Source organism: Podarcis liolepis (genome assembly GCF_965112155.1).
Source record: "Podarcis liolepis genome assembly, chromosome: 2".
In the NCBI taxonomy this organism is placed as follows: Eukaryota; Metazoa; Chordata; class Lepidosauria; order Squamata; family Lacertidae; genus Podarcis; species Podarcis liolepis.
Genome location: NC_139555.1, coordinates 89448776 through 89592954, shown reverse-complemented (window position 1 = coordinate 89592954; position 144179 = coordinate 89448776). Strand labels below are relative to the sequence as shown.

The 144179-nt window shown below is 42.2% G+C and overlaps 1 protein-coding gene across 2 annotated transcripts; it reads right to left on the bottom strand.

The window, feature by feature from the left end:
• Positions 1-28800: 28800 nt before the first annotated feature.
• On the bottom strand, positions 28801-138179 carry RAD18 (RAD18 E3 ubiquitin protein ligase). 2 transcript variants are annotated; one of them, XM_083492731.1, is made up of 13 exons: positions 138056-138179; positions 135012-135093; positions 129460-129521; positions 127290-127360; positions 114786-115123; positions 110693-110792; positions 100734-100918; positions 96699-96775; positions 95976-96036; positions 81714-81845; positions 77981-78143; positions 55922-55984; positions 28801-29283 (listed from the first exon to the last, which is right to left on the bottom strand). In XM_083492731.1, the coding sequence occupies exons 1-13, from the start codon at positions 138107-138109 to the stop codon at positions 29190-29192; spliced, it is 1482 nt and encodes a 493-aa protein (XP_083348857.1). In that variant the 5' UTR covers positions 138110-138179; the 3' UTR covers positions 28801-29189. The 2 variants fall into 2 exon arrangements, with proteins under 2 accessions (XP_083348857.1, XP_083348858.1); XM_083492732.1 differs by lacking the exon at positions 55922-55984.
• Between the last annotated feature and the right edge of the window lie 6000 nt (positions 138180-144179).

Sequence of the window (144179 nt, the reverse complement as noted above, 5' to 3'; positions counted from 1 at the left end):
ACAGACTCCAAATACTGTTTTGGTCTAGTCCATGCTACAGGAATACTATGGAAACAAAGAGGATTTCTAACAGCAGCAGGGACCCAAATCTCACATGCACCACTTGTAAAGCGGCTCATGGATGCAATACATCTTCCTGAGGCTATTTCTGTAATTCATTGCAAAGCGCACACTAATGGAACTGATTTTGTCTCTGTCGGAAATCGCATCGCCGACTCCACAGCTCAGGAAGCCGCGATTTCCTCACAGCCTCAAAATGAATTCCAGGCTCTTGTAGTGCCTTCAGATGTTGATTTTGCACGTATGTACAACTCAGCCCAGGCTGAGGAAGTTAAGCATTGGCAGGACATAGGGGGGCATAAAGTTGGTCAAACCTGGACACTTCCTGATGGGCGCCTCATAATGCCCAAAGCATGGGTCCCCAAACACTTGCGTATCTTACATCAATGCACGCATTGGGGGGCAAATAGACTGGCCGATAGTCTCCTTAGACACTGGTACGCCCCAGGCGCTCACCAACATGCAAAGGCTGTTTCAAAGAATTGCACTATCTGTGCCAGCTACAACCCAAAGAGGGAACCCAAAAAGCCCCCTGGATCTCGACCATGGGCTTTCCTCCCTTTTGAAAGCCTGCAACTGGACTTTGCAGAACTTCCCAAATGCTTAGGCTATAAATTCATACTTGTCATAACAGATCAGTTGTCCTTTTGGCCCGAAGCATATCCAGTCAAGCGCGCAACTGCACAAACTGTGGCCCGTATTCTGGTACAAGAAATCATTCCCAGGTTTGGAGTACCTAGACGTCTAGACAGCGACCGGGGCTCTCATTTTACTGCAGAAATAGTGCAGTCAGTAGCAAAAGCGTTCGGCATTAAATGGCAGCTGCACACCCCGTATCATCCCTCATCGTCAGGGCAAACTGAACGCATGAATGGACTAATCAAAACTCAGTTAGGAAAAATATGTGCAGCCACTGGTCTCAAGTGGATCAACGCCCTTCCTATCGTATTACACAATATCAGGAGTCAACCGAGAGGAACCTTAAAACTTTCCCCTTATGAACTCTTGTTTGGGCGCCCATCCCCTACCCACACCACTCAGCTTCCTGTGTCCGAACTTGAGGTGGGAGAAAACGAACTGACTAATTATGTTATACAACTACAGCGACATCTTAAGAAGCTGCACCAATACGCTGCAGCAAATCAAAATGTTCCCCTGGATGTGGATGCCCATCCCTTTCAACCTGGGAACTGGGTCCTAGTGAAATCATTTAGGAAGGACACTCTAGAGCCGTCATGGGAAGGCCCCTTTCAGATCCTTCTCACGACACCCACCGCAATTAAAATATCAGAGAGGAGTGCTTGGATCCATTACACCTTCTGCAAGACGTCCAATCCTCCAAGCTTCCCCGACGCAGACCCAGACCCCCCGCCGGAGGTGACTCTGCCTGACAATGAGGATTGCCCAACTGATGACAACGGGGGTAATTGTAGTCCCCTAGCAGCTGGAGAGGAACCAGGGAAGAGTTCTGAAGAAAAGTGGCTCTCGAGGATACTTGTCGATCCTAGCCCAGAAGACCCCGACCAACCCCCCATCAGAATGCAGTTCCGGAAGGAAGAAAAAACCAGCTCCAACACTGGATAATCTCTCTTCTCCCCCTTGTTCCCCCTTTTGTCACCCCTCCCCCTCCTTGTGTGTGTGTCCGTGTGTGTTGTCTGTCTTCTTTTCTTTTTACAGGTTCACCACTATGACTTCCTGGAGAATCGCCTGCCTGACGTCCCTGTACCTCATCTGTACCCTCCTTCCAGTCACCACCAGTGTACCGCCAGGGTCCCAGTGTGGAGACACCCCCGTGGAACACTTCTACCTTGATCGCGACCTTATTGACACCAATGATTTCAACGCCTTGGGAGATTTCGACTTCTGCCTGTCAGGCACTAGGAACCTGATTCCCCACGCCTTCCGACCACGACTCAGAAACACCCAAGCCTGGGAACTTATCATCAGAAGTGCCTCCTATGCCATCCTGGGACGAGCCATATACACCCTTGAAGATCCATGGATCCGCTTGGCCTGTCACAATGGAACTTACATCCAAGCTGAATGGGGAAAAGTCAGCAGACACTATCAACCCTCTGAAATCGGCAAAGGACTTTGGGAAAGCTACACAGATTCCATGTACTACGAACATTGGACTTATGGATTTTATTGCACCAATCAAATGGCTACTTCCACCTACCAAGGTATTTGCGTCCGAAGATTCTGCTGTATATGGGACCTACACACAACTTCTGACTGGGTAGGAAAAGCGTATCTTGAAGGGTGGTTGCATCCTGTGGGTGGTGGGAAAACCTTGGAATGGGATCCTGAGGGACCGCAGCGATGTGGGGGAATAGCAACTGACCCAATGCTCCTCAAGTCCCAGGACCCTGTCCAACCCATAGGAACTGCCCCAAGACATGTTAAGCTCTCAGAAATAACACCTCCCCCCCCAGCCCGCAGACTATCGTCATGGCAAGCAAACTCTTATGTACAACTGTTACAGAAGGTAGTACAAACCACAAATCTTTCGCAGTGCTGGATCTGTGCACACGCCCCGTCACATATTGATGAAGGGATACCCTTCATAAGCACACCCCTTACACTAGATCAATACAGATCTAGTTATCTGCTTCAACGCAACCTAACTTTCCTGAAACCCAGCTCCCAATACATTTATCTGAGTGGCCGAACCTTTGGACCAGTGTGCAAGGAGTTCTCGGGAACTGGAGACCATGTAGGCTCCAGTGCCTGTAATGTTACCATCAAAACCGACCCCGAGGGACTCACCACACTGGTTCGTAACCACTCCCACACCCGCTCATTCAAATCTCTCAGTGATGCTTTGACTGCAGTACTGACACCTTTCACTCGAGAAAAACCTATGCCAGACCTCATTACTGCCTTCCGCACCGGGCGTATAGAAAAGCCGCTGGGAGGACTATTTTGGATCTGTGCGCAAAGAGCTTATACGTGGGTCTCTATTCATATGCAGGGGTCCTGTTACCTCGGCCACATTCACCCAGGGTTCAGAGTTACCCTAGCTCTACCTGGCGGCCGCTTGAGAAACAGGCGATCCCCCATTCCCACGACACGCCCACAGCCAAAACCAAATGGGGAAACGTGGCTCCGAGCTCTCCTCCCCGCTTATGGAACCTTCTCAAATCACCTAGACATTCTTAGGCTTGCTGATGTCCTGTTACAATTCATGAAAGAGTCAGAAGCCACTACACGTTCTGTCCTTACCGAGCTCACTGAAGTGCGCAAAATGTCCATTCAAAACCGTTTATGTCTGGACTATTTATTGTCATCCCAAGGAGGTGCTTGTAAATTAATCGGGACAGAATGCTGTTCCTTTGTGTCAGACCAGACCCTCAATATCACTGGACACCTTGACTCCATAGATTCCCTAACTGATACTCTGAAAGAGATCCCCCATGAAGGTCTTTCCGATTGGGATCCTTGGTCATGGCTACCTCAGACCTCTTGGCTCCGTGAATTAGCAAGAGGCATACTGATTATATTCATTTCCCTGATTGTCTTCCTTGGTCTCCTGTGCTGCTGCGGACAATGTATTCCTATCCTTATGTCCAGTTTCCGTTCACCCTTACCCCACACTCCCATTCTTGCACCATTGCAACCCGATCGCACCCTTCCCGAAGTCCTGCCCATGTATCACCTTGGAGAAGGAGAGTATGTAGCAATGGATGTGAGGCAATAATTTTTTTCCAAAAAATTAAGCCTCAGAGAGGGGAATTGTCATAAGAGAGTCAGGGTCAGAGAGGGGAATAAAGGTAAAATGATCCTAATGATATCATCCTACCCAAAGTCTCACAATAATAATAAACTGTGCCTTAAAGAATGCATTGTTGGGAAGATGCCATCTTACTGTGTCTCTTCACGTATCATTGAATGTAATATAATGTGTGCCTTTTAATGCATCATCTTAACGTAACGTGCCTGTTGCCATGTACCTCTTTCTCCATGAAGCTATCCTTTTAAAAAGTATTGAATGTATCCAAAATGTAGTTTGCTGTACTTTTCTGAATGTATCCAAAATGTAGTTTTAAAATAATGTAACAATCTAAATATTTCAAAATGTATATACTTGACTCAATAGTGTATCCAAAAGGCTGCCAAAACTCAATCCACCACACTGCCTCCTACTGGGTCTGCAAACCATACCATGAATACACACAGATATGAGCTCAAAATAAAGCAATCCTATTTTCCAAAAAAGTATGCAAACATCAGGCTATCACCCGAATTGATAGCAATGCAGAATAGGATTTCACATTAACATTTAAGTTATTTCCTGAACATCTTCTCAAACATCCAGCCTCACACCTGCATGCTGATTATCAACAGTTGCGGAGGTTTTCCTGTAGATAAAGGAAAAGCCATTTTAAGCAGATCCAAAATTAAATAACACGAAGATCGACACATACCACCTGAAGATCGACACCTACCACCTGAGCCCTTCAGCAAATTGACACCTCCAGAAACTCTTTCAACATCCTGTTTACCTTATGTTAATCCACTCTTCACACCCCTCATATCGCTTCCCCCCACCTCCTTGCTATTGATCTGAATGAAAATCAAAAGGTATAAGAATCAAGGCAGTCCCTTTGTTCAGGGTCTCTGACTCCGTGTCATTGCGTGAGCGGGGACCCTGTTGCAACAGTTTTTTGTGTTATTTTTTCTGTTCTTTCAATAAAGATCAGGCTTTGCTTTTTTCCAATCCTGGTGTGGTCTCTGTCTTTTCCCGACCGGTACAGAGCCTTCACTTGCGCTCCTTCCGGGGCCCTGGTCCTTCCCCTGAGGAGGGGGGCCCTTGGGGAGGCAATTAAATACTTATTTCACCTTCTACATGCCAAAGTAGCAGCAGAAGTGCCAGAGGAATTGAGGGTGGGAATGAAAGTGATAAAAACAGATTTCCATTTCCCATTTCAAGTATCTCTATCCCACTTCGTAGGTGAACTTCCCAAACCTGAAGGAGTTCAACTGAAAAGGCAGAATGAGAGCTTAGAAACAGGGCTAAACAGTTACACAAATAGATAAGGCCACAGATTTGAATCCTTACTGCAATTTAGAAATGCAGTTCAGAATCAGGAATCTCTACATCCTATGCAAGAAATCTCTTTTAGGAGGTAAGCTGCAATAGAAGTTCTGTTGTAGCAGAAAGAGCCAACAAATGCAGACAGTATTGCACAGATGGGTCTCTCTCCCTCCATTTATATATGTGAAAATATAGCCTAAGCATGCATGTAGCTGTGAGAGCAACATGCTGATTTCATGTCTAAAAACAAGCCAGTAACATGTACTAGTCACATCACGGTTTGACTACGGCAACCTGCTCTACATGGGGCTGCCCTTGGAAACCACCCAGAAACTTCAGATGGTGCTGGATTTTGTTGCCTGCTTAGTTGCCTCCATTGGAGGGGAAAGAGAGGCCATCCATTTAGTATATATAAGATGAAATTCAGTTTCCGTTCTATCACCATTGTGTTCATAACTCATCAGGGCTGTTTTCTCTACTGCATTTTTCAGGAACTATGCAGCAAGCTAGGCTGCCAAGGTTATCAAGTCCCAGCAATGAAGTAGATGGATGAAGAGGCCACAGCAGTGAAGCAGTTTCCTGGGTGTGCACACCTTCCAATTTGCCACTAGTCTGCCATGCTATGACACAGAGGGTCTCTTTTCACTGATAATCAGATGTGTCTAGACTCAGTGAAGATGTCCTCTAAGCTATGATTAATGTACTTGGTCAAGCTCATAAGCACAATTTGACAGAAAACAACTCTCGGCCAAAGATACATAAAGGGGCATGTACGCAACCCAACAACCTTCTGCCAGGGATCACCTTGATGAACAAAAACCCTAATCTATCATTCCTGTGGCAGATTTGCAGTGAACAAGTCTCTATCACCCTCGTCCTGTTTCTGCTCATAGCCACTCTGTGAAGTAATTTGATCTAAGACAGCGGTGTGCCTGAGTCCACCTGTAAAATCCATGGTGAAGTGCAAAATATACAAAAAAATGATCTCAAAAGTTTGAGTACTTTAAAATTATTAGATGATCCAACTGATTTTTTTGGTTTATGTGGGTCTTCTCCGAGTATGACTAACATTGGATACTGATCATTTAGGTTTTGTCAGATGACAAAGATAAGATGCCACAAATTGTCGGCCATTACTATTGAAAAAGTAAGTATGTAATTTGATGTTGTGAACTGCCCTGATGTCTACGGATAAAAGGCAGTATACAAATTTAATAAATAATAATAAAATTCAAAGCAACTCTGTATGTCAACTGCATTAACATGTTTATTTTTTAAAAACCTACTTACTGATATTCAATACAAAACACTGTAGCGTGTCTATTATCAAATGCTAAAAACTTTGACATTTGATAGCTGATACGTAAACACCATTTGGGGCCAGGTACCAAATACTTTCAAACAAAATACCACAGTTTTTTTATCATAGAATTGTGGAGTTGGAAGGGACCCTGAGGGCCACGTGGCCCAGCCCCCTGCAATCCAGGAATATTGTTGGAGTACAGGTTGTTGGACTACAAGTCCCATCATCCCTGAACACTGGTCAGGCTAACAGGGCTGATGGGATTTGGACTCCAACAGTACCTGAAGGGCCACAGGCTCCCCATCCTTCTTTTTAAGGCAAGGAGGACCTAGGATTCTACCTTCTACAAGGTCAGTCTCCTTATCCATGTGGCTAGGATTGTCCTCTTTGACTGGCATTAGCTACCCCTGGCTTCAGGCTGACATGTTTCCCATCACTTGTTAATGGAATTGTTTTGACTGGAGATATGAAGCATGTGCTGAGTCACTGGCTCCTCCCCAAGAGCAGCTGTCACGCTGCAACTTTATAGAGCTGACCTTGTGAATTAAGGAACCACCCTTCCCACTCCTTATTGTCTGAGCGGCTTTGATTGGGGTCACCACCCAAATCAGATGGCTAGATAACATTTTAACAACACAAAAAAAGAACGGCAGCGCTATTCAATTGCTCAGCCTGTTCGTAATGGAAATCTGAGTGGTGCTCACAACAAACAAAAGCTGGGCTGGCATGTACTGGTGAGACTGGTGTGCCTTTCTGACCCGCCCTGGTCCCTGGGCCAGAACTGAGGAAGCTGCTGTTAAACAGGACTTGAGCTGAGCCTTCAGGTTCAATTTCACTGTAATGTTCTGGCCCCAAGCCATTTGCTCAGTGGGGCATCAGAGCTGCTATTCAGGCTCTTGTGGGAAGCTTCTAGTTCTAAGCAAGCTGTAGCCCTGTGAGTCTGCAGAATGACATGGAGCTCCTTGCATCTCTAGGTTAGGAACCAGCCATCGTCTGCTCAACTCCTTCAGGCTGAGCAGGCAGAAGAAGAGGGTGCTGTTGATACAGAGGCAGTTCTAGGGAACGATGAACAGAATCATAGATGGGGAGTATTGGAAGGGACTCAAAGGTCATCTAGCCCAGGGTTTCCCACACTTGGGTCTTCAGCTGTTGTTGGACTACAACTCCCATCACCCCTAGCTATCAGGACCAGTGGTCAGGACTGATAGGAATTGTAGTCCAACAACAGCTGGAGAGCCAAGTTTGGGAAACCCTGTTCTAACCCAAGCCCCTGCTCACCAATGAAGGAAAGCAGGAGAATCTTGCAGCAGGGTAACCTGGTTTGCAAAAACCACAATCACAAAAACATCATTAATCTGCTGGTAAATTTTCGTTCAGAATACAGTCCTACTGGAGAAGTACCACACTGTGGTACAGGTGTGAATGTGTGGTGCTTCTGCACTCACCTGCTTTGCATGTACAGTGGTAACTCGGTTTAAGTACTTAATTCGTTCCGGAGGTCCGTTCTAAACCTGAAACTGTTCTTAACCTGAAGCACCACTTTAGCTAATGGGGCCTCCTCCTGCTGCTGCGGCGCCAGAGCATGATTTCAGTTCTCATCCTGAAGCAAAGTTCTTAACCTGAAGCACTATTTCTGGGTTAGCGGAGTCTGTAACCTGAAGCACCTGTAACCTGAAGCGTATGTAACCCAAGGTACCACTGTAGTATGAAATTCTTGCTGCACTGGAATTGGCATGCCCTGTAAAGAAACTGTTGTACAGGGGGACGTGGGTGGTGCTGTGGTCTAAACCACTGAGCCTCTTGGACTTGCCTGTCGGAAGGTCAGCAGTTCGAATCCTTGTGACATAGTGAGCTCCCTTTGCTTTGCCCCAGCTCTTGCCAACCTAGCAGTTCGAAAGCACACCAGTGCAAGTAGGTTGTTGTTGTTGTTTAGCCATTTAGTCGTGTCTGACTCTTCGTGACCCCATGGACCAGAGCACGCCAGGAACTCCTGTCTTCCACTGCAAGTAGACATATAGATACAACTGTGGCAGGATGGTAAACAGTGTTTCCATGCACTCTGGCATGTGTCACGATGTCCAGTTGTGCCAGAAGCAGTTTAGTCATGCTGGCCACATGACCCAGAAAACTGTTTGTTGACAAACACCAGCTCCCTTGGCCTGAGCACCGCAACCCCATAGTCACCTTTAGCTGGACTTAACCCAGTGGCGTAGCGTGGGTTGTCAGCACCCGGGGCAAGGCAAGTAATTTGCGCCCCCTACCCCGTGGATTTGCGCTCCCTAACCTGTGGATTTGCGCCCCCTAACCCTAACCCCCAGATGTTGCGCCCGGTGCGGCCAGCCCCCCCTGCACCCCCACGCTACACCACTGACTTAACCATCCAAGAGTCCTTTACCTTTACCTTTTTTTTTACTGTTGTAAAATGGACACACATGCTTCCCTTACAATACAGTCTGTATGACATGAAATTGGTAAGTGTAGATAACTTTTCGTAAGGTAAAAAGTACACTTACGTGCTTGACATTTACAAATTGAACTCCTAAGAGCTCTTATCCAAACCATATATAGTGCTTTCAGCAGCTAGGGGGTACGTATGGCAAAGTAACTGATGGGTAGAGAGCTCATTCCAGGATGCAGTTGAAAAGTGTAGCTTTTGTATTTCACAGAGAATGAAGGAGCTGCAATTCTCAAGCTACTGAATCCAATATAGTCATTATCGTAAGTAAAACGCCAGTGAAAGTGGTTTAAGGGCACATGTTTATAAATGATGTTCTTCATCTATTGTGGTGAATAAGGTAAAGGTAAAAAGGGTAAAATAGCACACACACATTACCACCTGGGAACAGTAGTATTGTGATGCGGTCAAGGAACTCCAACTGAGGATTCTTAACCTTAACAAAAATAACAGATCCCAGGATGTCAAGATGTGTGTCCAGCCCTTTGAGTGCCCAGCCGGCAATCAAAGTCCACACCCTTTTTTAGAATAGCTCTCATGGGCAAGAGCAATCTTCACCCAAGAAAACAATTTATGAGAGCAATTTTTGACACTGACAAATAAGAACAGTTTCCACTTCAAAAAACCCCAACAACAATAGAAGTGAGCCAAAGAAAAAACAGTCTGCAAGTACGGTAAGAAGCAAGGTGTCCATGTGTACAGAGGTGTCCAACAACAGTGAATCTCAAGGGGGTCTCCCAGATCCTCTCAGACTCAGCCTCCCCTCCACCGAGGTTGCAATGTGCATTAAATCCATACCGCTTTCTTGTCGGTCTAATGATTTTCCAGAGTAACCAAGCTACCATAACTTTCTTTCATGAATCTTGAAGATACAGAATCAGTGTTTGCAACTGAGTTTTCCCAAAAGTGTTACTTTTAGGACAACTCTGTGCATTGCTACTCACAAGTAAGTTCCACTGAACTAAATGGAACTTGCAGCCAGGTATGTATATTGTCAGAGTGGTGTTGTGGCTAGCTAGACCAAGGCCTGGGAAATCTGAGTTCAATCCCCCTTCAGTTGTGAAGTTTACTGGGTGACCTTGGGCCAGTCACTTTCTCTCAGCCTATCCTACCTCACAGGGTTGCTTTGAGGGTAAAATGGAGGAGAAGCATGTACACCACCTTGCATTTTATTTATAATTGCCAACTTATCCCACCTGTGGTGTTTACACTACTTACAACGAGTGCTTGCTTTGTCAACATTTAGTCTGTATTTCCACAATTATCCCAGAAAGGAGACGCTGCCAGTTTTTAAGCACCTGTGCCTTAGATTTACTCTTTGGATTTTAAATTGTGCACCACTCACAATAGGGTAGAGCTTAACAGCGTGGGATATTTAGTCATTTTACCCTGCCAAATGCAGGAAATGAATGTTCATCTGCCTGAAAGGAATATTTAAAGCAAACAGAAGCTGATCAAGGAGGAACTGAAAGGATCTTTTCTATCTTATACACAAACAAAAAATTAAAAGATGTCTATTTACCGACCAGTAAAGGAAATACTTGGAATTCTAAAATTATTATGTGTTCTTACCTGGTGATCCTACTGTATTTTCAACACTGAATTTCAAAGAAGTAAAACTGTACAAAACAGAACGGAACACTCTCCCTCACACACACTCACAAAGGACAGAGAAAGTCTAAAATTTAAGCTAAACCTTATCATAACTCAACAGATCCAACTCTGGAAAGAATGTGGGCTCTTATCCCCAGAGTTGTTGGCAGGGGGAGAGAGAGAGCTGTTGGGAAATGTGCATGAGGAGAAAATGCCTCTAAATTCCCTTGCCCCTAAATCAGCACAGGAAAAGGTGGTGGCGGCAGTAGCAATCAATTTGGCAAATTTTGAAATGAGTCAAACATCTCCATCTGGAATAGGCCACAGACAGAAGGAAGCTCACGCAACATGACATTCTGTGAACACAATATTTGGTGGTCAAGCCAGAAACATTCTAAAAATGGCCCTGTGCCTGCGTACAACATATACAGTGGTACCTCAGGTTAAGTAATTAATTCATTCCGGAGGTCCGTTCTTAACCTGAAACTGTTCTTAACCTGAAGCACCACTTTAGCTAATGGGGCCTCCTGCTGCCGCCGCACCGCCAGAGTACGATTTCTGTTCTCATCTGAAGCAAAGTTCTTAACTTGAAGCACTATTTCTGGGTTAGCGGAGTCTGTAACCTGAAGCGTATGTAACCTGAAGCATATGTAACCTGAGGTACCACTGTATTGGTTTGCTGAGCAACATTTCCAGCTCATCCTTGCTGTTACCTTTGGTGGCAGGGGAGGAGTAACCCTATGTTATTTCCCTCCAACACACAGTTTGGCAGCATTGAACTGTTGTTCAATTGCCCGGCTTTGTGCCAATATCTACTTTAATTGGGAAACCATTCTGTGTGCTTTGCACGCAGGCTTCAATCCCCAGCCGCAGTAGGACTTGCCCGAAACCCTTGATTGCTGCTGCCAATCATTGTAAACAATGGACCAATGGAGATGGACCAATGATATGGCTTGGGCATCTTCCTAGATTTGTTGCTCCTTTAGTTCTTGTGCCAAGAGACATCGCATAGAAGCAGAGCTTTAAGTTCTCAAATCTTCAAAAAAAATTGCCTTTGAAACATGAAGTAGCAGAAGTCTCAAGCCAAATCACCTAATGTCTGTTGAAGAATAGCATACGCTGTTCCAATTATTTTGTCTGCTTTTGTCCTTCCCCCAGTTTTTTTGGCTGCACCGTTCCATTTGTAAGACTTAGGCATTTCTGGGTACAGATAATCTCTTGGCACGCCAAAGCTGTCATCCTGCACTACATCTTGTGTTGTTGCCCTACTTACATAATTTTGTTATTATCCGTTGGAGTCATACATGGTCCCTGATGTTTATGCTGTTTATAAAGCCCAGTATTCAGGACCACCTCTGAAAACAAGTTGCTGGTGACCTGAAAGATGTACAGAGAATATAGCCACTGGATTTCATTTACCATGCAACTGATACTCAGATATTCCCCACAGTTCCAGCAGGAACAATATATCTAGCAATGGCATGTGTTATTTCATAATAATGCTGGACCCCATCTTCTACTGATATTGCCAGACATGTGCAATCATATTTGTGCAAGAGTTTCAGGCAGGTGGAAACAATTCTTGCGTACATTTCAACACTGGTGTTTTAATGGATATGGGTTGTAAGGAACTACGTATCTCTCATGGGCACCTACCAATTTCCTATGTCCCATTTCCAATACTATTCTGTCCATTCTCTCAAATTTGATACAGGAGATACTCACTCATGTTTGGCCTGGTAACATTTCTTCAAGACTCTTTGGAACCTCCTCAGCGAAGTTTCCACCTTTCATTCACATTGCTTCTGAGTTAAGGACACCACATGGATTATGAGAAACATATTTAAATGTATTTGTGAAGTCTGGGGCCTAGATCTGGGACTTCTCCTAAAACTGCTAAATTTAGTTGATGTACCTTAAATCTGCTATCTAGAGGTATGAACTTTGATCTGCTCGTAAATTGTATGCTTTTCAGTGCTGACTGAAAACTTTTTTCTTAAAACAGGCCTTTGCATGATGGAGTCGATGATTTGGACTCGATGGCCCTTGTGCTCTCTTCCAACTCTATGATTCTATGAGTGTTCAGACCAAGGGATTATAATACTTTCCTAATACTTTTATGGATGGGGGGGTGTTGCGTGGTATTTATCTGTTTTTATCTGCTGTGACTTGCCTGAGATCCTGTGTGATGAGGGCGCAGGATATAAATCTTATAAATAAATAAAATACAAGACAGTAATCATCTGTATATGAGACAATGCCTTCTGTGAAACTCTGTGCCAGGGAAGTAATTTGCAACCTCTCCAAATCTTGTTACATTTCTTATGTGATGCAATATTACCTTTACTGGAAATCTCATACCACAGGTTAGGACATCTGGTGTTGGGCATGAACAATATGTACACAATCTCCTGCCTCTTTGAATTCCATATGAAATAATGTTTTCTCCTTCTTTCTCATTTTCCCCTCCTAAACATGTCTCTTCAGCACGTTTTCCTTTGAAAATGCCCTCGTTTTATTTGCCTTTGTCGTTCCCCCAATTTTTAAATGGTTCCTTCTGTACCTAAAAGCTGCCTTATTTCCCTCAGCTACGCTTCGCATATTGTACAGGGAAGGGTATATTGTTCAGTGGAAGAGCATGCAAAAGATTCCAGATTCCATCTCTGGAATCTCCAGGTAAGGATAGGCCCTGGACTTTGTCTGAAGTCATGGAGAGCTGTGGCCAATCAGTGTAGACAATACTGAGCAAGATGGACCAACGGGCTGATTCAGTATAAGGTTTCTACAAAGGTTCCTATGTTCCCACAAAGGCTCTTTATCATTATCTATCACTGCCTTCTATTTGACAACATCGTTTCAAATCGTTCAGTATTCTCGCTGAGAAACATTCACGGTCCCCCGTCCTGAGATGTTGTGATGAGTCACGCACCGCTGTAGTCTTTAAAAAGCTGCATATCACCTTTCTGTCACAGTTGGCATTTAAGGCAACTTGCTAAAATTTAGCTTTTTAAAAAATGCAATCAAAACACAAAACAGGAGACACATGAGAAAGTGGAACATTTTAGTAAGCAGCCATAGATTGTACCCCCCTCTTTTTGGCTATTTTGAGCATCAGATTTCATAGACCTGAGATGGTGCACAACCTCCCCCTTAAAGCTGCTCTTCTGAAAGTCTACAGACAGTATTGCTAAGCTCTGTTTTGTGAGGAGAGGCAAAAAAATAAATAAATGGGGGGGGCAAGGGTTGTTAAAGAAACAAGGTTGGCTGATCTGTTATCTGGCTGCGATAGGATACCATTTCTCAAACAATGTAGTTCAAATTAACTTTGACTCCAGAGATATTGGAACCACCACAGGGAACACATATTTGAAAATGCACTGCAAACTAATTACGTAACTATACATGAGCGGCTGCGGCAATTCACAGAGGGGTCACTGGCAGATGTCCAACAGGTTTCCGGATTTAAACACTAGAAAGTAAACAAATGGCCTCAGGCAAACTGAGGATGGGCTTTCATGAAAATAACACAAGCACCACCTATTTTCTAAAAACTACAGCGAGTGCTAATCACATTCTACACAGCAGGAAACGTGCGTCTTCCACTGTGCGCTGGTGAGGCAAGAACCTCCAGTGTCATGTCCATGCAGATAGAACTCATTTCATACCCTCCTTGGTATAAAACAGTACATATTTCAAAACCCACATTAATCTGCATTGTAGTGTGTAAATCTCCTTTGTGTACAGTTTTCGGCTGAAAGAAGGACTTAAATAATTAGAGGAACAGGAACACACTGCATACTGTGTGTAAGTGCTTACATAAAGGGAATGACGCGACGGGTGCACCCATTTGCAGCGCATTAGTAGAAACGTCGTGTCTCTGGGACTTCTGCAGATGCATTGAATATCCTGCCAGGACATTCAGGTGACTAGAATCTGACTGCCAGTTGGCTGTTGACCAGGTTAAATAGTTCTCTTTCCTGCCTAGATCTTTAAGCAATTCATGCCAGTAGGCCAGTGTTTCCCAACCGGTGTTCCGCGGCACACTAGTGTGCCGTGAGACACCGGCTGGTGTGCCGTGGGAGGAAGGCGGGCGAGTCGGGCGGTGAGAGGCGGCGGCGGCGGCGAGGATCCGCGTCGAGCCGGGGGCGGCTCCGCGGTGGTGGTGCCGAGCGGCGGGGCAGCGCGCGCAAAAGGGAGGAGCGCGAGACAGCGGAGGAGGAGGAGGCCGGCATGTCCGGGCAGCAGCAGCAACAACAGCAGCAGCAACTCCCGCCGCCGCCCCCTCCTCCGCCCGCTATCGCCGCCGCCGCCTCAGCTGCCCTCGCTCTGCTGCCTCCTCCCACCCCGGCAAGGGGGAGGGAAAAAACTTTCGCTTTTGTGCGTCCCTCCCGGCGTGACGCTGCGCGCTGACGTCACGGGGCGGGGCTTTAATGGTGGTGTGCCGCGAGATTTTTTTCCGGCTAACAGGTGTGCCGTTGCCCAAAAACGTTTGGGAAACACTGCAGTAGGCCATTCTCATCCTAGCCACTTTAACAGCATAACCCTGCCAACATTATCTCGCATAATTGCATAATTCCTATTACCTGTGTGCCCCACTGAGACTCCCCTTTAGTCAGTTTCCTTGTGATTTACCTGTTGACGTTTGGCTCTTCCTGTAACCCTAGCCCTAAGTCCTCTTTTTTTGGTCTGAATATTATTTCTTGTCAAACCTAGACAAACATATTTTGCCGCCTGAGGCAAATAAGCGTATGGTTCAAAACCCACAATTCCCTGTCCCTTCAACACACACACATACACACAAACCAATTAGCCGAAATGATAAAATATGATATTTCTCAAAAACTGTTCTTCTGTTATGCTAGGGGTTACAGCCTTATCAGCTGTGGAAGATACCCAATTTCGGCTTGTGGGTTCAGATTTCACAGCCCCAAAGACATCATACCCTCTGATGATCAAGCATGGGAGATTAACAATAGAAAACAATGTGATCAGTATGTAGTTCTAATCCCTTTTCACTAACACCCAAGGTACAGAATCACTGTAGACAATACTTACTCAATGGGTAAAAATTTGTCACCCAGTAAGATTGTTTCCACTGGGAAGTATAAACTTGTTTTGAAGGCTCTGGTGTTGGCTGCTGATATTAAATGATACCAATGTGAGAGCCAGACTGGTACAGACTGGCCCTTTTCTGCGGTGGCTCCCCATTGTGGAATGCTCTCCCCAGAAAGATTTGCCTGGTGCCTTCATTGCATATCTTTGGGCACCAGAGGAAAATGTTTTTCTATAGCCAAGCCTTTGGCTGATTAACATTCTATGGCCTTTTATGTGTTTGTGGGAGGGGGGTTCTTGGTTTGCTTGTTTTTATTATGTATTTTGTGTTCTCATTTTGTAGTTTTTTGTTGTGAACCACCCTATGATCTTCAGATAAAGGGTGGCATAACATCATCATCATAGCAGGTAAGATTGCTAGACAAGGACTGGGGAGACCCAGGTTCAATTTTTTTCAGAAAAAAAGCACTGTATATATGTAATAAGGTAATAAAATAAAATGGTCACTGCATATCAATAATGACACATCTCGAGTTGGTGGATACCTGCAGGTAACAATAGTGACTGCATGAACTGGCTCACTGGGTACATAGGAAGCTGCCTTATTCTGAATCAGACCATTAGTCCATCTCAGGGCTGTCTGCTCTGACTGGCAGCTGTACTCCAGGGTTTCAGGCGTGGGTCTCTCCGAACCCTACCAGCAGATGCCAGGGATTTATTAGCTGTGGGTTAAACCACAGAGCCTAGGACTTGCCGATCAGGAGGTCGGCGGTTCGAATCCCTGCGATGGGGTGAGCTCCTGTTGCTCAGTCCCTGCTCCTGCCAACCTAGCAGTTCGAAAGCATGTCAAAGTGCAAGTAGATAAATAGGTACAGCTCCAGCAGGAAGGTAAATGGTGTTTCCGTGCGCTGCTCTGGTTCACCAGAAGCGGCTTAGTCATGCTGGCCACATGACCCGGAAGCTGGATGCTGGCTCCCTCGGCCAGTAAAGTGAGATGAGCGCCACAACCCCAGAGTTGGTCACGACTGGACCTAATGGTCAGGGGTCCCTTTACCTTTACCTTTACCTTTACCTTATATAAATATTTATATTCCACCCATTCATAATAGATCAAGGTGGTGTACAACAATATGTACAAATACCATAAAATGTAAATTACATAAAAACAATACAAAATAGTAATAAAAATGAGCCCTGGGCTTCTGAATGAAAACTAGAATTAGTGAGCCAGTGTCTAATTGATCCCCAGGACTGTCTTCCGCAAAGCAGGAACTATGCAGTCATTTTCCAGATTCTTCCTTTCATCTGTCTGGAAACAAGTTTAATCAATGCCTTTTTGGGGGCTAATAATCTATGTGCCTTTGCCATTGCCCAGTCCTAAACGCTTTGCCTTCATAAACAATCCTCTCCTTTATTATCAAATTTGTTGGCCAGGCTAATGACATATAAAGATATAATAGGCGAGATGAATTTCTGTTGGAAGGGAACATATCCCCTTTATGTATTCCTTATTAGCTTTTGATATTCTGGTGAGCTAGCTTCCCTATCAAAAGGCTGATATTTGCAGCTGACCTTTCTACTATTGACATTATTGTTGTACGTACTTGTTTTGTCACCTTCATAGTGTGAAATCCAACTGGTGTTTCAAAAAGAAGTCTCCAAGGATACACACAGCAGTGTCAGATATTTTAATAGCAATATAGAATTTAAGGAATTATCAGGAAAATTAGCAACATGGATACCATATGATCATTTGACTGAAGTATTTAAGAGAGATAGGATACGAGGGTTTGGGGAACAAATATCACAACTGGAGAGGGACCTGTTGGAATGTAATGTAAAAATGTTGTTTAAAATGTATAAAAAATTATTGGGATGGGAGACAAAGGATGAGCAAGTAAAATCTGCAATGATACACTGGGCAATAGATATCAGTCATAATATAGACAAGGAAGCATGTGAACAATTGTGGAATATGGATATTAAATTTACAGCATGTTATGGTCTAAGAGAAAATGATATGAAAATGATATATTGATGGTATCTAATACCGAGTAAATTAGCAAAAATGTATAAATCTAAATCAAACAAGTGTTGGAAATGCAAAGACAAAGAAGGTTCCTTTTATCATATGTGGTGGACTTGTAGTAAGGTTAAAGCCTACTGGGAAATGATATATAATGAATTGAAAAGGATGTTTAAAATAACCTTTGTTTAAAAAAACACATAGAAGCTTTTCCTTTGGGAATTATAGGGACAGGACTACCTAAACTGTATAGAAACTTATTCATGTATGTGACTACAACAGCAAGACTTACTCACCACAAAATGGAAAGAAGCAGAAGTCCCAGCAAAGGAAGAACAGATATAAAAACTTATGGAATATGCAGAAATGGCAAAACAGAAGATGAATAAGAAATCAAGATAACAGACCTTTTATAAAAGAATGGAAATGGTTTATTGAATATTTCAAAACAGATTGCAAACAGATAAAACATTGGCAGGATTATTGTAACAACCTGCAGTTTCATAAGAGTATTGTATATATTTAAAGTAGATAATTAAATGAGCAAATTAAATTAATTTGGATATGCAGAAGATATTAAGAAATAAATTTAAGGAACTGCAGAAAGAGGGGGAAGGAAGTCAAGCCTTGAAATGTTAAAATGATTGTAAAATTAATGAAATGCATAAATTCAAAAAGTATAATTGTTTTAAAAAAATTAATAGCAATATAGTTGAAATTCTTATATCTATTAATAGAACCTAGACATTTAATACTATTTATATTTTATGTCCTCATATTGGCAGCACCCCAAATTGTCTGTTTTAGTTCCCAATTCTACCCTACCCTTTATTTGCTACAAGGCACAAATATACATACCTCCTGGAACTTTTAACATTAATTATGGGGCCAAAGAAGAAAATCACAAATTGCTGCAGAAATGTGGAGAACTGAATGTAAGATTGGGAAAAATACAAAACCAAGAGACGTGAAGAAGTTTTCAATTGCAGTTTTCATTTCAAGATTAAGGTTATAGCCCAGAGCTCTTCTGATATATATGTGAAACTGTGCATATAGAATCTTTGCTGAATAAAATAGAATTTATTACATTTATATCTCACCTTTCATTTGCTATAGAACTCAAAGTTGTATGCATACATGGGGTTTCTCTTCAGGTAATGGCCAGAACTAGACCTGTTTAGCTTCAGCAAATTTGCTGTATCCTATGCCTTCATCTCATAACCTGGGATAGAAGCAACTCTAATCATACCCACCTCTATGTCCCCATCAGAAACCTCCAAGCCAGAAACAAGCACTTCTCTCTGAATCAGACTCCCTATACCGATACAAAAGGCAATTTATTACACAAAGTAAACTCCATGATACATTTCACTGGAATAACTTTATGGCAGAAATACAGAAAGCCAAAACTAGCTTTTGAAACCGTTTCTGGTTTTGTTTTGCATATTCACTTACAGATTGTTCCAGCAAAATATATCTTCTTAAACTGCCCTGTGTGGTTCAGTTTGTGAGGCCACTGTGGTAACAAACACTTCCCACCCACCCCCAAGTGAAACCACAGTGAAGAAAAACAAAGCTGTTTGCAATTTTGAAAATTAAATGTGATCTTTTCCTAGGGATTTTCAGTGTCAAGCCATCGTAAGTAATGTATGAAAATGTTGATTTCAAAAATGTTTCATAATGTCAAAGGCTGATTTAATAAAGTAGTTTGTCTTGCAGGGTATCCCTACCTTTGGCAAATGGCATAAGAGAAGACGTTCTAGTACTGGGGGCTACACGTTTCCCCCCCCCCCACTCACGCTGCTTGCCAACCATTGGTCATAGGGACCAATAGCAACATCTTCATGGAAGAAATGGTCAGTAGGGCTGTATCTGGGATCCAGTGTATCCTATTTGGAGAGGCTGTCGTTTGAATCAAGGACAAGTATCAGAGATAAGAGTGAAGGCAGGCAACGTTTCAAGTTAGAGGAAACTCTCTATCTGTATCTATACACACACACACATTTTCTCAAAATGTAAAATGTTTCCACTTGTACTTTCTCCCTTTTCCTACACCTCAAAGCAGCTGAAAAACCACAACAGAAAACCACAAATAAACAAAAGTAGCCAATCCTTCTGTAAGCCAAACAAGTACAGCCAGCTAAACCAAAAGGTGTGCCTTACAGTCCCCCCACCCCCCAAAAAGGCCAATTCCACAATCTCAAGGCAATAACTGTAAAGTGCCACAACAGTTCTCAACTCAAGCAAAATTAAAGCCTCAAACAGGCTGCTCATAGTTCATTAGCCCCTTGAGTTGCCCTGAACTCTCTTCTATGTGTGTTACCTAAGAACCAGGCTTTTAAAAGCATCCTGTACTCCATTGGGAGCCAGTGTGGTGTAGTGGTTAAGAGCGGTGGACTCATAATCTGGTGAACCGGGTTTGCTTCCCCGCTCCTCCACATGCAGCTGCTGGGTGACCTTGGGCAAGTCACACTTCTCTGAAGCCTCTCAGCCCCACTCACCTCACAGAGTGTTTGTTGTGGGGGAGGAAGGGGAAGGAGAATGTTAGCCACTTTGAGACTCCTTAGGGTAGTGATAAAGCGGGATACCAAATCCAAACTCTTCTTCTTCGTCTTCTCTTCAATGTAGCCTGAAACTGAGAATGCTTTCAGACAAAAGCAGCAGCAACCCCCCCCCCCAATTTCCAAACTCATTCAGAAAAATCAGATGGTACAACCCTGTTTCTACTATGCCACCTGGGTGTGAGTGAGGAAACTGCATGATCTCCCACACAAAACTCCCTTAACTTGGAAAACTAGAATACCATATTGAAGCCCAACGCCCTCCCTGACATGGCATTTTCCAAATGCCGAGAATTTTGTATTCACATTGGAGAGGAATTGTAGATGCAATTTGTTACCCGTAATCTGAAAAGAGCATAGCTAGAGCCAGAGAAGGGTGAGCCTTAGACTGCTGTGTCAACCCCCTGGCATCAAACCCAAGGGGGTCCATGAGTTGGTGTGAACATCTGAAGAAGTCTTCTACTCAGTGAGAACTTGTCATTGCAAGGAAGTCTCCACATGAACACAGATCAGTTCCCAGTGGAATAAAACCATTCCAGACAGAATAACCTGAACTGGTCCCAACGGCCATATTTCTAGAGACAAGGCCAATCTACGCTGAAACACTTCCTAATCTGCACATATGCCATGAAAAGTCAAAGTGCTGAAACAGCACAACTGATCCCCAATGACAGACGTATATTATTTGTCCTGGCAAATGGTTAGCCCACCCTGAAGGATGACGAGTTGAAGCTTCTCCAGCTACAAATTTGTGTTGTGAAACATGTTTTACAAGAAGAAACTATGTAACACAAAAAGGCAAACTTAATATTGACAGCCAAGAGTGTTAATGATGACACCCCTTAATCAAAATAAGACCACATGATTGTTGCTATTTGGAATATCGAAAATATAAAGCAACCCATCTTTGTAAGAGCAGCACTGTGCTGCATTTAAGCATCTTGTGTTTAATTTCAGGGCCTTTTAAAATTAACCATGATGGTATGAAATGAGTTTTATTGGAGGTAACATTGGGTCAGATGCCTGAGCCTTGAATTCTGTTGCTAAAGGAAATGGCAACTTCCCAGCCGCCTTCTTCTAAGGCAACCAGGCCTACATGGTTCCCAGTTTCATAGTAATGGGTTCTTAGATATATGACAATCTCTCCTTCCCTGCCCCAGTACATGCCTGATAAAACATCCCTCTACCAGATGCAATACATAAAGCTACATTTTTATATCCATTATCTAGCCTATTTTATGAAATTGTGACTGCTTTTTATTTAGAATCTGAGATGCTTTCACACACACACCCCGGGCAATAGTTATGAACAGACACAAGTGAGATTCTGCTCTTTGATGTTTATCGTGCCAGTGGTTGGAAGGCAGGATTACCCAGACAAGCTGCCAACATCTGGATAAAAAACATAACACTCCACATGGCGTGAGGAGAAAGACTTAGAGGCAGCTTCAAGAACACGAGAAGAAAATCCTCATCATATCGCCCACAATACACCCAAACAGCCTAAAACACAGGGTACGTGAACTCTGTGTTTCCTTCATGAGGCAAATGTGGGCATGAAGAGACAATTGCAGGGGACATCTGGAGGGCAAGAAATGATGCTTAACCCTTCCTTGGTTCGATCTCTCATGCAAATGCCCCCTAGCGTGTTTTAAATGAGTTTTCCCAAGCTGGCTTTAAAAGGAAGTGAGCCTAAGCAGAGTGGCAGGGTGGCCTTAGGGGAAGATTTGCAGGGGAGAAGAACTGGCAGCCACAAAACAAACCATCTCTTACTCCCCTCCCTGCAATTGTTCCCTGCAAGTGGCAACATGTATTAGGTGAGATGGAATGTAGCTCTGTCTACACAGGTAGGTCAAACCTGGATCCCGTATACTGGATCCCTACACCATGCTAATTTAAAAATGCTGCAGAACAAGACTATTAAGCAGTGATTTCCCACTCAGAAGAGTAATAAGGTAGCCAAAATGTTTTGCAAAAGCAAATGCAGCAAGATGGCTGTTTCAGCTTCTGCAAGCCAAATGCCAAGTTATTTTCTGGATCACAACATGGCCTTATATATATGCATATTATTTTTCGAGGGGCTACAGCAAAGAAACGAACACACAATATAAAACAGCTAGCAGTTCAAACACTGTGGTGAACAGTATGATTTAGCCATGGGGAGTGAGCACGATTCTAAATCTCACAACTCCTTTTCAAGAAGATAAAAGGAGCTTTCATTCTGAAGAGCGCCTTCATTCCACCACTGCTCCCCCCCCCCAAACTGCATACAACAGACGTAACCCAGCACAAGCGCTCAAGCTCTCTCGCTTTGTTCTATTTCTTCTTTGGATCACTAGCAGGAGATCTCTCAGGATATGGGGCAATGAAAGCCCAGAATAGGGGGGAAAGAGAAACAACCAACAGCTTTGCTGCCTTCAGACTCTGTGATATGCAACCACCAGGAGTTCTCTGTGAAGTCAGTCACTGAAAACTTTATTTGAAAGAAGTGTTTTTCTTCAGCTCACAGCGTTTTTGCCCAGCATACTTTTCAAAATGGACTTCTAGAGATCTAGATTACAGGGTTTCCTTTGGTTAAGCAAATTCTTCTGGCACATTTGAAGAATGCTGCAATCTCAAATGGCCACTGGAATCCCAAGGAGTTCTCCAATAGCTTATTATATATCTATAAACACATATTTTTAAACTTGCTTGTCAGCCCTAAATCAGGCTACCAAGGAAATTCTTTTTTTAAATTTAATGTACATTACAATTCAATGTATTCAGAACTATACGGACAAGTACATGCCCCTCTCAAAATGCTAAGAACAAAAACCAAAAACCAGACACATTAAATACAGCACCTTGAACTCTAAATTGCCTTCTGTGAATGCAGCAGAGTTCCAGTCATGAAATAGTGAATTCCTACATTCCTCTGCTGCTCCTTGCATCTTCGGCTGCTCCTGAAGAATCGGAGACCCTTGTGAATGGCGTGTCACATGGTGGCAGGGATGCAGATAAAATTGGGGAACAGCCCCTTCTTGTGAGTGGAAGAACTTGGGCTCCAGGCCATTAATTCTGCTTGGGGTGCCAACATGAATAAAATATTGAATAGCCATACTATTTGAATAGCAATGCCCATCACCGTGGGGGGAGGGGCTCCATTTTTTTTATTGGGAGGGGCGAAGACCCATCGACCCCAGGAGGTGGCTCCTATGAATCAAGACATCAGTCAGTCGGAATACGTTTTGAGATAAGATTCGCCTGTTGACTTAAAAGTCTACAGTGGTACCTCTGGTTAAGAACTTGATTCGTTCTGGAGGTCTGTTCTTAACCTGAAACTGTTCTTAACCTGAACTACCACTTTAGCTAATGGGGCCTCCCGCTGCTGCCACCGCGCGATTTCTGTTCTCATCCTGAAGCAAAGTTCTTAACCCGAGGTACTATTTCTGGGTTAGTGGAGTCTGTAACCTGAAGTGTCTGTAACCCGAGGTACCACTGTATAGGACACTCATATGGGAGGGAATTCCGCAGAACATGTTACTCCCCACTGTTACCAGTTAAGGCCCTGGTCCACCCAAGTAGCAGAAGGAGGAAGGAGCAATGTCAAGGTGAGAGAACAGATTTTACCACTTCACTGTTCAGGCTAGAAGATTTTGAATGCTCCCAGCGAGTAGAAAAGCAGCATAGGAGGCAGCAGGCTGGGTTGGAAATATCCAACCTTTCTGTATGCAAGAAGGTTTCGACATGGGGAACATGGCGCAGTCCTTTCTAGCACCTCAGAATTCTGCATCCAGGCCTTACTTTTGTACAGAAAAGGACACTTCAGTCATGCAACAGCCAGAGGTTTCTCCAGCCACATACCCAAGAAACATTATTACATTTCCCCTTCCAGCCAGGCAAAGGCACTTGAGGAGAGGAGAGAGCAGGGCTTGTGAGGGAGTGGAGGGTTTCCAGGACCAGACGGAGAGGCCTGGGGACTTGTATCAGCCTCGGCACCTCGGCTTCCCCACCCCTTATGAAGACCTTTTTATTCCAGCAGGCTTTCATGTCCCTTTTAAACTACTGACCCCGTCTCTGTTTATATCGTAAAACACATAAACTTGTTTTATGGCGTTGTAACGTTGTATATGCTGCAAGCCACCCTGAGTGATGCTTCTACACTAGAAGGGTGGGGTGGTTTTCACTGCAGAGCTTATCTAATTGCTTCATACGGGAACATCTCCAAAGCAACGCACAACAGTTTTACAGAATCAAAACACACAAGGTAATAAAAGAGCATGTACAAACAATGTAAAATGTTATCCCGCTGTTATATTATACTGACAGTAGGCATGGCTGGAATCACTCCTCTGAGAAGGCCTGCCTGATTATTATTAAGTTTTCAATAGGCATAGAAACTCTGTAATAGAGTTGTCGCCTGTCTAATGATGTGAGGTGCAACATTATCGTGCAGGTGCTGCCACATTAAAGGTCTTGCTCGGGGCTGCCATTGAGCAGATATCCAGGGCATGTTGCAGCATCAAAAGATCTTTCCCTCATGACTACAAGTTGTTAAGGGCTTTATAGACTAACACCAAAACCTTAAATCTTTACCTGGGGTATTGTTTAGGGGGGTTTGTTGGGGCAGGCTTCTTGCTGTTTGTATCTTTATTTCAGTTCTTCCTATTTGTTCAATGTCACTGTGTATCATCCCCCCCCCCCCCAGTTTATGACTACTTTTGTTATGTTTGTCGCTATGTACAGAGCAGGAATGACGGAAAGGCAGCATACAAGTAAAATGATTGACTTGGCCCATCAGGATATTGGCAGCCATCAACAGTGCCTACTCAGTGACAGTCGGCCACTTCAGTTAGCATTTTAGCTGCTGTCTTCTCACCAAATGCAGCTTCTGGGACAACTTTAAGGGCACCCCCACCTAAAACACACTGTGGTAAACTAGTTCCTAGGTTATCAATGCATCAAAAGTGTGGTAAAGCTCCCCATGTCCAGAAACAGCTGTAACTATCTTGCCAGTCAAGGCATTCCAAGCCACCAAGCACATGGGGTGACAAAGATGGATACACAGGTACCGCCAGACTAGGTACCTGCTTCTTCAGAAAGAGTGCAGCCCCATGCAGAACTGGCAACTGCCCAGTCTCTTAGACATGAGAGCGCCTCATCCATATTGCCTCAGTCCTGCTAGGACTCTGCTTTTTCCTAGTTGCACAGAAAAAGTCCTATATATGTCCAAGTGTACACATGTAGGAACTATATATACTGAATTTGGAAGCAGAGATGGCACATGTGATCCCACTTCCTTCTTCATGGCAAATCTAAGAAGTGAAAAGTGGTTATATCTACTTTCAATGCTCATCGCCAATTTCTTTAGCTCATTTTTCTCCCTCCTTCAGCCTTGCGCAAAGACTGAGAAACTAATGCAGATTATGTCAAGCACGGTCACTTGCTTAAACAGGGGTCACTGAGTGAAACTGGTTATCTACAAGTTTTCATAACCAATGCTTGCTTATTTAGATTTGGCCTAGAACTGCTACTATAAACTCTAGATCAACTGAGTTTCTTCATAAATACAACTTGTGTCTCAATAATAGGAAACAGTTTGCAATGTGACAAAAACGTGTGGGGTACACACACTACTTTCCTGGAACCGAATGCCGCTACAGAAACAAAATATTGGGTTCCCCTTTTCTAGATAGTGTTGTGGTCAGTATGAAAAATGTCAGATCTGCAAGACCACATTAAATGTAGCACGAGACTCTTAATCTCAGGGTCACGTTTCAGTGTATGAAACACTGCGGGTTGTGTGTCTTCAGATGCACATGCATGCACAACTGAATTGAGTTTAACTGAATCAACAGTGCCCACACTAAAACAGCCTGGGTGTTTCTTGCTCTGTGGATGTTAAGTTTCAGAGGCTTCCATGAGTAATTAACTTTGACAGGCAATGTTTAGTAAAAAGGATAGAAATTCAATGATTGCAATGTAGATGGAAACATTTAGCTAGCACAGATTCTCTGCACGGCTGTCTAGGAAACTTTGAGCGCACAACCTTTCTTTTCCTTTTTTTTAAGGGACCATCAATGCAGAAACATTGCACATACATCAGGATTTTAAGGGTTTTTAAAGGGACTCAGCATTGTTGGTCAACTGAGATTGACTTTATAATCTGCTGTTGTCTTCAAAGAGGAGCAAGGGGATCATTAATCTAAAATAAAGAGCAGAAACTCATTGTGTTGAATATATCACATGCACAGACAGTAAACTCAGAAAGCTCACCCAAACATACTCATATATCATTCACATCAAGCCTGCCAAATTTCAATTCACATTTTGGTCACATAGTAGGCCAAAAAGAACGAACCATAATATTACTAATACTATTGTTGAATACTCAAGTAGGTATGAGTCCATTCTCCAACAAAAGCTTCTTCCCTGAAAGATTTGAGGTGAAATAGTAGCCTTTGCAAAGGTTAGCAATCATCTGTTAATCTTAGATCAGAGGTTCCCAAACTGCTTCATTCCAGTGGTCTGTAGCATGTTGGTGGAGACAAGAGATGGAAGCACATGGATCATATTTAAGATTCAAGTAGATTTCAAATTTTTTATTGTATTTTTATTGCTTCTTCTATTTGTTCTATCGTATTTTATTGCAATACAATTTGAATTCTATAGAATTCAAATCACAACAGAATAAAATGGAATCTAAAAGCAATAAAAAGCAATAAAAATATAATTAAAAACTATACAGCATCTAGCACAGCACATTACAATTGCTACAATAGGCAGAAAAAAACATTAAGTGTTCCACCAAGACCCCCCAAGCGGACTGTGGAGAAAAAAATGTTTAGGAACTACTGCCTTAATATGGTTATGGAGCAATGGATTCAAACTACAAGAAAGAAGATTCCACCTAAACATAAGAAGAACTTCCTGACAGCAAGAGCTGTTCGACAGTGGAATTTGCTGCCAAGGAGTGTGGTGGAGTCTCCTTCTTTGGAGGTCTTTAAGCAGAGGCTTGACAACCATATGTCAGGAGTGCTCTGATGGTGTTTCCTGCTTGGCAGGGGGTTGGACTCGATGGCCCTTGGGGTCTATTCCAACTCTATGATTCTATGATTCTAAGAAAGAGCCTTTACTGCTTCATATATTTCACTCAAGTAAAATGCTCAGATGATGGGTAGCTCTCAACCTGCAGCAAGAAAACTAACCATGAATAGGAAAAAAATGCCAAACAGATTCAAAGAGATTGGGATACTAATTCATAATTCTTCACTGCTCTGGCTCATACAAGATTCTCTTAGTATTTCATTGTGAGGCTCTAGTTTAAGGTCCTGAGTGTCTGCTGCACATATTTAAATCTGGAAGGCATAATGCAGCACGATGATCGAGTGTTATTCTGAGAAAAAGTTTCATAATATCTATTACCAAATGTATGTCTGTTCTCATTTGAATTTATCATCCTATTAGGTAGGTAAATTACCTTTAAACCCCTTTTTGCTATTTTATGCAGTGACAAAAAAGCTTGTTGTTGATCGTTCCCATCAAGCCGAATATAGATTGCACCATGGTTGCCAACAGTTGAAGGTGTGTTGCCAGTGTCTAGGGCAGGCATAGGCAAACTCGGCCCTCCAGATGTTTTGGGACTACAACTTCCATCATCCCTGACCACAGGTCCTGTTAGCTAGCGATGGTGGGAGTTGTAGTCCCAAAACATCTGGAGGGCCGAGTTTGCCTATGCCTGCTCTAGGGCATCTCATCCATCTTATTCATTTGATCAGTTAAAATGGGTTCACATTGAAATTGTGGCTTGCATACAGGACTTGTACTTGAGCTTTTCAGTGCTGATGTATAAGCATCTCAGAATCTGGCCGAATCATGGTTCTCAAACACATGTACACTGACTTGGTGAAAGACACTATACGCTATGGGTACCACATGGGAACCTGAGACCAAAGCATGGCCTTTAAAGAGAAGTGCAAACCTATAAGGAACAGGTTGGATTCTCTTCTCTGAGCTGGTAGACCATTAGCCAAAAGCACCTCTGCCTACTCCAAACTGAGCTGGTTGTTGTTGGTGTGTCATTCTTCAGAATAGGAAGGGCTTCAAATACTAATAGTTGCTTTATTTTTATTTAGTCTGCAGAAATATAGTGAACTATGCCCAAAGTATTATTTGTACTCAAGTGCAAATTTTTTTTTTTTGGGGGGGGGGAAACCCCAACAGCTGTGTTGTAGCAGTCACATTTATGAAATAGATGGCTTAGGAAAAGTGTAAAGGAGATTGTTTGTTAGAAGAAAAAAGCATACATGGCCTCATTTCGCATTTATGTTGTTCTCATGCCAAATCCAGGAATGGATTTTTAAAAAACCTGGGCTTACAAGAGCATTTTTCAAATGAAAAGGAGAGTCAGCAAAAATGCAAGTTGTAGGTGGTGGACCTCACCAAAATGAGGTATGCTGCGGACATGTATGAGAAAGGTGGGTGGAATGTCTCCAATGACTCAAGGGAACCATACCACAAGCAGTAAAGAAAGATTTTACACACACTGGAGAGAAAAATAAAGAAGGTTGTGGTTTTTTGTTTTACATTTTATTAGTTTGTAGTACATCTCAGAAGCAAGCTAGCATTAAGTGCTCTAGTGCTACAGAATGCCAAATAAACGACCTCTTGTAAATATATATATATATATACTGTATGAGGTTTTTTAATGTTATTTTTTCCACAACCATCATGTTTTATGCATATTAAAACCGCCACAAAAGTTGGCAAAACGTATGTACTCTTTTTTCAAAAAATGAGGTTTGTTTAAGCCAAATCTCTAGATCTCATCAGTAATGAAATTTGACTGGAATCTTATGGCTGATAAATCAGGCAGTGACAGATCCATCACTTTGTTGTAACTTTGCAAACTATCCCCAAGATTTTCTTTAGTGCAATTGCTCATACCAGGCCTAAGCAGGTTGAAGATGTGTGTGGGAAAGTGAGTCCCAGGTATTATGGAACAAAGGGGTGATGGGTGGCAAATGATGCAGGTATATGAAAAGCAGGATAGATAAGATTACCTATACAAGTATGTTATATTTTAGAAGTTTTCTTAATGCAAGTAGTATCCAGGAACTTAGCTATTCTTTTCTTCGCTTATGCTTAGGCAGTAATAAGCTGCTTCTAGACTGTTCTGATTTTTGCTTGGTCATTTTCTTATCTGGGAAACTGTTGCTAAAAGAAAAAGAAAAAAAGAGAAAAAAATTAATCTTAAAACTGAATGTAACAGAAATGGATAGTAGTTATCTTAAGACTTATGAGTCATAAATACAGTGTAGTCTCTGTAAAGATCAAAAAGAATTTCTCCCCATCTTCAGCTTATCGCATCTACATTATGGGCAAAGGCTGATTAAAATAAGGCAATATTAACATAGCCAAAGGTCAGAAGAAACCACTCAGGATTCTCTAATCCGGCCTCCTGCATGCAGCTCAGATATTTATTACAAAAATCAAATTCACATACTTGAGTTTAGCTAAAGCATTCATTATTGAAGGACATCCAGTTCTGATTTTTAAGACTAAATCAGGGAGAACTGAGCAACCCCTCTGTCTCAAAAGTTAATACCCAAAGAGATCTTTTTGTACAAATTTTTTAACATTCAATTTCTTTATTATATGACTCTGCAGGCCTTATTAAGCCATCTATACTGATGTAGGAGAGGAACCACATGTGGTTGGTTTATAATGGAGATGATGAGTTTGTCCTAATGAACAATACAACAATTTTGAGGGTGCCTGACGGGAGTCATGCAGCCAGTATTGTATCTTTTGGCTTTCCCAACAATGGTTCCGGACAAGCAGCTGGAAATAGGTGAACAAAGTGGGGATTTGAACAAAATAGCCTTAAGCAATAAAAGCTTATGCCCTAACCTCATGCTGTGTCTTTTCAAACATTAACAGTAATCTGAATATATAATATACGGAGGGGGGGGGAGAGAGAAAACTCAAAATCTACAGATGCTTTCAGTCTCCTGCAGTCCAGCACATGTAAAGTTGTATCCAACGTTAATCACAGCAGACACATTAAAATTAAAAGTCTGGACTAACTGAGGTCCGTTGACTGCTATGGGTCTACTCAGAGAGTAGAACTGAGTTGGATACAACGTATGGTCCCAGTGCTAATCAGTAATGTGTCGAAAAGACAGGAACAAAGTTACAAGAAGATCAGATAAATGCATTAAAAAAATAATAATCTGAAAGGTTAAGAAAATGGTAAAATGTTGAAGAAGTGGAAATGTTAACCGTGATAATGAGGATCAGAAATGGGCAAGCACAGATACAGGGCCTTATGGGGAAACGGCTTCCCCTTTTAATATTACATAAATATACTAGTGACATCTCGTAACATTTAATTTGAAAAGGAATTTCTGCTCAGTCAGAAAAGGTAATTACATTTTCTCCCATGGTAGGATAAAAACCTCAGATTTCAAAATGTAAAGTGCTACTATAAATAAAGGCTACTATTGCAAAGTCAGAAGACAACAGGAGTGAATGCTGAGGGGGAATTTAAAAAGATAAAAGGGTATATTGATCAAAGCCCAAAAATCTATACACGGTCTGCTATAGTGCTGTCATTTTGAAATGTATTATATTCATTTATTTAAGGCGCAGGGAACATGAGGCCCACTATTCTACCTGGCCCATAGTACTATTGCCAGGCCCGGCCCGCTCTTCTCAGGCCACAGAGCTCACCAATCCTGCACCATGCCTTCCTTGACTGCTTTCACCTGACTGGAATGTGCCCTAGAACTATGATAATGTCTCTTTCTTAACTGGCTAAAGAGATAGGTAGGCAGGCGTCTGTAGAAACCTTTGACATTTTCATGGCTAGAACGTAGCCTACTGTAGAAAATTAAGAGTCACATCCAACAAGGTGCTTGATTTTCACTGGCATGAGATGCCTGGAAGGCTGACTGTGAGGGAAATGAGGCCTTTGCTGAAAAGGGTTCCTCACCCCTGAATTATTTTCTATACTCAAAGTATATAACTTACAGGGCTTTTAAATTTCCAGTGCACCTTCACAGCAAGTGAAAGCCTCATGCTTTCAGTAGACCTACAGAACTACCTTATACTGAGTTGCGCTGGTGGTCCATCTTGCCTAGGTGCCACAGCCACAGAGTTCAGCATCTAATTGTTTATTTAATAAATATCTTTCCTTTCTCTCAGCACAGGACCCAAGGCAGCTCACAGCATAAATGAAAACAGATACAACTAAAACACACAAATATTTTTTGAAAAGCAATTAAATAAGTAACCCTATTAAAAACACCACTGAAAACCCTCAAAGTGCACACCCACACCCACAAGTGCAACACCCACTCTCAAGAAGACCTTGTCACAACAGCCCATTAGTGGCCTGCCAGTGAAATGAAAGCAAAGCCTGGGCCAGCCTAGCCTGCTGTGGAATGGAGTTCCACAATCTGAGAGCAGTCCCCAAGGAGGTCCTCTTTCATGTCCTCACCAAATGTGCCTGTGAAGGTGGCGGGGCTGTGAAAAAGATCTTGAACTCCAGACAGGCTTCTAGAGGGAGTTAAGGCCCTTCCAATATGGTTCAATGTTCAACCAGACTCAGAGTCTGCAGCTAAGGAACTGGAACAGGCCCAAGGCTCCGAGTTTACTCTTGGAAACCCCTGAGCCTAAAGCCAACTGACAGGAACCTACAACATGCATGTATGTATGTATGTAGGCATACATAATTTTATTTGCATGTCACCTTTCTATAGTTCAAACCGTGATCAAGAAAGCTTACATGAAAAAAATCTAGGAACTTAAGAAATGTCAGAGAGATCAACAAACAAAACATCAAAAGTACAGAAGCAAAATAAACAATTTCCACATATTATATATAATAATATCTAACATAAAGTTACAAAAATGAATAACAGCCAAAAAAGCACACCCTGAACAATATCCCAGTTCAAGAGTTCAGTAGCCTCAGGTTTTTGTAGCTGGAGTCAGTCAGGGTCCTGCCTTCCCAGGCCAGGTGGAAAAGGCCTGCAAGGCAGGGAAGAGGTCTTCCAGGACTCACATCCAAGATGGTCTCTGGCCTCTTCAGCAACCTGCCATATCACCAGGGCCCTCATGGGTGCCTTTCCCTGAGCCTGAGGAAGTAAACACATCCCACGGTGCCTCACTGGGTCAGGTGTGAGGTTACAGAATGCAACAGGGGGAGGAGTGCTAATCTTCAAGTCAAAGGGTTGGCGCTTTAAGAATCTAGGTTACCACAAAGAGTGGAGGAAATGCTTTAAAATGCTCAGTCTGCTCTCAACCTTCATTGGAGCACATTGCTTCCTTGGAGCTATCCATGGTCCTGCAACTCTTGATCTGCCTTAGCCCATGGGATAACCTGCACCAGGTCAGTGGCAATGTACTCTGAAAGGCAACAGTCTCAGTAGTTGTCCTCTCCAGTTGTTCCTGGACTACAACTCCTATCATCCCAAACCTTTGCTGATTGTGGCTAAGGCTTATGGGAGTTGTAGTTCAACAGTGTATCTAGAAGGCACCATGGTGACTACCTTCTTTTAAGTCTCAGAGAGCGGTCTTTCCAGATCCTGCTTTTCAAGGGCACTTTAATTAGAGATGTTGGACTTCGTACATGTTCGATACATGTGCTATCATTTAGCTCTGGCTCCTCCCCGTGACACAGGGAGCTACTTGATTATATGCCAGAATAAAAGACCATGTAGCTCAGCTGCCACTTTCAATGGCCTCAGGCAAAGTTCTTTCAAATATCTGTTCTTCCTTTTATGTCTCATTTGTATCTCACCTTTCCTTCAATGCATTCAAGGTTGTTGAGAACAAGCTGCTAGGGAACATACCAATAACCGGAGGTACTCTAGATGCAAATGGTTACGGAGATCAGGTCAGTAGCCATTCTAATGACTGGGACCTGATGATGTGAATGAGGCTCTTTTGCCTATCCATCCCACTACTTGCTCCCTCAACCCCTGCCCCTTCCGGCTTGTTCGTACAAGGCAGAGAAGCTGACAGAGTGGGCTCATCAGGTGGCCAAGTATCACTGAGTGAGGGGCTGGTCTGCACCACTTTGAAAGAAGCAATGGTGCACGTGCTCCTGGAAAAGGAACCTTCCTGAAGATATTTGACAACTACCACCCAGGTGCTAATACCCTCCCCTTTTTAGGAAAGGTGCTTGAAGCAGTGGGGGTGGTTCATCTGCAGGCACTGTTGGGAAAAAACTGGACCTGTTCCACTCTTCTCTTCTTTTCCATTGCCAGGTAAGGATGTTGAGATCACCACATAGAACCCAGTTAGCTCTGCCACAGCCTGGTGACCCAAAGCAGGCTTCCCATATTGATGCTCCATCAGCTTTTGGAGACCCAACTGCTTAGGCAAGCATTCCCCTGATCTCCTGACATGCTTTGTTTTCATTGCTGCTTTAACTCTGAAACTCAATGTTTCAGCTGGCTTGTTTTCTTGTACGTTTTCTATGTGCATGTTTATTTTGATGTTTGGATGAAATTATTTCATTGCGCATTGCAATTATGTGTCTTTTGTAACTGGTTTTTATGCTTGTATGCCACTTAGAAGCCACCTTGACAATTAAGTGGTATATAATTGAATAAAGAATAAGATGGCAGCATTAGCAACAACTTTGGTAAGTAATCTGGAAGAGGCAATTGTGTGGACCCAATGAAGCACGAGCAATTCCATGGCATATCTGGTCTCACATTCTGTACAGTAATGCTGGGAGTCTTTCTGGGAACTCCCTCCCAAGAGAGGTCTGCCCCATCCCCTTTTTAATAGCCTTTTTTAAGTTCCTTTTGGATTTGAAATGACTGATATATTGAATTGGTTTTAGCTGTCTTGTGTTTCTATATAATTTTATTACTGCAGTGTGCTTTTTTTCCTTTTTTAGTATTAGTTTATTAAGTGGGGTTTCAAAATGTTAATTGATGGTTTCACCTCTGATGGTAGGTGTCCTTGTGCTCATCTGACAGTCTGAAGTGAATAAACAAAGTTTCCCAAAAATAACTTCCTTATCAAATAATTGAAACCGATTGCAGAGCTATAACAGCCAAGAGAGCCATGAAGTGCACTTACACTAGAGAAAGAGAACCTTATTCAAAGAAACTTAACAGTCCCTGAGATTACTATCATTTCCCTGTTACCAAGTGGACAGGCAACTATGGACTCACAAGCTCCACCATATGATTCCTCTCATTGCTAACTATTATTTTATAAGAACAGTTTTTACACACAAAATGCTTTCATTTTGCTCGCCATTAAACTGCATGTTTCCATACTGGAGCTGAAGTTCAACATTTTACTCAATGAACTAGGAGAAAATTATATTTGCACAGAAATATAGAGTGTTGTTGTTGTTGTTATACACCAGAAAAATGATTGTGAAATGTATGCCACTTATTCCTAAGTGAGACGACTTCTTAAATCTGCAAGCCAGTTTCCAGGAATCCAACATCACAGTTTATACATCATCTTAGTTCTACTGCCAAAGGTTGCGCAGACATCCAGCGTAGCTGTGCCAGACTGGATCACATCAAATTAACACGTAAAGCACTAACTATGCAGAATCCCAGAAGGAATGTCTTCCTTTATGGTCACTAATTCCTAGCACATGGTTGCTTCTTCAACTGCACGACAGTAATTGAACAAGACAATAAAAATTGGACAGAAAACAGAAATCGCTGATCTGAAAGTCTAAACATGGCATTTCCCCAAATCAGAACTGAAAAATAAATTTGCTGTTTTGTGCTAGAGGAGAGCTGTTGTACACCTTGGTGCATAGCTTGGATAAACATGTGAAGCAGTGGAAGATCAGTACTAACAAGAACTCAAAAGATGCATCAAACTTTGCTACAAAAGTTGCTCAGCTAAAATAAGCGATGCAAATGCTCTACTAATGAAATATATAATTGCTGATGTGCTAATAAGTGTGATTTTTTTAAAATAAATAAAAAGTTAGGATGTGAGTCGGTGCGAGTTCTATGGAAATCAATAGACACAAGAACTTTGAGCAAATTAAATTAGTCACAGGTTAGAGGGAAAGGAAGGCATTCTGTGTATACCTGTAGAGGATCTTCAAGCCATTCATGCAATCCTCCTTTTCAAGAGATCTGCAAGTGCTTTCTTATGGTGACAGAACTATCATGTTATTTATTTGAACAGAACCACAGCATCAGCAAAAGCCCATTTTACACAATGGAAATAACATGTCTCTCCCTCTGCTTCCTGAAAGAAGCAGGTAGCTCAGAATGGCTCCCAGCTCAAGAAGAAAAACATGCAAGTGAATGAAAAATAGATTTCTACAGCCTGCATCTTTGCCCCTGCAAAGAACGTACAATTCTTTTATAAGGAAACCAATCTCTCTTCATTTTAAGTTATTTCAAACTTTCTTCCTTCTTTATTTTTTATGCCAATGGCTTGCTGTAACTTCTAAAACCCTTTGTGACAACCACTGGGAAAAAGTCATGACCACCTGATGAAGACCAATGATTTAGAGCATGGGACCCTCACATTCATGCTTGTTGGAGATACAGGAGAGGGCCTTCTTGGTGGCTGCTCCGGGACACCAGAATTCCCTCTCTTGAGAAGCTCCTTGCTTTTCTTTAAATTTATAACAATGATTTTCTTTATCCCAGACTGTGGATCCAGACCACTCTGAATGTCCTTCAGCTCTTAAATACAAAGTATGCCAATAAAACTGGATCTTCGGCTGATGAAAATAAATAAAAGACTTAAGCACACTGAGCTCCCCAAGAAAAAAAACTCACCCCAGGTCTTAGCAGGTCAGGATCATCTTCCAGGTTGTGGTTACCCCGTGCAAATTCTGTCCTACTTCAGCATCACCAGGACTAACCTTGCAGACAGTGTTTTGAACCCAGTTTGAATTGCATTTCAAATTCTGATTAGTCACAGAGATGGAAAATGTTATATGTGCACCAATCCTGCACCCACCAGGATTCGTCATGTCACATTTGAATGGATCCTGAAATCTTTCATGAGACAACAAACCAGTGTATAGTGGATAATCTTCCCCCTGACATATCAAAATGTATCGCAAAGGTCCTTTAGGTCTGTCTCTCAGTTCTGCCTAACAAAGGAAGCTATAGTAACAAGAAAAAACATGGCACTGCTACTACATCCACTAGAGTCTACAGAATAGCTGGAATGTTTTTTTTATACACAAAAAAGGGACTTCTGTTATTGCTGCTAGCTTAGCTGTCAAAGTAAAATGTGTCATCAAAGTAAAATTATAAATTGCCTTTAGTAGAAACACAAGTTGTTTGATGAACTACTTACAAAATAAGCTGTTATCTAAAAATGACTGCTGAAAGCTAAAATATTCGCACTAAAACATGTTGCATTAGCAAATAGGTGGGTTGCTTCTTTTGGTGGGGGAGAAAGAGGAAGAGAGAGAAAGAGAAAGAGAGAGAACCATAGGAAAACCTTACAAGGCAAATCCATAACAATCCAAGAAGCACACACATGCATACTTCATGTAGCTACAACTATCCTCCAAAACAAAGGGTTATCTTTCATATAAGCAAAAGTCTGGTAGAATTTCAGCTACTACTGAACTGGAAAGTAGTATTTAAGCATTGTAGCAAAACTACCAGAAGCTTTACAATGAAATGCTTGCTTTAGCTGAGTTTTCTGAATATCTCTGAATAATTCTGTTCCCAAAACCATTACATTTCAGTTTCAATGTCTGAACATTTCCCATTGTTTGTGAGTCACGGTTTTTATTTTTGTTTCTTATTTTTACTAGCAGCAAAGAAAAAACAATTCCAAGAATCAATTTTGTTGGGATTTTAATTTTACCAAGGAATGCATCCTTGAAATAAAAACCTGGCTGATGGTTAAATAAATGAAAAACACACAGCTATCTGATGAGCATTTTTCATTTGATTCACATTTTCATTTTATTCAATTGATGATAAATTGTATGGCCTGGAAAATCTCAAAATGTATGCATTTAAATTCCTTGATGTGCCCAGCCCTGAAATTTACAACACAGCAAAATCAAATGATGTAAAAATAAGTCTAACAATAGGATTTTTCAAATGTCACTAAAACAAACACAAACCCTGCACCAACTAAATTAAACCTTCCATAAATCCACTGCCCTTCTATCCACTAGAGAGCAAGGATAACTAACATGGTGCCCTCCAGAACTTGTTGACTACAATTCCCATCATCCCTGACCATTAGCTATGCTGGATGGGGCTGATGGGAGTTATAGTCCAACAACAGGGGGGCACCATCTTGGATACCCTGCACTAGAGAAACAGACTAACTACATGGGAATCAGGTCCAAGGAGATCATAGCAGGTAGGTTAGGAAAGAATAATGGATTCTGGAAAATATTCATGGTAAGACTTGGGGAGGAAGCAAAGTACAAAAGTTGAAGTCACACTGGACAGCTATCTTCCCCTATGCCACCAACGAAGATCAGAATGAAGGCCAATCTGAAGACAAAGATGGCAAACTTAAGGAGCGTTCTTTGTTGATTTTAAAACTTTGCATGGTTTACAAAAGAAGAAGTAGAAAATAGGGTGGGTGGGTACAAGATAGCTGTTTATTCCGAAAGGAGTCCCATGTAACCAATTTACATACTGACAAAGACAGGGCATAAAATCCAACTAATCAAAACTGTAACAATCCTCAGATTCTCACCCATTTCATCCTATTACTTGCATTATGATAATGCAGCTTTGAGTGCCCTGCAAGACATTTTCCACTGTAAGAACAGGATGCTTACTTTACTCAGCGGATCACTGGCCTGATCCAGTAGGCTCTTCTCATGTTCTTATGTCCTGTGAGTGCTTTAGATGAATGCATTGCAATCTTTGTCTACAAGGTATGGAGCATTCCCTCAAGCTAACTAACTGTTAGAATCCCCCCCCCCTTTTTTTTTGCAATGAGGTGTGGAGAACTAAGAATGATGTTGGCTTTTCCGATATAGCTTTTGGAAGCTTAGTTTTGCATGCAGGATCTAATCTAGATTACCTGGGACTTCTACCTACTGGATAACTTGCATCTATTGAAGGATCTGGAAAGAATCAAGAGGGATTTTCCACTTCCGCTTACTACTACCTGCTTCTCTTGGTTTCTTTGCTCCGACTCTAGAACTGCCTCTGGGTGCAATGGCAGTCATCTATTTAACACACACCGGTTTGAAAATGTTTGTAACAAGCACTTTTTGTGGAGCCTTCTGGGCATAACACCTTGCTCCAGACAGTGAAGAGAAGCATTTGCCTAAAGATTTGTGAAATGTTCTGCTTTCTTATTCTTTTTACAAGTTTTAGAACTATTTGCTTCCTTTATGTCTTGATGCCAAAGGGACCCAGATTTCCTTTAAAATAAACTCAATATTACTTTTTAATTGCATATTCTGCCTTGGGGGTTTTCGAGCAATTGTGCACTGACGCCATCCAGATATTATTCATGTATCCAGTCTGGTACAGTCTGGAAGTATCATGCACGCTAGACTGATATATAGAAAATATTAGGGTTTTTATTATATTTATTTTTTACACAAGAGGATTTTTGGAGGCTTTCCTGCAGCCTCTGGGATTTTCATTTTTAGGAAATTAGGTGGAAGGACAGAAAGGTCAGGGAGAAAATCCAGTTTCATCACCAACAACACTGCCACCGTCTTCTAAAGCACAGGGCATTTTCTAAGCTCTGACCAAGATTAACAGTTAAAATAGTCCCTGCCCACGAGATCACAATCTAATAAAGAGAAAGGGAGAAAGTAATGGAAAGGGGGAAGAAAGCAAACAAATTCAGGTGCCTGTGCTTGAAGCTACATAACATCAGCATCATGATCTAGTCAGGTGGGCCTTCCTGCATGTGCTTAGTCTTCTGTCAGCCCTCAGCGCTCTGGCTAATGCCAGAATCCAGCTCAGAGGTCCCAGGGAGACTGGTTGCTGGGGTCAAATGTTCTTTCTGGAAGGGTGGGGGAATCAAGCTCCCTGCTGCTGTTCCTTCTCTGGCCAATGGATGGCAGCCAGGCTAATATTCTTACCATTGATGTCCTTCCTGAGAGGAAGCCACCCATTAGCCCTTGGGCCCCTGCTGATGGCCAGGATGTCATGGATCCTTCAAAAACTGTGTTTTCAGATAACAGGCATTTCATCTCTTAGCACAGCCACAGGAATAAAGCCTAAGTTTTGTGTTCTGTGTGTGCCCCTCTAGCAAAACAAAATTTTTGCATCTGCTTACAGTTGATGGCGATCAAGTTCTGAAACTGGATTAAATTAGTGGTTTAATCCAGTAACAAAGAAGTACTCCAAACAAGTGTACCTATGGGAGCAGACAGGGGGAGCAAAACATGCCAATCAAGAATGCAGTTACCTTTTGCTAACTTAAAAAAAAGAAAAGATGGGGGCTCTAAGGCAACTGAACAAGGAGAAAAGTGGCAGAGAATAGAAGCCACAGCCCATGCATAGAAAGGATGGGGCAGCGCATGTGTTGTCCTCTAGATTTTGTGAGGCTACATCTCCTCTGATCCTTGGCCACTGGCCATGCTGGCTGCAGCTGGTGGGGTCCAACGTCAGGAGGGAGGTATGTGGGTTACCACAGCTGTAAGGGGGCAAAATGCCAGTCCATGTGACAAAATCATGCAACCGTTTCCCTGCCTTCAATTTCCTTATCATTGTGATAGACATATGAAGTTGGCTATTAAAGAGAGATGCAGGGCTACTTACTGGAATTATTCAAGGCTAGCAGTTGGAATCCAAACTGGAATCACAGTTTGACAGTGTACTGTAGGCCTTCAAAGAAATGCACTCTTTTGCAGCTCTTAAACTCTTCTTTAATGCTTAAACTAGAAACTGCTCTCCTCAAAACTTCCTCTATTTTTGGTCTGCATTCGCGCTCATTCCAAGGGTCTGGAGCCAAGCAAACAAGACATTTGCCTACTGTGTTCAATTTACTGGCATCTTTTGTGCTTGTCGAACTACCAACCCACTCCAGCATTTTGCTTACGTAAGTCACAACAGCAGCCAAAAAATTCGGATCTAAGATTATCCCCCCCCCCCCACCAAGGGAGATCATGTCTGACATCAAATCAATAAAGCTAAAAATAATTTTTGACATATAGCATGGATAGATGGTAAAGGTAACTGATTCTGTATCTGAATGTGATGTTTGGAGAAAAATAAGACAATTGATTTTCTACTCCAACTTTTTTTTTTTTAAAAAAAAAAACAAACTAACTTGATTGAACATTATTCCAATGGCACAGTTTCATTTGCTTTTTCCAAGAAAGCATCCACTGAGCATTTTTCATGGCAAGGAAAAAAATTATGTGGAGATTACTTTAGCATATTAAGAAGCCAGAAATATTTTTTTTAAAAAAACTGGTTTTACATAAACATCACTGAGCAGAGAAGCATGCTTTACAAATGCACAGAACAACATAACAAATATTTTGAATCCTACCCATCCACCAGCCTGTGGGATTGACAATTTAGAATTTCATATTCTTATAAATGTGTAAATTTAAATTCTTTTGTTTTGTTTCAGTATTTAAGATTTCATTACCTGGTTTCTTAAGTGCTCTGGGGTGGGGATTAACTATAATTTGGGGATTTAATGATTCACCTTAAAGACTAGTAAAACAGAGACTTGTATGAATTCCCCCTCACCATACTAATCCAGTGATAGTCTTGATACTGCCATGGGTGCTATCACATCATAAAAAACCCCTTCCGTTCTCCTAAGTCTTGAAAGAAACCTGCAAATGTCAGGCAGGCAATGAATCTCCTCAGCCAAAAATCTAAGAATCTGAGTAGCCCAGCTACAGAAAAACAGGACTGTCCGAAGATTGCAGCACACAGCACTAAATCTCTCTGCTGCCCCTTTAAGTAGGTAAGGAGCTGGGCAGACCAGAAGTGGAAAAGAGGCAAAACATGGGAGGGGAAGACTCAAGGCGAGGCTGTCAGCAGAAGAAAAGGGAAGCTGCTGACACAACTCCAGCAGGTTCTTGGCAAAGGGAGTAGGAGTGTTGAGCCTAGGAGCACAGAAGGCACAACGAGGAAGGAAAGATCAGGTGGGTGCCTTTAGCGGAAGCGAGGTGGTCTGAAGTAAAGGAAGGGTAAAGAGCAGGGCTAGGGGCTTTGGTGGCGAGCTAGGAGAGGGAAGAACTAGGAAAGCTAGGTTCGGGAGGGGCCACTGGATTATAAAAACCTTATAAACACAGAATAATGAAGAGAGTACGCAAGAGTCAGCCACGACTGGACCTAATGGTCAGGGGTCCCTTTACCTTTACCTTTTACACACATTGATGACTCAGGGTAGGATTGGGAGTTGCAGGCAGGTGGCATGTCGAATGTCACCTGCAGGTGCGTCAGCCACCCACAACACCCAAGTCTCCCCCGAGCTGTCAAAATGAAGGCAAAGCGGCGCAGCTCCCCCCTTCCCCCAACAGCTCGGGGTAGGCTTGGGAGTCGCGGATGGGCAGTGAGGCAAATGTCACCCCCCTCAGCGATGACACCCAGGGCGGTCCGTCCCCCAACATCCCCTTCCTATGCCTCTGCATATGCAAACTGAAAAATACTGTTCTAAATTTGTGCTAAAAATGTCACTCTATTACTATCGCTGTTTTTAGTCTTCGTGTATTTTAAAGTAAAATTGTTGTGTAATTTTATCTTTTTTTAAGTCCCGTGGCCATCCAAATAAAATGTTATGGTTCTTTCCAGTTATAATTTTTTTAAAAAAAAGATTTTTCAACTATAAACTGAGTTCAGCCACCTCTGCAGGTCATTCACAAAGAAATAATGGATCACGTGGTGCTGCTTCCAGCAGGTAGTTCCAGTAAAACATATTAATATACTAAATGCATTGCTCTCCTCCAGAGATTCCACTTAACAGCAATTCAGAGAAGGAGCACTCCACGCAGTAACAACTGGAAAGGGAGGAAAAGCTCTGCCTCTTGTTTTGGAAAAGCAATTTTCACAGCTTTCTCGCCATGGCCAACTGTGCATCACAAGCTCACAAACTCTCAGTCGTGAGGGTGGGCAGAACATTGCGGCCACCTCTGAAACTTCTTTTGACATTGTAAATATTAAAGCATAAAGAAGTGGAGAAAAGAAATGACCAAGAACTCATCTAAACCAGACTTTCTCAACATGGAGCTCTACAGATGTTGTAAGCTATATAGCCCCATCATACATCTGGAACACACCAGGTTGAAGAAGGCTGATCTAAACTGTATATCCACACTGATCTTTTCAATAGGCCAACTGGCATGGTCTAGAACAGAGGTTTGCAAACTGTGATCCAAGATTCATTCAGGTGATCTGCGGCATGTCTGTAAAAATGCAATTAAAGATTATACAGCATCTAGCACAGCACATTCCAATTGCTACAATGGGCAGAAAAGTGGTCCATATTACTGGAAAGGTTTGGGAACCACTGGTCTAGAGACACAGAAAGTAGTTATATTAGTGAACCAGGTTCGACACTGCAAGCTGCCTGAATGGGAGACTTTACCTGGGCAAGAGAGTAGCATCCACCGTAGTTAATGAACAAAACTATTCACCTCCTATACAGACTGAGGCTTCATCCTATGCATACTTACCTGGGAGTAAGCCCCATTAAACACAGTGGGATTTACTTCTGATTAAACCCACATGGGATTACAGTGCAGCCATCTTACATATTCTTGTAGAATGACTTAAATTGCTGCTGAAAGAAGTAATTATTTCCTCGGAGGATTAACATTTGTTAATATGGTCTCGGATGCAAAACCCTCATTTGCGTTCTCTCTTGAAACCACCCCATCCCTTAATATCCTTGAATAAGGGTGCTGCATTCTGCGTCATACTAGAGCAGATTGGATCAAAATGATTATTCTACAAAAGAACATTTCTGCCACACAATGGGAAAAGCAAAAGCAATTTAAGTTTTACGCATGCTTTCTGCCTAATTTGGTGTTGAGCAAACTACCTCCCAAGTGATGTTATTGCACTTAGAAATGTTATTAGCTACCATCTTCCAAACTGAATCTAACTGCCAGGTTCACATCAGCCTCGAAATCTTACTGACTTGGAGAAGATCTGCAAAGAGGAGTGGGACAAAATACCTCCTGAGATGTGTGCAAACCTGGTGGCCACCTACAAGAAACGTCTGACCTCTATAATTGCCAACAAGGGTTTTGCCACCAAGTACTAAGAACAGATCGTGAAGCTGAGGCTCCAATACTTTGGCCACCTCATGAGAAGAGAAGACTCCCTGGAAAAGACCCTGATGTTGGGAAAGATGGAGGGCACAAGGAGAAGGGGACGACAGAGGACGAGATGGTTGGACAGTGTTCTCAAAGCTACCAGCATGAGTCTGACCAAACTGTGGGAGGCAGTGGAAGACAGGAGTGCCTGGCGTGCTCTGGTCCATGGGGTCACGAAGAGTCGGACACGACTAAACGACAACTAAGTCATCTTTTGCAAAGGGAACAAATACTTATTTCACTCATTATAATGCACATCAACCTCTGACTTTTAACTAGTTGAGTGCTGCAGAACCACCTCATCTATTTTCTTTGTCCAGAATTAGGGAGTTTGTATATGCAGACTATAGAGAGAGGTAACACAAACACTGCTCAAATTGAAAGCCCCCCCCCCCCCGATGGCGAAACAAGACATGCTTTTCTTTTCTGATTTTCAAGATCGGAACTCTTTCACCGCATTGCCCTTGCCCTTTCCTTACCCATTTCACACAGTACACAACAAGGAGGCTGCAAATTATCAACCATTATTAGGGTACAAGGACCTGGCAGTGTGAGCCAGCCCTGATGACTAACAAGACATTCATCTCACAGTTGTACCTGTACTGACAACACTCTCAAATGTTCCGCTTTGTGCATTAACAACTAAGCTCCCCAAACTGCCTTGGCAAGAGATGGGCAGCCCATGAATCTTCCATTCAGCTTCCACAGAGGCAACCTGAAGAAAGGACAAGGCACAGCATAATCCAGATACAAAGCAGTCTGTGGAAAATTCTATGCCTGCAGAGATTTTGAGGCTTCTCCTTTTGAAAGAAGCAATGGCCAGGCTTCTCCCAAGGACCCCTTCACATCTTCCATCAACCCTGACCATTGTCCATGTTGACTGGGGCTCAGTTCAACAACATCTGGAGGGCACCAGGTTGGGGAAGATTCAGTTCAACAGCCTGTTTCCAAAAGCAACTAGCCAAATGGGTCTGCAAAATCCACAAGAAGGGCCTGAAGGATCGGCCCCTCCTACTTTCTGCCACAATCCCACAACAAACGGCATTCAGGAAATTCTGAAATCCGAAGATCCCAGCTAGCAATCATGGCTGATGGTAATCAGAAGGCTTTCCTTCCATACAGTTGTCTAGTCTTTTAAATCCACCTAACCCCATGACCATTGCCAACTCCCTCCTAAAGCAGGCCACCTTTCATAGTTCAGCAACCTGCATCCTACAGTGGCTAACCACGTAAGCCCCCAAACAGGAGTTGAAGGCCATAGTCATCTCCTTCTGTTGCTTCCCTGGAATTCTGTGCCACATAGCCTCTGAACAATGGATGTTCCATGTGGCAATCATGACGTATACTCCATGAATTTGCCTAGTCCTCTTTTAAAGTCGTCTGAGCCAGTGGCCATCACCATACCATGTGACAGTGAGTGCCATAAAATGTTACATATACACAATTACTTTCCAGAGCAACAGAAAATGTTCTCCATTATCAATGTGATAGCCCTCCAAATATTCCTTCAGCCACCATATTGCCTGTTAACTGTCTCTTCAGAAGGCTAAACATAGCCAGTTCCTATCAAAGTAATTTGTAGGATGCCAGAATAAGATAGCACTGGAATAAATTCAGGGCCAGATTTAGGTTTGAGGAGGCCCTAAGCTACTGAAGGTAATGGGGCCCTTTATATGTCCCGCTGTCCTTTGTCAACAACAAATTGTCACTGTTTTTTGTGTTGAATATATGCTATATGGTAATTTATGGACCTAATAGGTATCTAAAGCCATTTGCACATGTTGCCATGCAATCAGTCCATGCAGAACGTAGGCACCCTGTATATAGAAATGAGGAAACCAGTGATATTTTAGGGAGCAGCCTAGCAGGCGGGGCCCATTACTTACATCATAGGAGCCTACACAACACAAAACATTGTTGCTGTATGTAGGTTTTATTTTATTTGTTTTTTATCTTATATTTTGGAAATGTACATCCAGGTTTTTTTCCTTTAAAATTTTTGGGGGCCTCCAAGAGAATGGGGCCCTAAGCTATAGCTTGTTTAGCTTATATGTAAATCCGGCACTGAATAAATTGCTTGGAAGGCTCAGTCAACTTCCTCTCATAAAGGAGTACTAATTTATATTGAAGTTCACATACTAGTTGAAGCACCAGTTCAAGTTTCCCCATGGCTGAGGTACTACTTTCCCAAGCAGTTCCTGGTGCAAGTTCAAAAAGGTTTAAGCAGAGAACAGTATTTGGAATCTTCCAAAACTACTTAGAGTACTTTGTAGGCCAACTAACCTCAGGCACTGGCCGCTGAGGTGGGGCACAATAATTTGGTTTAAAAAAGCACTGCCTTCACAAGACATAACAAAGATCTGTTGCTTGGTGAAAGTCCAGGCATGTAGCAGTGGGGGGTTTTTTGTTTTGTGTTTTGTGGTTTTTTTTTTGGTTCAAGAGGATTTGTTGTAGTCTGCACAGAAACCTCCTCCTATTTCTGTAGCCACAGCTCCCTGTTCCTCACAGCAGAAGCTGGCCAATGTTTGCAATCCATCATTTTCACAGGAGAATGCTGTGCCTGCAGCATCGGTGTGCCCAGATGCTCACCATGTATTCCCACATGGTGGGTTCCTGTTGTTGTTTTCAAAAGCACAAGCAAGTACTGAAATCCACAAGGACTATCTTTGTTGTACACCACCGACTGCTATCAGAGGGGAACACCATTCCTTGCTTTTGACTGACAAACCTGCATCTATTATGACATCTTCCGAAATTGGCGCAACAGATTTCCACTTAAGATAAGAAAAGGGAAACAAACGAATGACTCCAATGGTAGTTCTACTCTGAGAGACCCATTGAAGTTAATGGGCATCGATAATTCAGGTACATTGATTTCAGTGGGTCTATGCTGATTAGATCTAGCATTTGAATACAGCCAATGAAGATCACTTTGCAAAAGCTGTCATAATGCGTAGAGCAAAGTCAGTGTAACACTGCTCATGTGTCCAGTCAGTGCTGGATCAGATAAACTTAGTCAAAGTTTTCCCCCCTAACTGTATCCAGTCAAATGGGAGCTCCTATGCAGACTGAGCCCAGCCTTGGCTGGGGTATAAATAAAAATTATTATTATTATTATTATTATTATTATTATTATTATTATTATTATTATTATTATGGTATCCTTAGCAGCTGGCATTCAGAGATATACACTTCCATATGTGAAGTTCTATTTAATTCGACATTATTATTATTATTCTTTTTACAAAGCCTATGAGACAACTATCTTGAACTCAAACTCTGCTGTAATGTACCCTAATTATGTGGAACTTAAATAGCCAGATATTCTTCCCATTACTTACCTGTGTCTTGATTTCTCCCACTTTTGTCTACTCCAGTATAGCAGTTTGATATACTACTAAAAGATAATTCTATGGAAAAGATAATTCCAACACCAGTTCACTGTTGGACCTCTGCAAATTGATCTGGATAAGTCACTACAGAAATAATTCCAACAGGAAAGAACCGAATCCTTGGAAAAACAGGGTCACTCTGTTACTACATTATTCGAGCTGGATAGAATTCAAGAAGTGCCCCGGAGGTCATGTGCTGCAAAGTCAAATGCTCCCAATTTTGCTACGTAGGTCATTTGGCTTCGCTGAGAAGTTGGGAGATTAGCTGAAGAGTTGGTTTTTATTTGAGAAGCCCAGCCTGGGATTAAATATGTTAAGGCAATTTTTCTGCAACAATGAATTAACTGTCCTGATCAGAGACCTTAATTTTCTTTGAAAAGCAGCCAGATTAATGTACAGTGATTACAAGAAACTGGAGCCTGTCCAGCACATGCCTAAAGAAATTAAGCAATGTCTCTTCATGTGTGCTTTGCTTTAAGAAAGACATTTTAATTTATTGCAGCTATGTTAATTGTTGCAATTAAAGGCATAACATGTTTAGATATGCTTCTTCTTTTTCTTTGGTGATCACTCTTAGTAGATTAAGATTGTCTTCCATAAACACGGTTTTAACAAAGAGTCCGTAAGTGACTGTGGAGGCCAATTCTGGATCCACATGTCCTGCCACAGTGGGAACATTGGTTTCCAGGCGGGAGTTGATAACGGTGTGGATTTGCCAAGCATGCCTTCCTTCTAGCACATTTCTCCCTTGTGTCATGAGTTCAAGTGTCTTCAGAGCCCATGACACCTTTGGTAAAGGCTGTTCTCCAACTGGAGCATTCGCAGGCCAGTGTTTCCCAGTTATCAGTGTTTATACTACATTTTTTTAGATTTGCCTTGAGACAGTCTGTAAACCTCTTTTGTTGACCACCAGCATTACGCTTTCCATTTTTAAGTTCGGAATAGAGTAGTTGCTTTGGAAGACGATCATCAGGCATCCGCACAACATGGCCAGTCCAACGAAGTTGATGTTGAAGAATCATTGCTTCAACACTGGTGATCTTTGCTGCTTCCAGTACACTGGCATTAGTTCGCCTGTCTTCCCAAGTGATGTGTAAAATTTTTCGGAGACACCATTGATGGAATCTTTTGAGGAGTTGGAGATGCGGGATTTCGGATTCAATGTTGGCCCTTGTGGAAAGATAACTGCCTAGGTAGGAGAAGTGATTGACATTTTCCAACATTACACCATTGAGTTGGATTTGTGGCACTGCAGAGGGGTTATTTTGTACTTGTTGGTGAAGCATTTTGTTTTGGATGTTGAGTGATAGGCCAAGCTTTTCACAAGCTTCTGCAAAGATAATTAGAATGGTTTGGAGGTCATCCTCTGAGCGTGTGCACACTACGTTGTCATCAGCATACTGAAGCTCTATGATGGAAGTTACGGTAACCTTACTCTTTGCTTTCAGCCTGCTCAGATTGAAGAGCTTTCCATCTGTTCGATAAATGATTTCTACGCCGGTGGGGAGTTTCCCATCAACAAACTGTAGGATCATGGCAATGAAAATACTGAATAGAGTTGGGGCAATAACACAATCCTGTTTAACACCTGATCCCACTGTGAATGGTTCCCTTTGAGGGCTATTGTTATCTGCGATTGTTGCTGTCATATTATCATGGAGGAGCCGAATGATGTTTACAAATTTATCTGGGCAGCCAATTTTCAGAAGGACAGTCCACAGGGCATTACGATTTACAGTGTTGAAAGCCTTAGTCAGGTCATCAGGATGTCTAAGCAATGTTTCTTATATAGTGCACCTTCCCTCTTGGCAGTAAGCTTCGCCCCTATGGAAAGATGAGAGCACACTGCAGGGCTGGATCTTAGCACCTCACCTGAAATCAACATGGACGGCAAATACTACCGAAAGATATGGCTTGTACTGTAATTATGCAGCACTTTCTGCCACAAGCAACATGAAAATGAATTAATGAAGAGCAAGAATACTGCAGTCTTCTCCTGACAACACCACTAAACTATGGATGATGGGGGCAAACATAATGGCATTCCCAATCCACAAAGCTTCATGCCATATAGATCTGAGCTCAGGGCCTTTGGAATTCAGATGCAATGCAAAATTAGATTCCCAGCACAAAACACAAAAATCTCTCCTAAAACTATTTACTCTCTCCCTTAGGGGGAAAAAACCCAGAGGGGTGGCCTCTCGTTATCCGGAAATGTGCATGCTTAAGAGTCAGTTCTTGTTGCAGAACATTTGGACATGCAGAACATGGGACATACAACTTGTCCACATGACATACTGTAACCCTGAAACAACACAATCTCAATGCTTTTCTCCTGTAGATTCGGGATTACATGATACAGGTACAATCATGTAAGTTGGAGGAAATCAGGCTCAAACCACTCTATTTGGAGTCGCAGACAATTTGTTTCGGTGTCTTTGTGTGAGTGGACACAATGCTTTCAGTTCTTTTCCTGTCATGCTCGGAACTATTTCTGGTGCACTTCTGTATAGGGGAATATTTTTATTCTTTCGATACTTGGGATTTTGCCATTGCTTTCATTTATTTTCCTGAGTGCTAGTAGGAATGCACCAGGAACTTAGATGCTTGTGCCCGCACACACATATTTATTTTGCTTTCTCTGATTTGCACAAAATTAGAAAACTACACAAGCAATCTTACATCAGCCTTTGTGCTTTTGCACACTCCTTGGGCAGGGGCACTTTAAACAGAAAAAAACAAGGTGAACATGCAGCTATTTTTGTGCATGCCCCTTTGGTACTTAATTGGTCTAAGAGAATCATCAACACATTAGAAGGCAGGGACAAAGATAAAAGGGAATATCTACTGGTATGAACAGGAATTTCAAAAGTTGCTCCGCATAGACAAATTCAAATACATGCAGGTATGCACTAGTCTAGTTTTAATCCGACTGGAAAAAAATGTGAATTAACAGCTCAATAATGCTCAAATGTGGACATTTGTTTCTTCTGCGTTCCGAGTCCAGTAGTAAATCAAAATAATCCCATGCACCTTGGCAGCAAATCGTAGCCAGTGAGCATGTGATGTGAACATTTTCCTGTTTCAGTTTGGGATAAAGAGGAACTTCACTTCTGGCTGTGCTCAGAAGCAAAATTTCCAGTTAAGCACTGCTTACTTCCACATTTTGCAAACCCCTTCTCCACTTGTTACTAAAGGCTTTTTTCCTCCCCTTGGAAATTGGGGGTGGGGGGTGAAGGGCTGGTAGGCGAGAGGAGTATTCCAACTATTTTTTATTAGCTTTCCTTAATAATACTAACCTATCCAGGAAAAAAGGAAAAACACACTATTTCCCCCCTAGTGCTTTTGGAAAACTGCAAAACCTAAAATGAAGGTTTTCAAGGTTAGCTGAGGGGTGTTTGCTCATCACTACACCAAAGATCAGAGTATACAGCGTTTATGCCACTTGAGGTTAAGAGTAGCTTATCAAACGAAATGAAATGAAAAAAGAATAATTTAACAACTCTGCAACATAATTACTTCATCAGTTATTTTAATTGACATACCCTGACAGCACTTACATTTGCTCATTTAGCAATCACCTTCTGAACCAGAGTCACTAAAATCTATTAGTCTTTAAGTGCAGTGATTCCAGACTATACAGTATAAATTGTGCCGATGACCCTTATTGTAAGTTACAAGAGTTTTAAAAGGAACCTAAGCATAAAGGGAAATGTATGATACCCATTAGACAACCTACTTAACAAGCCAAGTTGGAAACATGTTTGCATACAAGAGAGGAACCACTTTGTGGTTTGTTTTTAATATCTAAAGAATGCTTCTCTTTAATACATTTAGAAAAGTTTGGAGAAAGACTCTCCTCCCTGAAAGAGAGGGGAGGGGTTGTGGTCAGGGCCCGAGCTCCGGCTAGCAGGGGGCGTGGCCCCCTGCCCGCCCGCTCACCTGGCTGGCGCTCACGCCCCCTCGGTGGCCATCCAATCAGGAGCCACGGAGGGGGCGTGTTCAGCGGCATTTTGCTGCAGCGCCAGCCTTCCCCGGCCTCATTCTTCCTCCGTCCGTCGCGAGTCACCCACCCTCCACTCCCTTTTAGTTAGGGCTTAGGTTTTTGGCCTTGCTATGGACCTTAGGTTGGTCGCCCCGGTTGCCTGGGGGGCCTGGTAGGAGTTTTTCCATTTGGCACTAGGCTTTTTGGTTTTTTCGCCTACCTCGTAGCAATCGTCACAACTTTTGTGGTATTGGTGGGTAGGTTAGGCATTGGAATAATGTGTTGCAGTGTGTGGAAGTGCTAGGTGTGGCCATCGCCTATGCCTTCAATTTTTAGGGGTATTCCGTTAAAGGAATCTGGGGGTCGTGTATTCCGTCCGATGCCTGCTTGGCGGGAGGCCTTGGCACGACCCTCGGTGACAGCAGGGGTGAGCCTATAGTTGGATTAGCATCAACAGGCTCCACCTACTGGTGAATAACCCACTTGTTTCGATCCAATGCCTAAGCCAATACCTTTCAATTGCTGTAACCAATAAAGTTGTGGCCTTTTCTAGCTCATTAACCTTACATCACGTGTCCTTGTGTCTTTATTTCACTTCGCCGGGTCGGGTCCTCGAACCACAAACTGAAAGGGTTATCACACTGTTATGATGGATACAACTGCCCCATCAAATAAAAAAAAATTGCAAGTCTCATCTTCTGGGCAATAATCCAGATTCGATGTTCAAATCAAATAAAGTGGAATAGTAATAAAAGCAATTATACTTTTGAGTATTAATCAAAGGGTATTTTTCACAGAGGCATGCCACATAAATATGGGCCACGATCCAAAGTGCTACTTAGTGTATACCTAAGGCACTTCTATGCACACACACAAAGACGCAGTTGATTCCTCCATTTGGCTGCAGCTTTTTACACCACTGAATGCCACTCTGTGCCGCATTGAGGAACAGCTTTGGGGGGACAAAGGGACAGCAGTGGAGATGTGAGATAGGATCTACAATGTCTTCTGAATTCCTGCCAAATACCCCAAAAAAGGGCTGTCTTTTTCGATCACAAATGCTGTTTTCATTATTAAAACATTACTGCAAATAAACAGCATTGGAGAAGAAAACAACAACAACAACAACCCAGGATGAAAAGACACCCTGTTGCAGGTACATGGAAACAAATGATACTGAAATAAAACATGGCCAACCACCAAATTCCATGCACTATAACAACAAGCTTCAGACATACAACTGGAAGACTGCTGGAAGTAAAAAACAGTTAATGGCATGTAACTATTTCTGTTACAACAAAAACAATGAAGTGTCTTGCAGCACTTTATGGAAAACCGAATTTCTTTATTATGGCATCAGCTTTTGTGAAATTTCACCAGCTGTATGATCATTTTTGTTAATTTATTATTACATTTATATCCCTCCCTTTCTCTCAAAGGAGCCCAGGGCAGCGAACCACACGGAACATAGCAATAAAAACATCTTAAAACGTATTAAAAACAGATTTGAAAATCTTAAAGCTATTTAAAAAATAATAATTCCAGTATGGCTGCAGAATGGGAATTGGTTCAACTAAAAGGCTTTTTGGAAGACAAAGCTCTTTGGTGGGGTCAACAGAAACAGCACATGTCTAACTGTCAAGAGGAGGCAATTCCCAAAAGCAGGAGCCACAACACTAAAACCCTAATGCCTACATTGTTCAGAATGGACTGCCTGGCAAGATGGCATCATCCAAGAGTACTCACAATTCTTGTGCCACAACTCTCTCCATCTCCTTTCCCGGAAAAATGGTATTTGTGGCTGAGCAACAACATCCCCACGCCCCCACACAAAACAGAATATGCCATTGTTCTGAGGATACAGTTCAGGGATGTCTCCAGCTCTTCCATACCCTAAAGATCCAGAGGGCTGCTGAGAGCTCTGCCAAACCGGGCATTGGCATTGCCTGATTTATTCATGCAGCTGAATGTGGTAGTAGAATGGCCCAGGTCTAAGTCACCACATGAAGAAGAAAAGTTTGGATTTGATATCTCGCTTTATCACTACCCTAAGGAGTCTCAAAGTGGCTAACATTCTCCTTTCCCTTCCTCCCCAACAACAAACACTCTGTGAGGTGAGTGGGGCTGAGAGACTTCAAAGAAGTGTGACTGGCCCAAGGTCACACAGCAGCTGCATGTGGAGGAGCGGAGATGCGAACCCGGTTTCCCAGATTACAAATCTACCGCTCTTAACCACTACACCACACTGGCTCTCTGGAACTGGCATAGAACCATAGAATTGTAGAACTGGAAGGGACCGCAAGGGTAATCTAATCCAACCCTCTGCAATGCAGGAATATTTTGCCCAATGTGGGGTTCAAACCCACAACCCTGAGATTGAGAATCTCAGGCTCTACTGACTGAGCTATTCAAGCATGGTGAGCAAATGCTGATGCTAATCACCAGCACCCCCTGTTATTTTCAATATTCAGTTCAGTGCTGAGAAGGGAAGCACCAGGCAAAGCTGCAGTCCCCTCCTTGATTTTTCCAGTCTCTGAACCCGACTGCGTTAGGATTCATTGGTATTCTGAGTAAAGGAAGCCACTGCGTCACCCAGTCTTCTGATTTTCTCTACTCCAGGCTGTCTGGACAAGCTTACTTTGGGTTGCCACTGAGAGAAGGTCCGGCGGGGTTGCCCAAGTTGCCCTCAAACCTGATGCTGGAACAGGAGCCTGAATAGTACTTTTGCACCAGTTAAGAAATAATTATATTTATGAAAATTTCTCATGCAAGTCCTCCCCTTCACTTCCTTTGGCTGCTGCTCTAAATCTTTTGCAGCGAAAGGCTTCTGAAAATTAGAAATTCAGAGTGGGCTGAATTATATTGCTGTTTTTATACCTGCAACACCTGCTCCTAGAATACATAAAAAGCAGCCCTTTGAAAAAGAGCTCACGTTTCATTCATTATCTATGGGAAGGAGGGAGAAAACTCTCCACTTACATGTGAAAGATTAAGAGGCAGCCAGTCCCTCCATCCCCTAAAGAGGAAGCTGTGATTTCTGTAACCAATGGTGTTTGATTAACAATTAGAAAAGTGTTTTTTTTTGGGGGGGGGGGGATGCTGTTGGAATGCTGCTTGGGTTCATATAAGGTTTCACTGTCCATTTGATTTCCCCAGAAAAGAACTGAAAAAGATAAAACGAACTAAATCTCGAAGAATTAACATCTAATGTAGGGAAATAAAGAAACAGTAAAGAAGGCCCAGCATCCCAGCTTCTTCACCTTCTCAACTGCAAAGAGGCAAAATCTAGTCAAATTCACACACAAACACACACACACACACACACACACACACACACGAGAAGGGGAAGTCTGCATTATCAGTTCATACATTCATATGAAATAATGTCTTTATTGACTACTTAACAATCCAACATTATTTTTTTCTGAATCAGTTACTGATCTTTAAGCTTTGCGTTTGGATTTACCTCTCAGCGAATGCTTTTCTTTTGACACATCTCGCAATGTAACAAACATTTTCAATTAAACTCAGCTGGAAAAGTCACAGCTTTGTGGAACCGCCTAAACTTCTGAAACCGATGCTATTATTTTCAGTTTTTAAAAAAACACTTGAATGGCCACAAATAGGCATAAGTAATCGCAGTGGAATATGGTGCTTCAGAACAAAGAAATGCCATTAAAATATTTTACGGTTTAGTTTATTTCCATCCCGTTTCAAATTGTGTTCGTTGCTGCTCTTAACGCTTGACCCGGAAGCTGCAGCTAGGGCAGAATGCTGCAGCACGATTGCTGACAGGAGTGAGGCCCTGTCAGCATGTAATACCTGTGGTCAGAGATCTGCACTGGCTACTGATTTGCAAGTTCAAGGTGTTACTATTAGTATGTAAAGCCCTTAATAACTTCGGAGCAGTTTACCTATGAGATCACCTTACCCTACATGTGCCCACTCAACTGCTTCAATCGGTGGAATTGGCACGACTACAGGTATCCCCTAATACCCATTCCATACTCAATCATTTAGAGTGGCGGCGCCTACACTTTGGAACTGCCTGCCTAGTGAGATCAAGCAGGCACCTTCAGTGTACCTTTCTTTGGTGCCTGATAAAAACAAGCCTACCCAGATGCTTGGGAAGTTGAGGTTAATTTAAATCTGTTTTAGTATTTTAACTTCTGTATGTATTTTAACTTCTGTATGTTTAAAAGTTATTCAAGCCTCTTCGCCACAGCAAGGCAGTGATCCCATAGACTGCAAGATCAAACCTCTCCATTCTTAAGGAAATCAGCCCTGAGTGCACACTGGAAGGACAGATTGTGAAGCTGAGGCTCCAATACTTTGGCCACCTCATGAGATGAGAAGACTCCCTGGAAAAGACCCTGATGTTGGGAAAGATGGAGGGCACAAGGAGAAGGGGATGACAGAGGACGAGATGGTTGGATAGTGTTCTCAAAGCTACCAGCATGAGTTTGACCAAACTGCAGGAGGCAGTGGAAGACAGAAGTGCCTGGCATGCTCTGGTCCATGGGGGTCACGAAGAATTGGACACGACTAAACGATTAAACAACAACAACAACAACAACATGTTTAAAAGTAGGGTTGTGTTTTTCTTTCTCTTGATTTTACTGTTTTATCTTTTGTAAACTGCTTTGAGGTTTTGTTTTTTTAAAACAATCAAGCGGTGTATAATTTTTATGAAATAAATCAAATATTGCCTCAGAAAAAGAATTTGACAGGAAACCAGGGTGGGGAGAGACACAAATAGGATGGAACTGAGACAAGTCATGGTAGAAGATATTCAGGAAAAGGTGGCTCTCCCACTCACCCCCCTTGCATGACATCCCCTTGAAAAGTCAATCCAGAGAGTTGGGAGACCATCTTGAATGGGATGACAGGACCTCTCAAAGAAGGTGCTTCTGCTCTATTTTTTTTGTCCACCTTTCCCCATGCAGTTCTCCATGCTTCAGTCCACCCTATTCAGGAATTCTCCCCCATCCTTCGGAGAGACCTTGGTGGAGCACTGGGGGAGGGCAGCCGGGGGGGGACTTTGGGGGAGGGCACATGGCAGGATGGACACCTTCCACAGATGTTTTTCTGGCTCAAATGCCAAAATATTTGGCTCATTTTCAAGTCCACTGGTCAAGTTTCCAGTTAGCCGAGTGATGAAGAAAAGTATAGGTGACAACTTTTAAGACACAAAAAACAATTATTTTACACCACACTTACTTCTCTGATGAATCGGAACATCTCCCAGCAATCTCCAAATCCCTTATGATGTCTGAACTTGAGCTGAAAAGTAAAACAAAATTTAACCTTAATGAGCAGTGTAGTACTTTTTAGATATTCCAATCGAGTAGGCAAAGAAGCCAAGCTACAAACAGAAAGAAAGATGAAAACAATGATTATATCAGAATGTGGATCCAGTATCAACAAAATGATCACAAACCGAGCTACTGTCCTAAGGCACTTTCAGTTTCTTCCAGATTTGCAGATCTATTTGCACTCTGCATACAAGCCATTGAGTTACAGAGTGTTGGACAAGGACTGCGAAGATCAGAGTACAAATCCATGTTCAGCCATGAAACTCACTGGGTGATCTTGGGCCAACAATTATTTTCAAGCATAACCTACGGTACAGGATTGGTTTGAGGATAACATGGAGCACGTGTTGCGAGGAGAGATGAAAACCATGTATGCTGCTTTGAGTTCCTTGGCGAAAGTGCAGGGCATGAATAAATTCCACCTCCACCCTTCCTTTCCCATTAGTCACCCAAATGCATTGGGGAGTGGGATCTCCGATCTCTTCTAATAAACTTGAAATTTTGGGGTTCATATATTCACAGCTGCCAATGCAGATGCATTCAGATGAGGATTGTTCAGCAACTGAACAATCCACGATGGAGTGAAGATTCCAGAAGATGCATTCTCCTAGGAGACCTAGAGTTTAATAGGTCCTGGGCCAACACATAGTCAGCTTGCCCAAAAGAGGTAGCTTCAGAACTGGTAAGAGTCTCCCCAAGCTCTATATTTGGCTCCAATACCCAACTGCTGTTCAATAGGCAAGGTTAGCCAGGCATCTTTTTCAGAAGGCATGGTTTCTTACAATGCAGAAAATGAACACCTGGTTAGAAACTGAAGATTGGTCCCATCTGACAGAAGTCATGCAGAGTTTGCTGGATGATGCACAAGCGAAAAAACTATCCAACATTCAGAGCAAACTATGTTTCGTAATTCCAACAGTTGAAGCTTTTGGCCCACAGTCACATGGGAATTTATCCTAGGGCGCTTCCTTGGCTGTTGGTTGGGTGGAGGTGCTGGTGAGTGCAACTTTTGGAAAGGGCAGCCAAAAATTGTACATCCCTTAAGAAAAGTATGGATTCACTTCAGACATGCACACTGAACTAAAATAGCCAAAGATTGTGGTATTAACATTTATACCATTACATAGGCTTAGTAAAAGTGTAAAAACAAACAAACCACACAACCCCAAACCAAACCATGTGAAGGGGAAAAGGAGACATCTACATACAATACCCTAAAAGGTTTTTTTGCTCAGCATGTCTCCCCTGCATCATTTGTATAACCTAATGGAAATATGTAAGCATACCACAGTTAGTTGGTGCAAATATTAAAAATTAAAATTATTAATAATTTCAAACACAAAAGAGGAGAAATGGGCAACTCCTCATTTAGGAATCAGTGTGATATCAAATCTAGAGCTGTTGCAATGCAATTCATAAGGGGGGAAATCTAGCTTCCATGTGGAGCAAAAGGTATGCAAAGATCCTTGGCAGCATCCACAATTTCCAAATTTGAACGGCATCCATCTAAAGCATTCATATAAAGCTGGGTGGGCTTATAAACTGAGCTTCAGAAACCTAAAATGGTAGGCAAAAGCTTCCAAGCAAGCACTCAGAATGAAACGCTCCATTCCCCTTTTTCTTTGGCGTGCATATCTAATAATTAATTTGCCTTTAAAAATAAACACAGCTAAAATTTACAAAGCTTTTGAGAATATGTAATATGTTCCAGAAAATCCTACAAACTGGCAACATATTCATATGGACATTTGCAATAGAATATCTAAAACTGCATGAAAACTTTAATTTATCATTTGTCCAGGTGGGGATACAGGAGTATCATACACAGGTGCAGAAATGGACTGTGCCTTTCTCATGGCATTCTGCCTGCAGCAATATACTTTTAAATCTAACTATCCAAGCAGAAGAAAGAGCTAAGTTGCCTCTTCTCATCCAACTCTTCCTGCTCTGACACAGCAGGCCACTGTGACAGAATCCACAACAATGGCCAGAGAAAAAAATGTATCACTTTTAAAAACTGATGTTAAATTTTTGAGTCCTCAGGTGTGGAGACTGATATTAGGAATAAGTTGCATACTTTTGCTAGAAGACCAGCAATTTCGCATATGACTTCTTTAAGAACCCTTGGGTGGATGCCATTCAGACTGTGCGATTTGTCAGTTTTAATGTATAGTAGGCCTAGAACTTGTCACCACTATTTGTCTCAGTTTCTCAGACTCCCTTACTGCACAAGTTAGTTCAGGCACAGGGATCTGTCCATTATTTTCCACTGTGAATACAGATGCAAATAATCAATTCAGTTCCTTACTCCTCCTTTGGAACGTCTTTAGACTCCCGTATCGTTCAAAGGTCCAACGGCTTCCCAAGCCTATTAATGCATTGTATGTTGTTGGCCTTTATATATTTAACAATGTGCTCCTCAAACTGTTAGCATCTGTTATTGACTGCTTGATTTTTCCATATGTAAAAAGCAATGCATATGTTTAAGTTAAGCGCCCATGTTTCAGTGTAGCATAACAAATCATAGTAGCTAAGACTAGAATTATGTTCAAATAAATAAGCTGCATATTTACAGTGACAACTCACTCATGGAACATAGGGGAAATGAATTGGATTGGTACTGTCCAATAAATTCAAAAGTTAATCTGGAGCTGGTTAAGCAACAGAGGAAGCTATTGCATTCTTGAAAGAATGCTTAATTTGCCATGCCCTCAAACTCCCATCACAAGGGAGCATACATAAAACAAAGGGCAGGAGATAATAGCTGTTCCTATCTCAGCTCCACACAAATAGGTTACTTAAGGTCTTCGTGTATTTCTGGCAGACCGACTGAAGCAGAAATGAAAAATGTGGGTTGCTATAAAAGTTCAGTTAAAAGTGATGGAACTGGATGGCCCCATCGGGTGGGTAACTGCAAATACTTTCAGGTGCCTTATTCAGGTGTGTTTTGCAAGCTATTCAGCTAGAGGACAACTGAGAGACAGTCCTGCTGACAAGATGGGACTAGAAAGCATATTGGTCTGGGTCGGTATAGACTAAGATCCTTCCAAATTTATGCATTAAGGTGAATAGGTAAAACTTCAAGTTTACAAAGGTTTGATAAAGAGAGTAGATTAACTTCCTATCTGCCCATCCATGTTGGAAAGGTACAGACCATTCTGGAGTGGGTTATGGAATGAGATTAAGGAATTCATTGCATACGGTTATTGTCATAAACTCCCCCTACGTTTCCATCACATGGGGCTGGAAAGGAATTCTAGTCTGGGCTACATGCCCTCCGGACTTGTTTTGTAATATCACTGTGCACACCCAACTCTCACATTTTGTTGCCATTTAGGATGGGAGCGCTACAAATCCAACCCCGACTCCAATTTCAGAAATAAAAATGCCCAAAAGCTGTGCCATCCAACCACCTGTGTCATTCAGTGCAGCATGCCTGGATGCATTCAATAAACAGCATGCTTTTTTGATGGCTGTGCCTCTTGAGAATATGTTTGTGACTAGAATCGGTTCCAGCTGACTAATGCCTGGAAAGCCAGAGTGATGCAGTCGTTCGTTTAGCTTACATCTTTGGGTTGATTCACTCATTGCAAAGGGAAAAGGTTTACCGGTCCTCCTTGCTGCATCAAAAGTCTGCCTACGTTTGTAAAATCATAAGCCCAAATCAGAGTCATTCCCTGTAAAATATCCGAAGGTAACTGGGCAACTGTGGCTTAAGATGTGCATGAGAGAGGTCAGCAAAGATGGGACTGATGTGCCAGATTTGCAGCAAGGACAGATGTGCTTTCACTCTGCTGCATACATAGGCTGGATTAGTCCCCAAACAACATCCAAACTGAGTTACTCATGGGTTTGGGCAGGAGACACCCACCTCACAAAGCTCCCTAAGAGACTCTAGGTCAGTGTTTCCCAACCTTTTTTGGGCAAAGGCACACTTGTTTGATGAAAAAAATCTCGAGGAACACCACCATTACAGCCCCGTGACGTCAGCGCGCAGCGTCACGCCGGGAGGGACGCACGAAAGTGTAAGTTTCAATTATTTTCCCTCCCCTCCTGTGTAAAGGGGAATGCACTCTGCTAAGTAAAGGCACTTGCCACAGCAGCGTCAACGTCACAGCACCCACCGGCACCCAAGAGAGAAGGGGTCTCAGCAGCCCTTTTGCCAGGAAGAGGAGCAAGAACGAGAGGAGGAGGAGGAAGAGGAAGAGAGTCCCCCCCCAAAAAACATTCTCCTTTTGATCTTCCTTATTTGCAATTCCTCATTGCAAAACAGCGGCTGATATACAGCTGATTTTTTTGTTATTACAGTCCCCACCCCCTCACCTAGAAAAACACCACCTGTCTATTATTATTATTATTATTATTATTATTATTATTATTATTATTATTATTATTATTATCATTATTATTCCCCGCCACTCTGGGAGGCTGAAGCCCTTTAAGGCTTCCTTCTGTCCACTCTCTGTGAATTACCTGCCCGGAGCGGGTTTGGGGGGGGGCGCTGCTGCCGGTGTCCTCCCCGTCGAGTCTCGCCTTGCCCGGCGCGTGGCGGCCGCCCTTTCCCACACTCTGCCGGCTGCGCTGCCAAGCCCCGCGGCTCGGCCTGTCAGCGTTACCGGGCTCGGCGAGTGGTAATTCCCGAAGAAAGCCGGCGGCGCTTGAAGAGCTGGCAAGCCCCCATTTGCATGTCTGTTTTCCGCAGCCCTTGGAGAGGATTAAGTTCCCTCCTTCCTGCCGGGGAACCTCCAAGCTTTGGGGGGGGGGGGAGGAGGCAGCAAAGCGAGGCAGGAAGGAGAGCGCGGCTTGGCTCCTCGCCGCCGCCGCCCCGCCTCTCGCCGCCGGACTCGCCCGCCTCCCTCCAGGCAACATCTTGCGGCACACCAGGCAACATCTCGCGGCACACTAGTGTGCCGCGGAACAGTGGTTGGGAAACACTGCTCTAGGTATGTCACCAAATCTCAGTCTTGATGTATGTCTCTGCCTGTCCCTGATTTAACCCTTCATGTGTTCAGGATAATGCCTGAACGAGGCTAGGGAGAAATCTAGTTCGGAATTTGTTTATCCTGGAAGTTAACAACTTTTTAAGCCTTGGAAGTTTTTGACATGTGTAGAATTCACCGCCATAAAACTGGGAATAACACCAATAACAGATAATAGTAATTTAGGTGCTACAAACTCCAGGTCCTTTCCAAAAGAAAGAAGAACGAACATTTATTCTTCAAGGACATGCTTTTAGAAACAATGGTCACAGCCAAGACACACTGCGGTTCCCTCTTTCAACAGAAAGTCAAGCAAAAATGGGTTTGAGATAAAAATACCTTTTTGCTGCCCTCTCTCTTCTCCCTTCAGAATGAAGTTTCTTAGGGCTTTGCCTCTGACCTTGGCTGGCAGCAACCTATATAGATAAATCTGTCTAATAGCCCTGCTGACACATAGAGACAGCTTGTAATTTATGAGAATCTGGATTAACTTGTTCATAAATGACCCGGAGTAAGGTGTGTGGTGGCAAAGTTTGCTAATGAAACAAAATTGTTCAGGGTCATTAAAACAAAAAGATTGCGAAGAAACTCCTCCAAACTGATTAAATGGGTGTTCAAATGGCAAATACAATTGAATGTAAACAAGTGTTAAGCAATGCATGTTGGGGCAAAAAAGAATCTTATTTTCAGTTTAATGCTCACAGAGTCTGAACTGGTGGTGACACACCAGGAATATGACCTTGGGGATAGGTCAGTAGAGTTATTGACCCAGCGTATGGCAGCTGTGAAAAAGGCATATTCTATACCAGGGACCATTAAGAAAGGAATTGAAAATAAAACTGCTGATATCATAATGCCTTTATAAAAATCTGTGGTGTGACCGCATTTGGAATAGTATGATTCTGGTCACCTTGCCTCAAAAATATATTGTAGAGTTAGAAAAGGTCCGGAAAAGAGCAACCAAAATGATCAAGGGTATGGAGCCTATGAGAAAGGTTAAAGCATTTCGGACATTTTTTTTAGTTTAGAGAAAAGATGAGCCAAGAGGTAAATCTTGTAAATTTGTAAAATTATGCATGGCTTGGAGAAAAGTTTTCTCCTGCTCACCAGAACATGTGACATCCAACTAAGATGCGGGAAGATATCAGACAGTAGGACAGGTAGAGCCAGTGTGGTGTAGTGGTTAAGAGCGGTAGTCTCGTAATCTGGGGAACCGGGTTCGCGTCTCCGCTCCTCCGCATGCAGTTGCTGGGTGACCTTGGGCTAGTCACACTTCTTTGAAGTCTCTCAGCCCCACTCACCTCACAGAGTGTTTGTTGTGGGGGAGGAAGGGAAAGGAGAATGTTAGCCGCTTTGAGACTCCTTAAAGGGAGTGAAAGACGGGATATCAAATCCAAACTCTTCTTCTTCTTCTTCACACGGTGTTTGGTTGGAACTTGCTCCCACCAGAGGCAGCGATGGCCGCCATCTTTAATAGAGGATTAGACAAATTAATGAAGAGCAAAGCCATGAATGGCTACTAGACACAACAGCTATGTTCCACCTCCACTGTCAGAGGCAGTATGCCTATGAAGACCAGATGCTGGGAATGGCAGGTGGGCAGAGTGCTGTTGCGTCCATGTTCTGCTTGAGGGCTTCTTCCCACAGGTATCTGTTTGTTCACTGTGAGAACAGGATGTTTGACTGCTTCAGCAGGCTCTTCCTATCTTCTTCTATTCACAAGATAAAGGTTTTCTTAAAAAAACCACTTCCACCTGATTATCTCAGGCATGACTAAGACTGCAAAATTAATCGGAGTACAGCTGGAAATTTTCACATGGATTCTTTTAAAACCGAAATGGCAAGCGTTAACAACCTGTATCCTGAAGTGAAGACCTGAAGCAGGTAGATAAGATAAATGAGCCATGATTTTTGACAACGGGAACAAGGATACAGTTTAGGAGGCAATTTATTAACAGCTAGGGTTTTGGTTTTTTTAAAATGAAAGGCTGGTTTAAATAACCAGCTACTTTTAAAAACTAGCTTTTAAAAATATTTAATTATCTATCCACTATATACTTCTAATCATGTGTATGTGTGTATATATATAATATTGTGTGTGTGTGTGTTTTCTCTCACACACAAACACCTCTCTAAAAAAATTATAAATCTATGTCCTATATTGGAAATACAATTGCCTATTTTGCCTTGTCAGCAGATACAGTAGATGTAATTTTGACCTCAACTGCAGAAACCTAGATTAAATATCACATTCATCACTTAAAAACAGATTATTTAAGACATTCCAGCCCCATCTATATGATAGCTATGAAAAAGATGCCTTTTTTTACACTACTAATTAAAGTTATTTTCTGTCAGATACCTTCTATCAATCAAAGCATTATCTCTCCCATACATTTCATTTCCTAGAATTGTTTCAACTCTCAATAAATATCTTCTATATTTAAAAAATGCTAGGTGATTCAAAGTTAATCAAATACACGAAGAACACATAACTGTCTTTGCTATCTAATACTTCATGAAAGTTTTAACATTCTATAAAAAGAATCCTGGGATTTGAACAATTTTCAGCTTCTCACATGTCAGAAAGTGATAGTACCCAATTTTCAATTAAGTTAGGAAGCCTGAGGAATCTATCATTACCAACTTTTTTGAAATCTTATTTCCAATTATACTTCTCTTACAAAAAAACAATATTTTAAACAGCAAGCCTAGGTAGAGCGTACTTGATATTTTAAAGCAGCAGATTTTTATGACTGGCTGTAGCAACGTCTCTCAGCAAGACAAAGGAAGGATTTCAACATTGTGCTCTTCTGAGTGTTCCATCAGGACAAGCACTTGAGCTAGTGCATTGGGTTAACTGAACCAGGGCCCAATGATGTTGACCGGCCACCAAAAATTGCTACCAAACACAAGATCCTAAAAACAGCCTACTCAGTTCTGCCAAGAGTGGCTAAAGTCACCCTCTCCCTTCTTGATTACCCTTCACCCCAGGGCACTATTTTCCTCAGTTCTCCCTCACCTTCAGTATTATTATAATTAATAAGATAAATCAACTGTGGTTTAGTGTTGCACCCACATGCATTCAATGTGGCACTGGAGTGCTCACCAAAAAAGCACTTTCTCGAGAGCAGCCAACATTTATTTATATATTTTATTTTTTATTTTTTTAAATTTTTATTAAGAAAAAATACACAGATTACAGTATACTACAAGTACCACAAGTACAAACATACAGAAAAAACAAGTTCCCTCAAAAAGGAACAAGCCTCCCTCAGGCTACAGAATCGTCCCGTCAGGAGGACAAGAAATGAAGAAAAAAGACAAAAAAATTAAAATTAAAAAGGGAAAAAAAGAAAAATAAAAAGGAAAAGAGAAAACAAAGAAACCACAAGTACAAATACAGTTAACAGAGCTTCCGTCCAGCCCGGTCTTGGAGTTACCAATTCCCATATTACCACTGCAGTTCTAATAAAACAAATGTACATCGATGATTTCAGCTATCGTCTACTGATAAATTATTTATTCCCTGGGTGTTTTCAAAATAAATTAAAAATTTATTCCATTCGTCTTTAAGTTTACTTGAGTTGTGTTGTCTTATTTTTTGTGTTAATCTCGCTAGTTCAATGTATTGGTATAGCTTCAATTGCCACTCTCCTATAGCAGGTAAGTCAGAGGTTTTCCATTTTTGTGCTATTTGGATCCTCGCCGCAGCCATGGCATATTGAAAAAAAGTTTGATCTATTTTCTTTACTTCTTTACCAATCAGCCCTAAAAGAAACAACTCGGGGGTTTTGGGGATGTTATACTTCAAGATTTTTTTCATTTCGTCATGAATTTGCGTCCAAAATTCTTTTATTACATCACAGGTCCACCAAATATGGAAGAAGGTCCCAACCTTATCTCTACATCTCCAACAGGTGTTGTCAACAGATTTATACATTTTTCCTAGCTTTGCTGGGGTCAGGTACCAACGATAAACCATTTTCTCTAGATTTTCCCGCAAAGCTATGCAAGCTGTAAATTTTACTCCTTTCGTCCAAAGTATTTGCCATTTATTATAATCTATGTTATGACCGATGTCTTTCTCCCATTTTACCATAACCCCTTTCACCCGATCTTCGTTAGTGTCCCATTCCAATAATTGTTTATACATTTTTGAGAGGGATTTATTATTACTTTCCAGGATTTCTACCTGGAACCACGATTTTTTTTCATTCATGCCCAATCTCTTATGCTCACCCCATAAGGCGTAAATCTGGTGGAAGTGGAACCAGTCTTTTATTTTATCTTTCAGTACCTCATAGGGCTTCACCCTCCATCCTGTTTCTGTCTTTTCTAGGATATCCTCATACGTGCATTTTTCATCTGCCATATTTATTTTTTTTATTTTAATAATATTTGTTGGGGAGAGCCACCATGGGGTACCTTTCTCAATCAGTTTTTTATACCTCTTCCACACTTCCAATAATGGGCCTCTGATAATATGGTTAGAAAATCCTCTGTGGACCTCCCCTTTATCTTGCCACAGGTAGGCATGCCACCCGAATCTTATATTAAAGCCCTCCAAATCTAAGAGGTCTGAGTTTCTGAGGGTGGCCCACTCCTTTATCCAGCAGATACAAGCTGCTTCATAGTATAACCTAATATTTGGGACCGCAAATCCGCACCTTTCTCTCGAGTCTGTTAGATATTTCAACTTTACTCTGGCCCTCTTTCCCTGCCAAATAAACTTGGTCAGGGTTCTTTGCCAGTTCTTAAAGAGGGAGGTGCCTTTAATTATCGGGATATTCTGAAAGAGGAATAATAATTTCGGGAGGATGCACATCTTAATGGCTGCCATCCTCCCTGTCCAAGAGAGTTTTAATCTATGCCAGGTATCTAAGTCCTTTTTAATATCCTGCCACACCTTGCTGTAATTGTCCTCAACCAAGTTTATATTTTTAGGTGAGAGCCAGATTCCCAGATATTTGACTTTATTCACAGCTTTAATACCAATCTTTCCTTCCAAATGAGTTTTCTCCTGCTCAGTCATGTTCTTTGTTAGGACTTTTGTTTTCTTCCTATTTAATCTAAAACCGGACAGCCTACCAAAGTCTTCCAAGAGTTCAACCACTCTGCTTGCACTATCCACTGGGTTCTCCACAGACAGGACCAGGTCATCAGCATAGGCTTTAAGCTTAAATTCTTTATTCCCAATTTTTATCCCCCTCACATTCTCTGCCTCCCTTATTCTATTTGCAATAACTTCTAAAACCATTATAAATAACAGGGGGGACAGAGGGCAGCCCTGCCTTGTACCCCTCTTAATCTTAAATGGTTTCGTCAGATTATCATTTATAATCAACCTGGCCTGTTGTTCTGAGTATATTGCCCTGATGCCTTTCAGATAAGGGCCTTCAATGCCTGCTTTTCCCAGGCATTGTAATAAGAATTCCCATGAAACATTGTCGAAGGCCTTTTCGGCGTCTATAAAGATTAGTGCAGCCGGGACATCTATTCTCATATCTAGGTATTCAATGATGTTTAATATGTGGCGGACATTTTCTTTCTGGTGTCTGTTTGGTAGAAAGCCCACTTGGTCTTTGTGTATATACTTCGTTAAAAGCTTCTTAAGTCTACTGGCCATAATGTCAGCAAAAATCTTATAATCGTTGTTAAGCAAAGAAATTGGTCTGTAATTTTTTATATCTGTTTTTTCTTTTTCTGTTTTGGGGATCAGAGTTATGTAAGCCTCCTTCCACGAGGCTGGGATCTTCCCCCCCTGAAAGATATTATTGATCACATCTTTTAGGACCGGGGCTAGATGTTCTTCTAATGTTTTATAATATTTTGCGGACAGACCATCCGGCCCGGGGGCTTTCCCGGTCTTCATTCTACTAATGGCCTCCTTGATCTCATTTACTGTGATCTCCTTATTCAGTTGTATTCTATCCTCTTCTAATATGTATTTCTTTTCGTTTTGTTCCAAATAATTCTTGATCTCTACACTGTTTTCCCCTCCTTTTTCATATAGCTTTTCAAAGAATTGGGTAAACCTATTTTCTATTTCCTCTGGGTCTTCTATGATGTTATCCTCCAATATTATTTTGTTTATCATGTTTTGTTTCTTTCTTTTTCTTAACTGCCAGGCGAGTAACTTCCCCATTTTATTTGCCGACTCAAAATACCTTTGCTTTGTAAATTTAATTTTCCACTCTATCTCTTGATTTAATATTGCTGAGTATTGAGATTGTAACACCTTAGAGGCTCGGTTAGCAGCTTCATCTGTTGGGTTTTTAATTAATTTTTTCTCACAATTTCTCAATTGAGAGAGGATCTCCTCTTTCTTACACTCCCTTACCTTTCTCCTATAATTATTTTGTTGTATTAAGAGACCCCTCAGGACCGCCTTACTGGCGTCCCAGACTACATCTATGGGGGTTTCTTTGTTCAGGTTTAAATTTAAGTATTCTTTTAGGGTGCCTTTAATTCTCTCCCTCACCTCTTCACTGTCAAATAAATTCTCGCACATCCTCCATCTGTATTGTCCCTTCACTTCACTTTTTATCTCCATATCTAGAGCACAATGATCTGATAATGTCCTAGGGTGGATCTTACAATTCTTAACTCTCATGGAGAGTGCTCTTGTCACCCAGATCTGATCTATTCTACCCCAGCTCTGATGGGGTTCTGAATAATGAGTAAACTGTTTAGAGGTGGGGTTTTGGTGTCTCCAAATATCAATTAGGTCTAAGTTTTCTTCCATATCTCTAAATGATTTCGGCAATTTTCCCCTGTTCAATTTTCCCTTCTCTGTGCATTTATTTATATATTTTAAAGCATTTATATACCACTTAATATTTTCAAAATCTCTAAGCAGTATACAATAGAAAAACAACCAGCATCACTGAAAACAAGATGCATCCTAAAACCAATAAAACAGCAAGATAAAAACATAGATACAGATCCAAAAATCTCTGGGGGAGATTTTTAGTACTAGTCACTACTCCCCCCCCCCAATTAAATAGACTCCATGTTGATGTTGATGTGATTCTCGAATGTTTTTTTTAAAAAAACCATCTCACAAATCCACAGTTTTTGGCAAAGAACTGTGAGGTGAGCAGTCAAGAAGTTCAGTCTCCTTTGGTCATGCTAAAAAGTTCGCTCTGAAACTGTCCACAGAGTTTAAGAATTTATGCAATTCAGTGTCTTGGCAGATGTTTATGGGGAATCACAGTAATCCTGGTAAATAAAATGCATCCGAGAAGAGCTAATGAAGTTTATAACTGAGTTCTTAGCTTACTACATAATGTCTTAATTTGTGAGAGGGTGAGAGGCTTGCATGACTGCTTGAAACGGTAATTCCGTACGCAAACCCGTATCTGAAGAAGTGTGCATGCACACGAAAGCTTATACCCAGAACAAACTTAGTTCGTCTCTAAGGTGCTACTGGACTATTTTTTAATTTTTAATTTCCATTTCACCTGGTTAATATTTTCAACCAATTTTATTTGGTCCACAGCACCGGTCTTCAGTCAAAGCAAAACTTAAAATGAGGCACAAACTTTCAGCACCAAATGACCTAATAGCAAGACTATTTTCTCTATAGGAAGCACTAATGGTGCAATGCTATGCCTCTGTGAACTCCATTATACCCATTAACAAGTAACGATTGCAAGCTTTTAAAACTAAGCCACTGAATACCCAATCCACAAATTATTATTATTATTACTATTAAGAATGAAAAGAGCAAAATGTTTTGCAAGACAAACATATGCCATCAGGATGAGCTTTGCTGCTTTGCTTTCTGGGAGTTCTAGAAATTCTGCAAGAAATACTGCAAGTATGCAAGCTCCTCTTCACCCAAATAACCAGCGATAAATATTCTGACAAGAATGACTAGCTTCTTATCAATGAGAATAGTGCGGTCAGCTTAGAGTTAGACACTTTCAGTTAAATCCTTGGCCATCTGTCAGGCATTTAGCTGTGATTCCTGCAATGCAGGGGGTTAGACTAGATTACTCTTGGGATCCTGTCCAACTCTAGAGTTCTGTAATTCCACTTGAACCTCTGTTTTGTACTATATTCTTGCATTTTCAGGATTTTCAAGCCCATTAAATGTATTTCTAAGAACTACTGGTTTTCCTACTATGCCAATTGGAGGTTTAAGTGACCAAGACATTACACAAAAACATAACTGCACAATGAACACCTCTAGCAGCCCTCCTCGCACGCGGCACGTCAAAACAGAAATTCCCAAGACCCTGTATAGTCTCCACAACAATGCCTAAGAGTGGTTTTTTTTATACTTAAAAGCCTTAAAAGTACTGATGTTTCAGGATTTAAATATAATATTCCAACTCTAAATATTCTCACCCGGCAGAGCTATAAAGACCCTAAATGGCACTTTTTATGTCGGCTGCTGCTGAGGTGGTCCTGTTGCTTGTCTGCCGAAAAAGGCAGCTGACACCACTCTCAAGTGCATCACTGTGCTTGGATTTTTGTCACTGCATTTGGCTGACCCCACAAACATCTCTCCACCCCACCAGCTGTAACACGTCCCTTGGCAGGGCGAGGCAAGCAAATTTAATATTGCAAAACTTCTGCTAGTAAAATGCCTTGCTAACATGCTCAATGCTGTCAACAACTCCCTGTTTTTACTTAATAGGACCACTTCTGCCTAACCAGACAGGGGATAAAAAACCATGTTTTTCTTATATAGAAACAATTGGATTAATACATTATATATAGAGGGGGGGGGGGATTTTGGGTTAGATCCAAAGTGCATCTGCAGCCCTTGATCATAAAAGGTTTATTTTACACTTGAAACTAGAGGTTTGCAAGAGAAATGCAAAACAAGTGCAAAGGTGGTGTTCTGCTTGCTCTAAAGCAGGGTTTCCAAAACTTGGGTCTCCAAATGTTTTTGGACTACAATTTCCATCAGGTCAGGGATGATGGGAATTGTAAGCCAAAAACAGCCGGGGACCCCAGGCTTAGGAAACACTGCTTTAAACCTTGTGCAGCAGAAACAAGGAGGTGACGTGGGAACAAGAGGAGAAAACCTTAAGATGCACTAAATTACAATTTATTCAGTTAATCTTAGCCGGATAAATGACAAAATTGTATGCAAAAGTTGTGCAATCGTTTACATGTTCAGAAGGATGAGAATGGTGATAGAACTGACATACAGCACCATATCTACTTCTGCACTAACTCTTGTTAAGTATTTGTGAAAAGGCACTAGCGGCTACTTTCCTTCAGTTCATGATTATTTCAACCCAACATCTGAGTGTGTGTGTAGATTTTTTTAAATGAATGGGTGGAATCCAACTGGTGCACTATCTCACGGAAGGGATTGAAATCCATCAGAGGCATCGATACGATAATCTTTACTGCCATTGTCCCATACAGAACAACAAAATTGAAAAAATCTACATCAGACATTCAAAACCCAACAAGCCTGCTATCTCAGCTATCCCAGCCTGGTTAGCCCCCTAAAAACTCTGATACCCCATAATTAAATACAATATACTCCCATAGAGACTACCTTACACCGCGTTTAAAACCAAGAGACAAAACTAAGAGACAAGAGGAAAGGCATTTTTTGCTAAATTTGCCTTTCAACTTGTCACCTGCTATGCCACCTTCCAGCCTGTTCTACAGGGCCCTCCAACTCTTTGAATCAGTTTTTTGGTGGGAGCTGCAAGGAAGAGGGAGAAATTCAAAATCACCTTCCCTCATCTTCCATTAGCAGGTGCCTCTGCTACCATGAACATAGGGGAGCCACCCTACATTCCACCCTGTCTTATTCCTTTTAAAATAAAACTGGAAAAATATCCCTAGATATTTCAAGCAAAGGCAAAGGGACCCGTGACTATTAGGTCCAGTCGTGACCGCCTCTGGGGTTGCAGCGCTCATCTCGCTTTATTGGCCGAGGGAGCCGGCGTACAGCTTCCAGCTCATGTGGCCAGCATGACTAAGCCACTTCCGGCGAATCAGAGTAGCGCATGGAAACGTCGTTTACCTTCCCGCCGGAGTGGTATCTATTTATCTACTTGCACTCTGACGTGCTTTCAGGGACTAAAGGGACATAGAGACCACTCAGTGCTTATCACTCTGAGATTGAAAGCCACCTTGAAGATAGGACAGCTAGGCACATGGGATATGCAAAGAACAGGAATAAGCAGCTGTTCCATCTTCTTCACTTGACTAACACCCCAGAGCTGCCTAATCCTATTTTTAAACAGTTTACACCTGAGAGAGACTTTTCCCTCCCAAATGGCCAGTAAAATCAAGCGGTGGTAATTGTTGTGAAGTTTGAGATTTCATATCTCTTCCCCTTCTTCTTCAACCTACAGATTGCTCATTAAGCAAAAGGAACAAAGATTTGCACATTACTTCCAACGTGGTTTAAAGGAATTACTTCAAAAGATCCGATAAATATTTCATTTTGTGTTCCAAACCTGTTAAAACTAATTTTGTACAGCGGGGTATCTGAAAGATGTTTAAAATTATTTGAGATCAGAAGCAGAGGTGGGTAATAAGGGGGGGTGACCTTTAAATCTACATAATACAACAGTTCATTTTAAATTAATGCTGAGCCAACATGGTAAGCAGCTGTCTTACAAGTAACAAGTGATGTGGAGCAAACACAGCAAAGGAAGGGTTTCTACCAAAGGGGTACATTAAGTGACCCCCCCCCCACCCTACATAACAATAACAACACAGTCATACCTTGGGTTGAAGTAGCTTCGGGATGAGTATTTTTGGGTTGCGCTCCATGGCGACCCAGAAGTAACGGAGCACGTTACGTCCGGGTTTCGCCACTCACACAGACGGTCAAAATGATGTCACGCGCATGCGCTGAGCGGTGAATCGCAACCCGCGCATGTGCAGACACAGGTTGTGTTCGCTTCAGGATGAGAACAGGGCTCCGGAACAGATCCCGTTCACATCCAGAGGTACTACTGTAATACACTGTGATGTAGAACCATATACACAATATACATTGTATATACAGTGGTACCTCGGGTTACATACGCTTCAGGTTACAGACTCCGCTAACCCAGAAATAGTGCTTCAGGTTAAGAACTTTGCTTCAGGATGAGAACAGAAATTGTGCTCCGGCGGCGCGGCAGCAGCAGGAGGCCCCATTAGCTAAAGTGATGCTTCAGGTTAAGAACAGTTTCAGGTTAAGTACGGACCTCTGGAACAAATTAAGTACTTAACCCGAGGTACCACTGTATTACATCCAATATAAAAATTACATTGGACCATTACAATCAGATGGTCTGCATCACGTTTTGGAGTTGGTAAGTGAATGACAAAGAAGAGAAGAGACTTAGTAAGACCAGCTCCTCCAGATGCAAAATAAAACCTGGAACTCAAGTCTGAGGCTTGGCACAGCTGCAAACACAGCTGCAACACAGAATCCCTTGTGGTGTGAGAAATCACAGAAAAGCCTGCGTGTTGTTATTCAGAGGATCTCTCAGAATGACTGACAGAGAAAATGCAAAGATGGAGCAAGTTGCTTCATTTTTCCCCTTTGGAAAATTTTGCTTATACAAACTGCCCTGCTAGAAAACTCACTGATGTCCGTTGGTTACAATACTAAGATTTGGCTGCTTTTACTTAGGCTGGCAAGTTAGAACAAATTTCTAACTGAAATTTGCACCAAGGGACCTGGCAGCCAATATCAAAAGCCCCAACCCGACCCGACCCCCCCAAAAAACCTTGCCCCAGTCATTTAGGTTTTTACTGGCCCAACTAGAGCAAGGGAATGCTACCCCCTGAGGATGCAATGCAAGGTTTCCCTGGTGTCTCTCTCACCTTTAAAACCCCTCACACTTCCTGCTTGTTACAATGCAGTCCTTTCACCAAAAAGACTTGGACACAGAAATACAAAATACCAAAGAAAAAGAAAGAGGCATTCAGGATTGATAAGAATGAAAGTCCTGAAATGTTTTGCAATACAGATTTGTCACAGAGACAGAGGTCTAAAACCATTTGTATGCATATGTTTAGATTCTGACCACACTTATTCTGCATTTGTGTCTTTTGGTTTCTTGATTCCCAGAAAATGTGTTTAGAACAGGATTAGAGGCAATGTTTGTGAATTATCTTTGTAGAAGGACATGTGGCTTAAATTTGATGAAAAAGCAGAAAGAAAGAAAGAAAGAAAGAAAGAAAGAAAGAAAGAGGAAGGAAGGAAGGAAGGAAAGAAGGAAGGAAGGAAGGAAGGAAGGAAGGAAGGAAGGAAGGAAGAAAGGGAGGGTCAAAAGCTTGGAAAGCTCTTTCAGAAAGAAAATGTGTGGCCAACAGCTCTGCAATGCCACCAAAGGCCTAGAAAACTTACATGGCTATAAGCAACAGTAACCATTCTGAATAAGAAGCAGCACCATTTTAAATTCTAGTGTATTTATTTTTGTATGGAGCATAGAGTGGCACATGTATTTTAGAATAAAAACAAATTATTGCTAATTGAGTAGTTGCACTATTGAAGACAATATAGGTACAATACAAAAATAAGGTACCTATGCACTTAGATCATGGAATGTAACGTTATGAAGCAGTATTTTAATGATTAATTCATCCTTCCTACTCAAAGTACCATTTTCAACCACTATTTCATTGCCCCAATCAGTTTTGAAATTAAGATAGTATTTATCTGCAGAACATCTCCATGGTCATGGAAACCAGGAAGGGTTCCAAACTGAAATCACCATGACGTATAGATTATAAAGGATTGCAAACTGATTGCACAATTAGGTTAGAAGTAAAACAGCAACCACACTAATAATAAACAGCACTTTTTAAAGAGAGTCTGGGCAGGTTGTGTTTGAAACAGTTTACTTTTAGGGGGGAAACTTACAAAGCCAAGTGTCTATTGCCATTTTCTGCTGTTTGATAACACTAAATAAAGTATGAATCAATTTTGAATCTGAGAAAGAAATACTGGAACCCAATCTTTTCAGAGCAAAAAGACTGCCACTAAGCATTTAATACTGAACAAAACCTCAGGATCAAATAAAACTACTGGGTATAGCAGGCTGTGAAAATAAAGGTTTATAATCAGCATCCAACATAAGAAGCACACTAAGTTGTAAACTCCCGGTATGTTGTGAGAAATTAAAGGCTTATGTGAGGCCCAAATGTTTCTTTATTTGCACCCCACCTTTCTTCAGTTGTGGAACTCATGAGAACCAGTGTGGAATAGAGGTTAGAATACTAGAATAAGTCCAGGGTTCAAATCATCACTTGGTTATGAAGCTCACTTGGCCAGTCAGAGCCAGTATGGTGTAGTGGTTAAGAGCGGTAGTCTCGTAATCTGGTGAACCGGGTTTGTGTCCCCGCTCCTCCACACGCAGCTGCTGGGTGACCTTGGGCCAGTCACACTTCTCTGAAGTCTCTCAGCCCCACTCACCTCACAGAGTGTTTGTTGTGGGGGAGGAAGGGAAAGGAGAATGTTAGCTGCTTTGAGACTCTTTCGGATAGTGATAAAGCGGGATATCAAATCCAAACTCTTCTTCTTCTTCACTCTCAGGCTGACCTACCTCACAGGGTTGTTGTGAGGATAAAATGGGGAGAACTATGTACACCACCTTGAGGTAAAGGTGGGATTTAAATGTAATAAACAAACGAACAACAAGTAAGAAGCTTTATATGGCGTTCCCAGGCAGACTTGGATCCCGGCACTCACCAGAGCTAAACCTGCTTAGCTTTAGTAAAGTATCTAACTACCCACCTTCAGAGGCTGCACATTTTATATTTGTATGGTTCACTGCCATAGGTTTGCCTCTTTCTAAACCAGGTAACCCTCTTTGCTAGCTGCTCACTTGTTTACTTTTCAAAACAGCAGCCTGCTTTACGTTGTGCAATACTGCGCTTTTATTTCCAGCTCTACGACGTCATTATTTTTTAGAAGTGGAAACTAGAACGGAATACACTATTCCAAGCGCAGTCAAACCATATTTGTACAGCAGCATTAGTATACTGGCAATTTCATTCTCAGTCCCTTTCCTAATGACACCTAACAAGGAATATGCCTCTTTTCACAGCTGCTGCACCCAGGGTCAACATCTTCATCAAGCTATCCACCTTGATTCCATTATCTCTTTCCTGCTCAATCACCTTCAGTTCAGTGTAAAGCCCATGTGGGGAAACTGTCGCTGAACTACAACTCTCATAATCTCTTGGCATTGCCTATTCTTGCTGAGATTGATTGGAGTTGATATTCAGCAATTCATGAACAAGAATCACATGTCCCAATTTGAACCATGGGAAGAGTCCACTTTCTACATCCCTCTATTGGGAAAACTGTAATATTCTCTACTTTCCTTTCTTAAACCAGTTACTGATCCAGAAGTATAATTGTTTAATTGACACTGAAATGGAGAATGCCTATGTGTATTGCTGAAAGGGTTTAACTGGAAGATTCCATTGAATCTAAAGAGAAGCAAGAAGAGCTCTCCTTGACAGGTTGTTAATTAACTGTTATTGTTCTCTGGTAGCTCTGAGGAGGTGTTTAACTTTAGATGACATGGGAGGCCACTGAATTGCAAATTCGCCATCTTGGAAGGGTGGTAGCTGGAGACTTTGTTCCTAGGCTCCATGGAAGTAGGGTGTAAATAATGAAGCACTTCAGGAACACACAGCCTCAGACTGTAATGGGGGCAAGAATAATAGAATCTTATTGTTAGAAGGGACCCCAAGGGTCATCTAGTCCAACCCCCTGTAATGCAGGAATCTCAGAGACACAGAATTTTGATCCTGATTCTGATGCTGAGCCTATGCTGCCCTAAGCCTATTGTTATGGAACTGTTTGGATGTATCATTTACTTTTTTCTGTTTTGAAGAAAGTTCTGCAAGTTCTGAATAATATCTAATAGGTCTGGACAATGTTTCATTCCGAAAAAAGTCAGTTTTTATTCATCCATTCTCTTCAAGCTGTGCAATATTAATACCTGCAATAAAGAGTTCCTGTCCTCTTACCCCATGTCTGTTAAGTTGATTTGGAAGTTTACTTTGAAAGTCCAAATACACAATGTCAGCTCCTAGCCACATGCTTACTGACTCTCTGAAAGGACTCCAAAAAGTTGGTCAGACAATATTAACCCTTGCAGAAGCCATGTTGATCCACAGCAAGACGTGTTCTTCTAATATGGCAATTCTGTCTTTAATAATGCTTTCCAACCATTTCCCCCCAACAATGTTAAGCTAATCAGTCTGCAATTCCACGAATCGCTTTTTAAAAGTTGGCGCTACACTGGCCACTTTCCAGTCCTCAAGTATGGAGGCTGATCTTACAAACAAGTTACATCTGTTTTTTGTAAGAAAGTTAACAGCTTCACATCCGAGTTCTTTAAAAACTCTTGGAAGGGAACCATCTTGACTTGGTGATTTGTTGGTTTTTAATTCATCAACCCCTGACATATCCAGTTAAAAGGATCAGGTAGCAGATGATATGAAAGAGACCCTGCAAATCTGCTGCCAGTCAGAGTAGACAATACTGGCTTTGTACAAGGCAGATTCCTATGTGCCTTTCTTCCTAAAATAAGCTGCCACCGCAAAAATGGCTGTGAATTCACTTGTTTCTGTTAGTTGATGGCGCATAAAATTTGACTTTTCAGACACAGACATAAGAGGCACAACTTTCCTCAAAGTCATAGCCAAAATGGATTAAAAAAAAACTATACTAACAATGGTCAGTGATTTGACTGCAGTACATAGGGACAAACATTCTGCTAGCCAGAGATATGGTAGCAATGGGAAACATCTGTTCCTTAAAACATGTTGCAAATTTACATTTTCAAAAGCTGTTTTCTCAGAACGCCATGGTCATTGCCAAATTTCCCCCTCAAAATTCTTTCACATACTTTACATTCTCATGTGCATTTCTGTTTAATTATTCTCTTTTGTATTGAAAACAAATATGAAAGTCAAGTAAAGGTCACCCATGAAGCATGAATGGACAAATCATGTGCACATGAGGGCCCCAAGGTAAAGACACCAACCCATAGCTGAACAATATGAAATCATGCCAAAGGTGTAAAGAAATTGCAAAAGACCTTAATGAACTCCCCAATACTCCCAAGCTGCAGTGTCAGAAAAGCATAAGCCTTATTAAGATGGGTTTTTATTATTCTTATTTTAACTTCAGAGTTTCTTTTCATGTTTTAACTACAAATTTTCAAAGGAATGGTCATAGCTCAGTAGTAGATTACATGTTCTACAAAGAGAAGGTCCTCAGCATTACTAGGCAGGGCTCAGAGAAAACTTCCCTTCAGAGAAGAAGAGGAGTTTGGATTTGATATCCCGCCTTTCACTCTCCTTCAGGAGTCTCAAAGCGGCTAACAATCTCCTTTCCCTTCCTCCCCCACAACAAACACTCTGTGAGGTGAGTGGGGCTGAGAGACTTCAAAGAAGTGTGACTGGCCCAAGGTCACCCAGCAGCTGCATGTGGAGGAGCGGAGACGCAAACCCGGTTACCCAGATTACGTGACTACCTCTCTTAACCACTACACCACACTGGCTCTCTGCCAGAGGCCTTGGAGAGCTACTGCTACTCAATGTAAAACAAGGGGGAAAGAACCTGATGGCCTCCAGATGTCGCTGGACTAAATTCCCATCAATCCCAGCCAGTACGACCAATGGTCAGTGATAATCAGTTTAATAAGCACATGTTTCCCCGCCTCTCAAGTAAATAATAGTGAGCTTGGAAGATTGGTGGTCTGACTGAAACTGCCTACTTGCACTTGGCGTGCTTACAAACTGCTAGATGGGGAGGAGCTGGGACTGAACAACGGGAGCTCATCCCATTGCGGGGATTTGAACCGCCGATCTTCTGATCAGCAAGCCCTAGCGCCACCCGCATCCCTCTCTGCCCTGTAATTACATATATAAATGAAGTCCTCTCACCTTCAACATTCATCTTACATTTATGGTCCCATGCCCTGTGACGAGAAAAGGCAATACAAACCCAAAAGGCTTTCATGCAGACAAACCTGCTTGAAGATTCAGAGAACTGATGGGAGGGAGTAGGAGACAATCCTCTGACTTCAGAGTAATCAGGAGGCTGGCTTCCTCCACAATCAAGAGCATCTATTTTGAAAGAGGGATCTGTATGGGGGACCAAGTCTGTTTGTTCTTCGACACTCAGTTTTTCTCCTAGAAAGAAAGAAAAAAAAGCACAAAGGAAAGTAAATTGACTCAGCGACTGTTCAATTGATTCCCACCCCCCCACCCCCCAACAATGTACCTGTAATCTTCTGCGTATAACTAGAACATGCAGAGATGAAAACACTGGGATTTTGTGACTTGCACATAGCACAGCCCTTTTAAAAATCCATACTTTATAATAAACTTCTTATGGTGAGACTGCAACAACTGTTTCAGCAATGTCTCCATATATATCTGTCTCCACAGAGGCTCAGCGTTAAAGTGAAAGGAGAAATTACAAGGAATGGATTTCTCTCCCTACTGCAAAACAACAACTACTGCACAAACAGCCAATGAGAGTGAGTGGAATGCATGTGTTGTTGTATGAGTGAGATGTGTTGTTTTTTCCCCAATCACAAGATGAAACTAGGATAGAGAAAACTAGAAAAAAAGAAGCACTCTCAATGATGGCTCTGAATTATTCTCCTCATAATCACTGAACACAGAAGTCATGTGGTGTTAAAGCTTTGTAACTCAAATATTATCTGGGTGCTCTTCAGCAAAGCTTTAGAATTACCACTGTTAGCCCTCTGCATAGCACAATTAATGTCCAATGGCTTGGCTCCCGAAGTGCAGTTGCATGAAGGGAACGTAATTTTGCTCATGCAAGGAAGAATCCACAGTTTTCACCAATTTCTCAGACCCGCTTCAGTTCCTAACCCCATCCTTCAGGGGCAGCTTTTCAAGAAGGCTGGGGTGGGTTGGGGCTGCAGTGAATGGGGAAAGGCAATAAAGCTCCAAGCCAATATATCAGCACACAATATTTACAGTACATTAAAAAAATAAATCTTGTTGCTCAAATGCTTATGACCTCCATTTTACGAATGAAGAACCAGGAATGGTACACCTTGACAGAACATGCCAAGAAAGTTCATCGTTGAGCTGTAACAAACCATGGTAATCAGAGGTCTAAAGCCATTCAATAGACCTTACTGGCTTAGGTATAATGGATACAATTAGGTATTCTATCACCTATTGTTATTAACCGGAAAACAGTGTTCTCCACATGTTGTTGGACTACAGCTACCGTTGTCCTTGACCATGATGGCTGGGGCTGATGTACAACAACTCCCATCAGTACAACAACAACATATGGAGGGAACTATGCTGACCCTTGATCTCATGGTACACCCTTTCCATAGCACTGCAATGGAAGAATAGTGCACGCTTGGCAAATCCACACTGGGATCAACTCTGGCCCGGAAACCAAAGTCCTCACTGTGGAAGGATGTGTGAATCCAAAATTGGCCTCCACAGTCACTTACGGACTCCTTGTTAAAACAGTGTTTATGGAAAACAATCTTACTTGGCAAAGAGTGATCGCCAAAGAAGAAGAAGACAACTCCCATCAGTACTACAACAAGGGAAACAGTGTTGCCCTAAAACAGGCTTCCTCAACCTCGGCCCTCCAGATGTTTTGAGACTACAATTCCCATCATCGGGAGGGCCAAGTTTGAGGAAGCCTGCCCTAGAAGATAAGCTGCATGAAGCCGCTAGCGAAGTTCTATGGCTTGCCGGATATTTGCCAGTCCCAAGGCAAGCCACAAGAAGGACACTTGTCAGCCCCCTGATGGGGCACTGGAAATCACCAGTGGTCTGTATTGGGACATTAGCTGCGCAGGCATGATTTAAGATATGCCTCGAAACCAAAGGGGATCTAGCGGCACCCACATTTCAGTTCTGCCTCTGCTGTGGACCCACACTTTGAATCCCAATTCTTTGTAAACCGCTTTGTGATATTTTCTGGTGAAAAGTGATTTATAAACTTCCAACCCTACAATTCTATAAAATAAGTGAGCAAATAACACTACAACGCAATCAGCTAGGATAGCTCAGTCCATGGAGCATGAGACTCTTATTCTCACTGTCATGGGTTTGAGCCCCACATTGTACAAAAAGATTCCTGAATTGCAGGGGGTTGGACTAGATGACCCTTGTGGTCCCTTTCCAACTCTGCAATTCTATGATTCTAATACAGACAGCGTCACCATGCTTTTAAAGAACTATGCCATCTGTTGTAGAGGAGATAATTCTGAACATTTGTTGACCTTGTAGGTCACCCTCGTATTGTGGCTTTTATTATGTTATCTAAATGTGTTGATAGGTTTGCTAGTTTTTTTTGCAAAACAATCCTTCTAAAAAGAGTACAGAGAGAGAGGAATGTAAGTTTGGACTTCTTCCATCCAATAATATTTCGAAATATACAAAGCGGGACAACTATCGCCAAACAGGCTAAACGTGATAACTTTTATTCTTGGAAGCATCTCAAGCTTGCTTTGGCTTCAAGAACTGCATACGATGTCAGCGATAAGGTTCAAAAAACATCTTGGTATTTCTATTTATTTTTATTCAAGAGGGCTTTTGCTAAGTGAAACAAGTCAAGAGCCTCTGACAGGACAAAATAGCAATCTTGTTAACTTGAGAAGGGCTGGGGTTTAGACAACTTAAACGAAACCGACTGCCAACATGAAAATGCAAAAGATGCAGTCAAAAATGAGGCTCCCCATATATGGGATAAAAATAACAACCATAATAATTTTAATAACAAACCAAGATCAAAAAACACAGTTTGATTCTGGTTTGCATTATCTAACTTTGATCAGAACAGCCCAGAGTTTCTGAATTCAGAACACATAGGGTGTGTTCTGATGTGTGTCTGAACCAGCCTGGGATCTGAAAGAAAGATTATTTTGAATTACTAGTAGTCAACACAGAATAAAAGTAAGGTTCGGTGTAATGAGAACACCCAATTCCCCCCTGAGCCGGAAGTCCAAAATGTACTAAATTATACCACACATTTCAGGCCCCATCATGGTTAAAGTGTCCACTGACAAGGAGCAGAAATGCCTTCCTATGTCAAGGGCTAATAAGGAAATCTGAAGTTTCCAACAAGTGGTTTTACATGCTCACATTTAAAAGAGAGAGTGGATTCTAATGAAACACCGACAATGGCCGATGTTGAAATACGGTAAGCTCACAACTTACATGCATTTAACTTATGTGCATTCAGCTTAACAGGCTTGGCAAAAAAATAAGAAGAAAGGGGGAGGGGGCAGAAGTCTAGGAAAAAAGACTCTGGCAATCCTACCCACCACTGGTGTTTTGGCTATATGCAATTTTGGCTTTAGGAGCAATCCCTGGAATGTAAACCTTGCATAAGTTGAGGACTTATTGTACTACCTTTTCAGACTCAGCTTAGAATACACTTAAATACAATAATAATCTGGCTTAAAGTTAGGCAAATATTTCAGAAACCTGTCAAACCAAGCTCTTGGAAAATCAAGCTTCCATTCTTTCAACAATTAATATCCAACATTAGTAAAGGTAAAGGGACCCCTGACCATTAGGTCCAGTCGTGGCCGACTCTGGGGTTGCAGCGCTCATCTCACTTTATTGGCCAAGGGAGCTTCCAGGTCATGTGGCCAGCATGACTAAGCTGCTTCTGGCGAACCAGAGCAGCGCACAGAAACGTCAGACATTAATATCCAACATTAATTTGCCTTAATCAGCACTGCGTACCAGTCTCCATAGGTAGTTCTTGAGCAGTTGCCTCTTCCTGCTCTGGTCCTTCTTCCCTTATTTTACTTGCATTTTTCTTTCTCTTGTTCACTTGGTCAATTAAAGCCTGAAATTCAGCCTTATGTTTTTTTCCTGAAAAACAAAATCACATTGGCACATAAGGAGCAAACGGAATACATAAATATACTAACAGAATAGAAAGTGCTGGTGAAGAGCTGGTGCTGGCTGGGGCTGATGGAAGTGGGAGGCCAGACCATCCTGAGGGCACCACGTTGACAAAGGCTCCTCTAATTACTCATTCACTTTCAATTTCAGGTGCATTTCCACCTAAAGCGATTCACAGCAACAGATCCTCACAACAAACTGGTGGATGCTAGCAATTACACCAGGCAATATAAAGTTGTAAATAGTCACTTGCCCATGGCTAAGAGCAATTAATATCGGCCAAAAAGACAGGAGAGGGTTCAAAAAGATAATAAAAATAGAAAGAGTTGGCACTCCCTTCCTCCTTATCAAGAATACAGGTGCATCCTGTCAGGGAACTGACATCAGAGACATGGGAGAAGGAGAAGGCCTCTGATTCTGCAGGCGAAGGTCCCAGCACCAGGGGGGAGACTCAGCTTGGGAGAAGGGGAAGGAAATAAGTGTAACACCAAGGATCCAGGAGAGCAACGGGACGAGGAGGTGGAGGGGCTCCAGGACTCTTCTCTGGAAGTCAGTGAGGAGAGCCCAGGCACCCCGCTACCCACGCCCACCCTGTGCAGGAGACTCCCGCGCAGTGAGAGGCGGAGACGATTGGGCGTCAAACAGCTCTTATGTTGGCAGCGGTTTAAGAAACGCCCACAGACAGATTCTACAAGTGACTAAGGGCAGCCACGCGGAGATGGGCTGTGCAGTCCGAAGGGTTAACCAGGCAACCTAAAGCCCAAACGGGGCCGGATTACGCACAAGTAACTCCCAACCACTACACATCCCAAAAGGTGCCCTCCCCCCAAAAAAGGTTTGTTGACTAGTAACCTTTCTGGACTCATTTGCAAGGCAGAAATATTTTCTGCTCTTAATGCAATTTAATTCATTGCTCCTACTCACTGTGGAAATAACGAAAATAATGGTTTTTAATCTTTTATTTTTATGTTGTGAACCACCCTGAAATCTAAAGGGCAGTATACAAATTTAATAAATAAAATAAACAAACAATGCTGCTGTGACCCACATTAAATGACACTATGGAAATATTACAAATACTGCTTTGACAGAAAGAGTTATTTACTTAAAAATCACTGATTTCACAACAAGCTTCACACCCACCAATTTCATTGTCCAGATATTTAATACTGGTAGTGCTGTACCCATCAAAAACAACAGTGACATTTCCATCTGTGACTAATGTCAAATATGATGCTGATACACTCATTTGCGGGAGGGAAAGAATTACAATTAGCAGAAGAAGGGGATGAGACATTCACTGCTGACATAATAGATATCCTGGTCCTTCCCTTGTATCTTGAAAATGATGGAGGCCACAACATCCTCAAAATATCAACCATCTTACTGCTCCTGAAAATGCTACGAGTGGTTGTGCTACAATCAGCTCTATTCCTGGAAGGTACATATATCCCATCTCTATTCCATCTCCTTGCCAAAAAACAAACCAACTATATTGCCCAAAAACCAAACAAAAAAAATGTCCTCAAGGATTAGCTTGAGGACAGATCAAGTGCAAAATACTGCCATCTGTATATGATGAAAATCCAGACTGATGCAGTGAATTGCCACTTGTGCAGATATGTGTGATACGACACGGGGATGGTAACTTTTGCATGAGGAAAGGTTTGCTCAGTGGTTTGCAAACACTACAATGGAAGTACCTGCACAAATATGTCAGCAATGATTAGTGAGGAGGAGGAGGAGGAATACACAGCAGCAATGCATGTGCTCTTTCATTTAAATTGGTTCTATTGCTTCACAGTATTCTCTTTCGAAGGCCTTTATGGATGGTTTTCAATAAAGCTCAACAACAGAAAATGATCACCTTTCCCTTCTTGTGCGACTAGATATTGGTAAACGCTGAATACATAACAAAGAGGCATGAAATTAGAATGGTAATTTTTTGAGTTAGATGACATTAAGGGCAATCTTAGACTTTTCTCTTCTACAGTAATGGGGAAGAACACACACACACACACACACACACACACACACAGCCCCTGTGTGGGTTGTTGATTTTCTTACAGTTCCCACTGCTAAAAGGACTGATGTAACTAGACTGTATTTTTACTGAAATATTTCAGAGGAGCTTTACCTACACAGCCCACATAGCAGTGTTATCAATTTATCGAGAGAAGCATGTCCATCCTGCTCAGCTAAAATGCTCCAATGCACAGGTCTAAAATCTCTGCTCCTTTTCCCTCCCTGATCTTCTCTGCTTTATGAGCAGCAGATCTCTTGTCAAAGACATCAATTTAACCAGGATATTACTGAAGGGAATATATGTGTGTGTCACATACAAATTCTACTCTATCTGTTAGCAGACTATTCAGGGTACTTATGATGACTGCATTCATTTCATCATCTTCTGGTATTTTGTGAAAGGAGTGCTTCTCCTTTTTGGATGTCCCTAATCCCCTCATTAAAGAGTTTGAAAAATGAGACAGCAGCTCAGGTAGAAGATTATCTGTACTGGGCATCAACTTTCAGGTTCCATCAGAACACATTATGTACCCAAAAGTGTGAGGAGTACATCATTTAAAGGGCTCGTAGGGAGATAAAACATAACTGTTTAAAAGTGATTTTAATGTTGAAGAACACTGACTCGATATTTTGGTTTGTTCCAAGGCCAAAACTATTTATTTGGCTTGTGAGACTAACATCTTTGAAATGCCAGAAAAACTGGGATAAACAGAACACTTATTTCCTTTTAAAAACTTAAAGAAGTCCTAATCCCAAAGCATAGCATGTAATAAAACTTCAGAAACATTCTTTAAAAGTTCAGATTTGCTAATAAAAAAGTGACGGCTCAAGAAATCCACTAAGAATCTCTGAGATGGCGGAGGGCTCTGGTGAAAGAGGAAATAATAATTTGATTAATGACAATTTTGATAATAAATGATATAGCAGCCCTCAGCAACTTACTTAAAAGGCACTTTTGAAGACTTCGCAGGATAACTGTATTTTGTATGCAAGCACAATACACATAGTCTGCCTTCTCAGAAATCCATCCAAACAGGCCATCCACAGAGACTTCTGAATGCCAAACCATCCATTAAGCAGAATGCAAGCAGATGGACAGGCTACATTGTTTGCTGCTTATTCCAAAAACCGGGAAAATGAAATGTTTTCCCAACACTATTTGACAAACAGCATTAAAAACAACAGTCCAACAATAAGGATGCAACCTTTTTTTCCTGTGACTATTTACTGCTAACAAACAAACAAGCACACACGCTTGTGCTAGTTATACAACTGTAGGAATCTTTAAGAGAATTATGCAGAAGAGTAGTTGACAGTAAAAAGGTAAAGGTACCCCTGCCCGTACGGGCCAGTCTTGACAGACTCTAGGGTTGTGCGCTCATCTCACTCTAGAGGCCGGGAGCCAGCGCTGTCCGCAGACACTTCCGGGTCACGTGGCCAGCGTGACGAAGCTACTCTGGCGAGCCAGAGCCGCACACGGAAACGCCGTTTACCTTCCCGCTAGTAAGCAGTCCCTATTTATCTACTTGCACCCGGGGGTGCTTTCGAACTGCTAGGTTGGCAGGCACTGGGACCGAGCAACGGGAGCGCACCCCGCCGCGGGGATTCGAACCGCCGACCATGCGATCGGCAAGTCCTAGGCGCTGCGGTTTTACCCACAGCGCCACCCACGTCCCTAGTTGACAGTACCAACTGACAAATAATAAATTCTACTGGAACCCAGGGATGATACCAGGAAACAATTCCCCCTATATCAGAGCAAGCAATATTAAATATCTGCATTGTGCCTCTTTTTTCCCTAGTGAAGCTAATGCCAGCTCTCTCTTTCCCCCCCCTAAGGGGACAGATTGTTCGAGAAAATGGCATTGTGGGAAATGCTTAAATGCATCTTCACTGCTGCCACCACTCAGATCAAAATCAAATCCGCACCCTGCCGAAGATAACTGCTTCTAAGTTTTAACAAACAATTATTAACACATTTGGGAGATCAGGTTTGGATTTCCATGTCACGTCTGTTCTGGCCCTAAGACAGCACAGTGGTACCTCAGGTTAAGAACTTAATTTGTTCTGGAGGTCTGTTCTTAACCTGAAACTGTTCTTAACCTGAAGCACCACTTTAGCTAATGGTGCCTCCCGCTGCTGCCGCATGATTTCTGTTCTCATCCTGAAGCAAAGTTCTTAACCCGAGGTACTATTTCTGGGTTAGCAGAGTCCTTAACCTGAAGTGTCTGTAACCCGAGGTACCACTTTAATTGTCTATGGTCTGTTGTTATTACTGCTACATCACCCTTCATCCAAGAAGCTTAAGGCAGTGTGCAGGAATGTCACCCTCTCTGAATACTACAACCCACTCTCTGTTTCTCCTGGCACTCTCTCTACTACCCCACGCTGCATCCTGATTGAAGGCTCCTAAAGACATTACCCACACTTCCTTAGTTTTGGTCTCATTAACCTAATGGTTTAAAAACAGGGTTAGGAAACCTGCAAATTTCTGCATGGCTTCAAACAGTTTAAGCACCAGCTACAATTAGCTACATTGCTATGTATCTTAAATCTGTAAGCTAAGAAAAAAAATTGCACAAACTGTAGCGTGACATTTGCTGTTTTCAGAAACATTATAAACAAAAACATGCATTAGCTTGTGGCTCTCTAGCAGCCTGTCTCGTTCCAAGCTGAACCCTCTGCATACCCAAGCCTAAAAATTTATTACAACACATTCTGCCAAAGTATCTTATTTACATAACAGAAAAATAAAATAAAAATAAACCCTTCATGCTTTCAAGTACCAGTGCTACTATTGCCAAGTGATCTGAAGAAAATAAAAATGAGCTTCTTATACTAAGTCAGGCTTCCTGGTCTAAGGGCATGCATTCCAGAGAATTTAAATTCTAGGCAAATGGAAGAAGAGAGGATTGCATGATACAGAATGTAGGGGGTGGACCAGAGAAGTCAATAATGAGACATACCCTGTGGGTCTATCTAAGCCAGTATTCTCTGCTCTGCCTTCAGAGATGTTCTACAGGGCCTCAAGCAGAAGATTTCCCCATCAAACATGGCATCTGATCCTAGTTTTAACTAGAGATGCCACAGAATGAATGTTGTTTTCTACATACAAAGCATGCACTCCAACGCTTAGCTATGGCCCCTCTGCCAAATTCAGTAGCCTCATATATACTCAGGTGTTCAATTTTCATTCAGAACCATTACACATGCAACTCAAAAAAGGGGCCTGTGTCCTTTGTTTTGATTTCCGCAAGGAAGAATGTAGAGCTTTCTGGCTGTTTTGCTGAAAGCTTAAAAGGGACAGTTACAAGGCAACTTGCCAGTTTCAGCCTGCCAGGACAGGTTTAAAACCCCCAGCACCACGATGAACCTACTGCAGATTCAATGCCCTGAAGAACCCAAGAACACGCATAAATTGAAAAATGAACTCAACACCGTAGGGCAGAAATGGTTCAGTGCCACTGCTTTACTTGAAAGTTTTTTTAGTAAAAAAGGTCTTTCCAACCTTCAGAGGTCATCCAGCTTTCATATACAAAGCTGGTTTTGTGATGCAAAGATCCAATTAAGCTTTTGAGGTCAAACTAATCTAGCTAACACCTATCTTATAGTAAAGAACTGTAGTATCTTACATTTTAACCTAAAAGTAGTGCGAGAACCAACATTGTGCGAGAAGACTTTCATTCACCCAAGAGGACTTCTCTTTCTTCTCCTTCCCTCTGCGGCCCCACTGCCCCCATCCTGCATCTGCTTTGGAGGATCCCCCAACCCGCCAGAGCAGACTGGGGTGGGTGGCCATATGGGAGAAAAGAATGAATGGAGGCCCTGTTGCATGAGCAGAAGACCATCCTGCTATTGGCCGGACACCACTGGAGGTCACACAAAACAACTAGTTTCAGATCTCTATAACTTTCTCCTTGGTGAAGATGTTAATGGGCCCTTTTGGCACCTGTGCTGTTAACAATGACCAGTCATTTGTGGTGGTTTCATTCTATTTAAAAGTGTTTTACTTTCCAGAGCAGTGAATGATGAAGTTAATGGGATGAAGACAAAACCTCTTCAAGCACACTGCTGAAGTTCTAACAACCATCACGGTTTTTTTGGTATGAATAAACGTTGACTAGCCAAGGTTTCAATGCAAGCTGACGCAAAATCCATACAAAAGAGAAGGCAGATTAACTGGGAGGTCATCGGAGCCATCCACCAAGCACTCCTCCATACAGTTTCATTCTTTTCAAATTGCGATGAGCAGGCGGTTAAAGCTTTACTTGATGAATTATACCCACAAAAATCAACAACTGCTATAGTAAGTGAGGCTCTATTCTACATCTAAATTTGTCTCCAGTTTTCAAGCATGATTCACAAAGAACTTTCTATGACCTAGACATGAACCCTCTTTGCAGCCTTCTCTAAGGTATTAAAAAGGTCCCCTCTCAACAGATCAATTTAATACAGATCAATTTAATACACTTCAAAGCAGTCTTCAGTTAACCCTATCAGATTGGTTGCTGCGATAATTATGTGGATCACTGAACGCTCAAAATGAAGAATATAAAAACAGTCCTGGGAGCTGGATTGGTCCTGCCAGGACTTTCTATTTGGCTCTGGGGACTGTCCCTGAGCCACCCCCACCCCCCCGGGGACACTCTACACAGGCTCAGCTCTGCACCCTCCTCAAACGCTTTTGTGTGGTTGCAGTTATCTCATGAATATATCTATGTACAGTGTAGCAAAACCAATACAGAACAAAACAAAATCAATACAACAACTGGAGGACACTGTGGGCTACACAATAGCAGGCTTCCTCCTCCACCACCCCTTCAGAAACTGAAAAACAGCTAAGAGGAATGTATCATTCCATGTGATATCCCAGTTCAGAGTTCAAATGCATTTCTTGTAGCAGTCTTTCATGTCTCCATGTGATATGGCCAGAGACAGAGGGCAGCACTTTCCTGGCCATATCAGGAGACATGAACCTTCTCTTACTGCAGCTCCCTTTCCAAGGTTTCTCCTGTTTCAAAAATCACCATTCAGCATCCACTTTAGGGGGGTTCAAAAGGAAGGTGAATGGGGAAGGAATTGAAATAATGTTGGGTAATAACTGTGTCGCAGGGGAAGATTTTGCAAATATACATTTCGGACAGCTGAGATTTTATGCAGTATGTATCTGCACTTTACCCCACCATAAAGATTTTTCTTTTCCAGTTTTTATTTATCAGGGGAGGGATGTCACTTATATACTGTAGACAGCAATCATAGTCCAACGAAAATCCTGTCCGCCTCTGAAACACATGGGTCAGAAAACTCCTCAAAAGCAGGCGAAGTCCCCCCACCCACCCCCCGGTCCATCCCCACCTGCTTTATTCCTCAGTCGCCTACTTGGTACAAACCAAAACTAAGGCATCTGTTATTTTCAACTGTAACATCCCTTCCAATTTCAGCAAAGAGCTGAAAAGGAGCAGAGGGGCCTATCCTGGCAAGACAGCTGCAATGAAGAGAGTCAAGCTGCCACATTTAAGACACTAGTAAAATTCAATGGCCAAATTCATAAGGGGGAAAAGATTCAAGCATAATAATGTTATAATAAATAAGGGAGCAATGTACGTCCTTGTTCTACTATCCCCATTCATTTCAACTTTAAACTGGGAAAACGTTGAAGCATTAATACAGCTTAGAATCAGTCTGCATTCAAAGTTTGCAAATTCTAATAATGAACTTCCTATGCCCAGGCTAAAACAATGCAAACCTACAACATTTACTCAGACAAAAACACAACTGAGTTTAATGGGAGTTGCACCCAGGCAAGCCTATATAAGATTGGATACCTCAGATTGCAGCCTCTGTTATCCGCTGGTTTTCATAGTTCTCAGTTGGGGGGAAAGGGTCAAAATACATTTCAAAATGTGTATTTAAATGGGATTTTTATTGCAGATTTTAAAAACAAGATGATTTCACACAGTATGGGTGAAAACATGTGTTTCTGCCTAGAGCAGTGGTTCCCAACCTTTTTTTTTTTTGCCATGCCCCACCTAAGCATCTCTAAAATCCTGATGCCCTCCCCCCGTGACATGTAATTCTTATTATTCAAAAAGTGAATTCCTATTCACATGGAGGAAGCCTAAAAGGCCATTAACTGTTAATAACTAATTCTTGAATTACCCCCCTTAAAAATCAAATTGCCCCCCTGTGTGGCGTGTGCCCCATGTTGGGAACCACGGGTCTAGAGCTTGTACTCAAAGCAACTTTTGACCATTATTTCACTTTAACTACTGAAGATACAATCCTCTTTCCCCAATATAAATGCATGTATGTATGAGCATCCTTGCAAAGTCAGTGCTCATCCAGAAAAGCAAATGGATTACTCTGGTGTTCTCACCTTGGATGACAACAAAATAGTCATTCTAACCCATCCTAATTGAACAGAGGTGAAAGCATCCATGAATGCCTCAATGAAATGAATGGAAGATATGCACAAGCAGTGCTTGGTAACTTAGGTCTATCTAGCAGTTTCTCCCAATCGTGGTTCAGTAGTAATGGCAACAACTGGAAGCCCAGGAACTTCTCTTGGAAAAGGCACAACACTCAGACAAATTCTACAATGGTTCTGGTATGTCCTTGGTATTGACACAGCTGATGTGCCTACATATGAGTAGTGTAGAAATCAGGTGCACTGAGACACATGTTGTATCCAAGGATGAAGGCGAAGCAGTGGACATCCCCAAAAGACCCAGCAAACATGGCATGGGAAATACATTCTTCACCCTTGTGTAGCCCAAATATTTTGGAATTAAATCTAAAGCTTTTTAAAAACTGTTTGACAAGACACATTTTATAGTCTCATACAAAAAGTTAACAGTACGGCTGCAGTTAGCGCAAATGTAGATCAGAAAGGAAATGAACACTTGTAACTCAAAGCATCTGCTCATAAAGGGCAGAAAAATTCAGCAAGGGATTTCGTCTGGAAGAAGATGGCTTTGAAGCATTCATCCGGGTGAATGCAATGACAAAGCATCCTGTCTGTGGTCTGCTGAAAAATGCCGGCGGTGTTAAGGGTAATCAAACTGGCCCAAGAGCCAAATCGCCTTCCTGACATCACAGGCTGAATACAAAAGAGCGGCAACTTCCCATTCACCTAGAGCACAACTAGTTGCGCTGATTTCCAAAAGGTAAGGAACAGGGATTGACAGTCTCACTTTACAAGGGGTCAGGCCAGACTCTTGCAAAGTGAGAAAAGCCCAAACCTGCAACACCAGTACCAGGAGAAAAGGGGGAAGGAGGTTTGATCCTTGCACCCTCCCTAAGTTCTGCCATTTGCTTTATCTCCATGCTTGCTTGATGCAAGCAGAGAACTCAAATGACCTTCCAGGTCCCCCACCCTCTCTGGCTCTGTGCTGGAAGGCGTGGGGGTAAAGGCACATCAGCTTATCTCTGTGCCTGTTGGTCAGTCGGAGTGGAGTGGAGCTCTGAATGGCTGGGAAGAGCAGAGACAGAGAAGGTTGGAATGCCTCCACTGCCCCTCAGTGGCCCCGAGGTGGAGGACGGCAGAAGTGTGCTGCTTTGTCCATGACACAGTACAAGATACAGCATCAAGTCTTCTCCCCCTGGAGCAAGTGAATGCCCCAATTATCAGAAATGTTTGCTTGCCCATCCAGAATCCGTCAGTCCCTGCTTAGATAACTGGTGATCAGCTGCTAGATGGAGTCCTGTACCACACTGATTTTGTTTGGAAAAGAAGGTCAAATTGCCAAGAATTAATCTACAAGGCAGAGAAGACAGCAACTTTCTATATGGTAGCATTTGCTCAGCATGTCACGGTGCCATTAGAGATTCTGTGAATACTTCAAGAAGACAGTGGTGCTTGCATCACACCTTTTTTGTACTGCCACTGTTGGTCCACAATCGCTTAGTCATCTGAGCTCACCATCTATTCATAGCTAACACCCTGTGGAGACCCTTTTACTATCTATCATCTGTGGATGCATGTGGTAACAGTATAGCTCTACCCAAAGAACAAGAGAACAATGATGAAAATAAGTATATAAAAATGCACAAAAACCATCTGCAGCATTCATAATTCTCCCTCCTTCGGGGGGGGGGGGTTTGACGGGAAAGATTCAGGACTCTATTTGCAGCACAAATTGCTTTCTTCCTGGTCATTCAATAAAAATTGAAAATGTATGAATTAATTCTATTAGAGACAGCCAGCCCCCTGCATAAACCAAACAACCACAATTTTTCTGTTTCTTCTTTTGTGTCCATTAATAAAAGCTTGTTTTAAGAAATCTCAGTGATAGGTTTCTACTACTAGAACACAAGTAAGACCAGAAAAGCTGAAGCGGAAGTGAAAAAGGGAGCACAGGAAGAGAGAACATGACATCTGAGCATAGACCAATATATTTTGGATACTTTGTGCTTATAGATCTGTTTGTACATACACAGACATAAACAAGCACACCTCAAAATAAATTATCTTTGGGGTTTTTTGAGGGGAGCACTAAAATGCTTAATAAATTTTAATCCTTAGTTGAAACCTTAGTTTCAACCTTGAAACCTTAGTTTTACAGTAATACCTCCGCAAACGTCCACCTTGTCTAGCGTCCATTCCAGCGAACATCCATGGCAAACCCGGAAGTACCGGAACGGGTTACTTCCAGGTTGCCGCTTACCCATGCGCAGAAGCCCAAACCCCTCCGCGCATGTGTGCAGACGCAGCACTTTGCCCTGCATCCTTTTCAGCTAGCAGCCGGGGCTCCAGAACAGATCCCAGCTGCAAAACGAGGTACAACTGTATATGTGTAGTATGAGGTGTGAGGCTCATGAAACACAGCACTGAAAGTTCATTGATGCAAGTCTTTGTGAACATGATGTGTTTGGAAGCCAAAGCTCTTGTTGAGTATCATCTTTGCTGGTGTAATTGCCAGAGCTGTGAATCAGGCAAAGCCTTTTCTCCTTCTCCCTCAAGAGACCAGACGTGCTCAAGCAGCCATTCCAGAGTTTAGCAAGCCTCCTGCTATCTGAGCAAATTGTCAGCTAGCTGACAAGCAAAGTGGGATGCTTCTATGAAAATCTGGTCTCCAGGAAAATATCTGCCAGCTTCACGATTGCCATTTCCAGAACTGAGAACCAATGTCTCAGCAGTCTGAAATGTGTTCTCTGAGAAACCTTTTCTCCTTAGCCTCTTCTACCACAGCTCTTTCCTTCTCGTTCATTCTCAGTTAAAACATTCTACGCTCTCCCAACATCAGAAGGTGGGTCTAGTTGGTGTAGCCAGCCAATGTTGACTCAATGTGCTCTTTCCGAGCGTGGTTTATGTTCCCTGGCCAAAATAATTCGCAATCTGCTTTGGTTAAGAATGTAAGACGAGCCTGCTGATTCAGACCAATGGCACATGTAGTCCAGCAACCTGATCTCACAGTGGCTGAGCAGATGCCTGTTGGAAGCCTGCAAGCTGGCCATGAGCGCAACAGCACTCTGCCCATCTGTGATGCTCAGCAACTGAGACTCAGAGGCATAATGCTCCTGACAGTGGAGGTGGAGCCCAGCCATCATGGCTAGCAGCCACTGGTCGCCTTATCCTCATGAATTTGTCCAATTCTTTCAAAACCATCCAAGTTGGTAGCCATCACTGCCTCCTATGGGAGCAAGTTCCATAGTTTAACGATGTGATGTATGAAAAAGTGCTTTCTGTTATCTGCTCTGAACCTTCCGACGTACATTCAGCTTCACTGGATGAGTTCTGTGTCATTCGGTGTCAAATATCAAGAACAAAGTAATGTCAGATGTGCGATGATTTTTCAGTTACTAGAACAGGTGCGGGCAACACAACCACCTGCACTTTGTGAGTCTTTTGGTGAAAAAAATGATATACAATTCTGACCCAATCCTTCCCCACAGACCCAATGTTGGTTCCTTTTTGAACAATGCACTTTCATTCCTCACTATATGTAGTAATTAGTTCTGGGACTATGAATTTCACTCTCAGAAATTTGCTTCCCTGTAAATTGGAGTGTCCATGTACTGTAACTGTGAAAAGTGTGTCGGACAATGACCTGGGAGACTAGGGTTTGAATCCTCACCCACCCATCACTGGGTAACCTTGGGCCAGTCACTGTCTTTCAGTCTAACCTACCTCACAGGTGTTGTTTTTTTAGGATAAAATGGAGAGGAGAGAACCATGTACACCTTGAGCTCCTTGGAGGAAAAGGAGGTCTATAAATGCAATAAATGCAATAAATAATCCTTTCATTGTTAACTATTCCACTGGCCTACATTAGTCTTCCCAACCTTGAGTACCCTGGTGTTGCTGAACTACAGCTGCCATCATCCCCGACTGTTGATCTAAGGTTAAGGAAGTTAGGAGTTGAATACGACAACATCTCCCTCCTGAGGGACTTGCCTTTAGATCCTTGTATTCATTGTGATTGGATATGATCACACCCTTAACCATTCCTTAGGTAAAATTCTAAGAACCCTTGTATCAAAGCAAAGGAAAATGAAGTCATTCATTGAGGATCTGGGCACAGACTGCTATTAGTCAGTTTCGATGTCCCAAAGTCCCATATGGCTGCAGAATGTATGAACCTATATGGGAAGTGAAGCAAATTACTGGTCAGGAACAAAATGCATGGGGACGAGCAACTCATCCATAGAAGGCCAGAGCAAATGTGCAGTATTCTAGCTTCTCACTGCTCTCATTAAAAACTGATCAGTTTCATTTGCAATGCAGTACTTTCATTCACCTGTCATGCTACAGTGAAGAATGAATGACATGCATACATATTTTTTTCCCCAAATGTTCCATTTGCATAATGCTGCTACAACATTTCACATTATACTAGTTAATACTAGTGTTTTGACATTTATAAAGCATCGACTGGGAGCCAAAAGAGGAATTGCTGGACTATCCAGTGTAGAAAAATTAGCCCTGAAATTAAATAAAGAATGAACCAGGTAGGATCAAAATTATTCCCAAAATCAAAGTTTAAAAATAATTAAGAGCAGCCTGTTAAAATATATCCTAAACTCAATTTCATGAGGCAAGCTTTTCTAACTAGTTCAACATCCTGCTGCACTCCCAAAGGACATTTAGTTACTAAATATGATGAGGAACAGACACACAACAGTCCTACATTGGGTCAATCAAGGGTATACCTGAAAGTAAAGTGGTACCTCTGGTTACGAACTTAATTCGTTCCAAAGGTCCGTTCTTAACCTGAAACTGTTCTTAACCTGAGGTACCACTTTAGCTAATGGGGCCTCCCACTGCCGCCGCCGCGCAATTTCCATTCTCATCCTGGGGCAAAGTTCTTAACCTGAGGTACTACTTCCGGGTTAGCGGAGTTTGTAACCTGAAGTGTTTGTAACCCGAAGCATTTGTAACCCAAGTTACCACTGTAACTTGAACTCTAAACCAGAGTCATAGTCAACATTATATTAAGCATAATTTGATACGAATACAAATCTAATGATTCCTTAAGACTTCTTATTGGACAAACTATGAGGTTGCTAGCTAACAGTTAAAATAAAAAAGTATTGGTTCTGTTCAGACAAAATGTGAAACTGTGGCTTGGCACTATGTGAACCCCCACCCCGCTGCAGCTCCCATGCTCTGATTCAATTACATACTCTCTCTTTGGGATAAACCATAATTTTTTCCAGTATATCAAAACCTAGAAACCAGGGTTTCTGTTTCCCATCAAAACCAGGGTTGCATACTAACTTCAAACTACAGATTGTGATCCTATTTGCAGGACAAATTTGCAGGAAAGATGTAACTAACTGAACCAGAGTATGCCTTCATGTTGACACCAATGCGATTATGCCAAATGTGGAAGGAAGAGTGGAGAGTTTTGCTTCCTAGTCATAGCTCCCTGCAATTCCATGATGAACTGCTCGCATTTTCTTTTCTTTTCTTTTCTTTCTTTTCTTGGGCACATTAGTATAGGTAAACAATGATGGGGAAAAGGGAGAAAATGAGTATTTTAATACCAGTTCCATTTTTAATTTGTTCATTTCCTAAGAGGTAATTTCCTTTTTTTAAAAAAATGCAAATGAAATAATCGCTTTACTTACGATAATCTCTGTGAATTTCATCTATTTCTTTCTCCGTCTGTTTTTTTGTAAATGTCATACTCTGCAACAGTAGAACAAACATTACTTTTTAATGAAGGGTGAAGGATATACAGCCACACACCCCAAAATAATCAAGACATAATTATCTAAAAGGGAAGTTTTTATATTCTCCTCACACAACCCTCCCCTCCCCTGACAGCTGTAGTTTAGCACTCTTTCTATACACTCTCGATTGCATTTAACGTTTGCTAGTCTACCTAAAGGGAGATCCTTTTCTCTACAGGGTCAAAATCAAGGTACTAGCACTAGTGCATAAATCTTTAAATGGCTTGGGACCCAAGTACCTAAAAGTGCACCTTCCCCAATACCAACCCTCTCACATCCTATAATTGGCAGGCGAGGCCTTGTTGGTGGTGCCATCACCAGGGAATGCCCAGTTGGTGCTGACTCATGACGGGGTCTTTTCAGTGGTGGTTCCCCAATTGTGGCTGGCCCTTCCTACTGAGGCGCGCCAGTCTCCATCATTATTAACTACATCTCATAGATGTGGAGAGTTGGAAGGGATCCCAAGAATCATCTAGTACAGTCCCCTGCAATACAGGGGGTACACATATGGTACATCCTCAGTTGTGGTTTGAAAAGCTCATTGTGGGATTTTCATCACATGAAGTGACACATGCTCATTTCTTGTCACTAAGCCTCAGTCAAAGTTTATCAACTTACGCCTCTTCTAGGTTTACTGGATTCCAGTTGTGTTCGAGTCTTCTCATTTTTTTCCAGCTCTCCTACAATTTCAGCAACTGTGGAAATAAACGATTGCCGTAAGCAGAAGCCTAACATCACGGGGGCGCCTCTTATATCAAGGCACAAAATGTTTCTGAGAGTATATTCTTTGTAAGAACTGAAACATGCTAGTCTGAAGTGAAAACACATTTTCACCTATAATGAAGCTTTTTCTAAGAGACGGGGAGTACGAGAGAATGGAGGAAGGTGCAGTTCACCTGCTTGTGAAAAGTAAGACCTGAATAGGGGAATAAAGACTGCATCCTTGTTGAAAGGGGTAGGAAACATCAGTAACCACATGCTAGCTGCCAGAAGGATCTCAGAATTAGGACAGATTTCTCATGCCATTCTGAGCAAGCTCTAAGAGGCTTCTCAGGAAATCCTTGACTGCTAATGTATCTGAGTATTAGACAGTATTTTCAAAAGCAGCAATAGTTTCCTGATAAAGGAGATCACAGAGTGAAGGAGAAAGGTAAATGAAAGAGGAAAAAGGCAAGAGGTTCTTCTTTGTGACTGGCTGCGGTAACAGCCCCTGATTCTGCAACAGTAGCCCATCTCCTGCCCAACAAACACTGCTTGTTTTCTGCTCCTTGTGTTTCCTTCCCAGAATCTATCCACCCCAGACCTATAAGCAACAAAGACAAATCAAGGACTGGAAGACCTGAACAGAAGACTGTGCTAAGAGAGTTTTGAATGTCACTACAACAAGGTCGATAGATCTCCAAGTGACTGTTACATTTCTCATTTGTCAACTCCCAACTGCTGCTACTATTATTTATTATTATTATTATTATTATTATTATTATTATTATTATTATTATTGGATTTTGCAGGAATGACCAAAAAAGCAGAGTTACAGAGTTCTTATTTCTCTCTCTCTCTCTTTGGGGAACATCTTTGGTATAAGACAGCTTCTGGAATTCCTAATAGGCTATGAGCATTAATAGTCACTGCTGTCAGTAATAGCAGGCAAACATTTCTTCAGAGCTAACAGAGCTGAAGCCATATAAAAATAAATGTATACATGTGCCTGAACAACATATGTAGGTGGATAATGATTGAGTTTTCATGCATCAATATTTTCTACTATTCAACAGAACAGAACATCTCTAGTTAGAACTGAAATAAAAATTGTTGGCAGGGGGCGGAGGAGTCAGCATGCCCCGGTGAATGTTGTGTAGGGTTAGAGATTAAGAGCCTAGACTTGTAATCAAACTCCCAAGACAACAGCTTTGGGCAAATCACTCTCCATTTTGGTACCCTTTTTTGTGAAAAAGAAATATAATTGACCTATTTTACAGACCTGTGAGATCAAATGAACCAAGCATGGGAAAGAGGGTCCTTGGTAGCATTCATGCCTGTTAGTGCCACCAAGAATTATTTTATTTTATTGTTGTTGTTTTTTATTTCTGGTCTTTGAAATCCAAATGGCTGGCAAAAACAAAATAGCAGGACAATTTACAGCATGCTATAAAATGAGAGTTTTCTGGCATTACAAATGGATTGTATTTTTGCTTGCAATCAACATGTTTGTTGATTTTAAGTCTGTCCTGCGTAGAGATCATTAATTTAGAGCCTATGGATTTTTCTCACGGGAAAACGTGAGAAATACCTTCTTAAAGAAGCTGCTCTATAAATAGATATCTAAGAAATAAGCCCAACATGACTCAAACATTTCCTGATTTGTAGAAAAATCCAGACTAGATTGAGCAGTTTATGGAGTGCCTACAGATGTTATAGGGCCTACAGATGTTGTTGGATTCCAACACTCCCCAGCCTTGGCCAACATGTCTAAAGATCAGAGGTGGTGGGAGCTGTAATGCAACATCTGGAGAGCCACAGTTTTGCCATTCCTGGACTACAGTCAGAAACCCATTGCTTCTAATGTAAATCACAATAGCCTGAGTTGTATGCAACATTAAAATATGTTTTAATGCTACATGGATGAGCTCACACATGCCTGTCTCCAATCTCTTCCTCCAGTGCAGCTGCCAGGAAACTGGAAGTTTTTGCTTCAATTTTCAATTAATCCCAGTTAAGAGGCTTGTTCGAACCATAAGCTGTGGCTAATCTTAACTATGGTTTCAGGCAACTGAGCAAAACCACCATCTGAAATTGGTTTGTTTCCCCAAACCATAATTACCACCCCATGGAAAAACTGTGACCAAAAGGAACCAGGCAATTAAATGTAGGTGACTAAGAGAGAACATGGTAGATGCTTATAAAATTATGTATGATTTGGAAAAACCATATTCCGAGCCATATTACATGCCACGCTTCTCGTCGTTTTACTCGCGTCATTTTAAAAGTGTTGCCGGAAGATGAAACTTTGGGAAATTGTATTTTAAATGACCTAGAACATGTTAACTATACAGTGGTACCTTGGGTTAAGTACTTAATTCGTTCCGGAGGTCTGTTCTTAACCTGAAGCACCACTTTAGCTAATGGGGCCTCTGCTGCCGCCGCACCGCAGAAGCACGATTTCTATTCTCATGCTGAAGCAAAGTTAACCTGAAGCACTATTTCTGGGTTAGCGGAGTCTGTAACCTGAAGCGTATGTAACCTGAAGCATATGTAACCTGAGGTACCACTATATAAGAAAATGAAAAATGGGTTGACATTTTCATTGAGTTACCCTAGTACATCCAGTCTGAAGGCATCATGCCTCTGAATGCCAGTTGCCGGGGAACATGAGTGTGTGGGCAGGCACTGCACTTGTGTCCTGCTTGTGGACTTCCTGTCGGCATCTGATTGGCCACAGTGGGAAACAGAACACTGGAGAAGGGCCCTTGATGTGATCCAGCAGGGTTTCTCTAATGCTAACCAGCATCATTCAATTTTCTGGGGGAAAACCAACTGTATTTCTCTAGTTCTTGCAGCGACAAGAGTCAAATCAAAACACTCAGAACAGACACTTCTGTTGTTGCCTACGACTACTGGAACCAGGGCAAGCACGTTTTAAGAGGTAAGTTGTCATGTTGTCTTCCCCTAGACAGATATTTGTGACCTCAAGTCGTATTTTCGAATTGTAACTCTAGAGGTCATTTTGATCTTTAGCGGAAAAGATTTCCTAGCTTTCTGTTAGAATGGGACAAGTAGAACTGAATCAGAGATTCCTCTCCTAAGTTCTATTCAGAGATATATTTTTTTACTTTTAAAATGTGTTGTGCAACTATGTGAGAATCGACATCATCATCATCATTATTTAGATTTTGTACATTTTACTTAGTGGGTTACAACAATTACGCTCAAGAAAATGGGGGGGGGATGAGAGCTCTCTGTCTCCTCAAAATGTATATATCAGATGTGAAAGGCCAGGGGAAAGAGGTGAGTATGTGTATTATACCTTGAGTTTTATAATACACACAGGTCTCACATGACGCTTGGGTACCAATTTCTTGTGTTTGGATAAGTGAATTTTCGTATAGCGAGTGTTTGGATAGTGTAGCCTGCGTGTATAGAGTTGATTGGCTAGAAGCAAACAATTTACAGCACCCATAGCTAAAATAGCGCAAGACAGAATGAACAAGGACATTCACCAACAATAATTAAGTCTCTAAGGCTGACTTCACTCTATAAACACACAAATAAGCTATTTGAAGTCGCATCCATGTAGCAGCTGCACAGTGTGTGTGGAGACCATAGAAATTAACTACCATCGTACCACTGAGAATATTGCTGCCAGGGTTACAGGGGAATCCCAACGCCATGCAGAAAGCAACCACTGGACACAAATAGCTACCTTGCGCTGAGCTGACCTCATGCCAATGAAAATTCAAATGGCCTTTCAGCAGAGCGGCTGTTTCGTGCGAAAAGAGTCCAAGACCAAATATGTCCAAAGAGAAATCTGGAATAGGCATGCTTGAATGTTTTGTTCTCAAATACATAAAATGGTAGGTAAACAAGCTGTCAGAAAGAGGCATACTTTATGAAAATGTTGGCAGTTTTCAAGGAAAACCATTATCAGCTTCCTACCTGATTTGGGATTTAAAGAATCACACTCTGAGTTATACATGTGCACAAACTCCTGGTGCCTTTTAATAAGCTGTTGTTTCGTTCCCTGAGTGGACAGTCCAAGTTCTTTCAGTCTTCTTCTCAGATCACGATCAGACAGTAAACTGTACACCACTTTAGACAGTAGTTTTCTTTTTTGTCCAGAGCTGAAATAATTTTTAAAAATGGGAGGGAATCAATAAAGCTTTTCCGGTCAGGCATTTCAACAAATGTATGTGTTTTTTCCTACATTATAGTTATTCAAAAAAACAAAAGCGTGGGGGGACTCACACACAAATGCACTGCAATAAAAGATCAAATACGTTAGAGGACTTTCAGGTCAGCACAGATGGGTGGTGGTGGATAACAGCATTCCTGGTACTTTACCTAAGCATCTCCACTTTTCATCCCTCTCAGTCGGGTATAGCATTCCTTTCCCAACCAAGTATTATTATCGTCGTCGTCATCATCATCATCAACATCATTTTTATTAAATACTGTTATAACCTGCTTCAGCTCCGAGGAGCTCAACGTTCTACCCACTTTCTACTGTCAGAACAACCTTGTGATGTAAGCTAAGCTGAGGGGATCATGAGTTTGATTGAAATAAAATGTTAAAAAACTATCACATTACAGAATATGAAATGCCATGAGCCGAATACTTTGGGTCTCTCTTTCTGATATTATACAATTATATAAATTATATTAATTTTTAATATAAATTGTTAATACAATGTGTCAATATGACCAAATTCCTTCGTGTGCCAGTTAATGGAACTTGTTATTAATTATTATTTCAAGAGTTTTACCCAACCTTTCTCTTAGATAATGAAAACCTCTTACAAAATATAAAACCAACAATAGGACCAACAGTTTAGAACATCAGTAATCAAAATTTAACACAGATAGCGGCATCAGTACATTGTTACTAAAATGCCACAACCCCAAAAGGCTTGCTCAAAGAACTATCTTTATTGCCCACCAGAAAATGATTAGAGGTTGATCTAGGCAGCCTGACTTGGGAAGGGCATCCCACAACCTTGGCACGACTACAGCAAAAGCTCTGTCACTCATGCCTATCAGGTGCACCTCTGATGAGGACAGAAAGCAAAGTCTCTGAAATTAGCTTCCATGCTTGAGTTGTATTCATATTAGAATCTTCAGCATACCACAGCAACCATGAGGCCAAACTTCATCATCCCAATGGATACTTTCACCCCGCAACAAACAGTTTGGCAACCTCAAGGGCTCCAACAACAGAGGGCCTTTGTGTCAAAAGGAAATGGTCTTCCAGCTGTTCAGCAATGGGAAACACGATTTTGCTTTGGAAGTGTGTTTTACTGGCAAGTCCTGAACACATCATATCGAAAAATGAAGTTAAATGTATTTGAAAGCAAGCTTTAATTTTAACTGCAGTTTTAATCAGAGCGTTCTAATTATCATAATCTTTGTTTTCTATAATGCAGGTGGCGAGAAGATACACTTTCTCTATGGGAGGCAGTTCTTTAAGATGCTGGTAGGGAATGCAATTTTACAATGGGTAAAACTGCATTATATTACTTCCAACCATCCTAACAGCATAAATTGCAAACAAAATAAAGCTGCTGGAGAGGCTGACAGGTGAAGGCTACAGAACAGCTTCCTTATGAGTCTGGATTGAAGGATCAGCATCAGACTGGAAAAGGTTGGAATCCATAGGGGGTCGTTCAGTCCCTGTGAAACTGCACACCCTGGCTTCCAGGACCATACAGTATTTTCAAGACCACCCGAGCCATTATTGAACCTCTATAACCTCTACCCTAACCCTCCCCCCTCTTTCTTTTTTCTTTTTCCTTTCTCCTCCTGTAATGAGGCTGCATTTTAATATTTTAATGTTTCAATATTTTAATGTTGTATTTTAATCTTGTTTTTAAGTTGTATTCATTCAACTTGTTTTTATTATTGCTTGTTAGCCGCCCTGCGCCCGGCCTTGGCTGGGGAGGGCAGGGTATAAATAAAAATAATAATTATTATTATTATTACAGTGCACCACATGCATTCTGCTCCTTGAGAAGTCTCTTTAAGAACTGTATTGCCTGTGCAATCTAATCCTCACAAGCACGATTCAAATGCAGACATCAACCTAAGCTATGGTTTGCATTAAGCATGGTTTGAACTTCCAAACATGCCAGGTCTGGAGATGCTTGTCTACTCATTCTCCCTCTGCTCAGGGTGCCTTTCTCTGCGGTTCAGTGCGCCCAAGGCTTGGGAAATTGACCAATCAAAACTGTTTGACAAGTTAAGCATGTTTAAATAATGTTCAAGTGTGTGGTTGTTGTTTTTTAGAAAATGCACACTACTTTTTTGAGAATTGGTTTTGGCTTGCAAACCAACTTCAAAATGTAATGTATAGATTCTACCATGCTGCTTAATGGGGGGGGGGGAGTTGCCTCTTTGAACCTTCCACATTTTCAAAACACACGTGGAGTGGGAGTTAGAAGCACACATGCTGGCCCTGCCCCAAAATCACTATTAAATTGGGCAGAAAGTCTGAAGAGGAAACTCATGTATGTTAATAATAATAATATAATAATTTATTATTTATGCCCCGCCCATCTGGCTGAGTTTCCCCAGCCACTCTGGGTGGCTCCCAATCAAATGTTAAAAACAGTACAGCATTAATTATTAAAAACTTCCCTGAACAGGACTGCCTTCAGATGTCTTTTAAAGATAGGATAGCTGCTTATTTCCTTCACACCTGAAGGGAGGGTGTTCCACAGGGTGGGCGCCACTACCGAGAAGGCCCTCTGTCTGGTTCCCTATACCCCACTTCTCGCAATGAGGGAACCACCAGAAGGCCCTCGGCGCTGGATCTCAGTGTCCAGGCTGAACGATGGGGGTGGAGACGCTCCTTCAGGTATACAGGACCGAGGCCGTTTAGGGCTTTAAAGGTCAGCACCAACACTTGATTTGTGCTCGGAAACGTACTGGGAGCCAATGCAGATCTCTCAGGACCGATGTTATGTGGTCCCGGCGGCCACTCCCAATCACCAGTCTAGCTGCCGCATTCTGGATTAATTGCAGTTACCTTCAAAGGTAGCCCCACGTAGAGCGCATTGCAGTATTCCAAGTAGATAACCAGAGCATGCACCACTCTGGCGAGACAGTCCACGGGCAGGTAGGGTCTTAGCCTGCATACCAGGTGAAGCTGGTAGACAGCCGCCCTGGACACAGAATTAACCTGTGCCTCCATGGACAGCTGTGAGTCCAAAATGACTCCCAGCCTGTGCACCTGGTCCTTCAGGGGCACAGTTACCTCATTCAGGACCAGGGAATCCCCCACACCCGCCCGCCCCCTGTCCCCCAAAAACAGTACTTCTGTCTTGTCAGGATTCAACCTCAAAGTTCCCTCTTCAAGCCTTCCACCCCCCTACACATGAAAGTTTGGAGGGTGAAGCTGGCAGGGACAGTCGTGTGTCCCGTCCCCCACTCATTCTTTGAATGCATGAAGGCTAATGAAGGTTAGGTTTTCTTTGTCATGGTATAGCTTAATGTGCAAATAAGCCTATGAGGCAAAGAATCTTTGTTTAAAGAAAGAATGGGAACTGAGCTTTTTCAAGAGTCTGCACTGACAACCAGTTCCACACATCATTTTAAGCACAGAAAACAGAAAAAGGTTAGCATACTTGTATACAGTTACTAGGTTTCCTGTGTGAAACCCAGAATCATAAATAACTGCTCCTCTGAAATGCTGCTTTAAAATATATGTTGGCCATTCTCCATGTGAAGCAAAAAAAACCAAAACCCACCTCAGATAATATTCCTTACAGGCAAGCTAAATGTCCTAACTGCCACTGTAAGGAAGTTGAACACATTGCCAAGGTCATGCTCAATAACTTTTAGTAGCTAAATCTTTTGAGACAAGAATCTTCTCAGAGGCTGTTTTAAACTGCATGACGCCTAGACAAAAATAAACCACATTACAGAAAACAGCCACATTTCTTAGAATTCCAGAGGGAAAGCGTGTTCCAGCCATATATAAATCTTTACATCTGCAAGTAATAACAAAAATCAAGAAACAGTCAAAAAGCTGTCAAAATAAAGATGCTAGCACCTGTTCAGAGTGCAATAGAGAGACCTCTGTGGAAATAAGATGACTTGCAAACATTTGTCATTGTCTTTCCATGGCAAAGTGCTAACACATGGTAAGCTTGTGGTATTTTGCATTCAGTATAACACTAAGAAGTTTTAGTAATGAAAGCACACATTCCGGGGTGGTGCCACCGGCAATGGCGGACTCCCTCTGAAACGGAGGGACAAGCTCCACGCGAAACGGGTCTTTCCCGCTACGGCGAAGCGGGGACCCTTTAGAAATCACAGGCGGATGAAGCCTGTGACCTTGGGACTCAGCGGGCACCCTTAGCGCCCCCCCAACCCGCAAAGGAACCCAATAGCGGGCTCCAAAGCGAAGAGGGGGAAGTGGCGCAGTGCTGAGAGTCTACCGCTATTTCCGTGGAGCGAAGCCACACAGCCGCTGCCGGAGAGCGCTGCCTTCTTCTTGGACAATTTGGATTCTAAAAACAACCACCGTGAGTACCTAAACTCGGGAAAATCAAACCACAATTTAAGGAACTGGGAAAAGAAAGGAATTGGACTCAAAAATGCATTATAATTCGGTACGGAAACGGGAAGGTCTAACAGGAAGTCAACCTTCCGTTTTTTTGTAGTTTGAACAAAGCAAAGACAAAGTAAACTAGAGTTTTGAAAATCATTTTAAAGGAGTGGATTTCATCATCTAAAATAGCTGAACCCCCCCTTCGGCAACAGGAGGAGAAGGGGGTGCTTTCTTTGGACTGTTTTATCCTGCAGAAGTAAGTTTAAAACAAAGTAATTTTCCACCGTCCTGACCCAGGGAGCGGGGTGTCAGGATTGACGTTTGAAGCTCATTGACCAGGACAGAAGCTGTTTGACAGATAGTTAAAAGAAGAAAAAAAGCTGTGATTCCACTGTTTCTTTTTGCAACTTAAAAATAACAACGATTGACAAAGTATCTAAAAGTAAAAGAAACTTTGGGGCTGGATTTGTAACAGAGGTTTTCCCTCTAGGGGGAGATAGTGAAACTGTAACTAGGGAATTTCCAGCCATTACAGTATAACCTGTGGGAATTGATTGGTGACCTTGAAGGACAATGTACTCAGAAATGTTGTTGTGCGCTTTTCTCAAAACAAATGCTCTACTGGAAGAATTTCATGAGGGAATGAATTTGATGACTGACTTGGTTGGGAATCTTAAGCAGACTGTGGGAAATCTTGGACAGGCAGTAGAAAAAAGTATGGAGTTTACTCAGGAATTATACCAAGATTGTGCCTTGTCAGAACAGATGAAAGAAGAGGATTCTGCTGAACCTTGGGAGTCAGAAATGGAGCCACAGACGGAGGTTGCGGCCCTGCAGGAACATGAATCTTTGGAATTGGCAACTGGCTTTCGAAAAAATCAGACTCAGAAAGAAGAAGTTTGGACTGGACTGGAAATGGGGGGTTGGATTGACCCCCCTGAGCAGGGACATATGGACTTTCCGAGTCTGGTAGTGGATTGTGAGAGGCTTGGAGATATGGGGATTCCAAAGTTTGGAGGGACTTTGAAACATGCTTTTAAGTACTACATGGAGCTCAGTTTGGACTGTGGAAAAGGGACCTTTTGGTTGGAAGGAGGCAAAAGCATTATTAAATTGGAGATCACACAAGTGAAAAGAAAATATGAAGAAAAACAGTGGAAGGGAGGTGGAAGAGATTTAAGAGCCTCGGATATAAGATCACCAGGTTAATGTGCCAGTTTAATGGGATAAATGGACTGACAAACCTGGGAAGGGACGTTGGATGAAGATTTTCTTTCTCTTTTTTATTTTTTGTTATTAGGATTATCCTACATAATTGATAAATACTAGATGGATGTATGAAATGAAACTGCTTGGCTCTGGTATAAAAGTTTAAGGGATTAGGAAAGAATATAACGGTTAAGAGAAGTTATTAAAAATAAGATTTAGGTTAAGGTTTTTTATAGGACAATGAGGAGAATAGAGTAAGGTAATGTAATGAAAGATTAGAATAGGGTAAAAACTTGATGGTAAGGATTTGCTGAACTAACAAATAGAACTGGAATACAAAAAGGGGAGGTATGAGGAGGTCTGGGAAAATAAGTGTATGGAAGATATGTTATGAAAATTAATGTGTTTTTAACTGTTTTTATTTTGTATGTTTTTCTCTTTTTTCATTTTTCTTGTTATAATTTGAAAAACTCTAATAAAATATCTTTTTTAAAAAAAGAAAGCACACATTTGAACTAGAGAGAGCACAAGGGAAAGCATTAACTACTGAGCAAATACAGAGATTTCAAAATCCCAGTGCATCATTTGCAAAACAAAATTAATGGCAGATTAGCCATGCTCATATTTCCTACTATTCCACTAAGAATTAAATCAAAGTTTGAAATCAGGGCTGGAGAAATGGCTCAATAAATTTATATCAGAACCGACAGCACAACTACTGCTCAGTGAGTGTGCAATGCAGCCCCTTCGTGTGATGTGGAAAAATAAGCCAGGAAATCTTTAACTATTAGTTTCTTGCTTCATGAAACCAGGACACTACAGTTAATGTCTTTAGAACAAGTTATGATTTTAAGCAATCTTTGAACCATAGCTTCATATCCTGGCTTGTTCCAAACCTGTTAGCCATAGTTTTCCAGTTCAAACAAAACAGGAGACTATAGTTAATGGAAGACTTTGCAATCTGTTTGCTCACTCAAAGAAGCTGTGCACGGGCACCTGTTCCTATCTCGGGTGTTGAACTTATCATCTAAACACAGCCATTGTGTCCCTATAGTTTAGATCACAAATCAACATGAGTCCTATTTAGGCACTTTGTTCCAAACAGGTAAAGGGGACACATGGTGCTACCCCTCCTCATAATGAAATAAATTTGCTGGTCATGTTGTTGTTGTTTAGTCGTTTAGTCGTGTCCGACTCTTCGTGACCCCATGGACCAGAGCACGCCAGGCACTCCTGTTTTCCACTGCCTCCGGCAGTTTCGTCAAACTCATGTTAGTAGCTTTGAGAACATTGTCCAACCATCTCGTCCTCTGTCGTCCCCTTCTCCTTGTGCCCTCAATCTTTCCCAACATCAGGGTCTTTTCCAGGGAGTCTTCTCTTCTCATGAGGTGGCCAAAGTATTGGGGCCTCAGCTTCAGGATCTGTTCCTGGTCATACCTGGAGCCAAACCTTTATCTGCATTAGTTTGAAGCTTAGGCCAAGAGTGAGTGACTAGCCCAAGGTCACCATGTATAGGGTTTCCAACATGAGGACAAGAACCCTGGTTAATCATCCCTAGGCTGAAAATGCTATGTGCATCGAAGGTCATCATGGGTTGACTGGGGACACACCTATAGCTCATTTGACACATTCAATACTCATGATACTGAAAGCCTGCATAGGCCTACCACTTTAGAAAGGACAGCACCCTGTTAACAAGACTTCCTTTTCCTGTGTTCTAAATCACCATTATGCATTTGAGGGTGGCATGGAGAGAGGTATGTAGAGCTTTGCCATAGTTGTGGAGCTGATAACCACAGCTACAGTGCAACCTGCATGTGCACCCCATAGTAAATGGGTAAGCCAAACATTTCGAGGGTCAGCAAATTGAAACAAGTTGCAGGTGGTCATCCTCCCAGTGGGCCAGTGTGGTGCAGTGGTCACAGTGCCTGTCTAGGAGCCGGGGAACCAGGGTTCAAATCCCTACTCAGTCATGAAGCTCACTGGGTGACCTTGGGCCATCTGAATATACACTGTGATCTTTGAGACACAATAGAAAACAAATAGTCTTTGTGTAACTGAGGCCTTAAAAAGCTGGAGTCTGCCTTACACAGTGGCAGTGTATATATCTTAAGCTTGTTAGACCCCATTGCATTCCCATCAAGCATGATATTCTGTTTCACTGGAAGTGAATTCTATATTCCTAAGTGGGGAAACAGACGATAATGAAGAGGCCCATCTCTGCAATCACGCCTCTCTAATTCTAGCAGTCACAGATATAGTCAATGGGTACACACAACTGCATTCCCTAACTAACTTGACTAATTTGGCACCAGCGCCTCTTGTACTCCACAAACTCATCTAATCCCTTCTTGTTTATTTATTATTTCTAACACATATGAATCACTGTCCTGCCACAGGCATTCAAAACAATTTGCGACAAATGCCACCAATAATGTTCCCTAGCAACAAGCTCAGGCTCCACAGGCAACTCACGCGTTTCATCTCTTTAAAAAAATAAAAAATCTTTGACATCGTTCACCCTGTTTGTGCTATTTCATACAGTAATGCAGAATAAACCATTCTACCCTATTCACAAATGAACTCCATTCATGATTCTTTTATTCAAGGTGACTGTAGGATTCTGTCATCTACACAAGACTTTATATATGATCTACTGGGATCAATTAGAGATGTTACTTTCCTACTAATGACATTAGTTTCCTACAAATTAAATCAACTAAGGCTGTCCTCTACCCACATTTGTATTGTGCAAATAATGTATCACACACTATGCTTCTTCTTCTTGTTGTTGTTGTTTTAAATGGTTAAACATAAACACTGCATTTAAACTTGTCCGTTCACTCACTATCCTGGCTTTGTGTGTGCCTTCATGAGAGAAAACAGGGAGAAGGGATTAAAATACATGGCTAGAATGCGTTTTTCTATGTCCAATGCAATGCAACAAGATCACCAATCTTTAAGAGCAAAAGCAAACTCACTGGTATGGCAATCATTAGTACATCATGGGTAAGCTTGTGGAACAATTAGAGGAAAACAGCCTAAGGAGAAGCTCACAGACTACTGAGATAGATTGGATGTAATCATAGTAAAAAAGAAGATGTGTGTCTGTACTTGATTGGATGCGATCAGAAGCTTGAAGGGCTTCTAACATAGCAAACAACTGGAATCCATAGCACCCTAACATCTTTTCTTCAAAATAAAGCTTTCTGGCTTGTTGTACTTGCTGAGCAAGTTTGTACATAATCAGTCTCCAAATTTTGTCAATCCATGGCTGTTTAGAAGACTATATGAGAATCTTCTATAGACTTTGCTGGTCTATATAATTGCTTCATTAGGTCTTGATGCATGGACCCAGCATCATTAGATTCAGAAGCATGGCTTTAATAAGTTACCTGCAGTGATCTAATAATAATGATGTGCAGAAATTCCTGGAAGTAATCAGGAATCACACTGCAGAACATCCACACTGTTGGATAGTTCCAAAGTGGGGAGCGGGGGAGGATGAATCAATCTGCCTATGCCTTTTCCAGTAAGTATAACTATAATTTGGATACAGCCAGTGAGGTCTTGCAAGGGTAGTGCTCCACCTACTGAGAATTTTGCACTGTGCCTCCTTCTTATTTGTGTTGATTGACAAGGTAGAAGAAGAGGTCCAGACATAACGCCAATCATCTTTCTTCCAAAGATTCAGCTATGCTATTTTTTATATGCCTGTACCCAGGCTGGGCTGTCATCCAAAAGTGGTACCTGAATGATATTATAAATAAACATAAATGATGCCTTTAGCTAACAATACAATACTGTCTATGAAGGATTCAAAGGAAGTCAGTGGGTGCTTGCTTTAAGTCTGGCTAAGAAAGTGACAAAGACCCAAATATTGATACAAAGGCAGCAAGACTGGTTCAGCTTGTTTCCAGACAACTGTGCAGGACAGATGTTCCCCTTTATTCAATAAATCCAATGACTTTGAATAAATTGAACACCCGAGTTTTGCTGTTGATAGTAGCATTTCCCCCCATTTGGGTAGTGCTTATTAATATCATTTGTTCACAAGCAAACAAAAAAGCTTGGAACAATCTGGTACATAATGGCATCTCCTTGCAGCAAGCATGGGCAGCTCACTCAAGTATCTTACCTTCGGAGACTGTCTTTCTTCTCATCTCTTCTCAAGCAGCCATCAAGGTGTTTATTTATATGAAGTTCTTGAACAGGAACCCCGCAGACAGGGCACTCCACTGAAACATTTGAAAGCATTCATGTTAACATGGACATTCCTAAAGAATGCTTGCCAACTGAAGAAAACCATTTATTTTCATAAGGGAGGAGGGAAAGGATTGGTGTTTATGTGCAAAGCAAAATGCAGATTTTGGGGTGGAGGCGTTGCTAATATATGAACACCATTTCATTACCTGTTCCAAATGGAGCTTACTTCCACAAAAATACAAATATAGACCTCACCAGCCACTTTCTATATAGAAACATGTCTTTCCGCTAGCAAATTTAGGATATTTAAGATTCACAATGGCACCAGCAATGCATCCTCGTCCAGATTTTCCCAAATATGATTGCATTTACCCCAAATGACACAGCCCAGTGGTCCAGGTCTGCAGAACATTTCCTGCCAGCCTGGAAAAAATGGAAGCTCCGTTCTCCAGCAGAAAATTGAAGTCAAAAGTGCATATTAATTCACATCCTAAAATCCAAAGAATCACTTTCTCTTTAAAGCAGCATCAGAAGGAGCTATTTGAAGCAAAGCATCAGAAGACATGGAAAGAGATCGTTCTTCTCTTAATCACCACTTTCCCCTACAACTTCCTTAGACATACACACAACCACTTTGGATTCCAAACCCATATTCTCTGTGTTTGGAATCTTAATATTTCTGCCAATGTGGAACAGGAATGTGGTCCATCACAGGCATGATTCTTAGGTGAAGACTTCAAAGTCCTACTAAAACCTGACCCACCTGACCCCAGCAGGGGACACAGCCTATTTTACTCAAAGCCATTGAACATTAAGTTACTCCCAAAGGTTGGATAGTGTTGTCTTGCGTGTACAAACATGGCCTTGCCAATATTTTTCACAAGACAAAGGATCCCTCCTCCCCAGAGAAGGATACTCAGCATGAGAGGATATTTGTTTGTCCCCCAAGGAATTTGGCCCCTTTGAAGGGAATGTTTCCCTCTTCGTCAGAATTATGTTCTCCAACCCAGAGACCCTTATTCTCCATGACAGCTGGGGAGCTGCCACTGTGGGAGTGGGACACAGCTATCACCCACCAACCTCTCTGCCTTCCTTAGCTTTTCCAAGCCCGACACGTCAGTCTCAAGGGAAGAAACCTGTTCCTGGAGAGCCAGGAGCTTCTTGCTCATGCACACCCATGATTTTTCTCCAACACACCCTTTTCCGCTTTCTACCTGCATAATTGCTTTTTGTAGTTTCCGTTACTTTGAGAGCTTGGCTTTTCTATACGTCAAAGAAAGGAGTGTTTATTTTTTAAAAAATAAATAAATCCTGGTAGCAACACATTTTTAAAAGTGCAAGTTATTGTGTAGTTTTCAGTTGTACCTCGCACTCTAGCTTTGATAGACCTGACTAAATTTTACCTGGCTTTAACCTGCACTGACAGCTGCAGGTTTTCAGCTGCACCTTGTTTTCACCCACAACAACAGTCTAACATTTATAATATAGGGGAACAGAGCTTATGAAGGGTGAGGGTGTTTTTAAAGAAGGCTAAACCTTTTTAAAACTAAGCTGATTCTCCCACTAGCAAGATCTGTGTTTTGTAGAACTATATATGGTGGAGTTTCCTCCTTTTTATCCCTTCTCCAAAATGGAAGCTTTTAGCCTAGTTTACTGTGGCCCCTCCAGCTTCCCCACAGAGTTGGCACAGGTATCTACAGGCCTCCTACCCCTAGAATGTAGCTCTTGAGTTATGAGTTCTTTCAGGATCTGGCTCCTAGCATACAATGATCTTACACTGGATCCTTATTATTCTGAACTGTTTTAATTAAATAAATGAGTGCTACCTACCCTCTCCTTGCAAATCTGCAGTTGCCTTTCTTGTTTTGCCATCTCAGGCTCCCTTTAGCATGTGGAGCAGGGCAATGTTGGATTTTATGGCTGGATTTTATTGTCCTACCGCTGGTTTGGCGTTATTGATTTATGGCTTTATTGAGTTGCTGTGTCATGCTTTAATTTTGTCTATTTATTTATCTGTGTTATGTCACCTAGAGAACATTTTTATAAGGCAACTTATGCAACAAATTAATTGTATACAGATATTCAGCTCAGCTATTCCACTGTAAGTCAAAGCTTTAAAAGGTCCAGAGTATGTCTCGGAGACATAAAGGGGGAAGGCAAAATATAGTACAAAGCCAGAGGACAGAAAATAAAAAATGGAATATAGTACTGCATTTATTTTCCTTATGCTTCAGACAGGAAAGGGGAATATTTTATTTATTTATTTATTTATTTACTTGCTGTTTTTATATAAAGCCATCCAAAAGCACTATTCTCTGTGTGGTTTCCAACATAAAATGATAAACACCATTAGAAACACAATATCCTTAAAACACAGTAATTATTCCTATATAATAATTGGAATTATTCCAACTGGAATAATTGAACTGGAATTTGGGAGTAAAGTTTATTTTTCATGGGCATAGAGACTGGGACGTCACTTACTAATGTAGCATTTCTTGAAATGTCAATTATTAAAATGTGTTCTGACGCTTCTATAAATAACACTGAAAAAGAAGAAATCAGGAATGCCAAATTCATCTAAGCAATATTGTTTTGTTTCTAGGCCAACTGGGTTCCCACACTGTATTCCAAATAACATATAAATTAGCAAAGATAATTATAGATGATATAAGGTAGCATACAAAGGATATCGTTGCATTTCACATTTATGACTCAATTCACAAGACGGAGTTAGAAAGTTTGCACTCTTTCCCCTTTCATATTAAGGCAGCCAAAAAAAAATGCCCATCAAAATATGCAAGAACAACAGTGGTATATCATGAATGTAAAGGCTTTATTACTGGCAATTTAAAAACATAACCTCTGAATTTTCCACTTCTTTTGGAATTAAGGAGGCCTCAACTGCAAAGCACCACTTGACTAGGGATTCTATCAAAGTCCATTTTTAAACCGAAAACTGTTCAACTGAAAAAACTACAGCAGAATCCTTTTAACATTATCACCTCATGAGCATCTTACTGCCTTTTTTTAACGACCCAAAAAGAAACAGGATGTTACACTGAGCAAGAATTTAAACACAGTAGAAACCATTCTATTACGCAACTCTATCTTCTCTTAATATATTTAACATTTTCTGTGTTAATAGGAATACCTTTCCATCAGATGGCTGAGCACTATTTAAACCACATACGTGCTGCATCATCAAGAAGATTGTTGTTTAGGATTCAGTGCCACACTAGCTGATACTAATTGACTGTTGCAGAAGGCATAGTTATGGCTGAGTGCACCAGATTCATTTTTTTGGCCACTGTAGCATGATAAATGAACTATGGGCTGGTTTACTATGGTAAACTATACTTAACATTACAAGAATGAACCTAACCTTTCCCCAGGCTTGTTCCTCAAGAATGGCCACAAGAATGAGTTCAGAAACTTCTACTTCTGCTCCAGATTTTTAACATAAACCATAACTTGCCCTATCATCTCTACCCAGACAAACTGTGGTTACTCTTAACCAAGGTAAGCTGAAATAAGGAAAGTGCAAGCCATAGTTTCTGAAGTTGCCTGGTGTCCACTAACACTAAGATTAACCACAATTTAGGGTTTCAACAAAATGCTAAACTATGATTAATTTTTAAAGAGAATGCACACTTCCAATCTCCTCTTTACAGTCAGAAAACAGGAGAGGAGAGGAAGGAGGAGCATGCATGAACCCAGCAGGAAGCTAAACCATTAGGACAAGAGATCACTTTGTACACATTTCTATTTAAGGTGCCATAAAGAATGCACTGGGATTGTTTCAGAATCAGAGAAGCAAAGCAGTTTGTGAAACCAACTTAATAAATGAATATGAACCTTACATTTCACTGGAGTCAATGTTTCAGTAAACTCATGATTGAACCAAAAACTTAAACTCCTTAATAATCCAACCCCAAAAGACCCATCTGAGTACAGAGGAAAAATCAATGTGGAACCTTGGTGCATACAGAAAAAATAACGAGAGAACAAAACCAACAACTTACCCTTTGAGATAACTTTTATTGCAGATGTGGAAGGAGTTTCAGGGTTTCTGGTGCCTGCTGCTTCTGTGTGAAGAGTCTCTTGGTCCTCTTGAGAGCCACATGGAATCGCCTCCTGCTCCATTTTGATCTGTTTACTTTCCTTTTCAGATGGGTTTAAGTGCTTTCTACGGGCTGGAATGGTCTCTTTGACTATAAAGGTATCAGCAGATTGCTGTTCATGTTTTAAAACAAGACCACCCAAGGAACTCAAAATATGGACTTGGTCAGAAGCCTTCTTGGTAAGCAACTTTGGAGAAGAAAGTGCTGCAGGATCTAAGACTGCCTGGAACAGCCGCTGTCTAGGAGTAAACACAGAACTATGTCAGTGTATTACTATGCTATGTATTTTTGTGTTTTTATATTGTAGACCGCCCTGTGATCCTCGGATGAAGGGTAGTATAGAAATTTAACAAATATAATAAGAATAATAAGAATAATAATTACTATTTATACCCCGCCCATCTGGCTGGGTTTCCCTAGCCACTCTGGGCGGCTTCCAATGGAAGGTTAAAAATACATTAAAACATCAGCCCTTAAAAACCTCCCTAAACAGGGCTGCCTTCAGATGTCTTCTAAATGTCATATAGCTGTTTATTTCTTTGACATCTGATGGTAGGGCATTCCACAGGGCGGGCGCCACTACCGAGAAGGCCCTCTGCCTGGCTCCCTGCAACTTTGCTTCTCGCAGCAACGGAACCGCCAAAAGGCCCTTGGCGCTGAACCTCAGTGTCCGGGCTGAATGATGAGGGTGGAGACGCTCCTTCAGGTATGCTGGGCCAAGTCCATTTAGGGCTTTAAAGGTCAGCACCAACACTTTGAATTGTGCTTGGAAATGTACTGAGAGCCGGTATAGTTATTTGAAGACAGGTGTTATGTGGTCTCGGCAGCCGCTCCCATTCACCAGTGTAGCTGCCGCATTTTGGATTAATTGCAGTTTCCAGGTCACCTTCAAAGGTAGCCCTACGTAGAGTGCACTGCAGTAGTCCAAGTGGGAGATAACCAGAACATGCACCACTCTTGTGATGATGATGATGATGAATAACGTTTCCTGGTGACACATATATGTTCATTCCAGCTATGTATCATCACCATCACCATCATCATTTTGCTTGTATGCCGCCTTTCCATGGTTGAAACTATGCTCAAGGCGGCTTACAACACAAGATTTACATAATTACAAACATAACAGAAGTCAGAAACAATAAACAGAACACATCAAAAAGTATACAACCAAATGGAAACAATTTCCAGGTAAATCATAAGATCTAAAACTAAAGATGCAACAATAATATCAATAACAGCAACAGCTCTCTCAACCCCCCATAAACAATACTCCAGCCCAGGAATCTGTTCAACAGCCTCAGCTTTTGTAGCTGGAGTCAATCAGCACACCATTCTCCCAGGCCAGATGGGAAAAGGCCAGCAAGGCAGAGTGCAGGTCTTCATAGAATCATAGAATCATAGAATCATAGAGTTGGAAGAGACCACAAGGGCCATCGAGTCCAACCCCCTGCCAAGCAGAAAACACCACCAGAGCACTCCTTACATATGGTTGTCAAGCCTCTGCTTAAAGACCTCCAAAGAAGGAGACTCCACCACACTCCTTGGCAGCAAATTCCACTGTCAAACAGCTCTTACCGTCTTCCGTGGGTTCACAGCCAATATGGTCTCATTTAAAACAACACAGATAAAAATTAAAAACAATTTAAAAGAGGAGCCCTCTCTACAAAGCAGCAGCCGCAGCCCTTGTGAAGTCTGTCAAGCCCCGCCCCAAACCAGGTGGAAAGAGGCAAGGGCAGGGCCCTTCAGGCCCTCAGCAGGCAGTCCTGCATGTATATCATGCAGAAGAACCAAAAAGCAAAAATGTAACACACACAAAATGACAAAAATATCGCTACTGAAGTTATAATACTCTTTCTTTTGATAACTTCAGTAAGCTAAGTGGTGACATCTAGTGGTCATATATTGGGTGCAACTACCACATATTAGACCCAAGAGGCTGGCTAGCTATTTATTTATTTATTTATTTATTTATTTATTTATTATTACCTAGAAAGTCCTAGGATAGGTCACAACAATGTGAATAATAGAACACCATGGGTTCACTGTAACATCTGGAAACAAGTAGGTTGGCATATTTTAGATTCAGGTAGGTAGCCGTGTTGGTCTGACGCAGTCGAAATAAATTAAAAAAAATTGTCCAGTAACACCTTAGAGACCAACTAAGTTTGTTCTGGGTATAAGCTTTTGTATGCATGCACACTTCTTCAGATACACATACAGTGGTACCTCGGGTTACATACGCTTCAGGTTACAAATGCCTCAGGTTACAGACTCTGCTAACCCAGAAATAGTACCTCGGGTTAAGAACTTTGCTTCAGGATGAGAACAGAAATCGCGCGGTGAGGCCCCATTAGCTAAAGTGGTGTCTCAGGTTAAGAGCAGTTTTAGGTTAAGAACGGACCTCCAGAATGAATTAAGTTCTTAACCCGAGATACCACTGTAATTTATATAATTTTAGACTTAGCACAAGTAAAAGAAGAGATGGGCACAGCAGATGTCAAAAACTTAAGAGGATTGGGGAAAGACTCCTACCTCCTGTATTTATCTTTGGAGGTCTGAAAATCACTTCTGGTCACTTAGATGAATCCTAACCCTTGTTTTCACTTTGTGTCAACTTGATCCAATGAGTTTTCAGGGGCAATCACACCACACAATGGCCAAAGGGGGCAACGGAAGAAAGCAGTCAATAAGTACGCACAGGTCTGCCCAACCTTTTAATGTTTCTCAATCTAAGATGACAAGGCTCCTGGAACTCCCCATAGCAAAAGACCATGCACTTCACATGATAACAAAACAAAGCAGGCAATTAATCAACCATGAACGGCATACATGATTGCTGGAAAACAACAGTTGGGAGAGCGCTGTGGTGCCATGCTCTGTTCAGGGGCTCCCTTGACATCTGGCTGGCCACCATGGGGAACAAGAGGCTAGACTAAATTGTTCTTTGGTCTGATCCGTTAATCATGCAAATTTATTTTATTGATTGATTGATTGATTGATTGACTGATTGATTGAATATATACCACCCTATGCCCGGAGGTCTCAGGGCGGTTCACATTAAAATATCATAGTGTGTAAAATAAATATAAAAGCAATAACCCAATAATACCCCCCCCCCAAAAAAAGAGCCACATTTTAAAAGGGTATGGGATGTTGATCAGGTCAACCAAAGGCCTGGTTAAAAAGGAACGTTTTTGCCTGGCGCCTACATGAATTTCAGTGGGTCTACTCCGAGTAGGACTAGTATTGAACTAATCAGAATAGGAAAGATCTCTACACATCAGAGCAATACTTTCTGTACTGAGAAATGAAAACTGACCTAGTACTGACTGCAGCTCCACATAAATGTCACTAAATAAATAAATAAATCGCCTGTATAAGCTTGCAAGAAGAACCCCACCATACCTCTTTTTGATATGTACTGCATAAACCTATTTACAACTCTTATCAAGTAACGGTTCTCCACCAGGACAGTCTGGAATATGGGCACTTTGAAATTGCATTTCACATCTCAATTCCTTGAAAATGTCACCCTGCTAATAAATCCCAGTCTCTGTTTTCAGGCAGGAAGGCTCTGTTTGTTTGTTTTCATGTGAGCTGAAATTTATTCAAAAAGGTTTGGGTCAGTAGCCTTCAGTCCTAGACAAAGGACAGACATCCCTATGATTCAGATATATTACAAAGCAGTCCAGTAAAACCACTCCAATCCCCTTGTTTCGGGGGGTGGGGGTTCTCACTGACCTTAATGCCAACTTACCACAATTACCACCAGGTCAGTATTCTACTGAAATAAAATTATATTTATTCACATAAACCCAGAAACTGTGAGGGGAAAGAAAATAATTTATATGGTTTGGATCCAGAAAATTACTAATGTAAGACGATTCGGTGAAGGTGAATTTGTACCTCTTCCTCACCTGGCAGTCTCCTGAAGCCCTCCAAATGCTTCTCACAAAGGTCAGGCAACCCTTCTGAATGGGCCACAGTGGTGGGAGAAGGGAGCAACTGCTGAAAAGTGAGCTGAGGCCCCGCCAAAATTCTACTATAATATTTTTCCCCCAGTTTTTTTAGAACTATCAACCAAACAACCACCAAACCCACCTTTGAAAGGAAGAAGGAAAAAGCTACGCCTTTCACAAACCTACCAAAGTAGAAATCCAAAAATTTTCACAGCTGCGCAGTAAAAGCCACATTTTTCAATGATCAATTGAAGTTGGGAACATTTATTTTAACCTTAAAACACAAACCAGCCAAACGGTTTCACCATAATTATTTCTTTATTACCTCATAAAATATACAATGGTTCCTCTATAAACTCCATCCCAGGCCTGTGAGTGTTTGAATATTATGGACGCCATTAATCTTCTTAGATAAGAGATGAAATAGAACTATTAATACACAATAGACTGCTTTTAGCGGCGCACACGCTTTCCTCTGAATTCTAGAACTTATTTTTATGTTTTATTTACTGGACATTAAAACGTGTCCTGGGTACACAAATCTAAGGAGACTGGAAGATGCATGTTTCTGGGGAAAGTTTACGGTATTTAAATGGTCGAGACCAGGCTTTGTACAGAGTGAAGATGTCAAAGAGACTAGAAGGCCAAGATAGGCCACAAGAAGCCACTACTCTGCTCTGGGTCTGCCACATATACCTCGCCAACACTGTAGGAATCAGAGAAGGCAGCAACACTAAAAGTCTCTATGTGTTTACAGCAGAGGAAGCCAAAGAAATGTTCTGCTTTGTTGTGGACTCCAGCTCATGCTGGCTAGGGCTGATGGGAGTGGTAGTCCACCACATCTGGAGGGAACCAGACTGCTCTATAAGAACAAAAAGTAACCTCTCACTGATGATGAATGTACCATATTTTTTGCTCTATAAGACTCACTTTTTCCCTCCTAAAAAGTAAGGGGAAATGTGTGTGCGAATGCAGGCTGCGCAGCTATCCCAGAAGCCAGAACAGGAAGAAGGATCGCTGCTTTCGCTGCGCAGCAATCTCTCTTGCTGTTCTGGCTTCTGAGATTCAGAATTTTTTTTTATTGTTTTCCTCCTCCAAAAACTAGGTGCGTCTTATGGTCTGGTTCGTCTTATAGAGCGAAAAAAAATTGCTGCCAACAACAGGCCACAGATAAATTATGCTACATCAAAATGGGTTCCTTGTCTTTTTGTAGCTTCTTGCATGAAGTTATCAGGGGAAGAGCCTTCAGATGCTGAAGGCAAAAGAAATAGTCTTTTATGTTATGAACCACCCTAAGATCAATGGATGAAGGGTGGTATAAAATCTTAATAAATAATAAATACAGTGGAACCTCGGTCTCCGAACGTAATCCGTTCCGCAAGACCTTTTGACTTCCGAAACGTTTGACAACCGAGGCACAATTGCCGGTCAGCAAGTTCCATTGAGAAAAATGGAGAAACGCACCTCGGAAGCTGTGGTACTTCTGAGGCGCCTTCAAAAATGGAAGCATTCACTTCCGTGTTGTTGGCGTTCTGAAGCCAAAACGTTCAACTTCCGAAGCATTCAACAATCGAGGTTCCACTATAGTAATCATCATTCAGTGCTATTTTTATAGAAAAAGAGGTGCCAGGACTCACCATGAACGCCTCCCTTATTCTCTATTAATGCCAATAGTGCCCACCTGAAAGGTGCCAGAACTGAGTTCCAGTGGGGGGGGGGGGGAGTCCTGATAATCATTAGAACTGTAGAGCTTGAAGGATTCTCAAAGTCACAGAACCCAACTGCCATCTTCACACACCCAGAGACACACATGAATGCCAGATAAAGGGTCCTCCACAAGTCCCTACAGATCTTATCCCACCACCAGGCTGATGACTCAACTGAGTAATAAAAACTTCCTATCACTAGTCAGCTTCTTCCAGAGGAAACATTCACTCCCATCCTTGTAGCAGTCCACTGTCAGTTTCCCCCATGCCATGCAAAAAAGAAATAGCAGTACCATTTTCACACACTGAAACATCAGTGTATAGGATAGCCATTCCCATGACTGCAGTAACTAAGAAGTGCTTTTTCAACTATAGAAAATGTGAGTTGTGTAGAGTCACAGTCACACTATTGTTTCCCCTTGTGATCACACCACTGCAGCTGCTTAGATGTAGGCGACTCTCTGGAGATGTGACTTCAGTCTTAAGAACTTGAAGAAAGCACGCTAAGCCCAACCACTAAACATAATGAACAAAAACACGATGAACTCTCTTAGCCCTTTAGTACAGTTTGCTAAACTCAGCACCAGAGTTCAACACTTTGGCAGCTTCTAATGTCTCAAAGGAAGAAGAAAAAGGAAACAAAGACTGTAAAAGAGCAAGGGAGAAACTATTTGTGGTCGCAAAGGACAAAGGACACATAATTAGGACACAAGGACCTAATGTCTTCCTAATCTGCCTCAAGATACTAAATCATACCAGGATTTCCATAAATCCAAGTGAGACTTCTTTTTTTAAACTAATTTGTGGTACCCAACATTAACACTTAGAATATAAAAGTGTGACCAATCCTGAGACTACAGGCTTTTTTGTGGTGTATTAATTGTACATCAGGTTAGCCAAGGACACTGTGCTGAGCATCAATTGATTTCATCTGCATTGGTAAGCTGATAGCCCTTTGGGCCACAGAGGAATAGATTGTTCACCCTCCCTGATTTATAAGATATGTTCAGATCCATTAAGGAAATCAGAAGTAGTTAAGGATTACAGCCTAGGATCAGAATGGGTAGAGGCAGCACAACTTGTTCTTTGCAATACTGCAAGAAAACAATAAAGGTGCCAGTAAATCTGCCCCTAAGACAATTTAGACACAAAGCAAAAACTAAAATATTTATGTTGTGGGATTTAAAACAATCATTTCCAGAATATCAATAGTTCTTAAGAAACAGAGGCACCTGGGAATCAAACACTATTTATATGAAAGATATAGATGCCACGTTAAAGTCAAGCTTCTTTTTGCTTCCTGAAATTTGTTCTAAATATACAGTGGTGCCCCACAAGACGAATGCCTCGCAAGACGAAAAACTCGCTAGACAAAAGGGTTTTGCGGTTTTTGAGCTGCTTCGCAAGACGAATTTCCCTATGGGCTTGCTTCGCAAGACAAAAACATCTTGCGTTTTTTGCAAGTTTGTTTCCTTTTTCTTAACACCGTTAATACAGTTGCGACTTGACTTCGAGGAACAACTCATAGAACGCGGTGTGGTAGCCTTTTTTAAGGTTTTTGGCGATTTTTGAAGCTTTTCCAAAACTTTTCTGACACTGTGCTTCGCAAGACGAAAAATTCGCTAGACGAAAAAACTCGCAGAACGAATTAATTTCGTCTTGCGAGGCACCACTGTACAATCCATAAATGCAAAAAGAAAGGAGAAGTAAGGAGAAACACGCTTTATGAATATGTACCAAATTTCAGCTTTGCCAGTGGCCTGAAAGTGTCTTAACCATTTTGACATCACCGTAGCTCTACTTGGGTGTTCCACTTGTTGTTGTTGTTTAGTCATGTCTGACTCTTTGTGACCCCATGGACCATAGCACGCCAGGCACTCCTGTCTTCCACTGCCTCCCATAGTTTGGTCAAACTCATGTTCGTAGCTTCGAGAACACTATCCAACCACCTCGTCCTCTGTCGTCCCCGTCTCCTTGTGCCCTCCATCTTTCCCAACATCAGGGTCTTTTCCAGGGAGTCTTCTCTTCTCATGAGGTGGCCAAAGTATTGAAGCCTCAGCTTCAGATCACCGTACTCCTGCACTGTTGAGAAAGTAAGGTCCAGACTGTGGCCTGCCACATGCATTGGACTGGTGACATGTTGGGACAGCGCCATGATCATCATAGCAGCCACAAAGTCCTGAGCCTCCCCAGAGCCAGTCACCTTGGCATGGATGTTGAAGTCCTCCCAAACCGGTTGTCTGGGAGTCCTCAACACCACCTCCGAGACGAGCTCTGTCAGCTCAGGCAGGGAGAATGCTGGGCAGCAAGGAGGACAGTAAACCAACAGAATCCCTAATCTCTTCCGGTTGCCCAAAGCCAGGAACACACAATCTAGATCCTCCCTCCTCCCAAATGGACAGAGATCCTGGAAAGGGAAGAAGGGAGAGGGAGGGAAAGGGAGAATATGTCTATAGACCACAGCAATTCCCCCTTCCCAACCCTCAAGTTTGTCCTAATGCTGCACCAAGCAGCAGGTGGGCACAGCTGGGTGAGACCAACTCCACCCTGCTCACCCCCTCAGGTCTCAGTGATACTGACCAGATCGGCCTCCTCATCCGCATTCAGATCATAAATGAGTGAGGTCTTATTCAGAGCCAATCTGGCATTCAGCAGCAGCTGCAGAACCAACAGCTGGCTGATATGACAACCACAATACCCCAGGTTGAAGCATCTAATTTATAGGCCTCTTGTACATGATGCCCCCCATAACTGAGTCAGAGCTTGTATGTAAATATAATATACAGTATGTGCTTTATATTTTTCCTCGTGGCAGTTTCAATTCCTGACAAGATTACACAAAGCCCCTTTACAGCAGGGGTTGTCAACCCGGTCCCTACTGTCCACTAGCGGGGGTTTTGGGATTCTAGGTGGGCAGGAGGGGGTTCTACGGCACAAGCTGAATCCTCCTTCCATCAAGCACTTGTGGGCAGTAAGGAAATTTTACCATCAAGAAAGATGCATTAGTGGGCGGTAAGTATAAAAAGACTGACTACCCCTGCTTTACAGTATTGAAACAAACACTGACATCTTCAAGCAATACTTGAAGCAGTCTCCTATGAATAACCAGATAGCAATATTGAAAATTATTTAGCACAATAACAAGTTTCAGCATTGCTTTCCTAAGGAATATACCCAGTGGAAGAAGCAAAGAAGAAGACAATCCAACCATGAAATAGAGAAGAGGTTTCAGTGATACAGCAAGTAAAAAAAAAAACAAAAAACCCAACACCTTCAGGGAAATGCTTTAATTCCCACAATTTTCATATTTTGTGGCATCTGTCCAATTCATTTAACAGCTGGGTTGCTGCTGCTGTTTTTTTATTCCTCAAGTTTGAGTAGAGACCACAAGCCTCGAGGGGTTATTTCTTCTTTGAGCTCCTTTGTAAGAATTTGGGGAGGGGTATTTTTGCCATTATCAGATGCCAAGGTGAAGTGAAAGAGGGACAGAATGAGTGAGTGTTTCAAGGGTTGCCGTTTGCTTCTGGCTGGGACACCATCCACCAGCAGCAAGTCGGACATGACAGCTTAGCCTATGGGTAGGCAAACTAAGGCCCGGGGGCCGGATCTGGCCCAATCACCTTCTAAATAGGGCCCACGGACGGTCCAGGAATCAGCATATTTTTACATGAGTAGAATGTGTCCTTTTATTTAAAATGCATCTCTGTGTTATTTGTGGGGCATAGGAATTCATTCATTTATTTATTTTTTCAAAATATAGTCCGGCCCTCCACAATGTCTAAGGGATAGTGGACCGGCCCCCTGGTGAAAAAGTCTGCAGACCCCTAGGCTTAGCCCCAAGGGAATGCAGCCATTGTGAGAAAAGACGTTCCCCACCCTGGTTTAACAGTTATACCCACCACCACCACCCCGGACAATAAGTCCTCTGCTGATCTCTATTTTAACCCAGAGCACTCAATACTCAAGAAAGATAGCTGTGTAGGATCAAGGAAGTTCAAAATAAAAAGAACAGGTATCTTACCTGGGCAATGCTATTACAGTAATAAACTTCTACATTTTGAGAATTCAGGAACATTCCAAAGTTTCCTAACTAGTGTTCCAGAGGACAACAGATCAACCTATGTTATCATATGACAACTTTTTCAGAGTTGTTTTGGGTTTTTTAAGTATGGCTTATTGCTCTGACGATCCTTCTTGCCCTTCCACTGACATGTGGGAACGGCAGTAAGAGTTTAAAGCAAAATAGAAGAAGAAGAAGAAGAAGAAGAAGAAGAAGAAGAAGAAGAAGAAGAAGAAGAAGAAGAGGTGGTGGTGGTTATGTTTTACAGGTTGGCTCCCTTTCATAAAAGACAGTCTGGTTTCAAAACCAGAGCACAACTTCTTGAGGTTTATATGGAAGTGGCTTTTCTCATCTTTTCATGTGCCACTAAAAAGTCTTCATTTCATGGTTTGCTGTCCTCTGTTTCCTCCACAAGCTACAACTTGTCGTACCAAAACTAACCCTTAACATTCAGAGATCCGAGATATCTCAAGAGGAGTTAGTGAAAAGAACCATAGTAACCTGCCTCCTAGAATGTGGAGACTTGTTACATGACTTCATTAAATATATATAAATAAGTGTTATGTGTTCAAAAGAGAGGGAAATCGCAGAGCTGAAAAACCCAAAGGAAAAGCCAAAGCATGTTTTTTTTAAAGTAACGAGAGATAGTGATGGCACTAAAAACCAACACAGAGTAGGCCACAGAGCAGAGATCGAGAAACACGGCCCACCTATTGTTGTTGTACTCCAACTCCTATCAGCCCCAGTCAGCACAGACAATGTTCAGGGATGATGGGAGTTGTAGTCCAGCAAGTTACCTCACCTCTGCCATAAAAGCTGTCAAGTCAAGCAAGAAAATATTCTGAGTTGCAACTCCTTTTGAGGGATATAAACATTGTTCAGGGACAGATCCTTGGTGGTGGGGGTATGGAAATAGCAATCTTATTATCACATGGTATGAGCCACATTTCAAAGAATAACCTCCTTTAAAAAAACAAAAAAAACACCATAATATATGTAGGAATTGCTCCATTTCATTGCATTCTCTTGGCAAGGCGCTTATTTGATGAAAGATTCCACACACACCAAGATATTCCCTTGAAGAGGGGCTGGGTAGCCAAAAACAAGTCGGGACTCAGGATTTTTTTCTTGAATCAATACATTTTCTACAACCTTGCCTACATTTTTAAAACACAATTTGCTCCACACAGAAAGGTTAGAAGTTTAGCGGAACCCCTGAGGTACAGAACTCTGAGTCATCCAAGTAAAGAAATTACACTGGGGGAGCAAAAAGGCAAAGCAGTCGATAGTAACACAGTTCAGACACCCAAACGGCAGGAAATATCCAATTATTAACAGCTTCTGGTTAAGAAAAGCAATTCTTGTTGTAATTTACAATGGAATCAACAGCCATTCTCTTACAGAGTGCTCGCTGCCACACATTTTTTGTTTTTTTAAATTACCTAACAGTCACTTTTCAGCATGTAGTACTCTTGCCAGTTGTCTTATGTAGGTTTCATTGTCATTCTCGTGCATCCACCTTCTTGAATGACTCCCGAAACAACGCCTGTGTTCCCTAGTCTTCCTTGGAAAGACTCAAATATTGCCATTATTGACTATGATATTTATTGATGCCATTATTACTACTCATTAGCACCAGAACATGGTGGTCACAATGAAGCACTGTCACCAAAAATGATTGGTATAGGGAGGGCGCTGACCACCATACTATATGCTGAGGGTTCACTTCCTCTCTTGAGCACTACCCTGAAAAAAACTACCCTCAGAAGATGACTTTGAAGGCAGTGTTCATGTAAATGAAGTACGTTCCAGGTCAGCCCTAGTTTATATTCCTTTCAAAGCCAACCGGGTTGCCTGAGGCCTATCAAGCGCAAGAGAAGAAAGTTGAAACCACTTCACAATTTATATCGCTCCTTGCCAAGTGATGTCTCCTGCTTGATTTCCTGTCAGGAAACGCATTTATCTGTGGCTTTCGCTTTCCTTAACTTTCTGCCATTTGGCAGGCCATTAACCTGGAGGAATTGATGTTCTGAATATTAAATTGCTATTAGGAAAGCAATGAGCACCACGTTCTCCCAATCATTTGTTTATTATTTTTAAAAAATAACTTGGGAGGGGACAATGAGAAAGATCAAACGATTTACCTCCTAGTGGTGCAGCAATATCGTGATTCTATGTTGAGATTCCTGCATTGCAGGGGGTTGGACTAGATTACCGTTGGGGGCCTTCACAACTCTAAAATTCTGTGATATGTGCCTTGTACTGTCTACCTGACTAGCGGTGGCTTTGGGCTCTCAGACAAAGGTCTTTCATGAATAGAGATGCTGAGGGTTGAATTTGGGACTGTCTGAACACAACGCATGTATTTTACCATCTGGCCTAACTCCACCTACTCCCCCCCTTCCGGTCTTTGGTTGCTCTGAACAGCTTCTAACCACTGTGGTACTGTAGGAATTATACATGAATGTGTCATCCAAAGTTCCATATATGTATGTGTGAGTGAAAGGTTTCAAGAATATAGGAGTATCTACTATGGCCACTGACCAAATTAGAAGTTAGTCAATATCAGAATCATCACAGGTCTAGATTTTTAACTTCAGCATAACCTGTATTTCCAAATGGAAATTGAGTCACATCCGCATTCTCACTCTGAAATTTACAAAATTATGTGGGGTACCTTGCATAATCGAAGGTTTTTACCAGTTCATCTAATATTCGGTTATTTTTCAGGTCAGGTTCTGTAGCCGCCTAGAAAAGAACAAAGGGGGTGCTAATTCGCTCATACATTTCCAGTATCTCAAATCATCTGCACAAAAATTGCTATGTTGAAAGCAAAACATAAAAACCAAATATGCATCCTTTTTCCTTAAAACATCTAAGCTACTAGGGAAATCACTTCTTTTACCAAAAAATCTGAGAAATGTTTTATAAATGTAAGTTTCTTTTATCAAATTATAAAAAGCTATTACTGGCAAACTAATAAACTCTTAACTCCAATTGCCAGAAATTCACTGTTTTATTATGGCTGCAACGGCTTTTTGTAAGGCAAAAGGATATATACTGAAGATGCTAATATTAAGGCACATTCAGGGGTTGGAGGAGAAATTAGAGAGAGAACTTAAAAAGGATAAAACTTCAATTAATGGTGGAACAAACAGATACAGATAACACAAAGGTTTGCGGCATATAAATTATTCTTTTTATAAAAACTGCCTGATATTTATCTTTCTTCTGCTTTTAGTTGCCTTGTATGGTGCCAAGCTGATACATACTGTGTTCCATTGAAATAAAACTAATTGTTTGATGTACACGATACAAAGGCAAAAACAAGTTATTTGCTCCAGACATATTTACAAAGCAGTCTTCAAAACCAGCACCAGGCGTCAGGGGAGACAGGAAGCTGAGACTTCCAACTTTCCATTCTTTGTAGTCCGATTCATACCTTCAGGAGGAGGGAATAAGAGGCAAACATACTTTGCCAGTGCTTATCAAAACCTCTGCTTCAGTTTTTAGTGAAACTTATCATTTTAAGAAGCCTACTAAAGTCCAACAAGCTTGAAGCGACAACTAATCCCAATATGGTTTAGGGTAAATATGGCTCCCTGCTATTTACTCTTCCAACAATGGATTTAGAACCAACATGCTGTGCATATATAATACAGACTTCATTTGCTACTTAGGAAACATTACTCCCAGATTTGCTAAAGTTCCTCAATGCTGAGCACCATCTCATGAGCCATAAGGGTTTGGGTACACTTCAGTTATTAGCTAGGCATTCAATTTTAATCTTATAATAAATTTTATTGAGCAGTCACAAGAGAGATTTATGGTGGGATGCATCAATTAAAAGCACACAGAATGCTACAACTGTGAGCCAGAGGCTAGATTAGAGCATATGACTAGGAACCTAGGAGGTCTGGATGGCCAGAAACCCAGTGGTAGGCCTTGAAAACTTTGCTTCACAGCCATAGAAACCCATGGAAGATTTTGGGCGGGTCATTCTCAGCCTCAATTGCCCCCCTCTGAAATGGGTCTTACCTTATAAGGCTGTGGTGAGAGCAATTCTAGGCTAAAGTTTACGTTTTGCCAATTTTAAAATGTTGTATAAATAAGTAACAGTAAAACGGCCAGTGTTCAAAACTCCCATTGTTTTAGGTGCATTTTGCCACAGGGAATTTCATCAGCGCGAGCAGTTCCTGAGCTCTGGGTGCAGGACTGCACCTAAGATTTCAGATTAAAACTGCAGAGTGGAAGGAAAGGTGGACCTTTTTCTGCCTCCCCACTTCCAGCTACTCTCTGAAGGCTGGAGAAGAGACCCTCTTTAAGAATATTAGGGGGGGCTAATTATGAAAAATAAACATAATATTTTAGCTGCAGTTTTCAGCTTCGTATTCTTGTTATAAAAAAGCACGCCTAAACATTCCATTGTTGCGCCTATACCCTCGGTTTAAGGTGCCATTTAGCTCGTAGCTTTCATATCTCAGTTTTTAACCCTGAAAAAAGCAAACCTATGTCTGTTCTGGGTGAAGTCATTTGCACCTCAAGGAAATCCCATAAGATCTCAGTAATTTAACTGCATGCACATTGTGCTCTACAAATACTTACAAGCGACAGTAGACTATGCTGGAAAGAAAGTTAAGCATTTACCATACGTTGTGCTCACCATCCAAGTCATACATCGAATAAGGGGGTGGGGTGGGCAGGTTGTTCCATTTAAGATCCCAAAATGCCTAAATCAGGCACTGATTGAACTAGAAACATTTTCCAATACCTCCAAGTGTTCTCAGTTTGTAGAACTGTAGAGCATTTGCTTCAACAGAAACAGTAGGACAGGAAATAACACTTACCACACAACATGTAGGGCACTGAGTTTTGTAGGACAGGGACTTGCGAATGCAGAGAGAACAATCTGGAGGAAAAACAAACACAACATAATTAGAACACCAGGCTACTTGGCAGCGCTAGAAGTGCTGCAGTTTGATTTTCAGTTGGCAGAACTCAGAGTGTAAATTTCATAATTGGTTTCAATTTCCCTCAGCGTATTAACTTTGTGCTCATCGTTTTAATGGTGAAAAATATTTATCAGAAGAGCAGCCTCACAAAGTAGAGGAAACTATACAATGCAACCTTGCAAGTAGGATGAAACACATTCATAGCTCATGACATACATCTAATGGACAATAATGGACCACATGCAAACAGGAAATGCTACCCTGTACTTTGGTCCTGCCAGCTACTTCCTAAGATAAACAAACCATACATTTCAGAACATCCCTGTACAGGTGAACACCTTGGAGTAAATGTACACCAGTTCTTTCTACAGAGAATTCTAACTACAGCCAAGATGTGTGGATTAAAATAAAAAATAAAAACATATTCAATTAAAAAAAATTGATTAAAAACATATTCGATTAAAAAATTTTTAAAATAAAAACAGGGGGCTCTGCTAGTGCAATCATTAGCTCAGGTGAGAACAAAATTACCTTTGGGTTGGGTTAGATGACCCTCGGGGTCTCTTCCAACTCTAGGATTCCAACAAATGCTGTTCTAAAGGTTTCGTGGATTGTTAGGTTAGTTGACATTCCCTTGTGTTTTTGAAGGTAAAGATCCAGCAACCCATGTTGGCATGGAAACCTTTTGCATCAGGCACCCATGGTCAATGGTAGCATAAGCTTAGGTTTTTTCTTCAGTTTAGCACATGAAACTCATCCCTGTTCTTTAAGTTGGACAGTCAGAAGCCTGTGGCAGAAAAAAATAGCCTACCTTCTGTCACGAATATCAATACTTTGTTTTGGAAAAACCATCTTTATTTCAGCCAGATCCTAGACAGTGTTTTAGGCAACCCCTCCTTTTAGGAAACAAAACCTTTAAGTTCTTGTCCTCAAGGGACAACATTGTTTAGTCCAACCATTTGAAATCAACAAATTTATGTATATGCTTCTTATTCCAAATTACAGTATGCTCAAATCAGCTTACAAGAACAGCAAATATATAGCCCCAACCAGTAAATGAATGATATAGTTATACTAGCAAGCTAACAAATATTACAATTAGAGCTACCCTGAATGTATGAAAAACGTTTCTTTCACAAGAATTAAAATATCCACATTCAACTGAACAATTTTTCACTAATGAATCCAAATCGCAAAGGGATCTACAGCAGAAAAGGCTTTTAAGTATCAAAAGGTTACATTTTAAACCAATTAATTTCCATCACAGAAGCAGCATTAAAATAAGGCTGGGGAAACTGGAAGTTTGTTCATCTTTATCAACGTAAGAGCAGCAAAAAACAAGCTCACAGGAAAATCCAGTACCAAGGAAGTTCACCAGTTTTGACAAACAGTAACTGGACAGCCCATCTCTCAGCTGGGCAACCTTGAATCCAAGCTCTCATCTAGGGCATCATCAAGGCTCAAGGGATCCTCCATCATGAGCTCCTCCTCGTCTCATCAGAGAGCCCATAAACCTTTACTACCAATAATTCTTCCCGTAACAAATTGAGTGGGGCTTCTCTCTAGGCTCCTTTCGCAACAGGAGGCTATGTAACTGGAATCAGTCAGTTCCCACCCTCCAGGCCATGTGGAGATGAGACAATCAAAGAAGAGTCAGCAGGCCTTGCAGAACTCACAACAAACCACTATACCACATTAAGATGTGTTTTGAATAAGTGACAAATTCCTTGTTCACTATAGCACTGGTGTTGACGCAGGTTTAAAATTAGTAACTAATCCATTTACATCACCTTTTATGATGAATACTAAAGAAGCACTGGAGCCATTAACAAAGTTCCTGTTCAACATCTACCCTGTCAATCAATTAAGTAGTCGACACAATTAATGATACATAATTCAAAATGCCATATATGAAAATCCATACTGGAAGGGAAGCTTTGGAGCTGAATGAATATGGAGCAGCTTAATTGGTCTGTCTTGCAATCCCTTGAGCACCAAGACATTTTAGAACGTGAAAGGACTGGTTGATGTTATGTTCAATATTAATGTCCCGAAGGAGCTGGAACACACTCAGAGATAAACACTGAAGCTGAACCAAAAGAACAGTCTTCAGCACTACACCTCATTTATATTTGCAGTGACACTGCTCTGTCTAAAGAACTGCACCTACAAAACTAATTACAGCACTCAACTGAATCGCCAAGTCAGAAGAGCCAACTACTGTCCAGCCCAGTCTCAGGAATATCCAACTACATTAAACACCAGAGAAAGGAAACCAGGACAAGGGACCCCAAGCTGTTCAACAGAGTCAGAACTATACCACAATGCCAGCAACGTTTTGATAAAATCTTAGCTATAGCCTTTTTTATTATTTTTACAAAGGTGGATGAAGCTCTCTAAACGATATGATCTTCACAGTGCCACTATACAGATCTATGGCATATTCAGAATGTTGTCTACAGTTGCAGTCATCCCATCGCAAAAAGGGTTTCATAAGAGCAGCAGCAGCTACAGGAAACTACAGCTGAAAAGAACATGAGTGAATATTTTTCCTGCAAAGAAATACTAAAGAGGCAGAAACTTCTTTGTTCAGAGAAACACATCTAGGAGACCTAACAGAAGCTCATGAGGTTATAAATGTTGAAAATAGAGTAAACAGCTACATTTTCTCACACTATGCTAGCTTTCAGGATCAGTTGTTTACTGAATGAGGGGTGCTCCCAGGTGGACGTTTATTGTGGAATTGGTGTTAATAATGCACAGAAGGGTCTTTTTTTGCACTGTCCACAAGACATTGCCATCATCAAAATGCTAGCCTGTCATTTTTTCTTTCCACACACATTTAAGTTTCTATCTTACCACAGAAAATCTGGAAAGTAAACTTGTCGTGTATCTGCAGTCACTTGTGATGGGGAAGCACATTAGCACAATTGTTAGGTAAGTAGCTTGTGGCACATACGACAATATTTTTGTGGCTGGTCCTTATTGACACACCCCTACTTCCATTTGCTCCTCGCATGAGAATAACCAAACCATTTTGTTTCAGGCTGCTCTCAATGCTAAAGGAAAAACACTTATTTCCTCTGATAGATGCATGCAGAAGGCATGCTGGTTTTCAAAGGAGTGAGTCACTCAAGATCTCTGCAAAGTAAATGTGAGCGATTACCTTGGAAACTAATCAGAGCACCTACAGCAGGTTTTAAAATAATAACGTGGAGGTCTTGTACAAGGCCTGTTGATCACTCTTGTGCAAGCCTTGTACATTAGGTAAATAAAGCTCTTGACATCAGTATTGCAAGATTAACAACAAATGGAAATGACTATTTTGCATATCCCTCCACCCACAAAATCCCACAAACCTTCATTTTGCTCACTGAGAAACATGATAGCTAAGGGTGGTAATGCTCACTTCGGCATACTTCCTGAAGAATTGGGTTTTTTAAAAAGGCGTTCATGCAAAGCTCCAAAAAGATTTACATGCAAACCGAGTACATAAAAAGGTGTTGCAGAAGACAGAAGCGGAGTAATTGAGGGGAGGGTCAGAAAAAACACAGTTGAATACTGCAGGTCAGCTAACCATGGCATATGGTCAATATCTCATGTTTTGAAAGGTAAATCCACTTCTGATAAACATCAAACAAAAGTAGAAAAAGGGAAGTCATGCTTGCAAGCAAACAGGCTAAACCAGAAGACCTAAGGTGGGAAAAACATATCGCTATTTCCAAGTCACTTTGAGTATCTAATAATTTGATTCCTTCCAGTAGCACCTTAAAGACCAACTAAGTTAGTTCTTGGTATGAGCTTTCGTGTGCAAGCACACTTCTTCAGATACCACACGAAAGCTCATACCAAGAACTAACTTAGTTGGTCTTTAAGGTGCTACTGGAAGGAATTTTTTTGTTTTGACTATGGCAGACCAACACGGCTACCTATCTGTAACTAATAATTTGATTGTATCATACTACTGGGATTAATGATACAACTATTCTAAAATCAACTAAAATAAGACCGGACCACAAATAGTTTTGTTTAGCAGCCCCACACATCTTTTTGCTCCATAAATAGTTTAGACCCTTATATTTCTAGTGCTTGCTGTGATAGAAAGCTGCCTTAAACAGAGTCAGACCATTAGTCCATCTAGCTGAGTACAGTGGTACCTCGCAAGACGAATGCCTCGCAAGATGAAAAACACACAAGACGAAAGAGTTTTCCGTTTTTTGAGTCATTCCGCAAGACGAATTTCCCTATGGGCTTGCTTCGCAAGACGAAACGTCTTGCAAGTTCTTGCGAGTTTGTTTCCTTTTTCTTAAAGCCGCTAAGCCGTTAATAGCCGCTAAGCCGTTAATAGCCACTAAGCCGTTAATAGCCGCTAAGCCACTAAGCCGCTAATAGCCGTGCTTCGCAAGATGAAAAAACCGCAAGACGAAGAGACTCCCGGAACGGATTAATTTCGTCTTGCGAGGCACCACTGTACAGTCTACTCTCAATGGCAGTAGCTCTCCAGGATTTCAGACATGGTTCTCTCCCAGCCCAACCTGGAGATTCCAGAAATTGCACCATGGAACTTTTGCATACATAACAGACGCTCTGAGCTAGGACTGCTTCCTTACCATCTTCATTATGACAGCCATATATGACTTTCATGTCTTCCATAGGCCCAGGGCAAGTGCTAAGGTTTGTGGTGAAGGACCTTGAGAACAAATGAGAACTTACATCCTGACCATTCATGAGAACTCATACTGAGAGAATGGCCTCTGCCTCCATCTCTCCATCCCCAAATGCACTACTGCCTTTGACAGCTGTCTGCGCCTCCTCCTGGCACCCATGTTTTACATATGGAAGAGTTTTTAATATTTTTGAATTATTATAACTGTCTTTTATATATGAAATTATATATGAAAATTCTGAAGTCACTTCAAGATACTTTATGGGCAGTGACTCATATATGGAATTAAACAAATAAAAAAATAAAATAAGCATATCCCAAATTTTAGAGTCCTGGACCTTAGCTATGGTCCAACGGCCATATCACTAAGCACACTTATTCAGAAATAAGTGCTACTTGCTTCCAAGTAAATATGCTTAGGATCAAGTTAGAGGTCAGGTCAGCACCACCACGTTGTATTGTACTGGTTGCCTTGCACTCAGGGCACTGTAGCATAATAGGTTGCAGGCAACCAAGAACCTCCTATTTAAAGCAGACAGCAAGAGCCACTTATGACGAGCATAACAGAACTATAATGAAACCTGGTGAATCAACAAGTCTGCCATCAATTTCTGTATATTACAGACTCCCAATACCACCCTACCCTAAAGATTTAAATTTCTAGTTTATGTATGTTAGCACTGACATATTGGATTTAAAAAAATTCAAAAATAACTAAGCACTGATATAAAACAATACATTAACAGGAAACAAAAATGAAATAAATAACTTGTATACTTACAATTATGTGAACACTGAGGAATGATCATTGCAATATTGAAGTAGTCAAAGCATATTCCACAACGCAACAAGTTATCCACTTCCTGAAATGGGATTTTAAAAGTTTGTTTATAAAGATTTGGCAAAATGAACAGTTCAGATTACATTTCAAGAGTAAAGTTTCTCATTTAGAGAAACTATTTACTGAGAAAGAATAGCTGGATAAAATTACCGCCACAATTACATAATAGAGGCAACATAATAACTTACTGACAAAATATAATCATTATGATTTTTTGTGCTTAAAATTGTTTAAGCTGGTATTCAACTAAGTTTTACTCAGAGTAGTCCTATTGAAATTAATGAACATGACTAAGTTATGTCCTTTAGTTTCAGTAGGCCTACACAGATGAAAACTTAGTTGACCACCCTAAGTACTGTACAAAATTCAAAAATAAAAGCAGGCGCTGCCCACAAGCTTACAAGCAGCGTTCAAAAAAATTCTAAATCATTATTTTGACAATACTTTTAGCCTAATAAAGATATTGCTCCAATGTCATGGCTATCTTTGTTTTTTATTTGATTTCTGCTCTCTATCGATAGAAACACCCACAGGCAGTTTATCAGGGGCCAAGCCTGAAACCATTTTAATCCTTTTTGAGAAATGATACCAAGTTACCCTGTGTAAACAGACACAGATCTTTTTCCCCCGACACATTATTTTTAAAACAATGTAGATGTGGCAACCACCTTTTCCACATTTATCATGGCAGATGAACAAAACACACTAAAAGAAAGTGCATGCATACAATGATTCACACAGGCATACAGAGACACAAGTGAGGTGCAAGTCTCCTTTGTGACAGCTTCAGTACAGTTTTATAGAGCTTCAGGGTGAAGCTAAATTCTTTAAAAGGGCAAAGAATTCAATGTCACAAATGTTCCAGGTACGCTAGCGTATCAGCTTGCCTGAGAAAACAATCCTCACTCCCCCTGCATGCTGTTCTGGGGGTTCACCCAACACTCAGAGGGATGGGGGGGAGCCCTGTTTCAGAGGTGCAAGTGTAAGGTGTATCCTGCCCAGTGTAGGAAAAAATGCAACTATTTATCAGCCACCTCTAGCCCTGGAAGTTTAGTAAAACAAGAAACCTGAATTTGTGAGAAAGTTGCATTTTGTTGCAGGTCCCACTTGCAGTTAATATTAACAGCTGCATCTAGCACCATTTTCAGGGTTTAGACTTCATCATTAAGAGCACTTTATCAATGTGGCTAGCAAATACATAGGCTATATATAGGTGTGCATGAACACCTGCATATATCACCACCCGCCAAGCAGGGCCGGATTTAGGTTTGATGAGGCCCTAGGCTACTGAAAGCATTGGGGCCCTTTATATGTCCAGCTGTCCTTTGTTTTTTGTGCTGAATATATGCTATATGGTAATTTATGGACCTAATAGATATCTAAAGCCATTTGTACATAACAACATATGTATTTTATAAAAGTAATTGTTGAACTGAAATACAATTAGGAAGAATATTAATAGTGAAACGCAATTAAGAAGAAGTATATTCATAGTAGGGTGGCACTGTGGGTAAAACCTCAGTGCCTAGGACTTGCTGATCGTAAGGTTCGAATCCCCACGGCGGGGTGAGCTCCCGTTGTTCGGTCCCAGCTCCTGCCCACCTAGCAGTTCGAAAGCACTCTTAAGTGCAAGTAGATAAATAGGTACCGCTTTATAGTGGGAAGGTAAACAGCGTTTTCATGTGCGGCACTGGTGCTGGCTCGCCAGTTGCAGCTTCGTCTTGCTGGCCACGTGACCCGGAAGTGTCTTTGGACGGTGACGGCTCCCGGCCTCTTGAGCGAGATGAGCGCGCAACCCTAGAGTCGGTCACGACTGGCCTGTACGGGCAGGGGTACCTTTACCTTTATATTCATAGTGAAATAATTATTAAGCTCTAACTTTAAATGATTTTTTATTCATAACAAACTTAATAATGCAAACACATTGGCATTTGGCAATAACAAAAGTTTCTTTAGAAACACAATTTACAAAGACTCATAATCTAGTCTCTAGAAACCATAACATGAAATAATAACAGGTGTAAATATATGTTGCAAACTACTAATAAATAGCAGAATGTAAAAGGTAAAGGTACACCTGACCATTAGGTCCAGTCGTGGCCGACTCTGGGGTTGCGGCGTTCATCTCGCTTTATTGGCCGAGGGAGCCGAAGTACAGCTTCCGGGTCATGTGGCCAGCATGACTAAGCCGCTTCTGGCGAACCAGAGCAGCGCAGGGAAACGCTGTTTACCTTCCCACCGGAGCAGTACCTATTTATCTACTTGCACTTTGACTTGCTTTTGAACTGCTGGGTTGGCAGGAGCTTGGACCAAACAACAGGAGTTCACCATGCCGTGGGGATTCGAACCGCCAACCTTCCAATCAGCAAACCCTAGGCTCTGTGGTTTAGCAGAATGTTGGCACCCTACATATAGAAATGAGCAAACCAGTGCTATTTTAGGGAGCAGCCTAGCAGGCGGGGCCCATTAGTTACATCATAGGAGCCTTCACAACACAAGACACTGTTGCTGTATGTAGGTTTTATTTTATTTGTTTTTTATCTTATATTTTGGAAATATACATCCAGGTTTTTTCCTTTACATTTTTGGGGGCCCTAAACCATAGCTTGTTTGGCTTATACAATCCGGCATAACCACCCAAAGGGCGGCAGAGGATTTGAGGACCTCAGACAGCAACCTTTCAAGAGAGATGCCCTTTAAAGTGGAAGCTTTAAGTGTGGTCCCTCTGCCGCCGCCCCTGAGAAGCTTCGCCTCCAAGGCGAGCCTTTCGAGAAGCGATCCGGAGGCCCCAGCTTCCAAAGTGGACAAACCTTGATTTTTGCTCCAGCAGCCATTCCACCCACCTACACACATATACGGCTCTTCCGCGGCAGGCACTCCGCACATGCTCAGAAGCGCTCTTGGGCATTTCTTGCCTCGCTTGCCATAGGGATAAGGGCCCCTCCGGCAGGTTCTTCCCCGCCGCTTGCTGGCCGCTTACTTACTTTCAGCGCCTGGAGAGGCTGAGGCCACGGAGACTCAGCCGCCGGGACAGACATGATTTCCCCGCTGGTGCCTGAACTCCGCCCTCCTCGCCTCCCAAAACTCCGAATCACCCGCGCTCTCCGCCTTCCGGAGCGCGCGGGACGCCACGCACTCGTTTCCGGCTGCTGAGGCTCATGGGTAATGTAGTTTGTTGCCCCCCCTCGCGTGTTTCTTAAAGCAAATCGCGCTCCATTCTAATTCCCTTGCAGCGGGGCAGAAGCAGCCAGGTTCCGGTAGCGGTTATGGAAGGGAGGGCAATTGACTCCGCTTACTACGCCGCTGTTCGCTAGTGGAGCAGGCAGGCTGATGATGAGAGTGTTTGGGGAATGAATTTCCTGCCAGGTCAGCCTGCAGCCACCTGGTTTCCCACCTGGAAGAGATGTGGGGACTCAAGAGTCTTGTATTCAAGGGCTTACTGTACATAGACGTGTGTATGTTCATAATAATAATAATTATTTATTTATTTATACCCCAGCCACTCTACAGTCATACCTCGGGTTACAGGCGCTTCAGGCTGCACGTTTTCGGGTTGCGCACTGCGCCGAACCCGGAAGTACCTGAACAGGTTACTTCTGGGTTTCGGCGCTCACGCATGCACAGAAACACTAAATCGCGCATGCGCAGAAGCACCGAATTGTGACACGCGCATGCGCAGATGCGGCGCTCTGCGGGTTGCGAACGTGCCTCCCAGTTCCCGCACGGATCACGTTCGCAACCTGAGCGTCCACTATATTCATAGTAAGGAAACGGAGGTGGCTTCCAATTCTGCTTGATTTCCTGTTGGAAACATAGGGATCTGCCTTGTGAAAAGCTAGAGCCGTGGTTATTCCCAAACTTTTTTGCGCCACCCCTCCCCCTTGGTTCGGTAAACTCATTCCCAGTCCCCACCCCCACCCCAAAACTACCTACAAAAGAAGTACTGTATCCAGAATAGCGGTTTGCGTGACCCACTTGGGATGATAATAACAACACGATTCAAAGCAGCGCCAATTTATTTGCACATTTATTCCAAATCCAAATAAAACTAGTTAGCGTCATTAAATCAACAAAACTGATGAACGTGATCCAGAGATACCAGCTTTACAAAGACTTTGAGATAAGGTTACAAGTTTTTTTTTCAGTGAATCCGGGGACACTTTTCAACTTCCTACTAAATAGATGGATTTCGTCAGGGGACTGATTTGTAAATCTGGGGACTGTCCCCGGGAAACGGGGATGTCTGGTAACCTTACTTTGAATAGCCATTTACAGCTCTGGCGCTTCCTTAGGCAATCCTGGCTCAGCACTGACTGGGAGTCGCTCTCCAGGGTTTCTCTGGAGAGCTCCTCCCAGTCACAACCTCCTATATACAGTACCCAGAAAGTAATCTAACACTGCACTCAGCAATGGCACGGGTGGAGAACTTGTGATCCTTGTGGTATTGTTTGACTCCAGTTCCCGTTGGACCCAGCCACTATGCTGAATGGTCAAAGATGATGATACATCTGGAGCATGCCAGGAGCTGTTATAGGGAATTGCTATTATTATTATTATTATTATTATTATTATTATCCCAGCCACTCTGGGCAGCTCCCAACAGAGGACTAAAAACAGAATAAAATTTCAAACATTAAAAACTTCCCTAAATAGGGCTGCCTTCAGATGTCTTCCAAAAGTCAGATAGTTGTTTATTTCCTTGACATCTGATGGGAGGGCTTTCCACAGGGTGGGCGCCACTACCAAGAAGGCCCTATGCCCTGTAACCTCACTTCTCATAGTGCAGGAACCGCCAGAAGGCACTGGACCTCAGGCTGAACGATAGGGGTGGAGATGCTCCTTCAGGTATACTGAGCCAAGGCCATTTAGGGCTTTAAAGGTCAGCACCAACACTTTGAATTGTGCTCAGAAATCACACACAAAGCTGCCTGGAAGCCTTCGGACATGAAGGTTATTTCCTGTATCCCAGATGATGGAAAGCAGTGACTCAGCAATGATGAGAAACATCTATATATGCTTGAAAGCACTCTCTTTTGACCCTACTATAAGGCAATGCAACCCACCAGAGGTGGCTGGTTTGGGAGTACCATTGAAGGACAGGCACCTGTAAATTATTTAAAGTTTTACAACCATCGCAGGAGCAGAAAAGGGGAGGGGACGCTGAACTGGGTGCTCTTCATGAGACACCAAAATGGGTTTCTGTAAGACTGCAGAATAGAGCTTTATGGTGATGAAAACAGCTGTGGAACTTCAGAGTTCTGCAGTAGCATAGAACTCCCCATTTCCATAAAATTTCATCAAATACAAATGTTCAATAGTCTCTACCCCTATATTTGCTTGTGCTTTTATATATATATAAAAAGCGTGCAAAATATATTATTCAATACATACTGTCTTTTCGTCTTTAACATTGTTTACTGTTTATGTTTGCTTATAATTCTACAGAGAGTGGTGAAAGTGACCTTGTTCAGTTTCCAGTTTTAAGTGGTGTGTTTTTGTTCACTGGGTCTATTTCACCAAATTGTTTCTAAATAAGTATTCCACCTTTGCTGACTCATCCACATCCTGCCATAAGTCTTTGGGAGTTCCGTTAAATGTTCTTGTTAGAAAGTCATGTTGACACTCTGAAGGTGAAGCAGACATGAAAACAATACCTGATGAGAGCACTGTTGAGGTTAGGAAGGATGTTATGTAGTGTAGTTTCACCCTGGGCCAACAGGGGGATATTGTATATAGTTTTCACTCAGGTCTGTAGATAGTTTTCACTCAGGTCCGCGGCAGTTAGTTTAGGCGGGAACTCTGAGCTGTGGTGGTTACAATGTTGACAGCCGGCTGCCTATAAATACAGGCCGGCTGAGCTGTTGCAGTCAGTTCTATTCCAGCTTGTCTTAATAAAGAGCTACTTGAAGAAATCGCTGTGCCGGCTGCTATGTCAACCCACTACTTAATTCTGGCGACGAGGATGGGATGGATGGACATCAGAGCACAGCCAGATGCGGCCAGCCTCTGAACTGAGCTGAATCACAGAGCGAAATCACTGAGCGAAATCACTGAGCGAAATCACTGGGCAGAACCAATTCAGAGCTGATTGTTCTGGCTAGAGCACTGTGTTCCATCCATCGCCCTTCACGCCGGCATCGGAATCATGGCTTCACTTGTGCCTCTACTGCCGTTTGCACCAGCCTCTGAGTCATGGGACTCCTTCCTCGCTCGGTTCGACTGCTACCTCCAAGCCAACGAGCTGACAGCAATATCAGTGGATCGGAAGCGGGGCCTATTTCTCAGCCTCTGTGGGCCTGAGGTGTTTGAGACGGCCCGAGCATTGGTTGCGCCTGAAGCAGTCCAGGCAACACCATGGGACACGATCCAAGAGAAGCTCCGCAACCACTACGCACCAAAGCCGTCCAAGATTGCTGCCCGCCATGCGTTCTACCACCGGAACCAGGCAGAGGGGGAGTCAATCAACAACTACGCCACCGCCCTGCGACAGGCTGCAATGCACTGTGAGTTCCGAGACTTAGACGATGCCCTGATGGATCGAATCGTCTGCGGAGTCCGGGACATCCATCTGCAACAGCGTCTCCTAGCCAAGCCAGACCTCACGCTACAGAAAGCCATTGAGGAGGCTGTGGCCTCAGAAGCTGCTGAACGCTCCGCCCAGGAGATCCGCAAGTCCAGCAGCCCGCGTCTTGCTAGGGGGCCAGTTCCGGTGCATCATGAAGAGGCCAGCAGTGATGAGGCATCCTCCAGTGAAGACAATGACGTGCACCAGACAAAGCGGGAGCGCAGGAAGCTCCAACAGAAGTCCAAGGGCCAACCGGAATGTGCTGGCTGCGGAGGCGACCATTCCCGTGCCAAGTGTCGATTCAGAGACGCCATCTGTAGGAGGTGTTCCAGAAGGGGCCACATCGCTAAGGTCTGCCGATCGGCTCCGTCTGACACCCCCCCTTCATCGACTCGCAAGTTCAAGTCTTCACTCCAGTCTGCCAAGGAAAGTTGTTTCGCTCTCACCAACTGCCGCTGCCCGTCTGGAACCACGATTGGCCAAACCGACTCGTCTACGCGACGCAAGCTGAATGTCACGGTGCTCATTGAAGGAGCTCCATGTGACATGGAGATCGACACCGGGTCTGCCCTGTCCGTCGTGTCATGGAGCACCATCAAAAGACTGGTACCCAGAGTATCCAAAAGGCAACTCGACTCTCACCGCGTACACCTGAGAGACTACCAGGGAAACGACATTCCCGTGGTAGGCGTTGGCCGGTTCCGGATCGCCTTCAAGGATTTTTCGGGCCTGCTCCGGTTGGTGGTGGTCGAAGGTCAGCGGCCAAGCCTCCTAGGGCTAGACTGGTTTGATGCCCTCGGCCTGGAAGTCACCGGCATCAACTGCATCTCTAACGCAGAGACTGAGGGTCTGGTCAAAGGCTTTGCCGAGGTTTTTGACGGCACCTTGGGACAATATACTGGTACGCCCATCTCCTTTAGCCTTGATCCACAAGTCGCCCCCATCAAGCTTAAGCCACGCCGGGTTCCCTTTGCTCTCAAGGCTAAGGTGGACGAACAACTGGACAAACTGATCGCCCAAGGAGTTTTGGAGCCCGTTGACCACGCAAAGTGGGAAACCCCCATCGTCACGCCTGTCAAGCCAGATGGGTCGGTGAGAATCTGCGCTGACTACAAGTGCACAATCAACAAGGCACTTCAGCAGCACGCTTATCCGGTTCCTGTTGTCCAACACCTGCTGCATTCCCTGGGTGAGGGTAAGGTCTTCGCTAAGCTGGACCTTGCCCAAGCCTATCAACAACTGCCAGTCGATGATGCCACTGCTGAAGCCCAGACGATCGTCACCCACCGGGGGGCATTCCGTTGCCGCCGGTTGCAGTTCGGGGTGAGTGTGGCTCCTGGCATCTTCCAAAGCCTTATGGAGCGTCTCCTGCAAGGGCTTCCGGGCGTGGTACCATATTTTGATGACGTCTTGGTGTCTGCAGACTCACACCAGCAGCTGTTCGAGCGCCTCCATGCCGTGCTGACCAGGTTCCAGGAGGCCGGGCTCAAGGTAAAGAGGGAGAAGTGCCAGATCGCCGTTCCACAGGTAGAGTTCCTGGGCTATCTTATCGATGCCTCCGGTCTTCATCCAACCACATCCAAGATCCGCGCTATCCAGCAGGCCCCCACCCCAAAGAACAAAACGGAGTTGCAGGCATTCCTGGGGCTGCTGAACTTTTATAACATGTTCCTGCCCCACAAAGCCACAGTGGCTGAGCCTCTTCACCGACTCCTTAGCACTAAGACGCCTTGGGCCTGGGGTCATCGGGAGACGGTGGCCTTCAACGCGGTCAAGGCTCTCCTTTCTTCAGACAGTGTGCTGGTACAGTACAGTGAATCCAGGCCGCTGGTCCTTGCCTGCGACGCCTCACCTTTTGGCATCGGTGCTGTCCTTAGTCACCGTTTTCCAGATGGAAGAGAAGCACCGCTCGCCTACTTTTCCAGGACACTATCTCCGACGGAACGGAATTACAGCCAGCTCGACAAGGAGGCATTGGCACTTGTGGCTGGAGTGAAGAGGTTCCATGAATACCTCTATGGCAGGACTTTTGACCTCATCACTGACCACAAGCCACTCCTGGGCCTCCTCGCCGGTGATCGTCCAACTCCACCGGTCCTCTCACCACGCATGCTGCGATGGACTGTTTTCCTGGCTGCCTACCACTACCGGCTCATCCATCGCCCGGGGAAATCGATAGGCCATGCCGACGCCCTCAGCCGTTGCCCTCTTCCAGCATTTGTGGAAGACCCGGCTCCAGCTTCATCGCTCCTTCTGATTGAGGATCTTCCGGCAGCGCCTGTATCGGCTGCCACTGTGGCCTCCGCATCTGCCCAGGATCGCACCATCAGCCGGGTGCTCAACTGGGTGTGGAGGGGGTGGCCACAAGGGCCTTTTGCATCGGAGTTCCAGCCTTTCGCAACCAGACAACATGAACTCTCAGCTCATCGTGGCTGCCTGCTGTGGGGAGACCGCGTCGTGATTCCCCAGGGACTCCGTCAGCGCGTCCTGGAGGCTCTGCACGTTGGCCACCCGGGAATTGTCAAAATGAAGGCGTTGGCTCG

Coding starts and splice junctions, on each gene's coding strand:
- RAD18 (XM_083492731.1), bottom strand. CDS start 138,109: ATGTCTGTCCCGGCGGCTGAGTCTCCGTGGCCTCAGCCTCTCCAGGCG. Junction 110,793..114,785: donor AATAAAAGTTATCTCAAAGG/GTAAGTTGTTGG, acceptor CAAATGTTTCAG/TGGAGTGCCCTGTCTGCGGG. Junction 55,985..77,980: donor TTCTCTGAATCTTCAAGCAG/GTTTGTCTGCAT, acceptor TTTACTTTTCAG/CTCAAGTTCAGACATCATAA.